Source organism: Myotis myotis, unplaced genomic scaffold (genome assembly GCF_014108235.1).
Source record: "Myotis myotis isolate mMyoMyo1 unplaced genomic scaffold, mMyoMyo1.p scaffold_m19_p_4, whole genome shotgun sequence".
In the NCBI taxonomy this organism is placed as follows: domain Eukaryota; kingdom Metazoa; phylum Chordata; class Mammalia; order Chiroptera; family Vespertilionidae; genus Myotis; species Myotis myotis.
Window position 1 is genome coordinate 54,159,427 of NW_023416346.1, and position 117,802 is coordinate 54,277,228.

The 117,802-nt window shown below is 40.0% G+C and overlaps 1 protein-coding gene and 2 pseudogenes across 1 annotated transcript; all 3 read left to right on the forward strand.

Moving 5' to 3' along the window:
- The first annotated feature begins 13,131 nt into the window (after nucleotides 1–13,131).
- On the forward strand, nucleotides 13,132–116,053 carry NUP62CL (nucleoporin 62 C-terminal like). The gene is made up of 12 exons (XM_036306011.1): nucleotides 13,132–13,564; nucleotides 14,153–14,214; nucleotides 50,465–50,566; nucleotides 50,842–50,909; nucleotides 58,210–58,381; nucleotides 60,221–60,325; nucleotides 74,025–74,175; nucleotides 74,430–74,479; nucleotides 74,619–74,753; nucleotides 77,838–77,949; nucleotides 83,719–83,785; nucleotides 115,907–116,053. The coding sequence occupies exons 7-12, from the start codon at nucleotides 74,044–74,046 to the stop codon at nucleotides 115,999–116,001; spliced, it is 591 nt and encodes a 196-aa protein (XP_036161904.1). The 5' UTR covers nucleotides 13,132–13,564; nucleotides 14,153–14,214; nucleotides 50,465–50,566; nucleotides 50,842–50,909; nucleotides 58,210–58,381; nucleotides 60,221–60,325; nucleotides 74,025–74,043; the 3' UTR covers nucleotides 116,002–116,053.
- LOC118653406 lies at nucleotides 32,554–33,074 on the forward strand (annotated as a pseudogene).
- On the forward strand, nucleotides 36,982–37,414 carry LOC118654624 (annotated as a pseudogene).
- Nucleotides 116,054–117,802: the final 1,749 nt, after the last annotated feature.

The following is a 117,802-nucleotide window of genomic DNA, read 5'->3' on the forward strand; positions in this document are numbered from 1 at the left end:
GGCTGTGTGCACAGTCTTGTTGTAGTTAAGCCTTGATTGCTGTTGGTATCCCTGGGAGGAATTGACCTCCAGGCCAATTGGCTGTGAGGACCTGCTGTGTCTATAGTAGAGGAACTGCTGTGCTGGAGACACCCTTATGGGGCAGGACTTGCTTCAGTGGGGTTTTGGTGCTCACTGAGTCTGCCTCTTGAGTGTGTCACTTATGGATGTGAGGAGTTGAAATCTTTTATCAGACCACTGGGTACACTGGCTCCTGGATCTCCAAGGAGGTGCAAAGTCAGCCACTGCCTGAGTCCACCCAGCAGGAGCTACAGCGAGATCTGCAGATTTCTCCTCTTTGTTTGGGATTTGGAAGTTTTGGAGTTCTCTGACCCAACTGCAGTTTGTTAGGTTAGGCTGCAAAAGGACAGGCAATTCATATGCAAAAGCCACTGCGCACAGCTTGGGTGGGGTTGTAAATTGGGTGGGGCAGGGTCTCAGGGAATCACCAGGGAGAAACAAACAGTGATGGCTGTCAGTCAGCCATCTCCCCGTCTCCCTGTCTCTGGGTCTCCGAGTCTCTGTGTCCCTGAGTCCCGTGCCCCCACAGTAACAATGATCCCTGCGAGCAGCTCTTCAAGAAAGCCACCCTTGCTTTCCAACCCAATGCCAGACAGTTCAGTTTCTCCCCAAAGGAGTCTGGGTCCCCAGAGTCTCGCCGGAAACTGGAGTTCAGGGTAGTCTGGAGATTGTATCTCCCTTCCAATTGAAAAAATAAACAGCACACCCAGTTTCCAGCCCATTTCACGTGCCTCCATACCTCTGCTCTTGGTGCCTCCGCACCTCCTACCCAGTCTCAATGCACTTTTTTCTTTTCTTCTAGTTGTAGAACGTCCACTCAGCCAGCTTTTCCATGGTTCTGGATGAAGCCGTTTTGTCTTTTAGTTGTAGTTTTGGTGAGGTTGTGGGGGGCAGCAAGTACAAGTGTATTTCTTATGCCGCCATCTTGGTTCTCCATATAAGATCTTTGATTAAACTCTTCCCATCCTCTCCGCTCCTCCCTTCCTTCTGAGGTTCATCAGTCTGTTCGATCTTTCCATGCCTGTGCGTTGAGCATCTGCCCTCTGGTGGTCAGTGCATGTCATAGCTACTGGTCGAACAGTCGAACAGTTGCTTAGGCTTTTATATATATAAACTAGAGGCCCACTGCATGAATTCGTCCACCCAGTGGGGTCCCTCACCCTGGCCTGTGAGATCGGGCTGAAACCGGCTCTCCAACATCCCCCAAGGGTCCCAGATTGCAAGAGGGCACAGGCCAGGCTGAGGGACCCCACCTGTGCACAGTCAGGGCCAGGGAGGGATGTGGGAGGTTGGCCAGCCGGGGAGTGACCACGGCAGGGCTCCAGGACATGTCTAGCCCATCTTGCTTAGTCCCGATTAGCTGGACCCCAGCAGCAAGCTAACCTATAAGTCAGAGCTTCTGCCCTCTGGTGGTCAGTGCACATCATAGCAACTGGTCGACTAGTCGACTGTCTGCCCCTGGTGGTCAGTGCACACCATAGGAATTGGTTGAGTGGCCTTAGCATATCCTATATATTGAAGAGATAATATGCAAATTGACCCTCACACCCTCACAAGATGGCTGCCTGCAACCAGGCTGGCAGGGGGGTTAGTTAGGGATGACCAAACAACTGAAAAAGCAGGCTGAGTGGGGTGACCAGGACGGCAGGGGGGTTAGTGAGGGATGACCAAATGACTGAACAAGCAGGCTGCATGGGGTGACCAGGCCGGCAGGGGCGTTAGTGAGGGACCACCAAATGACTGAACAGCAGGCTGCATGGGGCAGGGGGGCAGTTGGGGGCAGCCAGGCCAGCAGGGGTGGCAGTTGGTGGCGACCAGGCCGGCAGGGGGGCAGTTAAGGGCAACCAGGATGGCAGGGTGCGGCAGTTGGTGGCAACCAGGCTGCCAGGGGGCGGTAAGAGGCAACCAGGCCAGCAGGGGGCCAGTTAAGGGCAACCAGGCCGGTGGGGGGGTGCAGTTGGGGACAACCAAGCCAGCAGGGGGGCAGTTGGGGGAGATTAGGCTGGCAGGGGAGTCAATGAGGGATGGCTAGGCAAGCAGGGGGGGGGGGCAGTTGGGGTGACCAATCTGGCAGAGGGGGGCAGTTGGGCTGACCAGGCCGGCAGGGGGGCAGTAAGGGATGACCAGGCTGGCAGGGAGGGGGCAGTTGGGGGAAACCTGGCTGGCAGCGGGGGCAGTTTGGGGTCATCTGGCCAGCAGGGGGGGGAAGTTAGGGGCAATCAGGCTGGCACACAGAGGCAGTCAGGGGCAATCAGGCCAGTGGGGAGGTCATTTAGGGGCGACCAGGCAGGCAGGCAGGTTAGGAACAATTAGGAGCCAGCAGTCCAGGATTGTGAGAGGGATGTCCGACTGCCAGTTTAGGCCCAATCCCGGGCCTAAACTGGCAGTCGGACATCCCCCAAGGGGTCCCAGATTAGAGAGGGTGCAGGCTGGGCTGAGGGGATCCCCCTCTCCATGCACAAATTTCGTGCACCGGGCCCCTCATCATTAGCATATTATACTTTGATTTGTTGAACAGCCAACCTGACGACTGGACACCTAGCATATTAGGCTTTTATTATATAGGATAATTTATAATAACATCTCAAGAGAGTGGTACCTTTGGGAATATTAGACTAAATACAGAAATACCCAGAATGTCTCCCTTTTTGTGCCTTCCAGGATTGAGTTATTACACTTGAAATCACCATTTAGAGTTTACATGTTTAAAGTTTTAAAATGTGTATATGACTTAACAAGTATGTCAACTAACACGTTCAGATAAATATTGTCCTTGGGAAGGTGTTCACTTATACCCTCATACTAACTCTATTCAAGATAATGTGTTTCAATTTTTAAGAGGTATGGTTTTTCATATTTTAACATCTCTGAAATTAAAATGAGTCTTAATAACTGATGGATCTTGCAATCCCTTTTGACCAAGTGACAGTTGTGACATCATAATTGTTCCTGTAATATCACAATGTCTAGAATGAAAACTTGTGTAATGGGTGGCTTGGGTGAAAAATCCCTGAGCTAACAAGGTATCACCTTTAGGTCCTAGAAACCAATGATTGTGGGGCAAAAATGGAGGAGATGGTGAATTGGATTTAGTTATTGATTATGCTGAAGTGGGAGAAAAGAGGCTAGTCTACACATTTGCAAAGCTGGCTTGAAAGATAGTGAAAATGGCTTTTAGTTCCCTTACGATTTCTTTGAAGAAATACTGCATCAACAATGCTCCTGGTGGCACAGAAAATCTCAAGGAATTTGAGTTGAAAATTGGATTCAGAATATTTTTTCTTAATGTATGCATGTTTGGTTAAAATCTATGTCTACATTGAAAAGAGCTCTTTCAAAAGTATAAAAAATACTAAGTGATAGAAAGGAATTGTGACAGGTTGGTGTTTTTTCTTTTCTTACTGGTGCATTAAAGTAATGGGGTTCTTAAATGGAAGAAATGTGGGTTTTTTTAAAAACTGATTTCTTAGAATTTCCTTTCAGAGCTATTGTGTAAAACTTGATCTTTAGTCACATCCCATTGTATAAATCTTGATTGGGATACAATTATAAATATACAGTGATTTTTTTTAACGTTTTAAAGATATTATTCCATCATCTTTTAACATTTATTTTTGCTAATGAAGAGCCTGCTGTCATTCTGGTTGTTAGTCCTTATTAGGTAAACTGGAGGCTTGTGCATGAAAATTCATGCACTGGAGGGGGGTTCCCTCAGCCTGACCTGCCCCCTCTTACAGTCTGGGAGCCCGCAGGGGCAGGAGGCGACCCGGTGATCAGGGGAAGGCAATGCCCCCATAACACCTCTGCTGCTGCCAGTGCTGGCAGCGCAAGCCTCAGCCTGCCCTGGTTACCTGAGCCTCAGGCAGCCCTGGGTGGCTGGACAGGCACCATCTGAGGCTTGTCTGTGCCTTGGGTGTTGGCTGGGCAGCTGCCATCCGAGCCTTGCCTGCGCCTCGGGCATTGGCTGGGCAGTCAACATCCGAGGCTTGCCTGCACCTTGGGCCAGCCCTAGGTGGCTGGGCAGTCGACATCCAAGACTTGCCTGCGCTTTGGGCTGGCCCTAGGCGGCTGGGGGGCTGAGGGCAGGTCTGACCACACTGTGCACCTGCCACTCCCACGGCAGGGCTGAAAGGACTGGGGGAATCTGGTGGGGCTGTGGGTGCCACCATCTTTGTGACAATGTGATGGTCAATTTGCATATTCACTCTTTATTAGATAGGATGGTTTTTTTCCCTCTGGTAATATTCAGATTTTTTCTCTGTACTTAATATTCTAGGGTTTCAATATATTGTGTATAAAAGGTATGCATGTGTATATAGTGGTGGGGAGGGGTTGCCTTCTTGCACTGGTGGCTTTTTTAATGTGAGGACTCATTTTTCTTCAGTTCTAGTAAATTCCCTTATTAATTCATTGAATAATGTTTCTGCCATTCTATTTTTTCCTTCTGACATTCATTCTGGATATATATTGAAGTTTACCTTTTGTTTTAGCCTTATCTCTTAATTTCTCTCTTCTTTCTATCATTTTGTCCATCTTGTGTTCTGGCAGATTTCTTCTGTTCTCTCTTATAATTTATTCAATTTTTTCTCTTTAAAAGTGTATCTAGTCTACTATTTAAATCTATCACTTGAGCATTTTTATTTCTAATACTGATATCCATTTCTTGGACTTCTTCTTGGTTCTTTTTCACATTCACTTGTTTGCTTTAAGGATGGTTTTTCTTTCTTGAGCTCTTCGAACATATTAAACATATATTTTAATGTGCCATACATATTGCTTTATTATTTCTAACTCCTTGGATAAGAATTATTTTGGGGGGTCTATATACCACTTACTTAGTTGTTTTGTAATTCTTGTGTATGAGTTAATCTTCTGGGGGCTTTTTATGACCATGTGTGATCCAGGAAGTGGGATACTTGCCTGGGCCCTGAAGGTTTCATCAGCTTCTAACCAATTTTTGTGTTTGCATCTTAGCTTGAAGTTTCCACTCCTCAAAGGTAAATGGAATTTGAGCCACCCATGTACATTTCCTGTACCAGCTTGGGATTCCTGCATGTTTCCATTGCTTTTTCCATTGTCCTTTAGATGTTTCCCAGATTTAAGCTTCACTAGGTCTCTGCTAATTGAGGAACCTATGGCCTTACCCTATGGCTTCAAATGGTACACACAACTTAGCATATTTCTATTGATTAAGGCACACACCTCATTCAAGTCACCCCCTTGGACAGAGTAGCTTCAATTCTGTTGATTGACATAAATGCCCTTTCTTTCTGGCACCTAACAAATGATATTCTTTCTTCAAAAACTCTGCTTTGTATTTTTACAAAATATTTTTTTAAATATTTTTATTGATTTCAGAAAGGAAGGGAGAGAGACAGAGATAGAAACATCAATGATGAGAGAGAATCATCGACCGGCTGTCTCCCGCACGCCCCCACTGGGGATCAAGCCCACAATCCAGGCATGTGATCTGACCGGGAATCGAACAATGACCTTCTGGTTCAGAGGCCAATGCTCAACCACTGAGCCATGCCAGCTAGGCGTTGGCAAAATATTTTTATTAAGTGCCTTTAAACTGTTATTTCTAGGAGTTTGGAGTACAAGAAAGTGATTCCAATGTGTCTTGATCCACTATCTTGGAGGCCTAATTGAGATCTCTAAACTTTTTTTCTTCCATCCCTCTCTTACCCCCATTTAGGGTTTGGGGTCGTGAACAGGTTTAATTTTGGAGGAACTGATACCCTTACAGGTGGGTTCACTTGATTCCACAAAGGGAGCAACCACCACTTCAGCTACAGGTCTACCTCCTCCACACCTGGTATAGCGGGGTTTAATTTTGGGATTCCATCCCAAGCAGTTACAACTACATCTTCTAATGGCCTGTTGTCATTCAGTACACAGTGCCAGACTACAAGATTCAGCTTTGGAACACCAGTTACATCAACTTCTGCCCCAGTAGCAACTAGATTTTCCTAGGATAAGACCAGTACCCTTTGATTCTTTTTTAAAAATATATTTTATTGATTTTTTACAGAGAGGAAGGAAGAGGGATAGAGTTAGAAGCATCGATCAACTGCCTCCTGCACACCCCCCACTGGCGATGTGCCTGCAGCCAAGGTACATGCCCTTGACTGGAATCGAACCTGGGACCCTTGAGTCCGCAGGCCGATGCTCTATCCGGTGAGCCAAACCAGCTAGGGCTACACTTTGATTCTTTTGGTGGATACAGCTCTAGTCATCTTTCAAAGACAAACTTTCAGTTTAGAGTACAGAAAGGGTAAAGAGATGGCATGTTATTTCTAAGTCAACAATTTGGAATTACGCCACTCATTTCCAATACAGTCTTATAAATTGAAGCCATCTTAGATTTGAGGCACAAGGCACATTGAATTTTGATTTGTGGTCTTCCTTCATTTTATGTGAGCCATAGGAGGAGTACTCACTGAATTTTGGACATATATCATCTTGGAATTAGGCTGCTGGCTTATTAAGTGTCTCTCTAGAGAGATCTTTATCTATTTATCATTATAATGACCTTGACTATGCATTCTTCCCTCCTGCATCTCAGAATTTTAAAGGGAGCACTCTTTTAATAATTTTCTATGTGAATCTAGTTGGACCCAGCCATTTCTTTCATTAGTACCTGATTAGCCTGATGAAAGCTAGAGTATTCTTTCTGTAATTCTCACCTATGCTTTTAGCTATCTAATAACTTAAAGTTTTAATATCTGGTTATCTTTTGTTCTATATTGAGAGGAAATAATATAGAACAGCATTTTTGTAACCTGTTCATATTTATTTTTTCCTTTTTATTAAATTTATTGGGGTGACACTGGTTAACAAAATTATACAGGTTCAGGTGCAATTTCACAACACATCATCTGTACCCTGTATTGTGTGTTCACTACCCCAAGTCAAGTCTCCGTCCTGGACAACAGTGTGGTATTTGCTGGGAGCGTGGCACGGAGAGGGGGTGAGAGGAGGTGGAGGTTGGTGTAGGAGGTTAAATGGTGATGGATGTAAACTGTTAAAATTTAAAACATAATTTGACAGGAACTATGTAACTTTGCTGCCACTAAATGTGTCTACTTTAAAAAAAGTGTACCAAAATCAAACTTTGGCAATACTGCTTAAATACAACCTACAGTGATTACAGGGGCTTTTGGACTGGGTACCAGCACCCTTACTAATGCTGAAGCAAGCATTGCCCTATCACACCTGGTAACAGCATTCACTCCTTTTGCTTTTGGCTCTGATATCACCTCTGCTACTCAGGCTGAAACTACCACAGATTTCTCCCTAATGGGGGAAGTGCACCTCAGACTGGGAGCACCAGTTTCTCCACAGGGAAGAAAGCTCACAGCCTTTGCAGGATTATCCCTCATTCCTGCCACTGAGGCATCGTGGAACAATTGCTGTACAACCAATTGCTCCTTTCAATCTCGGCAGACAGTCTAGGTTCGAACTTTGCTCTCTAATGGAGAAGCACAGTATTCAAGATTGATTTTGAGATTCTCGTTTCATTGCTTCAAATCCGAGTATGACTCACTTTTCTTGTTGGAGGTTAGTGTCATTGATAAATGTGATAGAAATTAAGTCCAAACTGCTGATTCTGGTTTTGCACTTTTAGATTAGGGACCAAGGAATGCTTGTTTTGGGAAAAGTTACAATCTTCTGAGAACCAGTAGTCTAGACCAGTGGTCAGCAAACTCATTAGTCAACAGAGCCAAATATCAACAGTACAACGATTGAAATTTCTTTTGAGAGCCACATTTTTTAAACTTAAAACTATATAGGTAGGTACATTGTTATTAACTTAATTAGAGTACTCCTAAGGCTTAGGAAGAGCCACATTCAAGGGGCCAAAGAGCTGCATGTGGCTCGCGAGCTGCAGTTTGCTGACCACGGGTCTAGACAGATTGGCATTTAGTAATAATAGAGTTATATTGAAATGTTTTATTCAGTCATTTAATGGTTGTATTTAGCAAATACATTCTTATTCACTATCTGATGATGTGTTCTGTTTTCCTTTTTAAAAATAAAACTTCTGAAATGAAATTTATCAGAAGGTAAAATAACATAGGAAAGAATACCTTTGGAGTAGTATAAAATTTTAGAGAATATTAAAATAATAATGAGTCAGTTATATGGCATGGTTGGAGAGGGTAGTTTGGCTAGTAGATACATCTTACATATGCATGGGTTATCAGTGCCCAAATAATTAGGATTCGGTGTGTGTGTGTGTGGGGGGGGAGACAAAGAAAAACAAAGAATTAGTATTCAGTAAAATTAATTTATCCTATATTGAACATTAATCAGAAGATATCTAAGATCTTGCCAAAGCAAAATGCAGTAAATAAAGAGTTCTGGTTTATAAGACATACAAACTTGGTTTTATTATAGATGTCTTAGATATTTTAGAACCTGGGAAATAATATTGAGATAGTAATACATTTTACTTTATAGTGTATTTTATTAAATTAGATATTCATCATAATGATTTCAGAACTTTCAGAAATAAACACAAAGGAAATATATTTTTTAGATTATGGATAATATAGAAATAACATATTTATAATTTGTAGTAGTGCTAATAATACTAATTTTGATGGCTTAATATGGCATTGTAGATCATAGCAAGATAAGACAGAGCCTTTAAATAATTATGATGCTAGAATATTTGGTCTCTATCTTAGGGGTGCACCATTTTAATTGTGTGCAAATGAATTTTTGATGATAGAAATACTGTGGAACCCAGTTCTCAAACTTAGTTTGTTCCTGACGGCAGTTCGAGATGTGATTTGTTCAAAAACCCCGAATCATTTTTTCCCATTAGAAATAATGTAAATTGAATTAATCCATTCCAGACCCCCAAATGATTCCATTTTAACCTTTCTTATATACAGTATATGTCTAATGTACTGTTTAATATATAAAAAAACCCACTTCTTAAATTTATCAAACCACCCCCTGCTAGCCTTAAATCACTTTCAGCACTCGTTCCTTAGGTGTCTTTCAGGAGGTCAGCATGCAGCATCTTGATTTTTCACATATCATTGCCTCCGAAATGCTATCACTGGCTAACTGTTTTTGTTCATCCACATCAGCAACAGCTTTTCTACCTCAATTGCCTGTGATCATTGTTTTGTGAGCACTTCCACACTCTTAGCAATATCAGCACTTTTGATGGCCACTTTATGTTTTAAAATTGTGTTAATTTGTCCAATTGGTCAGCCACAAAAGCAACAACAAAAAATCCCACAAAAATATTCACAGCACAATTTACTGAGATGTTAACATGCTCTCGAATTCTCTCCATTGTTTGTGGCCTGAGAGCCACTCATCTGGTCAAGAACCCAAGTTTTGTTCCACAACCAAGACATTTTTTTCCATGAACAACTTGTTGGAGAACCGAATTGTTTGAGATGGGAGATGTTCAAGACACGAGGTTTGACTGTAATACAGATCTGTGATTAAAAAAAACAGCTAGGGCCCTGACCAGTTTGGCTCAGTGGATAGAGTGTCGGTCTGGGAACTGAAGGGTTCCAGGTTCGATTCCGGTCAAGGGCATGTATCTTGGTTGCGGGCACATCCCCAGAGGGGTGTGTGCAGGAGGCAGCTGATCGATGTTTCTCTCTCATCGATGTTTCTAACGCTCTATCCCTCTCCCTTCCTCTCTGTAAAAAATCAATAAAATATATTTTAAAAAAAAAACAACAACTAGGAAATAAATGTTTGACTCTTGGCTCTATTTACTAGTTCTATGACCTTGGGCAAATTGCTTTAACTTTTCAATATTTGGTTTATCCCTTTGTAAGTACTGAGCACAGGGTGGTTGAAAGGAGTTAATAAATTAATATAGGTAGAATGCTTAGAACCTTGCCTGACATGTGACAGGCACTTAATAAATGTTACCTATCTTGTTGTTTTTATAAAGGTGTACATTCCCCTGCAATGTTATATAGAGGCCCGGTGCATGAAATTCATGCATGGAGGGGGGGGTCCCCTTAGCCCAGCCTGCACCCTCTCCAATCCGGGACCCCTCGGAGATCAGGCCTAAACTGGCAGTCGGACATCCCTCTCACAATCCTGGACCGCTGGCTCCTAATTGCTCACCTGCCTGCCTGCCTGGTTGCCCCTAAATGCCCCCCCTGCCAGCCTGATCGCCCCTCACTGCCTCTGCGTGCCAGCCTAATCACCCCTAACTACCTCACCCTGTTGGCCTGATCACCCCACGCAGCTTGCTTGTTCAGTCATTTGGTTGTCCCTCACTAACCCCCCTGCTGGCCTGGTTGTAGGCAGCCATCTTGTGAGGGCATGAAGGTTAATTTCCATATTGCCTCTTTATTATATAGAATATTTTTATTGATTTCAGAGAGGAAGGGAAAGGGAGAGAGAGATAGAAACATCAGTGATGAGAGAGAATCATTGATCAGCTGCCTCTTGCACGCCCTCCAGTAGGGAAGGAGCCTGCAATGTAGGCATGTGCCCTTGACCAGAATCTAACCTGGCCAATGCTCTATCCACTGAGCCAAACTGGCTAGGGCACATTGAATATTTTTTTGTGTTTGTTGTTTAAGCTTTGGTAGTTCAGAAAATACTATCAGCATCATCTTCATTTACATATTTATAATTACTAGTGAAGCTGACATTTCAAATTATTTATTGATTAATTGTATTTGAGTGTTTTGTGTGTATGTGAGAAAGACAGAGAAAATTCTCTGTCTTTTGCTCAGTTTTCTAATACAGTGCTTATGCTTTTGTCATTGATATAAGAAGTATTTTTCCCAATTGGTTTGCTTTTTACTTTTGTAAGAGTTTTATAAATATTAAAATATTTTAATTTTATTTTTTATTGAATTTATTGGGATGACATGTTAATAAAATTATATAGATTTCAGGTGTACAATTCTGTAATATATCACCTGTATATTATATTATGTGTTCACCACCCCAAGTCAACTGTCCTTCCATCATGATTTATCCCCTCGAAACCCCCTTCCCTCTTCTACCATCTCTTTCCCTCTGGTAAACACCATACTGTTTTTGGTGTCTATGAGGTTTCTTTTTTTGTTTAATCCCTTCACCTTTTTCACCGAGCCTCTCTCTGACAGCTGTCAGTGTGTTCTGTAACTACGAGTCTGTTTCTATTTTGCTAGTTTATTTTGCCATTAGATTCCACATATGAGTGAAATCATATGGTACTTGTATTTCTATGATTGACTTATGGAACTGTCTTATGACCCAGCAATCCCACTTCTGGGAATATATCCAAAGAAATCAGAAACACTAATTCAAATAATATATGTACCCCTATGTTCATTGTTGCATTATTTACAATAGCCAAGATTTGGAAGTAGCCTAATTGTCCATCAATAGATGAGTGGATAAAAAAGTGGTGTTATGTTTGCACAATGGAATACTATGCAGCCTTAAAAAAGAAGGCTACCTTACCCTTTGTGACAGCATAGGTAGACCTGGAGAGCATTATGCTAAGTGAAATAAGCCAGTCAGATAAATATTTTATTTTAAATTAAGCCTTTTATTTTGACATAATTGTAGGTATTCATGCACTTGTAAGAAATAATAAAGAAAGCCTTTTCCCATTTTTTACTAGTGGTAACATCTTGCATAACTATAGTGCAATATCTTACCCAGATTATTGATATTGATAGCAAAGATATAGAATAGTTCTGTCACCACAAGGATTCCCCATTTTGCTCTTTCATAGCAACACCCACCTCTCTTTGTTCCCACCCCCATTTAACCCTGGCAAACATTAATTTGTTTTCCATTACTATAATTTTGTCATTTAAAAAATGCCGTATAAATGGAATCATACAGTATGTAATCTTTGGGGGATAGCTTTTTTTCACTCAGCATAATTTAGAGATTCATCTTGATTGTTGTGTTTATCAATTGTTTGTTTTATTGCTGCATAGTATTATTCCATAGTATGTACATAGTTTGTGTTAACAATTTTCCCATGGCTGGGTATTGTTTCCACTTTTCGGCTATTAAAAATAAAACTGCTGCCCTAGCTGGTTTGGCTCGCTGGATAGAGCGTCAGCCTGGGGACTCAAGGGTCCCAGGTTCGATTCTGGTCAAGGGCATGTACCTTGGTTGCAGGCACATCCCCAGTAGGGGGTGTGCAGGAGGCAGCTGATCGATGTTTCTCATGGATGTTTCTAACTCTCTATCCCTCTCCCTTCCTCTCTGTAAAAAATTAATAAAATATATATTTAAAAAAATAAAAAACTGCTGCAAACATTTGTGTACAGGTTTTTTTGTGTGTGTGAACATAAGTCTTTATTTCTCTGGGATAAATGCTCAGGAGTGCAATTGCTGGGCCATATGCTAATTGCATATTCAATCTTATAAAGAAACTGCCAAGATGTTTTCCAGAGTGGTTGTACCATTTTACATACCCGTCGGAAAGTATGTGTGATCCAATTTCTCTGTGTCTTCACTATCATTTGGTATTAGAACTAGTTTTTCATTTTAGCCATTCTTGCAAATAATGATTACATATTGTGATTTTTACTTGTATTTCCTTAAGTTCTAATGATATTGAACATTTTTTTCTGTGCTTATTTGCCATCTGTATATCCTGTCTGTTAATGTCATTTTTAGTCAGGAAAAAAAAAAAAACAATATCCAAACATAGCAATGTATTATATGGGCCTTTTTTACCCAAGGATTTGGAATATGGTTTTTTTTCCCCACAAACATTTTATTTTTAAAATTTATCATTATTGTTGAAAGTATTACACATGTTCCCTTTTTTCCCCATTGACCCCTTCCACCCTGCACCAATCCCTGCGCCCTCCAGGCCTTCACCACACTATTGTCTGTTTCCATGTTTTTACAAAAGACAGAAGTGTTGGTCTCCTAGGACCTGGCTGGAGGCAAGATAGCGGGCTTGAGGTGAGCAGCTGTCAAGGGATGAAAATAGGTATGCCCAGAAGCAAATTTTAAAAGGATTTTCTCTTCATATCTTTTTCTATACCACCTGATAAGCATCTTGCTTCACCATGGCCGTATCAGCAGTGAAATGGGTGATATCAAACAGAACTATCTTGAAACATTTATTTCCAATCCAAAATGGAGCTTTATATTGTGTTTGTCATAAATCCACACACTCTTCTCTTCCAGATGACTATAATTGCAAAGTAGAACTTGCTTTGACATCTGATGGCAGGACGATAGTTTGCTACCATCCTTCTTTGGATATTCCATATGAACACACCAGACCTATCCCTCGGCCAGATCCTGTGCATAATTATGAAGAAACACAGAATCAAATACTGAAAACCAGATTAGAAGAAAAAGATGAACACTTTGAGTAAGGATTCATGATAGAACAACTTAGCAAAATGTTCTTTACTACTCAGCACCGTTGGTATCCTCGTGGACAGAATCATACACATCAAAAGACAGATGATATTGAGGTTTCCAGTAAAATGCTATCCTGCTCATTTTTCATTTGAGAAAATGTAATCAGGTATATTCACTTCTGTTATATAGTAAAATAATAATAAAATGTCTTTTCATCTATTAAAAAAAAGACAGAAGTGTTGTTCAACTGGAATTCTTTTCCTGTTGTTAGATTTACACCTAAGTCTTTTTTCCTCTTTTTTAAAAAGTGATTGTAAATGTTACTGTATTTTTCATTTCAGTGTTCACTTGTTTATTGCTAGTATGTAAAAATATAATTTATTTTGTATGTTTATCTTGTATCCTGTGACTTTGATGAACTCACTTATTCTAGGAGTATTTTTGGAGATTTCTTATGACTTTCAATATAGTCACCTGAAAATAGGGACAGTTTTCTTTCTTTCTTTCCAATCTAGATGTCTTCCCCCTCCACCTCCCAGTACTATGTTGGATAAGAGTGATGAGAGCAAGCATCAATGCTTTTTCCCAATCTTAGGGAAAAACATCTAGTTTCTCACCATTAAGTATGGTGTTAGCTGTAATTTCTTATACATGCTCTTTATAAAGTTTATGTTCCCCTCTATTCATATTTTTCTAAGAATATTTTTTACCTTGACTGGGTGTTGAATTTTCTAAAATGCTTTTTCTTGCCCAGCTGGTGTGGCTCAGTGGTTGAGCATCGACCCATGTACCAGGAGGTCTCCAGTTTCATTCCAGGTAAGGCTGGTTGGATTCCAGGTCAGGGTACATGCCCGATGTTGGACTCAATCCCCAGCAGGGGGCGTACTGGAGGCAGACTATGGATTGATGTTTCTATCTCTCCCTTTCCCTTCCTCTCTCTCTCTAAAAGAAACAAATCAATAAAAACATATTTTTTAAAAATGCTTTTTCTTCATTGGTTGATATGATGATGTGAACTACATTGACTGATTTCCAAATATTATACTTACTTTGCATCCTGGTATAAATTTCACTTGATCATGGTATATAATCCTCTTAAAAAGTGCTGAATTATATTTGCTTATATTTTAAGGATTCTTGCACTCATATTTAAAGAGGAAAATGTTCTGAAAGTTTTATTTTTTATATTATCTTTGTCTGGTTTTGGTTAGGCTATATAATAATGGCTTCATAAAATAAGTTTGTGTTTGTCCTCTTGTATTTTCTGAAAGAAATTTTTAAGCAATTGGTAAAATTCTCCAGTGAAAGCATCTGGACCTGGAGATTTGTTTCTAGGAGTATTAATTTAACCGACCTGTGACTTTTGAAGTTTTACTGTTACACATCAATATACAACAAAACAAACTTTTGATTATTATAGGTATTATAGAAAACCCAGGATCCTTTCCTGGGTCTCGTGGGCAGAGAACAGATCCTTTCATAGTTATAGGCCTACTCAAATTATCTACGTCATATTAGTGAGTTGTGGTAGTTTGTGTTTTTTTGTCAATTTCTTCTAAATTATTAAATTGTAGGCATAGTATTCTTTTGATGTCTGCTTGGTGTGTTGTGATATCCTGTTTCATTCCTGTTACTGGTAATTTGTATCTTCTCTCTTTTTCTCTTACTAGGGGTTAGTTAGTTTTATTGATTTTCCCCCCAAGAATCAACTCTTTGTCTCACTAATTTTTTTCTATTGTTTATGTTTTCCATTTCATTTATTATTTTCATTCTTCTGCTCGCTTTGGATTTATTCTGCTCTTTTACTAGGTTCTTCAGGTGGGAGCTTAGATTATTGATTGGACACTTTTTTAAAATTTTCATTGAGATATAATTGACACATAACATTATATTAGTTTCAGGTATAAAACATAACGATTCGCCCTAGCTGGTTTGGCTCAGTGGATGGAGCGTCAGCCTGCGGACTGAAGGGTCCCAGGTTCGGTTCCGGTCAAGGGCATGTACCTTGGTTGCAGGTACATCCCCAGCAGGGGGTGTGCAGGAGGCAGCTGATCGATGTTTCTCTCTCATTGATGTTTCTAACTATCTCTCTCCCTGCCTCTCTGTAAAAAGTCAATAAAATATATTTTTTTAAAAAAACATAACGATTCATTATTTGTATATATTGTGAAATGATCACCACAATAAGTCTAACATCATCATCACACATAGTTATAAATTTTTTTCTTGTGATGAGAATTTAAGATCTACTCTCTTAACGATTTTCAAATATATAATACAGAATTGTTAAATATAGTCACCATGCTGTACATCCATCTGCTTTTCTAATGTGTAAGTTATGAAGTTTCCCTGCTAGCACTACTTTAACTATATCGCACCAATTTTGATATATTTTGATTTTCATTCAATTCATTGTATTTTTTTAATTTCCCTTGAGAATTCCTCTTTTATCCATGGGTTATTTAGATGTGCTTAATTTACAAATGTTTAGAGATTTTCCTGTTACTTTCTGTTACTGATTTCTAGTTTGATTCTATTGTAGTTGGAGACCACACTCTATATTATTTTTATTCTTTTAATTATTTGAGGCTTGTTTTGTGGCCCAGGATAAGGTCTATCTTGGTATATGTTCCACGGACACTTGAGAAGCATGTGTATTTTGCTTTATTAGTTGTATTCTATACATGTCAATTGGATTCTGATGATTAATGGTTTCACTGAGTTCTTCTATGCCTTTGCTGATTTACTGTCTAGATCAGTGGTTCCCAACCTTTTTGGCCATGCTATACCTAAGCATCTCTAAAATCCTGATGCCCCCGTGTGACATATAATTCTTACTATGCAAAAAGTGAACTCCTGTTCATGTGGAGGAAGCCTAAAAGGCCATTAACTTGGTCTAAACAAGCTTCCAAAGAACATGGAATCCATGAAAGAGAAAAATAACAGAACAAAAGGACAATTAAAGTACTGAGGAAGAAATCACTACCAAATTGTTTAAAAAATAATATGAAATGATATGAAAAAATAGCAAATAAAATTTCAAATCATGGACAACTGAAATGCATAAGTATGCCACAAAATATATTTATATACTGTATATGAGGCCCCTAGAACCATAGGAAATGCAAAAAATTCACTGTTAATAACTCATTCTCGAACTTTACCCTTAAAAATCAAATTGCTCTCCTGTGGGGCGTGTGCCCCACGTTGGGAATCACTGGTCTAGATGTTCTATCAGTTGGTAAGAGAGTGGTGTTGTAGTCTAAAAATAGTGGATTTTTCCATTTTCACTTTCCGTGTGATCATGTGTGTGTGTGTGTGTATATATATATATATAGTTAATCCTCACCCGAGGATATTTTCCCATTGATTTTTTGAGAGTGTAAGAGAGAGGGAAAGACAGAAATATCAATGTGAGAGAAACACATTGATTGGTTGCCTTCTAAATGTACCCCAACTAGGGCCTGGGCTGGGGAGGAACCTGCAACCAAGGTACGTGCCCTTGACTGGAATCGAACTTGGGACCCTTTGGTCCACAGGCCAACGCTCTATCCACTGAGCCAAAGCAGCTAGGGCTGATCACATAAGTTGAAGCTCTGTTGTTTGGTACTAAGATTTCTTGGGAGAATCCTTTATGTAATATCATTATGTAACAACCCTCTCTGTCTTTGGTAATTTTCTTCACCCTGAAGTTTACTTTATCCATTTCTACATTTTTTGGTTAACATTGCATGATAAATTTTTCCATCTTTTAACTCTAGACTGCCTCTCTCATTATTTTTGTATTATATATGTGTGTGTGTGTGTATTTTATTGTTGATAGTATTACAGATGTCTCCTATTTTCTCCTCCTTAACTCCCCCTCCTCTGAGCCCCTACCCCCTCTCCCAGGTTTTCAGCAAACTATTGCCTGTGTCCATGGGTTATGCATAAAAGTATATAAGTTCTTTAGTTTATCTCTTCTCATCTCCCCAATCTCCACCTTGAGATATGTTAGTCTGTTCCATGCCTTCATGCTTCAGGTCTTATTTTGTTGGTCAATTCATTTTGTTCATTAGATTCCAAGAATAAGTGAGATCATGTGATATTTGTCTATCTCAGATTGGCTTTTTTCATGTAACATAAGAGTCTCCAGGTCCTGTCTCAAAGGGTAAGAGATCCTTTTTTTTTTTTTTTTTTTTTTTTTTTTTTTTTTACAGCTGCATAGTATTCAATTGTGAAAATGTACCACAGTTTTTTATCCATTCAACTACTGATGGGCACTTGGGCTGTTTCCAAATCTTAGCTATTATAAATAATACTGCTATGAACATAGGGGTGGCATATTCTTTACGATTGGTGTTTCAGGGTTTTTAGGACATATTCCCAGGAGTGGAATTGCTGGGTTAAACAGAAGTCCCATTTTAAATTTTTTGAGTAAACTCCATACTGTTTTCCAAAGTGGCTGCACCAATCTGCATTACCACCAGCAGTTTACTAGGGTTCCCTTTTCTCCACATCCTTGCCAGCACTTGTTTGTTGATTTTTTTTATGATAGCCATTCTGACAGGTGTGAGTTGATATTTCATTGTGGTTTTAATATGTATTTCTCTGATGATTAGTGACTGAAAATTTTTTCATGTCTCTTGACCATTTATATGTCCTCTTTGGAGAAGTGTCTGTTGAGTTCCTCTGCCCATTTTTTAAATTGGGTTGTTTGTCTTCATTTTGTTGAGTTATATGAGTAGTTTATATATGTATTGGAGATTAACCCCTTATCAGATATATCATTGGCAAATATGTTCTACCATACAGTGGGTTCCCTTTTCATTTTGATGGTGGATTCTTTTGCTGTACAGAAGCTTTTTATTTTTATGTAGTCCCATTTCTTTATTGTTTCCTTTGTTTCTCTTGCCCTAGGAGATGTATTGGCAAAAATTCTGCTATGTGAGATGTCTGAGACTTTACTGCCTATATTTTCCTCTAAGATTTTTATGGTTTCATGCCTTACATTTAAGCCTTTTATAAATTTTGAGTTTATTCTTGTGTATGGTGTAAGTTGGTGGACTATTTTAATCTTTTTCCATGTGTCTGTCCAGTTTTCACAAAACAATTTGTTGAAGAGACTGTCTTTACTCCATTGTATGTTCTTGCCTCCTTTGTCAAATATTAATTAACCATGATGGTGTGGGTCAATTTCTGGGATCTCTGTTCTGATCCATTAGTCTATGCCTGTTCTTGTGCCAGTACAGGCTATTTTGGTTATAATGGCTTTGTAAGTTTGATATCTGGTATTATAATTCTTCCAACTATGTTATTCTTTCTCAAGATTGTTGTGGCTATTTGGGTTCTTTTATGGTTCCATATAAATTTTTGGAGTATTTGTTCTAGTTGTGTGAAGCATGCCATTGATATTTTAATAGGGATTGCATTGAATCTATAGATTGCTTTGGGTAGTATAGACATTTTAATGATGTTAATTCTTCCAATTCATGAACCTGGTATATGCTTCCATTTGTTTGCATCTTCCTGTATTTCTTATTTCAATGTTCTATAGTTTTCCAAGTACAGATCTTTTACCTCCTTGTTAGGTTTATTCCTAAGTATCTTATTTTGTTGTTGTTGTTGTTGTTACAATAGTAAATTTTTTTTTCTTTTTAGTTTCTCTTTCTAAGAGTTCATTATTGGTGTATAAAAATGCCATCCATTTCTGGATGTTGATTTTGTATACTGCTACTTTGCCAAATTAATTAATTAAGTCTAGCAATTTCCTGGTGGAGTCTTCAGGGTTTTCTAGCTATAAAATCATGTCATCTGTGAATAAGGACAGTTTTACTTCCTTCTTTCCAATTTGGATGCTTTTTACCTCTTCTTGTCTGATTCCTATGGTTAGGACTTCCAGTACTATGTTTAATAGGAGTGGTGAAAGTGCACATCCTTATATTGCTCCTGTTCTTAAGGGAAACGCTTTTAGTTTTTGCCCATTGAATATTATGTTGTCTTTAGGTTTATAATATATGGCCTTTATTTTCTTGAGGTATGTTCCCTCTATTCCCATTTTACTGAGAGTTTTTAATCAAAAAAAGGTACTGGATTTTGTCAATGCTTTTTCTGCATCTATTAATATGATCATGTTATTTTCTCTTCCATTTTGTTTATGTGATGTATCACATTTATTGATTTGTGAACATTGTACTAGCCTTGCATCCCTGGAATAAATCCCACTTGATCATGGTGTGTGATCTTTTTAATTTATTGCTGGATCTGATTTGCTAATATTTTGTTGAGGGTTTTGGCATCTGAGTTCATCAGGGATAGTGGCCTGTAATTTTCTTTCTCTGACCTATCTTATCTGGTATTGGAATTAAGATAATGCTGGCTTCATTAAAAGAACTTGGAAGTGTTCCTTCCTCTTGGATTCTTTGGAATAGTTTGAGGAGGTAGGTGTTAGTTGTTCTTTGAAAGTATAGTAAAACTCCCTTGTGAAGCCATCTGGACCAGAGCTTTTGTTTGCTGGGAGTTTTTTAATTACTGCTTCTATTTCCTCAGTTGTTATTAGCCTATTCAGGTTTTCTGATTCTTCCTGATTGAGTTTTGGAAGATTGTATGTTTCTAGAAATTTGTCCATTTCACCTAGGTTGTACAGTTTATTGGCATATACGCAGTTGTTCATAGTATTTGCTTACAATCATTTGTATTTCTGTTGTATCCATTGTTATATCACCTCTTTCATCTCTGATTTTATTTATTTGGGTTCTCCCTCTTTGTTTCTTGATAAGTCTGGCTAGGGGTTCATCAATCTTATATATCTTTTCAAAGAATCAGCTCTTGGATTCATTGATTCTTTTGTACTTTTTTTAGACTCTATGTCATTAATTTCTGCTCTGATCTTTATTATTTCCTTCCTTCTGCTTCCTCCGGGCTTGTCTTCCTGTTCTCTTTCTAATTCATTGAGTTGTAGGTTTAGATAGTTTATTAGTGCTTTTTCTGGTTTCTTGGGGTAGGCCTGTAATGCTATGAAATTCCCTCTCAGGACTGCTTTCACTATGTCCTATATGTTTTGGGTTGTTGTGTGTTCATTTTCACTTGTTTTCAGGAAGTTTTTAATTTCTTTCTTGATCTCATTGGTAACCCATTCATTGTTTAATAATATGCTATATAGCCTCTATGTATTTGAGGTTTTTGAGGTTTTTTTTATTGTAGTTGGTTTCTAGTTTCATGCCATTGTGATCTAAGAAGATGCTTGATATGATTTCAATTTTTTAAAACTTGTAGACACCTGTTTTGCATCCTAACATGTGATCTATCTTTGAGAATGATCCATGTGCACTTGAGAAGAATGTATATTCTGCAGCTTTGGGATCCAATGTTCTATAAACATCATTTAAATCCATCTGATCCAGTGTGTCATTTAGAGTCTCTGTTTCCTTGTTAATTTTTTGTCTAAAAGATCTATCCAGTGAAGTTAGCAGGGTGTTAAAATCCCCTGCTATAACTGTGTTGCTGTTGATATGTCCCTTAAAGTCCTCTAGGAATTTTTAAAAATATATTTAGGTGCTTCTATATTGGGTGTTTACCATGGTTATATCCTCTTGTTGGATCGATCCCTTTAGTAGTATGTAGTGCCTTCTTTGTCTCTTGTTATGGCCTTTGTTTTGAAGTCTGTTTTGTGTGATTTGAATATTGCTACTCCAGTTTTTTTTTTCCCTTTTCATTTTTATGGAATATTTTTTTTCCATCCCTTAACTCTCATTCTCTGTATCTTTGGTTTTGAGGTTGATCTCTTGTAGACAGCAGGTATATGGGTCATATTTTCTTATCCATTCAGTCACCCTGGGTCTTTTGACTGGACCATTTAATCAATTTAATGTAATGTTATTTTTGGCAAGTATTTATGTATTGCCATTTTTATTGTCTTTATGCCTATGATCTCCTCTCTGTCCTTCTTCTTGAAGCAGTCCCTTTAACATTTCTTGCATTGCTAGTTTGGTGGTAATGTACTCTCTTACACTTTTTTTTTGTCTGGAAAGCTTTTTATTTCACCTTCAATCTTAAATGATAACCTTGGTCTTTAATGTTTGCGACGTTTTATTATTTTTTTATTATTTTATTTTTTTTAATTAAATCTTTATTGTTCAGATTATTACATTTGTTCCTCTTTTTTCCCCCCATAACTCCCCTCCTCCCAGTTCCCGCCCCACCCTCCGCCCTCACTCCCCACCCACTCTCCTCATCCATAGGTGCACAATTTTTGTCCAGTCTCTTCCCGCATCTCCCACACCCCTTTCCCCCCCAAGAATAGTCAGTCCATTCCCTTTCTATGTCCCTGATTCTATTATGATCACCAGATTATTTATTCACTTGATTCTTAGATTCACTTGTTGATAGATGCATGTTTGTTGTTCATAATTTGTATCTTTACCTTTTTCTTCTTCTTCCTCTTCTTAAAGGATACCTTTCAGCATTTCATATAATACTGGTTTGGTGGTGATGAACTCCTTTAGCTTTTCCTTATCTGTGAAGCTCTTTATCTGACCTTCAGTTCTGAATGATAGCTTTGCTGGATAAAGTAATCTTGGTTGTAGGTTCTTGGTATTCATCACTTTGAATATTTCTTGCCATTCCCTTCTGGCCTGCAAAGTTTCTGTTAAGAAATCAGCTGACAGTCGTATGGGTATTCCCTTGTAGGTAACTGAGTTTCTTTCTCTTGCTGCTTTTAGGATTTTCTCTTTGTCTTTTGCTCTTGGCATTTTAATAATGATGTGTCTTGGTGTGGTCCTCTTTGGATTCCTTTTATTTGGGGTTCTCTGTGCTTCCTGGACCTGTAAGTCTATTTCTTTCACCAGGTGGGGGAAGTTTTCTGTCATTATTTCTTCAAATAGGTTTTCAATATCTTGCTCTCTCATCTTCTGGCACCCCTATAATTCTGATGTTGGTACGCTTGAAGCTGTCCCAGAGGCTCCTTAAACTATCTTCGTATTTTCAGATTCTTTTTTCATTTTGCTTTTCCAGTTGGGTGTTTTTTGCTTCTTCGCATTTCAAATCTTTGACTTGATTCTTGCGCTCCTCTGGTCTGCTGTCGGGAGTCTGTATAGTATTCTTTATTTCAGTCAGTGTATGCTTAATTTCTAGTTGGTTCTTTATCATAACATCGAGGGTCTCATTAGATTTCTTGTAGATCTCATTAAGTTTATCGGCAGCTTCTAGACAGTTCTTGAGAGACCTTAAAAGTGTGGTTCTGAACTCTATATCTTCCATTGACAATTTTGTCCTGTTTCTTTGTCTCCGCATTTTTTTTATGCTTTCTTGGTGCACCCCTTAGTGGTCTTTGTGCGAAGTCTTGTTGTAGTTAAGCCTTGATTTTTGTAGTTAATACTGGGGGGATTTGACCTCCAGGCCAACTGGCTGTGAGAGTCAGCTGTGTCTGCAGTGGGAAAACTTCTGTCCTCTGGGGAGGTGCTAATCTAACCTTTGCCTGAGGCTATCTGGCAAATGGCTCTGTGCAGGGCTTGGGCAGGGTGGGTCGCACGGGATCAAACAGGGCGGGCGGAGTGAGCAGTTATGGCTGCTCTCAGTTCCATCCCTAAGGGCTCTGCCTCACAGAGTCCCAGCAACCGCTGCAAACCTCGGAGAGAAAGCTGCCTTCGAGTTCCGACCGAAGCCAGACAGTCCCGCTTCTCCCGTTTGAGTCTGGGTCCCTAGAGACTCGCCCGGATCTGGAGCTCAGAGTCTGAAACTCCCTCCCGATTGAAAACAACAACCGCGCCCTCTGCCGCCAGCCCGCTCGCGCGCACTCCGCACCTGAGTATTTCACTTCAGCACTGCGCCTCCTCTGAATCTGGGTATGATATTCTCTTTCCTCCTAGTTGTAGAATGTCCACTCAGCCAGCCTTCCTGTGGTTCTGGATGATGTCCGTTCAGTCTTTTAGGTGTAATTTGAATTGGTTGTTCAAGGCAGCAATCTCCGGCGTTAACCTATGCCGCCATCTTGGTTCTCCCCGCGACGTTTTAATTATGATGTGTCTAGGTGTGGGTCTCTTTGGGTTCATCTTGACTGGGATGCTCTGTGCCTCCTGAACTTCTGTGGTATTTTCTTTCACCACGTTGGGGAAGTTTTCTGTCATTTCTTTAAACAGTTTCCCTGTTCCTTGCTCTCCTTCTTTCCCTTCTGGTGTTCCTATAATGTGAATGTTGTTATATTTTATGTTGTCCCAGAGCTGCCTTATTCTATCTTCCTGCTTTTTAATTTTTTTTTCTATTTGCTGCTCTAAGTGGGTATTTATTTCTATCTTGTCTTACAAATTACTGATTCAATCCTCTGCTTCACCAAATCTACTTTTAATTCCTTCTAGTGTGTTCTTTTTAAAAATATATATTTATATTGATTTCAGAGAGGAAGGGAGAGGGAGAGAGAAAGAAACATCAATGAGAGAGAATCATTGATTGGCTTCCTCCTGCATGCCCACCACCGGGAATTGAACCCGAAACCTGGGCCTGTGCCCTTAACGAGAGTCAAACCCAGGACCGATGCTCTATCCACTAAGCCCAACCATTTAGGGGCCTTCTAATGTGTTATTGATGTCAAATATATTATTATTCATTTCTGTCTGGTTCTGGTTTGTGGTTTCTTTTTCCTTTGTCATGCTTTTGTAGTTCTCATTGAGTTCCTTGTAATTTGCACTAAGCTCCTTAAGCACCTTTATAACTATTACTTTGAACTCTATGTGTGATAGGTTGTTTGCCTCCATTTCATTTAGTTCTTTTTCTGGGGATTCCTTCTTTATTTCATTTGGGGGTTGTTTCTTTGTCTCCCAATTTTAGCTGATTTTTTGTATTTGCTCATGAATTAGATAGTACTGTTATGCCTCCCAGTCTTTGTGGGATTTCCTTACGTAGAAATTGTCTTGAAGGGTCCAGTGGTGCAGTCTCTTTGATTTCCTGAGCTGGATGCTCTAGGAATGCCCCTCGTGTGTGTTATTTGGGCTCTCCTGTTGTAATTTGGACTTCATTGTTAATGTCCCATTCATGGGAGGGATCTCCCCTCCAACTTGCTGCCAGGGAGGCTCAACACCAACGTCATTGTCCTAGCTGTTATACAGGTGCTGATATAACAGAACAATACATAACAGGACCCAACAAAAAACACCATGAAAATCAAGCTACACAATACAACAGCAACAGGAAAACTAAGAAGGAAAAAGAAAGTAAAGCAAAGAAAAAGGTAAAAAGATTACTAAAAGACACACCACCAAAGAGTTAGAGGGGATATAAAGAAAAATGGAGAAAGAAGAAAGCAGCAGAAATGGCTATATTGAAGTAAGGAGGAAGTTAATAGAACTAATATAGGAAGAAAAAAGAAAACAAAATAAATGAAATAATAATAATGAATTTAAAATGTAGAAATAATGGATATAGATGGAAAAAGTAAAACGTAAAACAAAAAATGAGAAAAACAAAATAAGAAAAAATTAATAATAAAAAGAGACAAAAGTAGAATAGAATCAAAGGAAAGAGAGAAATTAGAGATATACAAGAAAAAAGAGAAAACAGGAAATAAGGGGGGAATACAAACAAATAATAACAAAAACAAAAAAAGCCACACATACACACACAAAAGAACAAAACTGCACACATTCACACATTCTAAAACCTTTGGGTCTGGTGTTTGTGGAGCTCACTGGATTTTGCTCTGATGTTGCTGAGTCTGGTCCCTTGGTGTGTCTATCCTGGGCCTCCTAGGAGTTTCTCTAGTGCAGGCCAGTGTGAGTCACTGTCCCTTTCTGGCCCTGGACAACCTGATTGAGGTCAGATAGGTTGAAGCCCCTAATAGTCCAGTGGGCGGCACCTCCTTAGCCTACAGGCTGGATCCGCCTTGAGTCTCATGCCTTGATTGTCCCTGTTCTGAGCTGTTCTCCCTTCCTCCATGGAGTTGGGCTCTGCAGGGGTATGTTGGTCTTACCCAGGATGGTTTGATCAGATTCGTGTCGGGGGTGGCACAGTAGCTATTAGGAGGGGTGGGCGGGGCACTTCCTCTTTTTCTAATGCCTCAACTATGCCTGGTTTGCTGGCACTTCCTCTTTGCCACCTACAGGGGCACAGATTTCCCACCCTAGGCTGTTCCCCCTTGTAATTGGTCACTGCAGGTCAGGTCAGAGCAGTTGTTTTGACGGTGATAAAGAGGGCACCTCCTGCATTCCATTTGGGCAGGGCTGACCCTCCTTCCTGGTTCTACTGTCCAGTCCCCTTTCTCACCAGTACATGTCCCTCCAAGGAATAGAGGATCTCCCAGATTCAATGTTGGGTGTGTCCTTCAGAACCCTCCAGTATAGGCTGGCTCTGAGCTCCACTGTGTGGCCCTTCCCACTGGTCAAGAGGAGCTCCCCAGGCTACACTATGGCCCTAGACAACCTGATTGAGGTTGTGCTAGTGCTACTCTATCCAGGACTTCAGCCCCAGGTTTCCACTTCTGCACCCACTCTGCTGTTTCCACAGCCAGTGCCCTAGGGGCCTCCTCTCTCAGTCCCAGGTCCTCCCATCTCACCTACAGATCTGCAGTCTCTTTAGTCTCCACAGGTCCTCAGTTCTAATAGGTCCAGGTCAGGGGAGGCTACATCCACCTCCCGGCCTTCAGCGCAGTTCTTGTTCCCTAGCCCTGGTGGTGGACTGAGCAGCTAGGCTTTAGGGCGGCAATGGCAGCACAGTAACGGTATCAGTGGGTGAGTATACAGCAGGGGTGAGAATCCTGCCACGTCAGTGGTGGTCACACTGTGGTGGCACAGAATCCAGGCTGGGTCCCCATTGGACACATAGGTCAGACTGGGTGCATGCCAGGCATATGGAGGTCCCGCCAGTGTCTACAGCATTCGTGCAGGGTCTGGTTTGTGACCTATGTGGTTGCATGGGGATGGTGGCAGGGTGCACATGGGTTTGGGCCAAGGCTGCAATGAGTCCAGGTTGTGGCGAGGCTTGGCGCCTAGCCGCTGCCACTCCCCATGGCCTCCTCCCAAGGAGGACCTTGTAACCCCTTCAAGATGGTGTGCTCTCCAAGCTGGAGGTGCACCCAGAGAGTGGCTATGGTGATAGCAGCAGCTACTTCTGGCAGTAGCTCAGGGCCCTGCAGGTGTCAGCTGTGGGTGCATGGGGTCACACAGATGTCAGCTGAGGAGAGTCCAGGCAGTGTCTGCGCAGGGCACGCGCAATATTTTGGGCGCAGTGTGCATGGGTCTAGGAGGGGTGGTGCCTGTGGCTTTGCACCTGGGCTTCGGGCTAGTCTGGGTGGTGTAAGGCTGAGCGCCTAGCCACTGCTGCTCCCCACAGCCTCCTCTGAAGGAGGACCTTGTAAACCTTTCAAGATGGGGAGGTCTTGGGGCCAGAGCAGGGCCCAGGGTATGACTGTGTAGGTAGCAGCATCTCTTTGTCCAAGAAAGCCAGAACCGCCTGCCCCAAGACTCCTGTACAATTGGACTGTCACACACACACACACACGCAGGTCCATACACTCGCCTTCTCACTTCCTCACTCACACTCCCTCACTCTGACCTGCCGGCTGCAATGTTGGAATCCTCCCTGTATATCTCTATCATAACTATCTTTTATTTAATTTGTGTATTTAGGCCATTTATATTTACTACTAGAGGCCCAGTGCACAAAACTGTGTGCACTCTGGGGGGTCCCTCAGCCCAGCCTGTACCCTCTCGCAGTCTGGGACCCTTCAGGGGATGTCCACCTACTGGCTTAGACCCGCACCCCCGGGAATTGGGCCTAAGCTGGCAGTCAGACATCCCTCTGGCAGCCCGGGACCCCTCAGGGGATATCCACTTGCCAGCGGGGAGCAGGCCTAAACTGCAGTCAGACATCCTTAGCGCTGCTGAGGAGGCGGGAAAGGCTCCCACCACCCCTGGTGGTCAGTGTGTGTCATAGTGACCAGTCATTCTGTTGTTAGGGTGAATTTGCATATTACCCTTTTATTATCCTATCTAATAATAGACAAACATGGTAATTAACCATACCTCCGACACGCTTCCCATTGGCTAATCAGGGCGATATGCAAACTAACTGCCAACCAAGATGGCGGCCAGCAGTCAGGCAGCTGAAGCGAACAGGAGGCTTGCTTGCTCCAGTGATGGACGAAGCCAAGGTTCCCCGCCTGCCGCTGCTGGCCTCTGAGCTGCAGTCTAAGCAACTATGTAGCAATTACAGAAGCTAAACAATCCCCAGAAACCTGCTTTCAACCAGCCGGCCTCGGAGCTGGCGCTGAAACAGTGTTTCAATTATAGAAGCCAAACAAACCCAGATCAGCAGCCGAGATCTCAGAGCTGGAGCTGAGCCTCAGAGCTAAAGCCGGCTCTCAGTTCCACTGACAGCCATAGAAGGTAAATAAATCCCAGAATTAAAAAAAAGAGAAAAAGAAAAAAAGGAGAGGTTGGGAGCTTCAGTGTGCCCGCCCGCCAGCCTGAAAACGGCCCTCATCCCCTCACCCAGACTGGCCAGGCACCGCAGTGGGGACCGCCACCCTGAAGGGGGTGTGACCAGCTGCAAACAGCCATCATCCCCTCATCCAGGCTGGCCAGGCACCCAAGCGGACCCCCACCCTGATCAGGGACACCCTTCAGGGCAAACCAGCTGGCCCCCACCGTGCACCAGGCCTCTATCCTATATAGTAAAAGGGTAATATGCCTCCCAGCACCAGAATCAGCGGAGCTGCGAGGCCTCCTGAACCCAGGATCAGCGGAGCCGCGAGGCCTCACACCCCGAGAACAGTGGAGCCGCAAGGCCTCCCGGCACCGGGATCAACGGAGCAGTGAGGCCTCACGGTACCGGGATCTGCTGAGCAGCGAGGCCTCACTGTCCCAGTGTCAAGCGGAGCCGAGAGGCCTCCAAGCACTGGGATCAGCGGAGCCATGAGGCCTCCTGGCCCCTGGAGCAGCATGACAGGGGTCAGCACACAGACCCCCTGATCGCCCTGCAGCTCTGTGTGTGACAGGGGGTGGGGCCACAACCTCCCTATCCACCCTGCTCTGTTCGTGACAGGGGAAGGCACCCCAACCCCCTGATTGGCCCTGCTCTGTGCCTGATGGGGGGAGCTCCCCAACCCCCTGATCGGCCCTGCTCTGTGTGTGACATGGTGCAGCACCCCAACCCCCCCCCCCCCGCATGGGCCCTGCTCTGTGTGTGACGGGGTAGAGCCGCAACCTCCCCATCGGCCCTGCCCTGAGTGTGACGGGGGCAGCGCCCCAACCCCCTGATCCTCCCTGCTCTGTTTGTGATAGGGGGTGGTGCCCCAACTCCCCTATCGGCCCTGCTCTGTGTGTGACAGGGGGGAGCTCCCCAACACCCTGATGGCCCCTGCTCTGTGCATGACCCGGGGGAGCTCCCCAACCCCCTTATGGGCCCTGCTCTGTGCATGACAGGGTATGGAGCCCCAACCCCTTGATCGGCCCAGCTCTGTGCATGACAGGGGATGGTGCTGCAACCTCCCCATCGACCCTGCCTTGAGTGTGACAGGGGGCGGTGCCCCAACCCCCCAATCGGCCCTACCCTGAGCATGACTGGGGGTGGCATCGCAACCTCCCGATCCGCCCTCCTCTGTGCATACAGGGGGTCGCGCCCCAACTCCCCAGTTGGCCCTGCTCTGAGCCCAACCTGCAGCTGCACTTAGGGATTGGGCCTACCCTCTGCCACCGAGGAGCAGGCCTAAGCCAGCAGGTCGTTATCTCCCAAGGGGGTCCCAGACTGTGAGAGGCCACAAGTGGGGCTGAGGGACATCACCCCCCCACCACCAGTGCACAAATTTTTGTGCACCAGGCCTCTGGTCATATATAATAAAAGAAAAACATGCAAATTAACCATCCCTCCCCTATGCTCAAGCCACGCCCACAAGCCATGCCCACAAACCAATCAGGAGTGAGTATGCGAATTAACCCAACTAAGATGGCAGAAGCCACAGAGCTGGAGCCGCAGGAGGCTTGGGTTGCCCCCAGCAATGGAGGAAGCCAAGCTTCCGGCCGGCCCTGGCCGGCCCTGGGCTACACTCAAGGCTACAAAGTTTCAATTATAGAAGATAGATAAATCCCAGAAAAAAAAGAAAGAAAAAAAGGAGAGGCTGGGAGCATGGGTAGCCGGAGAGCGTGGCCAGCCTGAAAACGGCCCTCAGCCCCTCACCCAGGCTGGCCACACCCCCATGGTGTGAGGGTCTCTGCTGGGGGGCTTAGCCAGCCTGCAAACAGCTATCAACCCCTTACCCGGGCTGGCCAGGAACCCCAGTAGGGACCCCCCCACCCTGAAGGGCCTGTGGCCAGCCTGCAAACAGTCATCAGCCCCTCACCCAGGCTGGCCAGGCACCCCAGCAGGAACCTCCACCCTGAAGGGATGTGTCCATCCTGAAAACAGCCCTCAGCCCCTCACCCGGGCTGGCCACACCCCCATGGGGTAAGGGTAACCTCTGGGGGACTTGGCCAGCCTTCAAACAGCCATCAGCCCCTCACCCAGGCTGGCCAGGCACTCCAGTGGGGACCCCCCACCCTGAAAGGGGTATGGCCAGTCTGAAAACAGCCCTCAGCCCCTCACCCAGGCTGATGAGGCACCCCCAGCGGGATCCCCACCCTGATCCGGGACACCCTTCAGGGCAAACCAACCGGCCCCCACCTGTGCACCAGGCCTCTATCCTATATAATAAAAGGGTAATACACAAATTGACCCCAACAGCAGAACGACTGGGAATGACTGGTCACTATGACACACACTGACCACCAGGGGCAGACGCTCAATGCAGGAGCTGCCCCCTGGTGGTCAGTGCACTCCCACAGGGGGAGCTCTGCTCAGCCACAAACCAGGCTGAAGGCTGCCAGCACAGCGGTGGTGGCAGGAGCCTCTCCTGCCTCCTAAGAAGCGCTAAGGATGTCTGACTGCAGCTTAGGCCTGCTCCCCGCTGGTAAGTGGACACCCCCCGAGGGGTCCCGGGCTGCCAGAGGGATGTCTGACTGCCACCTTAGGCCTGATCCCCTGGGGAGTGGGCCTAAGCCAGCAGGTGAACATCCCCCGAGGGGTCCCAGACTGCGAGAGGGCACAGGCCGGGCTGATGGACACCCCCGAGTGCACAAATTTTTGTGCCCCAGGCCTCCAGTGTAGACTAAAAGCCTGGTACATGGGTGTGGGCCGGCTGGTTTGCCCTGAAGGGTGTCCCAGATCAGGGTGGGGGTCCTGCTGGGGTGCCTGGCCAGCCTGGGTGAGGGCCTGAGGGCTGTTTGCAGGCTGGCCAAGCCCCACCTCGGGAACCCTCACCCCATGGGCATGTGGCCAGCTTGGGTGAGGGGCTGATGGCTGTTTGCAGGCTGGCCACACCCACTTCAGGGTTGGGGGGGGGTCTCGCTACAGTGCCTTGCCAGCCTGGGTGAGGGGATGAGGGCCGTTTTCAGGCTGGCCATGCCCCCCGGTGACCCAAGCTCCCAGCCTCTCCTTTTTTTTTTCAGCGCCTCCTTGAGCAGAGGCCATGGCCGGCTGGAAGCAGATATCTGGTATTTATTTATCTTCTATAATTGAAACGTTGTAGCCTTGAGCAGAGCCAAGGGCCGGCCAGGGCAGGAGGGAAGCTTGGCTTCCTCCATCGCCAGGGGCAACCCAACCCTCCTGTTCGCTTCTGCTTCGTGGCTGCTGCCATCTCTGTTGTGTTAATTTGCATACTCGCTCCTGATTGGCTGGTTGGCATGGCTTGTGGGTGTAGCAGAGTGGCAGAGTGATGGTTAATTTGCATCTTTCTCTTTTATTACTGTAGATAACTTCTAGAGGCCTGGTGCATGAAATTCTTGCACAGGTGCAGTTCCTAGACCTGACCACCTATCGAAGCTCAAATATCTGGCATGGAATTAAAGGTCCCACCTAACCTCTGGGTCCCGGACAGCACCTGGGTCCACAGGCTCCCGCACGATCCCCTCCACCTGAGTCATGGTGCCTGAGTCCCCATGCGGAGACATGGTGAGCACCATGGGCTGGGGCACAGCATGGGCCTCTGGGCCACCCAGTGGTGCTGCATGGAAGCCAGGAGGGCAGCATGCTCTCTCCCGGATGGCCTCACAGACTGGCTCCTTCACAAACCCACGGGGAGCCAAACTGGCCCCTGTGGTCCCGGCAGCTGCGGTCTGGCTCACCCAGAATAGACCATGTGGGTGTGGGGTTGGCTCCTTGCAGGAGCCTGGCACCTGAATATAGGGGCTTCCCTAGTGCATGAGCCTTGGCATCCCGGGGAAGGGTAGCAGGGGGTGTGAAAGCAAGCTCAGTGGACACCCCACATTCCCACCACGCCTCCATCCCCATCACCCCACCTCCAGGTAACCATTGTTGAGAGGTCACAGCCCCCCACGCAGGCACTGCGGGAGGTTGGTCACTGCCACCCACCCCCAGTTTCCTGTCCTAGCCCGGGGTCCAGCCCTGATCAGGTGATCAGGGCCTGCTGGCCACAGGTCACCATCTGTGGGGTGATCGGTTGGGGCCAGGCCCCCCACCTGGCTCCCTCAGCACCTGGGAGTTGGGCGGTTGCCCCACCCCCCGCTGCTGATTCTGGTCATCATCTGTGGGGCGATCGGTGCGGTGATCGGGCCCCCACTTGCATCCACCTTGGCCCGGCACCACCCACTCACCTGCTCCACCATCCCGCAGCGATCCTGCTCTCATCAGAGCCCATCGGGGCCAGCAGTGCCTCCACTGCTGCCCAGCACCATGTCACCAACACCCACCATGTTCCATGCCGCCCCCTGCTGGTCAGCGCACATCATAGAGAGCAGTTGAACTCCTGGTCTCTGGTCAAATGACCACCTGAGGGGAAAATTTGCATATTAAGCTTTTATTATATAGGACTAGAGGCCTGGTGCATGAAATTCATGCTTGGGGGAAGGTGTCCCTCAGCCTGGCCTGCACCCTCTACAATCTGGGACCCCACGGGGTATGTCCAACTGCCGAGGCTCCATTTACTTTTGTTGTTCTTGGAGCTATTTTAGGAATTAAGGACATAAACATGCTCCTATAACCCTTATCACTTAGGAAATTACAAAGGTTTTAGGATCTCTGTCTAGGAAAGAGACCAAACACCAAATACACATTTCTTATTATATCCCTACATGGGATAGTCCTCCACAACAAAGACTGATTTCCCTCAAAATGTCAGTAATGCCACTTTTTACAAAGATGCCACCAAAAGCTAAGAAGGAAGTCCCTGCCCCTCCCAAAGCCGAAGCCAAAGCAAAGGCTTTGAAGACATATAAAGCAGTGTTGAAAGGCGTCCACAGCCACACACACACACAAACACACACACACACACACACACACACACACACACACACACACACACACAGATACGCGTGTCAGCCACATTCCAATGGCCAAAGACACTAAGACTCTGAAGGCAGCCTAAATATCCTCAGAAGAGCACACCCAGGAGAAATAAGCTTGACCGCTATGCCATCATCAAATTCCTCCTGACTACCAAGTCAGCCATGAAGAAGAGAGAAGGCAACAATATACTTGTGTTTATTGTGGATGTCAAGACCAACAAGCACCAGATCAAACAGGCTGTGAAGGAGATCTATGACATTGATGTGGCCAAGATCAACCCCCTGATCAGGCCTGATGGAGAGAAGAAGGCATATGTTCGACTGTCTCCTGACTCTGGTGCTTTGGATATTGCCAACAAAATTGGGGTCATCTAAACTGAGTCCAGCTGCCTAATTCTAAATATAAAAATTTTACACTATAAAAAGAAAAAATGTCAGTAGTGCCATGTTGAAAAATCCTGCTCTAGTCCTATGATTAGAAAAATGAGACTGTTTCTTAAACACTTTCTTATTTAAGGGTAAGACTGTTAACTTAAAAGCAAATCATATTAAATGGCATTTGCTTCCTTGGTTACCTCTGTTATTTAAATTCAGGCTCCTGAAATTATGCCAGTACTTGAGACAAATTATAAATATTTTAAAAATATGGGCATAAATCAAGTACAAATTTAATTAGCACTAGTGAAGAGGTTTCAGTAATATGGTCAGTTACAAAATAAATAATACAAAAATCAATAGCTTCCCCATATTTATTCAATAGTAATTTGGAAATATAATGGAGAAAGGTCCCATTAACAATTTCAACTGAAAGTATGAAGTGCCTAGGAATAAACTTTAAAAATTTGCATGACCTACATGAACATAACCTCAAAATTTTATTGAAAAATACTATATAAAGAAGACATGAATAAATGAGGAGACCCACTGAATGTGCTGGGTCAATAGTATACAAATTTCATTTATTTACAAATTAATCTATACACATTTAATGTAATTCTTATAAAACCACACTAGGAATCTTTAGGGGAAGGAAAGGGGGGAGGTACTTAACAATATTCTAAAGTTTAAATGGGGGAATAAATGCATGAGAATCATATCTTGGTTTTTAAAGGAAGTAATGATGGCATGCTTATGGAAAGTATAAGTTTATTCTCTTCGAGTAAATTTAAAATATTATGTAATATAAAAATAAATGAATACTAGGGACATAATAATTGAAACTCTTCGTATGGAACAGGAGAGGAAAAAATCAGTGAAAAATTTTAAAGTACAGAAACAAACCTGGGTTTATGAAGATAACATTTCAAATCTGTTTGGAGAAAGGATGGAGTGATAAATAAATGAATTGCAATAGCCAGACATTTGGGTTATTTGGGGGCAACAGGATTAGTTTTTGCCTAAAATTCCCAATTCCTTTCCAGCATCTCCTTCCTATCCCCTTCACCCAATGGCCCCCTAGATGTTTTGGGTAGGAGAGTTTTATGTCATATATTGCCATGAGCAGTTCAACAGTTGGATGCTGGCAGCAGTAGATTCAAATGCAGTTATGTATTTAAGCAATTTTTCCTTATGAAGAGGAAATAGACCATCTGTAATTATATATTGGCATCTGGAAAAAATTGGTTTAATTCAGCAGAAGCATTTATTGAGCACTTACTGATACTGGAACCAGTGAGTAGGAATTCTTCCCCTGGGTCCTGTCTCATGAAATGCAAAAATGAAGCTCTGGACCAGAGAAGTTCAACAAGGCAGGAGTTTATTGCAAACAAACACAGGCTCCCCCCTCAGAGGGGGTGGGATTCAAATGGGTTGCTCCCCCCAACATTCTGCCCTTCCCCTTATATCTACTAAAGGCATGCTCTTTGTCTATCTGTACTGCTCTCTGATTGGTCCCTGGCCTTTTTGCAACATTTTATTTTGCACTTGCAAGAAAAACAACCTTGTTTTAAAAACCCTGTGTTTCTGCTATCCTGTTTTTCTGCAAATCATTTTGTGATTTCAGCTGGCTCCATGATTCCTCCTCCTTCCACCCCTTACTCTATCTGCTTAATTTTGCTTTAACTCCTTTCATTACTACCATATATCATGTATAATAATCTATAGTGAGAATGAAAAGATGAACTTTGTTTTCAATTAACCAATTAATCTTATTTGTGTCTTTATGTACTTAATTTCTCTAGCTTTATTTCTTTATTTTACTTTTAAATTTAATTTTCCATCAAGCTTCAGTTCTTTTATAGATTTTTTTATTTTAAATTTTAAAGCAAGTGGCAGATGTTTTCTGAGACTTTACTCCAGATTTTCTCACAATTTTATTATTACACTAGAAGCCTGGTGCACAAAAATTTGTGCACTCGGGGGGGTCCCTCAGCCCGGCCTATGCCCTCTTGCAGTGTGGGACCCCTCAGAGGATGTCCACCCCAGTGGGGACCCTCACCCCATGGAGGTTTGGCCAGCCTGGGTGAGGGGCTGACGGCTGTTTACAGGCTGACCACACACCCTTTAGGGTGGGGGGTCCCCACTGGGGTGCCTGGCCAGTCTGGGTGAGGGGCTGAGGGCCGTTTTCAGGCTGGCCAAGCACCCTGGTGACGTATGCTCCCAGCCACTCCTTTTTTGCTTTTTTTTTTTTTATTCTGGGATTTATTTACCTTCTATAATTGAAACTTTGTTGCCTTTAGCAGAGGCCTGCAGAAAGCTTGGCTTCCTCCATCACCAGGGGCAACCCACTCCTGCTCGCTCCAGCTCCGTGGCCACGGCTGGCTGAAAGCAGGTATCTGGGGTTTGTTTACCTTCTATAATTGAAACTTTGTTGCTTTCAGTGGAGCTCAGAGCTGGGCCGTGGCAGGAGGGGAACCTTGGCTTCCTCCATCACTGGAGCAAGCAAGCCTCTTGCTTGCTCCAGGTCCGTGGCTGCCAGCCGCCATCTTGGTTGAGTTAATTTGCATATAGTCGCTCTGATTGGCTGGTGGGCATGGCTTAAGGCATAGAGAAAGTATGGTCAATTTGCATGTTTGTCTTTTATTGGTATAGGATGATTCATATATCATATAATTTACCAATTTGAAGTGTACAATTGTTTTTTTTAGTATATTCGCAGAGTTGTGCAGCCATTACCCCAGACATTTTCATCACACAACCCCCCCACACACACACAAAAAGAAACTGTACCCATTAGCAGTTACTGCCTCCCCTGCCCACCCATCCCTGGCAACCACTACTCTGGTTTCTGGCTCTATATAGTTCCCTATTCTGGACATTTTATTTAAATGGAACCATACAATGTGTGGTTTTTTGTGATTAGCTTCTTTTACTTAGCATGATGTTTTCAAGGCTCAATCCAGATTTTAGCATGTATCAGTACTTTTCCTTTTTATGACCAAATAAAATTCCATTGTGTTGATGTACCACATTTTATTCATCCATTCATCAATTGATGTTTAGTTGAGTTGTTTATACCTTTTGTCTACTATGAATAATGCTTCTGTGATCATTCATGTACACGTTCTTGTGTGGATATGTTTTCATTTCTCTTGTGTAGTTACCTAGGATGGGATTACAGAGTCATATGGTAACCCAATGTTTAACACTTTGAGTAAGTGTCAGAAAGCTTTCCGAAGAAGCTATACCATTTTATGTTTCCATCAACATTGTATGAGGCTTCCAGTTTCCCCACATCCTTACCAATACTTGATATCTGTCTTTTTTTTATAGCCATCTTAGTTGCTATGAAGTGGTATAGCATTGTATTTTTTAATTAAATTTATTGGGGTAACATTGGTTAATAAAATTATATAGGTTTCAAGTGTACAACTCTTGATACATAATCTGTATATTGCATTGTGTGCCCACCACCCAAAGTCAAATCTTCCTTCACCATTACATTTTTACTACCTATCCCCCTTCCCCCTGGTAAACACCACACTGCTGTCTGTGTCTATTTGTTTTTCTTGTTTGTTCATTTGTTGCTTTCAGTTTTATATCCCACATATGAGTGAAATCATATGGTTCTTTGCAATTTCCTAATGTCTAATGACATTGAGTATGTTTTCACATGTTAAATGGCCATTTTTATCAGTAACTTTGTATCTTTCTGACCATTATTTTGTAGTCACTTCTCCCTCTGACCACAGCCTGGAAAGGATCTTTACTTTTAAGGATTCATGTCATTAGAGTTCCTTTACCTGGATAATTCAGGATAATATCCCTATCTCAAAGTACTTAACCTTGGCTCTTGCTCATGCTGGTGTTGGAGGAATCTCCCTGCTTCAGATTTACCAACAGCATGAATCAAGAAAAGTTAGCCAAACTTCAGGCTCGTGTCCAGATAAGAGGCAAGGGTACCACTCACAAAAATAAGAAAGTAGTATATAGAACAGCTATAGCTGATGACAAAAAACTTCAGAGTTATAAAAAAAAACCCTTTCTGTGCATAATAATGTACCTGGTATTGAAGAGTTAAACATAATTAAAGGTGATGGAGTCTAGACTTATCCTTTTGCTAGCATCTTTGCAATTACCGGTCAAGCAGAAGCCAAACAAATGACAGAAAAGCTTCCTGAAATATTGTCAGCTTGTAACTGTCAGCTTTACAAGTTTTAGGAAATTAACTGAATTTCAGCAGAGCACCAAAACCAGTAGACATTGATGAAGAGGATGTTCACATTCCAGATCTCATAGAAAATTTTGATGAGGCATCAAAGAATGAAGCTAACTAAAATCTTTTCTGGTTTTTGGAAGCTGGCATGGACTAGATTTAACAAATCCACTATGTGGTTCCAAAGTATTGCAGACATAGAGAATATCAACTGTTACTAATTTAGTATATAACTATTTTGTATATTAATAACAAACATTGCTCAGCATTTTTCGATCTTTTGATTTTTCATTTTGCACTTCTTCCCAGGATCTACTTTTTTTTTGGTCAAAAACTGAAATCATTTTCCCTAAGAACATTAACAAGACAGGACTGCCCATTTTCACCACTCCTGTTCCACATAGCGCTGGATATACTGGCCATAGCAATCAGACAAGAAGAAGAAATAAAAGGCATCCGAATTGGAAAAGAAGAAGTAAAACTGTTATTATTCGCTGATGACATGATATTGTACATAAGTGAATTTGGCAACATAGCAGGGTACAAAATTAACACCAGAAATCTAAGGCATTTTTATACACCAATAATGAACGCACAGGAAGAGAAACTAAAAAAAATGGGCAAAGGACCTAGATAGACACTTTTCGAAAGTGGACATACAGAAGGCCAAGAGACAGATGAAAACATGCTCAAAGTCACTAAGCATCTGTGAAATGAAAATCAAAATCACACCTGTCAAAATGACTATCAACAAATCAACAAATGACAAGTGCTGGCGAGGATGCAGAGAAAAAGGAACCCTCGTACACTGCTGATGGGAATGCAGACTGGTGCAGTCACTGTGGAGAACAGTATGGAGTTTCCTCAAAAAACTAAAAATGGAACTCCCATTTGACCCAGTGATTCCATTTCTAGGAATATATCCCAAGAAACTAGAAACACCAATCAGAAAGGATATATGCACCCCTATGTTCATAGCAGCACAATTCACCATAGCTAAGATTTGGAAACAGCCTAAGTGCAGATCAGCAGATGAGTGGATTAAAGAACGGTGGTACATCTACACAATGGACTACTATGCTGCTGTAAAAAGAAAGAACTCTTACCATTTGCAATGGCATGGATGGAACTGGAGAGCATTATGCTAAGTGAAATAAGCCAGTTGGAGAAAGACAAATATCACATAATCTCACTCATTTGTGGAATATAATCAACAACATAAACTGATGAACAAAAATATATCCAGAGACAGAATCATCAAACAGACCATCAAACCTCGGAGGGAAGGCAGGGGAAGGGTTTGGGTAAGGGAGTAAGAGATCAACTAAAGGACTTCTATCTATGTTTATGACCATGACCAATGGACACAGAAAATAGGGGGCTGGGGGCATGTGGTGGGGGGTGGGAATGGGCGGGAGAGGTCAAGGGGGGGAAGGAGACATACGTAATACTTTCAACAATAATTAAAATATTGGGGGAAAATGCATAGAACAACCTTCCTCTGTCACACACCCCTTACCTCTATTTCCTTCTTAACAGGAAGAAAAGCAAAATTTCAAAGGTAGACAGAAACATGGAAGATAGTTATAATAATATAATGATTCCTGAATTTCAGAAGACTGTTTCATGAATTCCCAGAAACAAGTAGCAATGAAAGGATTTTAGAGACAGGAAAGCCAGTTTTAGGGAAGCGTCCATGGGAGAGGAATGCTTACATGATGGGCAGAGACAGCTCCAAGCTGCCTGATTTTTTAGAAGAATGCTACAAGATAAGGGGAAGAAGAAGAGGGGGGATCCAGTGAGCATTGAAACTTTGAAACTGATACCATTCAGGGAGAAGGCAGAAAGTGGCCAATTAGAAAAGCACAGGGGACATAAAATAAGGAAGGGTCCAATTAGAGAATAGGATGAACAGACAAAGAAGTTACCAGCATTTATAAACCCGTAGACAGAGACTCACTGGACTAATTTTTTTCCCCATTTTAGAGAAAGAGGGCTCTCCTATTTTGGTACCCCCTCCGCAGGGGGTTCCCCTCTGAGGACTCTTCCCCAAGGGGTTTGTATACACTTGAAATAAATTTCCACAATTTTGCTTTTAAAAAAATAAGATATATTAGTGCATTTGAAGGTGTTTTGATTTTTGATTCTTGTTTTTTTGTTTGGGGTATTTTGGTGTGTGTATGTTTATGTATGAGTGTGGGTACATGTGTATACAGTGGAGAGCAAATTGGAATACAATTCTATTATTTTCCTCCTTTCCTCAGTAGAAATAAAACAAATCTTTACTCCCCAAAAACATACTTAATCACATCTGTAAAGTGCCTTTTGTCAAGTAAGGTAATCTATATATATAAAAAGCCAGCAACTATAACAACCATACAACTGGTTGCTATGACACCCACTGTGGCCAGTGAACCGGCCAGATCAGGGGGTGGGGCCAGCGACCAACCTCCTGTGGCCCCTCCCCCTGGTCATCCCGCCCTTGATCACACCCCTCAACCCAATAGGGGGAAGGGCTGGCCAGCCAACCTCCTGCAGCCCCTCCCCCTGGCCAACCCTAAACCCTATGGTCCCCACCATCCTGATTGGCCTACATCCCCTCCCCCCAGCCAGCCCCACCCCTGATCACCCCCCACCCCAGTAGGGGGTGGGGCTGGCTGGCCAACCTCCTTCAGCCCCTCCCTCCACCCGGCCCCAACCCAGATCGACCCCCCACCCCGATCAGGGGCAGGGCCGGCTGGCCAACCACCCATGACCCCTCCCTATGGCCAGCCCCACCCCCAATTGGCCCCCCAACCCCAATTCGGGGCAGAGCCAGCCAGCCAACCTCCCACCATCTCCTCCTCCTGATAGGCCCAGCCCCGATCTGCCCCGATTGGGGCTGGAACAGCCGGACCCCACCCATGCACGAATTCATGCATTGGGCCTCTAGTATGTATGTATAAGGCTCTGGGTATTTGGATGTGGCCATTTGGATGACCATTTCTTTGTCTACCACACCATCTTAAGCATATTAAATTTTCTGATCCAGAAACATGAGATATTTCATATATTTAGGATGACTTTAATTTTTTTTCAAAGATGTTTTGTATTTTCTGTGTACAAGTTTTTCACTTCTTTTGTTAGATTTGTTCCTAAGTATATTATTCTTTTTGAGCAATTATAAATGGAATGATATGTTTATATATTATTGATTTTGTGTCTGGCAATTGTACTGAACTTCTTTATTCTAATAGAGTTTTTATGAATTCCTTATAATTTTCTGTATTCATGATTGTGTCTGTTAATTGAGATAGTTTTATTCCTTCCTTTTCAATCTGATTGCCATTTATTTTGTTTTCTTGCCTAATTGTCCTGGCTAGAATTTCCAATATATTGTTGAAATGAAGTAGTAAGAGTATACATTCTTGTTTTGCTCTTGATGTAGTGGGAAAGTATTCTGTCTTTCACCATTAAGTATGATGTTGGTTGTGCGTTTTCTTGTAAATGTGCTTTATCATGTTGAGGATTTCCCCTTTTTTTCCTAGTTTGTTGAGTGTTTTCATCATGAATAGGTGTTGGATTTTCTCAAATGTTTTTCTGCTTCCTTTGAGATGTTCTCTGTGTTGTTGTTGTTTTTTAATAACAGGATAATTGAGGTATCATCTACATATCTTAAAAATCACCCCTTTAAAGTGTTCAATTCAGTGGTTTTTAATATATTCACGGAGAGTGAAATCATCACCAGTATATAATTCCAGAACATTTTTGTCACCCCAAAAAGAAACTATTCTCATTAGCAGTCAGTCACTCCTCATTATCCCCTCTTCCCAGCTCCTTCCAACCACTAATACATGTTCTGTGTATGGATTTGCCTCTTGTAGACATTTCATATAAATGGAATCATATAATATGTGGCCTTTTGTGTCTGGTTTCTTTCATTTAGCACAATACTTTCAAGATTCATCCAAAATATACAGTAGCATGCCTGAGTACTTAATTTGTCTAATCTCAGGAGGAGGGCTCTTTTCAACTTTCTCTTTCCCTGGTTATCTCTGGTAAACTATCTGGCCTACAGCCTAAATTGTTGCTTTCATGAAGCTACTTGGCCACTCTTTCTTGTTTACCACCAAAATCTCCGTGTTGTTGTTTTGTTTAGTTTTTCAAGAGAGTCTTCTGACATGACTTCCTCACACCCTGTTTTTAATAAAGTCTCTTCTTTTGGGGAGAACTCTATTCTTATGGACTGCTGTTATCCCTGAGCAAAATCTTTGAACCGGTGCTTTGGGCACTGGGCAGTGACAGTTGCCTCTGGTCTTCTTGCTTATCTCTCCATCCCTATAAGCAAGCTGGCGAAGGCAATCAGGGTAAGGATGATGGCACCCAAGTATTTTCAGGCTGCTGTGCGTGCTTCAGAGCTTCTGCCCTTTGAGTAGGTACTGACTTGAGAAAGGGAGTCCCTCAACTCTTGGTTGTATTCACAAGGAACTTCAGCCCTGTAACTGTGTTGGAGGTGATGAAAAATATTGACTGCTTGCCCCTCTCAATGAAATATTATATTCCTTGTTTGGAAGCTGGGGAATTAGGGAATCCAGTCTTCTTGGCTACTCCTGCCTGAAGTATAGCTTCAGGTGAGCAGGTGAACAATTGTAACTCATCAAGGTGAGCAGGGGATGGAGGCTGTGGTTCATTCATATGCTATAGCCAGCCATGGGCAAACTACGGCCCGGGTTTGAAATGAATAAAACTAAAAAAAAAAAAAGACCATACCCTTTTATGTAATGATGTTTACTTTGGATTTATATTAGTTCACACAAACACTCCATCCATGCTTTTGTTCCGGCCCTCCGGTCCAGTTTAAGAACCCATTGTGGCCCTTGAGTCAAAAAGTTTGCCCACCCCTGCATAGACTCTCACTGGTATTACTGAGTTTTAGCAGATTTTCTTGAATAAATGTTTCTTCATTTGCTGTATATATTTTTAAGACAATATCCCAGAAATTTCAAATGTTTTTTAAAATATATTTTTTAAAAGTTATGGTTGTTTCACTGGGCAGTGGGTCCCTAGGAATTCTTAAATCACAATTCTGGAAGTGGCTCACCTCTTATGTTTTCTTTTTAAAGTAGAATTCCTTTTTTACAATGGTGCTAGAAGGATGGCTACTCTAAATATTACTGACTAGAAGCCCAGTGCATGAAATTCATAAACTCAGGGGGTCCCTCAGCCCAGCCTGCGCCCTCTTGCCATCAGGGAGCTCTTGGGGGAGTGGACCTAAGCCAGCCGTTGGACATCCTTAGTCCTGCCCCGGAGGCAGGAGAGGCTCCCAACCACTGCTGCTGCGCTCACCAGCCAAGAGCATGGCTTCTGGCTGAGTGGCACTCCCCCTATGGGAGTGCACTGACCACCAGGGGGCAGCTCCTGCGTTGAGCGTCTGCCCCCTGGTGGTCAGTGCACGTCATAGTGACCGGTTCCGCTGTTCGGTCGAATTGCATATTAGCCTTTTATTATATAGGATGAACTATATATATTTTAAAATACTGCATTGTTGAAAGTATTCCATATGTCTCCTTTTCCTCTCCTTGGCCTCTCCCTGCCCACTCCTGCCCCCCATCACATGCCTTCACCCCTACTGTCAGTGTCCATTGGTTATGCTTATATGCATGCATACAAGTCCTTTGGTTGATCCCTTACCCCCTTTCCTACTCTCCCCTGCCTTCCCTCAGAGGTTTGACGTTCTGTTCAATGCTTCTATGTTTCTGTATCTATTTTTTTCCCATCAGTTTATTATATTCCACAAATGAATGAGATCATGTGATATTTATCTTTCTCTGACTGGCTTATTTCACTTAGCATAATGCTCTCTAAGTCTAACCATGCCGTTGCAAATGGTAAGAGTTTTTTCTTTTTATAGCAGCATAGTACTCCATGTGTAAATGTACCACAGTTTTTAGTCCATTCATCTGCTGATGAGTACTTGGGTTATTGCCAAATCTTAGCTATTGTAAATTGTGCTGCTATGGACATTGAGGTGCATATATTCTTTCATTAGTTTTTCTGATTTCTTGGGATATATTCCTAAAAGTGGCATTACTGCATCAAATGGGAGTTCCATTTTTAATTTTTTTAGGAAACGCCATACTGTTTTCCACAGTGGCTGCAACAGTCTGTATGCCCGCCAGCAGTGTATGAGGATTCCTTTTTCTCCACATCCTCGCTGGCACTTGTCTCTTGTTGATTTGTTGATGATAGCCATTCTTGACAGGTGTGAGGCGGTACCTCATTGTCATTTTGATTTTCATTTCACGGATGCTTAGTGACTTTGAGCATGTTTTCATCTGTCTCTTTGCCTTCTGTATGTCCACTTTCGAAAAGTGTATATTTAGGTCCTTTGCCCATTTTTTGATTGGATTGTTTATCTTCCTTTTGTTAAGTTGTATGAGTTCCCTGTAAATTTTGGAGATTAAATCATTATTGGATGTATCATTGGCAAATATGTTCTCCCATGCAGTAGGGTCTCTTGTTGTTTTGTTGATTGTTCCTTTGCTGTGCAGAAGCTTTTTATTTTGATGTAGTCCCATTTGTTTATTTTCTCCTTAGTTTCCATTTTCCTAGGAAAAGTATCAGTAAAGTTATTGCTATGAGATATGTCTGATATTTTGCTGCCTATGGATTCTTCTAAGATTTTTATGGTTTCCCATCTTATATTTAAGTCTTTTTTTTTCCATTTGGAGTTTATTTTAGTGGATGGTGTAAGTTGGTGATCTAGTTTCATTTTTTTGCATGTTTCTGTCCAATTTTTACTACACCATTTATGAAAGAGACTGTCTTGACTCCATTTTATGCTCTTGCCTCCTTTGTCAAATATTAATTGAGCATAATGGCTTGGGTTGATTTCTTGGTTCTCTGTTCTGTTCCATTGGTCTATATGTCTGTTCTTGTGCCAGTCCCAGGCAGTTTTGAGAACAGTGGCTTTGTAATATAGCTTCATATCTGGTATTGTGATCCCTCCAACTTTGATCTTCTTTCTCAGGACTGCTGTGGCTATTCAGGGTCTTTTTTTGTTCCATATACATTTTTGGAGAGTTTGCTCCAGGTCTGTGAAATATGCCATTGGTATTTTAAAGGGGAGTGCATTGAATCTATAGATTGCCTTGGGTAGTATGGACATTTTAATGATGTTGGTTCTACCAATCCATGAATATGATATATTCTTCCACTTGTTTATAACTTCCTCTATCTCTTTTTTCAACGTTAGGTAGTTTTCAGAGTACAGATCTTTTACAGGTTAAGCTTATTCCTAAGTATCTTAATTTTTTTGTGCAATGGTAAATGGGATTTTTTGTTGTTGTTGTTGTTTGTTTGTTTTAGTTTCTCTTCCTGTGAGTTCATTATTGGTGTATAAAAATGCCTTAGATTTCTGGGTGTTATTTTGTATCCTGCTATGTTGCCAAATTCACTTATTAAATCCAGTAGTTTTTTGATGGAGTCATTAGTGTTTTATGTACAATATCATGTAATCAGCGAATAATGACAGTTTTACTTCTTCATTTCCAATTTGGATGCCTTTTATTTCTTCTTCTTGTCTGATTGCTATGACTAGTACATCCAGCGCTATGTGGAACAGGAGGGGTGGAAGTGGGCATCCCTGTCTTGTTCCTGTTCTTAGGGGAAATGATTCTAGTTTTTGCACATTGAGTACGATATTGGCTGTTGGTTTATCATATAAGGCTTTTATTATGTTCAGGTATGATCCCTCTATTCCCACTTTGCTGAGGGTTTTATCAAGAAATGGTGTTGGATTTTGTCAAATGCTTTTTGTGCATCAATTGATATGATCATATGATTTTTGTCTTTCAATTTGTTTATATGATGTATCACATTTATTGATTTGCAGATTTTGTATCAGCCTTGCATACCCAGAATAAATTCCACTTGGTCATGGTATATGATCTTTTTAATGTATTGTTGGATGCAATTTGCTAATATTTTGTTGAGGATTTTAGTATCTATGATCATTAGGTATATTGGGTTGTAATTCTCTTTCTTGGTAGCATCTTTATCTGGTTTTGCGATCAGGATAATGCTGGCTTCATAGAAAGAAGGTTAGAAATGTCCCTTTCTCTTGAATTTTTTGTAATAGTCTGAGGAGTGTAGGTTTTAATTTTTCTTTGAATGTTTGGTTAAATTCCCCTGTGAAGCAGTCTGGACCAGTGGTTTTATTTGCTGGAATTTTTTTTTTTATTACTGCTTCAATTTCCTCAGTAGCTATTAGCCTATTCAGATATTCTGATTCTTCCTGAATGGGTTTTTGAAGATTGTATTTTCCTGAGAATATGTCCATTTCATCTAGGTTGTCCAGTTTGTTGGAATAGAGTTGTTTATAATATTTTTTAACATCCTTTGTATTTCTGTGGGGTCGGTTGTTACTTCACCTTTTTCATTTATTTATTTGAGTTCTCTCTCTTTGCTTCTTTATGAGCCTGGCTAGAGGTTCATCAATCTTATTTATCATTTCAAAGAACCAGTTCTTGGTTTTATTGATCTTTTGTATTGTTTTTTGGGTCTCTATGTCATTTACTTTTGCTCTGATCTTTATTATTTAAACCCTTCTACTGACTCTGGGCTTGTTGCTCTTTTTCTAACCCTTTAAGTTGTAGGGTTAGATAATTTTTTACCTGTTTTTCTTTTTTTTGTTGTTGTTGTTGTTTTTAGGTAGGCCTGTAGTGCTATTAATTTTCCTCTCAGGGCTGCTTTTATTGTGTCCCATAGATTTTGGATTGTTGTGTTTTCACTATCATTTGTTTCCAGGATGTTTTTTATTTCTTCTTTGATCTCTTTGGTAATCCAATCATTGTTTAATATCATATTTAACCTGCAAGTGTTTTATTTTTTATTGTAGTTGATTTCTTATTTTATGCCATTTTGATTTTAGAAGATGCTTGTTATGATTTCTATCTTCTTGAATATGAAGAGACTTAGCCTTCATCCTAATATGTGTCCTATCTTTGAAAATGTCCCGTGTGCACCTGTGAAGATTGTATATATTCCATAGCTTTGGGGTAAAATGTTCTGAAGATATCAATTTCTGTTTCTTTTCTATTTTTTTCTAGAAGATTTATTCAGTAATGTCAATGGGGTATTAAAGTCCCCTACTCTGATTCTATTGTTTTCAATCTCTCCTTTGATAACTTTTTGAAGTGTTTTTTTTTTTTTATGTATTTGGGTGCTCCTGCATTGGGTGCATATATGTTTACCGAAGTTATATCCTCTTGTATCAATCCCTTTACTATTATGAAGTGGCCCTCCTTATCTCTATGGCCTTCACTTTGAGGTCTATTTTGTCTAAGTATTGCTATCCCAGCTTTTTTTTTTTTTTTTTTTTCATTTCCATTTGCTTGAAACAAATTTTTCCATCCCTTCACTTTCCATCTTTGTGAGTCCTTTTTTTTTTTTTTGAGGTGGTTCTCTTGTAGACAGCATATATATGGATAATGTTTTGTTTTTTTTTATCCATTCATCCACCCTATATCTTTTGATTGGGGCATTTAATTCATTTACGTTTAAGGTTATTATTGGTAGATACTTGTTTATTGTCATTTTATTCTTTATACTTCTGTTTCTTGTTCCCTTTCTATTTATTCTTTTTACAACCATCATTTTAGCATTTCTTTCATTTCTGGCTTGGTGGTAATAAACTCCTTTAGCCTTTTTTCACCTGCGGAGCTCCTGATTTCCCCTTCAATTTTGAATGATAGATAGCCTTGCTGGATCAAGTATTCTTGGATTTAGTCCCTTACTTTGTATCACTTTGTATACTTCATTCCATTCTCTTTTGGCCTGATGTGTTTCTGTTGAGAAATCATTTGATAGTCTAGTGAGAGATCCCTTGTAGGTAACTTTCTGTCTCTTTCTTGCAGCTCTTAATATTTTTTCTTTGTCATTAATATTAGCTGCTGTAATTATGATGTGTCTTGGTGTGGGGTTTTTTGGGTTCATCTATTTTGGGACTCTCTTTGCTTGTGTGACCTTTACTTTTCCCAAGTCAGGGAAGTTTTATGTCATTATTTCTTCAAATAGGTTTTCTAATCCTTGCTCCTCTTCTTGTCCTTCTGGCACCCCTATTATGCAGATGTTGCTTAATTTCATGTATTCCCAAAGCTCCCTTAAACTATCCTCCTGCTTTTTAATTTTTTTTTCCAATTGCTGTTCAGATTGGGTGTTTTTCCTACCCTATCTTTTAACTCACTGATTTGATCCTCTGCTTCTCCTAGTCCTCTATTGAAACCTTTTCTTATGTTGTAATTTTAGCGATGTCATTCTTTATTTTCTCTTGATTCCTACACATATTGGTGATTATCTCATCCAGGTGGTTGAGCATCTTTATAACCATTACTCTGAATTCTTTCTCTGACTTATTGCTTGCCTCCATTTTATTTTAGTTCCTTTTCCAGTTATTTCCCCCTTTCCTTTGGGGGTTGTTTCTTTGTCTCCTCATTTTGCTTTCTCTTTCTGGTCTTGGGCACCCTGCTTGGAGCCTGAGAGGTTGAAGACCCTATTGGTCCAATGCTTCAGAAGTCATCATCCCAGAGGTTGGGTCTGCCTTGAGTCTCACACCTTTATTGTCTCTGCTCTGAGTTGTATCCCCTTCTCCCACAGATCTGGTCCCCCAGTTATCTGCTTTAGATGCTCGGGGTGGCGGTGGCATGTGTAAAGTTCCTCTATTGTGCAACTCCCTTTGAGGACCCAAAGCCCTCTGGCATGCAATTCACTGTGAGGCCCTGGCACCTGCTGCAGGCTAGCGCCCTAGGTACCACTGGCAGTGCACTTGCAACGTGGTCCTGTGGTCCATGGCTGGGCACACTGGGTTGCTCCAGGTTGCCTCGGCTGCACTGTCCTGTGACCCAGAGTGGGGCACGTGACAGGTTGCTCTGTGTCACCCCAGCAGCACTGTTCCAGGCCAGAGTGGGGTGTGCTGAGTTGCTCCAGGTTGCTTCAGCAGCAACTCCCAGGGTTTGAGGTGGAGTGGGCGCTGAGTTGCTGTGGGTCGCAAAGTCAGTGCTCCCTGTGGCCTGTGCTGGGTTGCTCAGGCCACCCTGGCAGCAAGTCCTGGGGCTCGTAATGGAGCAGGCTCCTTGTTGCTCTGGGTCGCACAGTTAGTGTTCTCCTGTGACCCACAAACTATATTTTTAACCATGCTTTCACTATGTCACATTCATTACATTTCAGAGTAGCCAGTTTTCCTTCTTTTTATTTTTATTTCTGCATATAAATGAATCTTGTTATAATTGTGTTTTAAAAATTATGTTTTATGTATAGTCTAAGATAATGGTCTGGTTTCATTCTTTTGCATCTGGCTGTCCAATTTTCCCAACACCATTTTATTGAAGAGACTTTTCTTTCTCCATTGCATATTCATGGCTCCTTTGTTGTAAATTAGTTGCTTATTTATGTGTAGGTTTATTTCTGGATTCAATTCTGTTCCATTGGTCTGTGTGTCTGTTTTTCTGTGAATACCACACTGGGGAGTATGATACTTCTGGTTTTGTTATTTGTTGTTTTTGTTGTGTTGTTTTTGTTTTTTTTTCAGGATTGCTTTGGCTATTTGGGGCCTTTTATGATTCCATACAAATTAGAGAATTTTTTTGTTCTATTTCTGTGAAACATGCCATTGGGATTTTGATAGGGATTGCATTGAATCAATAGGTTGCATTAGGATAGCCACTTGGCCTGGAGGTCAAACCCTCCCTGGTATTAGCTACAACAATCAAGGTTTAACTATAAGACTGCGCACAAAGACCACTAGGGGGTGCACCAAGGAAGCATAACAAAATGCGGAGACAAAGAAACAGGACAAAATTGTCAATGGAAGATATAGAGTTCAGAACCACACTTTTAAGGTCTCTCAAGAACTGTTTAGAAGCCGCCGATAAACTTAATGAGATCTACAAGAAAACTAATGAGACCCTCGATGTTATATTGGGGAACCAACGAGAAATTAAGCATACACGGACTGAAATAACGAATATTATACAGACTCCCGACAGCAGACCAGAGGAGCACAAGAATCAAGTCAATGATTTGAAATGCGAGGAAGCAAAAAACACCCAACCGGAAAAGCAAAATGAAAAAAGAATCCAAAAATGCGAGGATAGTGTAAGGAGCCTCTGGGACAGCTTCAAGCGCACCAACATCAGAATTATAGGGGTGCCAGAAGAAGAGAGAGAGCAAGATATTGAAAACCTATTTGAAGAAATAATGACAGAAAACTTCCCCCACCTGGTGAAAGAAATGGACTTACAGGTCCAAGAAGCGCGGAGAACCCCAAACAAAAGGAATCCAAAGAGGACCACACCAAGACACATCATTATTAAAATGCCAAGAGCAAAAGATAAAGAGAGAATCTTAAAAACAGCAAGAGAAAGAAACTCAGTTACCTACAAGGGAATACCCATACGACTGTCAGCTGATTTCTCAACAGAAACTTTGCAGGCCAGAAGGGAGTGGCAAGAAATATTCAAAGTGATGAATACCAACAACCTACAACCAAGATTACTTTATCCAGCAAAGCTATCATTCAGAATTGAAGGTCAGGTAAAGAGCTTCACAGATAAGGAAAAGCTAAAGGAGTTCATCACCACCAAACCAGGATTATATGAAATGCTGAAAGGTATCCTTTAAGAAGAGGAAGAGGAAGAAAAAGGTAAAGATACAAATTATGAACAACAAATATGCATCTATCAACAAGTGAATCTAAGAATCAAGTGAATAAATAATCTGATGAACAGAATGAACTGGTGATTATAATAGAATCAGGGACATAGAAAGGGAATGGACTGACCATTCTTGGGGGGGAAAGGGGTGTGGGAGATTCGGGAAGAGACTGGACAAAAATCGTGCACCTATGGATGAGGAGAGTGGGTGGGGAGTGAGGGCGGAGGGTGGGGCAGGAACTGGGAGGAGGGGAGTTATGGGGGGGAAAAAAGAGGAACAAATGTAATAATCTGAACAATAAAGATTTAATTTAAAAAAAATAGGTTGCATTAGGTAATATGGACATTGTGACAATGTTAATTCTTCCAATCCATAAACATGAAATATCTCTTCATTTCTTTGTGTGTTCTTCAATTTCCTTCAACAATGTCTTGTAGTTTTCAATGTGACATATTTGTCTGATTTTTACTTGTTTTTTAAGGTTTGACTCCAGCATCTACTGTTGACACTACTACTAGTTCGAGCACCATGCTGTATATATCAATATCAAATTTTTCCACTTCTGCTGCTACTTGGTTCTCATGTAAGTTACTGGTTACAAAGAAAATATTATTTTGCATCAGGCCACTTAACTCAATTTTCTAATATAAATATGGATCCCCTGCATCTTATAAATTATCATTATTCTTGGCCCCATCTGTAACTGCTAATATCAGTAGTAGCTTTCTTAAAGAACTGAATTGCTGTGAATTTAAAATTAGTTGTGAATTTTATATTAACATGATTATTACAGCTTAAAGTGATCATTTAAGCATATAATTCATTAACATAATAATGTCTAAAATCAACTTCTTGCAGCTAATGTGAATAGGAAGAGTTGGGCGTATTGCCAAGCATGTCTAAAGGGAAGAAGCCTTATTATCCATGTGAGTAAGATAACATAAGAAAATAAATGTTGGAGCCTTGCTATAGTGTATTCTATATAGACCAGGTTTATGGTCATTACTTTTTACCTATCAGAAGTGTTACATGACAAAAGGACCAGCTGTGGTTTGGGGTTTTAATTGACACTGTGTGATGTCTCATGGCCTCTCCTTTTGAAGGTAACATCTGGACTCTTTGAGCTGAAAAGTGAGACATTAATTATCTCGTAATCCCAACATCTTTGCTACACATCATCCATTAATAGAGTAATAGCAAATGTTGAGAATATTGAACTCCATATATATGTCAGGCAATTCTTTTTTATAGGTCAATAAACTGACTGTGCTTTTGAGGCATCTTCCCAGGGCCATGATGTTCATCATTAGTTTTTGTTATTGTAGTCCTAGCTGTAATATGTTTTCCCCAAAGTCCTATTATAACAAGATTGTCACCATTCCCAGGAATAAAACTTGCCAGAAATTGCTGATGCCTCGTCAAGCATGAAAAATAGTGGCGTACCATCCCTATAGTGGCCTCTTGTGCAACTGGCATAGATAAACATTAGTTAAAATTGTTGGTTACCATTTGAGTTGTGTTTTCTACAAAGTAGACTTCCAATTTTGAGACATGACTGAGATTCTGGAAAGCTTTTGATATATGTAAGCAATATCCCTCTCAACAACAATAGATTTCTTGAATATCACCATATCTGAAGTTGGGAGTTAAAATTATTGAATGAATTCCATTTTCAATCAAAGACTTTCCCTGTTACCTTTAACAGGCTTTTCTCCTTTCTGCCTTTGGTGCCTTTGCCTACAAAATGAAATCTCGACCACTGTACTTTTTAAAACTTAATTTTAATGAAGTATAACTACATATAAAATTAATTTAAGTGTATAATTCAGTGTTTTTAATATTTATTGATTGTGTAATTCTCACTATAATCCAGTTTTAGAACATTTGTATCACCCCAATAAGATTGCTCATCCCCAGACATTAGTTAATCTATTTTCTGTATCCATAGATTTGCCTTTTTTGGATATTTCATATAAATGGATTGACTATAGTTTTTTGAAGTTTAGCCAAAAGCTTCTAAAGGTCTCTTCAGATGAAAAAGACTATATAAATTTCTCACTTTTTTATTAAATGTATAATAGGTAATATTATGTTCTTCTCTGCAGTGCGTGACCCAACAATTTTGGCTGCAACATTTGGTGGTATAACTTTGGGATTTGGATTAATATTCCCTGGCATGGGTGGAGCAGCATCTAGTAAGACTTAGGAATTTTTACTATTGATCATGGTGTTTAAATTGGCCCAATATATTGTGATTGATAGGTTTTTTCTCTAATAGTTAATTTTTGATCTGCATAGAAGTTGGCCCTCTCCTAAAATGAGTTTCTTTAGACCTATCCTAAATTTGTTTCTACCACTTAGGAGCTAATTAGGTTGTAGGTTGAAGAAAACTTGGTTACCCATTGCCTTGTAGCTATGGTGAGCTAAGTGGTTAGGGGACAGTTACTACTTAAATCTACCATTTAAATCAGACTCCATTTTAAGGAAGTCTTGTTTGTTTTTACTTTAAAAAGTTTGCTTAGGAATGAAATGAATCTTTCTTCAAACCTGGCATAAACTAAAAGTCAATACCTTTTAACCTTAAAGTAATTATTCCTAAACAAATATGTACACGCTCTATTATAAATTCGCACAGCCAACACTTAACTGAGTTTGTACTGTGTACTATACTAACTGGCCAACCTATGAGAGTTATAAAGGATGTGTCTGAGAACTTTATAAGTTATTGTATTTGCAGAAAATATAACACGTGATTTTCTTATAAAATGCTGAACAAAGAACTATTTTTCAGTCATGTTGCGTCACTGAAATATGAATTGGCAGGCTTTTTGTGACTCTGCCAGGACCCTCCCCCTACCTATTTAAGTCTCAAATTTCTACCTGCAAACTGGTACCTTTGCTATTAGCTCATTCTTTATTGCCATTTCATTCAAATTAACCTTATGTATTTACCCATCTCCCCATCTGATGTCTCAACTCCACACCAACAACCCTGAGTTGTTTCTTTACCCTACTCACCTTTTCTTCTGCCCAAGTGTATTTACTTGCTCAGATACTTCACCTCACAAATCAGCCTTGTAGTGCAGCTTTCAGGTGTCTGTGTCTGAAAATGTATAACCATTTGGGATGATTCTCCACCCTAGGTATAAACAGCAAGTTTTAAGAGAAGTTTGTTATCACTCTCATTATTTGCTTGAGTCTGAGAAGGTAATGATGTTCATTCCCAGCATGGAGTGAGATACACAGTTGTTGATCTGGGACAACAAAGGAAAATTGGATAGTAGAATCTTTGAAAGGATGTTTTCACTATTTTATATAATGACTAGAAGCCCGGTGCACAAAAATTTGTGCACTTGGGGCGGGGGGGGGGGGGGGAGTCCCTCAGCCCAGCCTGTGCCCTCTCGTAGTCTGGGACCCCTTGGGGGATGACCACCTGCTGGTTTAGGCCCGCTCCATGGGGGATTGGGCCTAAGCTGGCAGTCAGACATCCCTCTGGCAGCCCAGTGGGAGAGGCTCCCATCACCACCGATGTACTGGCAGCCATCAGCCTGGCTTGTGGCTAAGCAGAGCTCCCCCTGTGGGAGCGCACTGACAACCAGGGGGCAGCTCCTGCATTGAGCATCTGCCCCCTGATGGTCAGTGTGTGTCATAGTGACCAGTCATTCCCAGTCATTCTGCTGTTAGGGTCAATTTTCATATTACCCTTTTATTATATAGGAGTGCCTGGCCAGCCTGGGTGAGGGACTGATGGCTGTTTGCAGGCTGGCCACAGCCCCTTCAGGGTGGCGGTCCCCCCTGGGGTGCCTGGCCAGCCTGGGTGAGGGGCTGAGGGCTGTTTTTAGGCTGGCCACAGCCCTTTTAATGTAGGGGGTCCTGCTGGGGTGCCTGGCCAGTCTGGGTGAGGGGCTGAGGGCCGTTTTCAGGCTGGCTAAGCCCCCCAGTGGGGACCCTCACCCCATGAGGGTGTTGCCAGCCTGGATGAGGGGCTGATGGCTGTTGGCAGGCTGGCCACAACCCCCAGCCACCCAAGCTCCCAGTGGAGGCTGGCTGGAAGCAGGTATCTGGGATTTATTTGTCTTCTATAATTGAAACTGTGTTGCAATGAGCGGAGGCCACATCCAGCTCAGGGCCAGCGGGAAGCTTGGCTTCCTCCATCGCTGGGGCAACCAAGCCTCCTGCTTGCTCCAGCTCCGTGGCTGCCGGCCGCCATCTTGGTTGGGTTAATTTGCATATGGTTGCTCTGATTGGCTGGTGGGCGTGGCTTAGGGCGTAGTGAAGGTATGGTCAATTAGCATCTTTGTCTTTTATTAGTGTAGATTTTAAGGCCATCAGAATGAGATTTATTTAGATGTAAATCTAAGTTTGGTATGCAATTATTTTCTGTTAGTTGTAGAATTGTGATTTCCTTTTACTACACAGATATATAGAGCTGACTATATTTAGTTAAGACCAAAGTTGTAGTTTGTAAAATCAGACTGTAATAGAACCTTCATTCTCAAGTCCATTGCTTCTTTAAATATTATGTCTTATGCCAGAGCTAATTTATACCTGCATAAGATAGCAGAAAAAAGAAACAAAGATAAATACTGTATAAATGTGTTTAAATAATCATAGCATTTTTTAATGACTCAAGATTCATTTATATTGAAGTTGACAGGTATTAATTTATTGAAGGTATTATTTAACATCTCCAGAAGGTGTTTTATTGGCCTGCGTATCTGTTTCTTTAAAGGTAGGGATGTTACATGTTACTTTTTTAATTATAAAAACCATATACACATGCATATAAGCATATATGTAGAGAGAACAGTTTGGTTTTTATCTTTCCAGCCTTTTTCCAAACACATACAAAGATACATTAAATGTATTTGTTTTACAAAGATGGAATACACACACAATCTTATAATTTGCCTTTCCTCTTTGGATATCTGTCCATGTCAAGAAACGCAGATTACTTTTTTTTCTATAGAAAATTTCTTAATTTTTATATTTTTTATTTTAAATGTTTTTATTTTTCTATTACAGTTGACATAAAATATTATATTGGCTTCAGTACAATAGTGATTAGACACATATAACTTACACAGTGATCACCTCAATAAATATAGATTACTTTTTTTGTTTGTGTGTAGACTGAATTTTTTTTTATCAATCTAGATTACTTTAAAAAATTTTCTTTGGGTAAAGATAAGCTCCTTTATAATGTTTCATTTTTTGTTTTGTTATTTAAAATTGTTAACTTCAATATAATTGGTATACCATATTATAATAGTTTCAGGTACAAGACTCATTTTTCCTTAATTGTTCTTGTGTTTGAATGTGGTAGTTACCCAGTGTTTGGATAAATTAATTATTAAAGGGAGGGTCTCTTTAATCGTGTCATTAATTTTTCAGCATTTCTGGGGAAGGATTTTTTTATATAAGATTATTATTCTCAGATGAAGAAGACGATGACATAGCAGGGGTCCTCAAACTTTTTAAACAGGGGGCCAGTTCACTGTCCCTCAGACCACTGGAGGGCTGGACTATAGTTTAAAAAAAAAACTATGAACAAATTCCTATGCACACTGCACATATCTTATTTTGAAGTAAAAGAACAGAACGGGAACAAATACAATATTTGTATTTGCATGTGGCCTGCGGGCCGTAGTTTGAGGACCCCTGCTATAAAGAATGCCACATAGGATCCAATCTGTAGTGTCTCCAGTGTTTTTGATGGATGGTAATCACAAGGAACATTTATGATTGGGCATGGCCTTCCCCTGTGGCACTCATTCCATCCTCCCAAAGACTAACATGAAGAATGGGGGAAATTATTGTAAGGATCCTTATGGCCAAAAGGGAAATGGAATCTTGTGGAAATCTAATACAGGTATGATCGTGGCACTTCAAGGTGTTCTAAAGGCAGCCTTAGGGACCTCCTGAATCTAATATTGCATGAACATAATTCAGTTACTGTCCTTTGTCTTCTTTTTTATAACTTCCCATTGGTTTTCCTACCACTTTTTCTGCCTTACTGTTTTATTCTTAATTTTTACTTGTTCATGGCCCCTTAATTCTACTTCATGTTCTTCCTCTAACAGTCCTTTCAACTCCCTCTACTTATAGGACTGATTCTTTCTACGCTTTTGCAAATATTTCCAAATTTCTGCTAAAGTCTAATGCTTTCCATGCTGTATTTCTGGAAATATTTCCATATTTCTACATATAGTCTGGTTGTTTCTATAGTTCTGAATTTTTGGAGATAAGATTCTGACCCATCTTATCCCTTTTTGCCTACATCTCTTTATGCCACACCTTCTCATAGGCTGCCGGTAGCGCATAGGATGACTTCCTGTACTTTACCATAGATGTTCATCCTTGTCCCAGTCAACTGTGAACCAGGATCAAAGGACAGAGTTGATGGAATAAAATATGGGCCTGAGCCCTCAGCAATACTAGAGTAGGCCAGTTTCCCTTAGAATAGTCAGGCCATGTTGGCATTATCTAGTGCATCTGTTAACCTGAAAATATTGCTAATGGGGAAATCAAGGCTAATGTTATAGTATATTTTAAAACATTTTTGTTATAGAAGCAGCATTTAACTATAACATTTGAAAAATACAGAGAACCAAAAAGAAGAAAACATTTCCAGTCTCCCCAGCCACAGTGTTCTGAATACTGTTATTTTTTAAATATGTTTTTAATTGATTTTTAGAGAGAGGAAGGGAGAGAGGTAGAGAGATAGAAACATCAATGAGAGAGAAAAATCATCAATTAGCTGCTTCCTATACATCAGGGGTCCTCAAACTACGGCCCACGGGCCACATGCAAATACAAATATTGCATTTGTTCCCGTTTTTTTTTTTTTTACTTCAAAATAAGATATGTGCAGTGTGCATAGGAATTTGTTCATAGTTTTGTGGGTTTTTTTTTAAACTATAGTCCAGCCCTCCAGTGGTCTGAGGGACAGTGAACTGGCCCCCTGTTTAAAAAGTTTGAGGACCCCTGCTATACATCCTGTACCGGGAATCAAGCCCATAGGAGCCACACCTGTGGGCGGAGCATTGTTCTTTAGGTGTTTAGTGTTTAGGAAAAAGCAAAAGTGTTATAGAAGTTCAGGAAACTAAGAGATAACGATGATTCGATGATAAGTGGTCAATAAACAGGGGGAAGGAAAATTTTGAGTTAGGTCATGATGTATACTGAGGATTTCATCTACATTGGACAGGGCAATGTAGAAAAGATGTAATAGAAGAAGATACATAGGTGAGAGGTCTGTGCTGTAGACAAAACTGTGAGAAGCTTTTATCTATCAGATTGGCAAAGATGTATGCCTTGTATGGGCTGTGATGTAAGGGTATCAATAAGTACCCCTTCCTATTGATAGGAATGTAAATTGGCAAATCTTTTTCATAGGACAATATGCCAAGATATATTAAAGTTTAGAGCATGCTGTCCATTTGCTTCAGCAATATCATTTCTAGAAATTAATTACACAGATGTATTCATGTAAGTATGCAAAGATAGATAGTGTACAGAGAGTTTGTGTACAATTGCAAGTCTTCTTTCTTTGAAAATTTAGTAGAACTTACTAGTGAGGTCATCTGGGTCTGAAGTTTTCTTTATGGGAAGAGTTTTGAGGATGAATTCAATTTCTTTAATGGTCATAGATATTGTTGACTGTAAATTTTCTTTTTCTATATATTTATCCAGGGGTTTTAGTTTTCAGTGGGAAGGTTAATCCAAATACCTGGCCTGCCATATATCACTTCATATTACAACATTGAATTTAAGTGCATACAACTTTGAGTTCAATTCACATTTTTCAAAAATGCTTCTATAGCCATGGCTGGTGTGGCTTAGCTGGTTGGGTATCGTCCCATGCACCAAAAGGGTTGCAGGTTTGATTCCTGGTCAGGGCAGATGCCTGGGTTGCGGGCTTGATCCCCAGTAGTGAGCAGGCTTGATCCACAGTAGAGGTCCTGTAGGAGGCAGCCAGTGGATATTTCTCTCTCATTTCTATTTCACATTGATATTTCTCCCTCTCCCTCTTTCTCTGAAATCAGTGAAAACATTTTTAAAAAGAGTCAAGACTTTGGGAGTTTTGGAAAAACACACACACACACACACACACACACACACAAAAAAAAAAAATATGCTTCTATTATAGTTTTTGTCCTGAATCATCAAGGACTAAATAAAAGTTTCTCATTTCCTACTGACATTATACATTTTATTTTCCAGCTACACCATCAACAACTACCATCACCACCACTACCACCACCACCACAACCACTAGTAAATTTACCTTCAGTCGAAAACCACCGATATCAACTGGGATTAAGTACACTATTCCAGTCGGTTTGGCTCCTATACCTTTAACTTCAACTGTTAAGTAAGCCTGTTATTTGAAAATGTGTGTGAGTTTAATTTTATTTATCATGTACAGGTGTAATTTGTTTGTGCAGCTTTGGAATAGTGTTTGAAAATTAAGTAAATGATTCAAGAGTTGAAGAAAATGTTAGAGAAAGGATTTTTGTAGTTTAGGAAGTTGAACAACTAACAGGATACTTTTGTCCTTGAATGCCATTATAATAAAATTATTGCTATTAGTAATAATAGCTAACATTTATTGTATAATTACTTTATGTTTAGTAATTTGACAATGCTTTATAAATATCATATTTAATCCTCACAGTAACCTTATGAGATAGGCACTATTTTTGTTTCCATTTTATAGATGAGAAAACTGGAGCACATAGAGATTTTACAATCTGTTCCTGATCACACATTTGGTAATGGTTGAGCCAAGATTAAAATTCAAGCAGTTGCCCTGGCTGGTTTGGCTCAGTGGATAGAGTATTGGCCTGCGGACTGAAGGGTCCCAGGTTCGATTCCGGTCAAGGGCATGTACCTTGGTTGTGGTCACATCCCCAGTAGGGGGTATGCAGGAGGTGGCTGATCGATGTTTCTCTCTCATCGATGTTTCTAACTCTCTATCCCTCTCCCTTCCTCTCTGTAAAAAACCAATAAAATGTATTTTAAAAATATAAAATAAAATAAAATTCAAGCAGTCAAACTCCAATGCCTGTATTCTTACAGTCTATGTCATATTCCTAATTGTCCTTGTTTTTTTATTAACTTTTTATTTTGAGATAATAGTAGATACACATGTACCTCTAAGAAATAATACAAAAAAATCTGTATCTTTCTACCCAGTTTCCTCCAATAATAACTCTAGTACAATATCACATGTAGGATATTGACATTGATACAGTCAAGATAACAGAACAGTTCCATCACCACAAGGATCCCTCCTGTTACCCCTTTATAGCCACACTCACAACCCTCCTTTCCCTGACCCTGGGCAACAATTAATCTGTTCTCCATTTCTGTAATCTTGACATTTTTAGAAATGCTACTCAAATGGAATCATACACAGTATTTGATGTTTAGATATTAGTTTCTTTCAGTAGGCATAATTCCTTGAGATAAAGTTGTCACATACATCAATAATTTGTTCTTTTTTTATTTCTCAGTAGTATTCCATGGTATTGTGGATGTACCATGGTTTGTATAACTGTTCACCTATTAATGGACATCTAGGTTGGTTCCAGCTTGAGACAATTATGAATAAAACTTTAATGAACATTGTGCACACTTTTTTTGTAAACCTAGTCTATTTCTCTGAGATAAATGCCCAGGAGTATAGCTGATAGGTAGGATGGGAAGTGCATGTTTATTTTTTTTAAGAAACTGCCAAGTTCATTTTCAGAATAGCTGTGCCGTATTACATGTCCAACAGCAATGTATGAGGGATTCAGTTTGCTCACATTCTTGCCAGGATTTGTTGTTGTCATTTTTTTATTTTAAACCTTCTAATAGATATAAAGATATCTTATGTGGTTTTAATTTATATTTTCCTGCTGAATAATGATGTTGAACATTTTTTTCACTGTGTGCAATTTTTTTCTTCTGATTTTTTAAACAGAGAGTGAATTAACTATTTAAAGCATTAAATTAAAGAAAATTACATCTTTATTATGGAATGTTATGCAGCCATTTAAAATAATGTAGAAAAAAGAAAGAAATAAGAACAACACAAAAACAATGTAGAAAATATAGGTTCTATAAAGTGGCAACAAATACATATCTATCAACAATTGAAGCTAAAAATAAAAATAAATGAACAAGAGGAGAGAGACAAAATGGTGGCGGTATAGACTGACGTGTCCTGTGCCTTGTCCCGGAGCAGATAGAGTGAGCAGCCGAAACGAGTAACATCCAGCCCGACTTGGCAGAGGAGATTCAGCTGGGAGACAGTTTGCAGCCGGGAAAGGCAGAGGACTCCCGGAGAAAGGTAAAGTCAAGGCTCTGGGAAGGATAATCGGCCAGAATTCTGAGCCCTGAGGATCAGAGGGAATCCACAGGGCACTGGCTGGGGCCGTGTCCCTTGGGACGGGCGGCGCAGTGGAAAAAAGGTGAGCAGAACTGCTGGTCCGCAGAGGATTCTAGATCTGGGTCCACAGTCAGGAAAGGCTGAAGAGTGCCGGCAGGAGAGGAGTGTGCAGAGGTGCAGCCTCTCCGGCCTCTGTGGCTTGTGCCCTGCTTCATAGAGCCTAACTAGTTCATAGGACCTTTCAGATACAGAAACTTACCCGTGGCTGGAGCGTGGAAGGAGGTGCGGAATTGTGGAATCTGGGGAAAGAGGGGTATTCAGGAGTAGTGGCCGCAAGTATGGTGCTGAGTCATGCCTGAGCCTGGGACCTGGGCAGCCATTTTGCCCTGAAGAGATAGCCCCTCCCCTCCAGTATCCAGGCAACTAATACAACCACACCCAGATTCCACTCTGAATGGTACAAAGGATTAAAAAACAAAAACCTAAATAGTCCCCCAAGAGCACAAAGGGGCTGGACTAGAGACTTTCAGTTTCAGCAATCGGATCCTGAGAAACACTACAGTACAGAAGACTGGGATCTTAAGCCAGCCAAAGGAACACTTCACTTTTTCATTTTTATTTTATTTTATTTCTTTTTTATTACTTTGTTATCTCTTTTTTATTTTTTTCCTGTTTTTGTTTGTTGCTTTATTTTCTATTTCTTTTCACATTATTTTTCCATCACTCTATTTTATTTTATTTTTATTTGCTATTTTTGTACTATTTTTGAAATCAAATTTTTTGTAAATTTATTATTTTTTCTCGTTCTCTTTCCTCTTATCCACCCATCCCCTCTCTACTTCCTCTATACTGAACTGAGATCCTCCCCATATTCACCCTCTTTGCTGGGGGTTTGGTGTTTGTATTTTTTTTCTTTTTTCTTTAATTTTATTATCATTATTATTATTATTATTGTTTGTTTGTTTGTCTTGTTTGTTTGTTTGTTTATGTATTGGTTCTGTGGTGTTTTCCCCATACATATATAATCTCCTTTTCTTCCTTCTTCTTTTCTCTCTTATCTTTTTCGCTCTCTTCGATATCATTTATGCTGTCTTTTCTCGCCTCTAATTCTCTTTTCTCAGGTGGTCACTTATAGTAGGGTTATTGTTGTCGTGAGTACATTCGTGCTTTGGTCCCTTTGTGTTGAGTCTTGTCGAGGTGAATTTTATCCTGTCTGGCCGGATGGTAGAGAGTGAGCCTCATAACCAGACACCTGGAGAGGAAACTCCATCCACAAACGGGTCAATAACACCCCAGACCCAACTACAGAGGCAGGAAGAAGGCGACAGTGAGGGAGAGAGCCTGAGTCAGTAAGGGACCAAAAGAGGAGTGTGTGGTCATGTGGGACGTGTGTGTGCATGTGAGTGAGGCACAGATAGATCCCGCAGGGCCATCGGGGTCAGGCTTAATGGGCTCTCCTAACTAGGCAGCCTCTGCTACCATGTAAGCAGTTCCAGGAGGCCGACTCATCCCCAGAAGCCTAGCGTTTATAAGGGGAGAGCTGCTGTAACTGGGAGCCAGGCCTCACCCCCACCCAGGGTGCCCTCAGATAACACCTGGGACTCTACAGACACCCCTGCCAGGGACCTGCTACTTCGGCTGTGGTCCCACGGTCAACCAGTCTCCAGCCACCCTGGGTGCAGGCTACTGTGAGTTCTGAAGCGTGTTCCCCTCTGACCAGCCCAACGCCTTAACCCGGGGCACTGCAACCACACAAGCAGAAGACACATGAGCAGCCCAATCCTGTCCAAGGAGCAGCAGCCCCACGAGCAGCCTGCCCCAGGCCTAAGAGCAGAAACCTCACATGGCCTGCCCCTGTCCAAGGAGCAGCAGCTGTTAGCTGTGTGAGCGGCCTGCTCCCTCATCCGAGGAGCAGCAACCACGTGAGCAGCCTGCCCCGTCTGAGGAGGAGCAGCCACACGAGCAGCCTGCCCATGATTGAGGAGCGGCAGATGCACCCAGCCCGCCCCCATCTGAGGAGCAGCAGCTGCGCAGCTGACATCCTCCTCCTGTCTGAGGAGCAGTAGGTGTGCGAGAAACCTGCCCCCATCCAAGGAGCAGCAGCTGCACGAGCAGCCTTCCCCCATACGAGGAGCAGCAGTGGGGTGAGCAACCCATACCCATACGAGGAACAGCATCGCTGCAAGCAGCCCACTCCCATTCAAGGAGCAGTAGCTTCCTGAGCAGCTTCCCCAGTCCAAGGAGCAGCAGCCACACGAGCAGACCACCCACGTCTGAGGAGTGGCAGCCCTGCACAGTCCACACTGGTCTGAGGAGCAGCAGACACACGCACCCTGCACCTGTCCGACGAGCAGCAGCTGCGTGAGCAGCCTGTCCCCATCCGAAGGGCAGCAGACACACGTGCAGCTCGCTCCCAACTGAAGAGAAGCAGCCACACAAGCAGCCCATCCCCCATCTGAGGAGCAGCAGCCACACGAGCAGACAGCCCCCATATGAGGAGCAGCAGCCGCACGTGCAGCTCACTCCGGCCCAAGCAGCTGCAGCCACCCGAGCAGCTCGCCCCTGTCTGAAGAATAGCAGCCACAAGAACAGATAGAACGACCACATCTGAGGAGTGGCAGCCCTGCGCAGCCCACACTGGTCCAAGGAGCAGCAGCCACACGCAGTCTGCACCTGTCCGACGAGCAGCAGCTGGGTGAGCATCCTGCCCCCATCTGAGGAGCAGCACCCGCACGCGCAGCTCACTCCTGCCTGAAGAGCAGTAGCCACAGAAGCAGCCCATCTCCCATCTGAGGAGCAGCAGCTGCGCGAGCAACCCGCACCCGTACGAGTAGCCCCGTAGGCAACCTGCTACTGTCAAAAGAGCGGTAGCCTCACAAGCAGCCCACTCCATTTGAGGAACAGCAGCAGCGTAAAGCCAGCCCCAATCCAAGGAGCAGCAGCCACGTGAGTAGTCCATGCCCATCCAAGGAGCAGAAGCCATGTGAACAGCCCACTCCTGTCCAAGGAGCAGCAGCCGCGCTCAGTTCACCCCCACCTGAAGATCAGCAGCCTCGTGACCTGCCCACCTCTGTCTCAAGGAACAGCAGCTGGGTGAGCAGCCTCACCTACCAGCCAGAGGAGACACCACTGCTGCCATCAGCACCCACCAGAGGAGCAACTGCCAACTGAGAAGCAGCCACTACAGTGACCACTTGAGGGGAAACTGCACCCCGAGGAACCATTGCCATCCAAGGAGCAGCCCCTGCACAACTCAGCATCTAGATCAGTTGGTGAGACCAAAAATGGGAAGACAACAGAAAACCCCAAAGGAAAGAAAAGGATGAATCGACAGGAAAGTGGATAAGTGAAACAAAGACATGCAACATGTCAGAAAAAAAAATTAAGAATAAGGGTCCTAAAGCGCATAAACCGGATGGAGGAAAAAATCAACAACTTATGCAAGAATCAAGAAATGTATGAAAAAATCAACAACTTATGTAAGAATCAAGAAGAAATGAAGAGTGATATAGCTGCAATAAAAAACACCATGGAAAGTTTCAACAGTAGACTAGGAGAAGCAGAGGACAGAATTAGCAAATTAGAAGACACGGAAGCAAAACAAACCCAAAAAGAACTGCAATTGGAGAAAAAATTAAAAAACAGGAGGACAGCCTAAGGGAGCTATGAGACAACATGAAACAAAACAACATACAAATAATAGGGGTGCCAGAACAACAGGAAGAGGAACAAGGCTTAGAAAACCTATTTGAAGAAATATTGTCCAAAAACTTCCCTGATGTGGAGAAGAAAAAAGTCACACAAGCACACAGAGTCCCAAACAAGATGAATCCGAAAAGACCCACACCAAGACATATCATAATAATGATAGCAAATGTTCAGGACAAAGAGAGAATCTTAAAGGCTGCAAGAGAGAGACGGAAAGTTACATACAAGGGATCTCCCATTAGATTATCAAATGATTTCTCAACAGAAGCACATCAGGCCAGAAAAGAATGGAAGGAAATTTACAAAGTGATGCAAAGCAAGGGACTGAATCCAAGAATACTCTATCCAGCAAGACTATCATTCAAAATTGAAAGGGAAATAAGGAGCTTCACAGACAAAAAAAGGCTAAGGGAGTTTATCACCACCAAACCAGCAATGCAAGAAATGCTAAAGGGACTGGTGTAAACAGAAGAAATGAAACAGTAAGAAAGAACACAGGCACAAAAAATAAAAATGGCTACAAACAAGTACTTTTCAATAATAACTTTAAACGTAAATGGACTAAATGCTCCAATCAAAAGACATCGAGTGACTGAATGGATAAAAAAACATGACCCATACATTTGCTATCAACAAGAGACCCACCTCAGAAGAAGGGACTCACTAAGACTGAAAGTGAAGGGATGGAAAAATATCTTTCAGGCAATACTTATATCGGACAAAATAGACATCAAAGTGAAGGCCATAACAAGAGATAAGGAAGGCCGCTTCATAGTACTAAAGGAATCGATACAACAAGAGGATATAACCCTGATAAACATATATGCACCCAATGCAGGAGCACCCAAATACATAAAAAAAACTCATGGAAGATATCAAGGGAGAGATCAACAACAATACAATCATAGTAGGAGACTTTAATACACCACTGACATCACTGGATAAATCCTCTAGACAAAAAAAATCAACCAAGAAACAGCAATCCTAAATGACTCATTAGATCAGAAGGACTTAATTGACATGTTCAGAACATTTTACCCCAAAGCCGCAGAATATACATTCTTCTCAAGTGCACATGGGACATCTTCAAAAATAGACCCCATATTGGGTCACAAGCAAAGTCTCCCCAAATTAAAGAAGATTGAAATCATACCAAGCATCTTCTCAGACAACAATGGCATAATATTAGAAATAAACTACAATAAAAACAATTCAAAACAATCAAACACTTGGAAGCTGAATAGCATGTTATTAAATATTGATTTGGTTACCAATGAGATCAAAGAAGAAATTAAAAACATCCTGGAAACTAATGACAATGAAAACACAACAATCCAAAACCTATGGGACACAATGAAAGCAGTCCTGAGATGAAAGTTTATAGCTCTACAGGCCTACCTCAAAAAGTAAGAAAAAATGATAGTAAATCATCTAACTCTACAACTCAAAGAATTAGAAAGAGAACTACAAGAAAAGCCCAGAGTGAGCAGAAGGAAGGAGATAATAAAGATCAGAGCAGAAATAAATGACATAGAGACCAAAAAAACAATACAGAAAATCAATGAAACAAAGAGCTGGTTCTTTGAAAGGATAAACAAGATTGACAAACGTCTAGCCAGGCTCACCAAGAAGCAAAGAGAAAGGACCCAAATAAACAAAATCAGAAATGATAGAGGCGAAATAACAACAGATCCCACAGAAATACAAATGATTGTTAAAAAATACTATGGACAACTCTACTCCAACAAACTAGACAACCTGGAGGAAATGGACATATTCCTAGAAAAATACAACATTCCAAAACTTAATCAGGAAGAATCTAAAAATCTCAATAGGCCAATAACTATGGAAGAAATTGAAACAGTCATCAAAAGCTTCCAGCAAACAAAAGCCCAGGACCAGATGGCTTCACAGGGGAGTTTTAACAAACATTCAAGGAAGAACTAAATCCTATCCTCCTCAGACTACTACAAAAAATCCAAGAGGAAGGAACACTTCCAAGCTCATTCTATGAAGCCAGGATCACCCTAATACCAAAACCAGGTAAAGACAACACAATGAAAGAGAATTACAGACCAATATCCCTCATGAACATAGATGCCAAAATCCTCAACAAAATCTTAGCAAATAGGATCCAGCAGTACATCAGAAAGATCATCCACCATGATGACCAAGTAGGATTTATCCTAGGGATGCAAGGATGGTACAATATCCGCAAATCAATAAATGTGATACATCACATAAACAAATTGAAAGAAAAAAACCACATAGTCATATCAATTGATGCAGAAAAAGCATTTGACAGAATCCAACACCCATTTTTGATAAAAACTCTCAGCAAGGTGGGAATATAAGGATCATATCTCAACATAATAAAAGCCATATATGACAAACCCACTGCCAACATCATACTCAATGGGCAAAAACTAAAACCATTTCCCTTAAGAACAGGAACAAGACAGGGATGCTCACTCTCACCACTCCTGTTCAACATAGTACTGGAAATATTAGCCATTGCAATTAGACAAGAAGAAGAAATAAAAGGTACCCAAATTGGAAAAGAAGAAGTAAAACTGTCCTTATTCACAGATGACATGATATTGTACATAAAAAACCCTAAAGACTCCATCAAAAAAGTATTAGACTTAATAAATGAATTCAGCAATGTAGCAGGATACAAAATCAATGCCAAGAAATCTATGGCATTTCTATACACCAATAGTGAACTTACAGAAAGAGAGACTAAAAAAGCAATCCCATTTACCATCACACCAAAAAAATTAAAATACCTAGGAATAAACTTAACTAAAGAGGTAAAAGACCTCTTATCAGAAAACTACAGGACGTTGAAAAAAGAGATAGAGGAAGACATAAACAGATGGAAGAACATACCATGTTCATGGATTGGTAGAATCAACATCATTAAAATGTCTATACTACCCAAAGCAATCTATAAATTCAACACACTTCCCATTAAAATACCAATTGCATATTTCACAGATCTAGAATGAACTCTCCAAAAATTCATCTGGAATAATAAAAGATCCTGAATAGCTGCAGCGATCCTGAGAAAGAAGAACAAAGTAGGTGGGATCTCAATACCTGGTATCAAGTTGTATTACAAAGCCACTGTTCTCAAAACTTCCTGGTACTGGCACAAGAACAGACATATAGATCAATGGCATAGAATAGAGAACCCAGAAATCGACCTGAATTAATATGCTCAAGTAATATTTGACAGAGGAGGCAAGAACATACAATGGAGTTAAGACAGTCTCTTCAATAAATGGTATTGGGAAAATTGGACAGATACATGCAGAAAAATGAAACTAGACCACCAACTTATACCATACACAAAAATAAACTCAAAATGGATTAAAGACTTAAATGTAAGACAGAAAACCATAAAAATACTAGAGGAATCCAAAGGCAACAGAATCTCAGACATATCCTGAAACAATTTCTTCACTGATACAGCTCCTAGGGCATTGGAAACTAAAGAGAAAATAAACAAATGGGACTACATCAAAATAAAAAGCTTCTGCACAGCAAAAGAAACCAACAAAACAACAAGAAAGCCCACTGCATGAGAGAACATATTTGCCAATGTTATCACCGATAAGGGTTTAATCTCCAGCATTTATAGGAAACTCATACAACTTAACAAAAGGAAGATAAACAATCCAATAAAAAAAATGGACAGAGGGCCTAAATAGACACTTTTCAAAAGAGGACATACAGAAGGCCAAGAGACATATGAAAACATGCTCAAAGTCACTAATCATCCGAGAGATGCAAATCAAAACAACAATGAGGTATCATCTCACACCGGTCAGAATGGCTATCCTCAACAAACCAACAAACGACAAGTGCTGGAGAGGATGGGGAGAAAAAGGAACACTCGTGCACTGCTGGGGAGAATGCAGACTGGTGCAGCCACTATGGAAGACAGTATGGAGTTTCCTCAAAAAGTTAAAAATGAAACTCCCATTTGACCCAGTGATCCCACTTCTAGGAATATATCCCAAGTAACCAGAAACACCAATCAGAAAGAATATATGCATCCTTATGTTCATAGCAGCACAATTTACCATAGCGAAGATCTGGAAACAGCCTAAGTGCCCATCAGCAGATGAATGGATTAGAAAACTGTGGTACATCTACACAATGGAATACTATGCTGCTGTAAAAAAGAAGGAATTCTTACCATTTGCAACAGCATGGATGGAACTGGAGAGTGTTATGCTAAGTGAAATAAGCCAGTCAATGAAAGAAAAATACCACATGATCTCACTCATTTATGGATAATAAACACCGTTATAAACTGATGAACAAAAATAGACACAGAGGCAGAGCAGCATTGAACACACTGTCAAACTACAGCGGGAAGGCTGGGGAGGGTTGGGGGGCGGGAGGGGGGGTAAGAGATCAACCGAAGGACTTGTATGCATTCATATAAGCATAACCAATGGACATAAGACACTGGAAGGGGGGGTAGGAGTGGCCGGGGGAATGTCAAGGGGCGGGGGGAGGGGGGAATGAGACATATATCATGCTCTTTGTAATACTTTAAGCAATAAAACAAAATTAAAAATATATATAAATAAATAAACAAGAAATCTAATGCACAAAATAAACTTGTGAATAAAATAGAATCATAGGCATGGAAGGATGGAGCAAACTGCCACACCTCAGAGGGAAGGGAGGAGGAGGTGGCGGGAAGTGATTACCCAAAGATCTCATTTATGGACACACAGTTGGGTTCTGAAGGCCTGAGATGCAGCAGGTACCAGGGGGAGGGGGACATGAGGGTAAAAAGGGGGAACACCTGTAATACTATCAACAATAAAGATTAAAAAAAGAAAGAAAATATAGTTTCTGACTTGGAAGGAAGTCCATGATATAGGAAATGTAAAAAGTAGATTGTAGAATTAAGTATATAGAGTATCTGATAACCAGGAAATGGTTTCAATTTATTTCATGTTCTTGAAGGCATTTTAATACCTTGAAAAATGTGATGTTACCTTTAAAAATAAAAGCCATGATGTTGAACATTTGCATGTGCTTATCTTCCATCAGCATATCTTCTTTGGTGAAGTGTCTGTTCATGTACTTTGTCCTTTTTCTACTTGAATTTGTGTTTTTTACTAAGTTTTAACAGTTTTATGTATTCTCAATACCAGTTCTTTATCAGATATGTGGTTTATAAATATTTTCTCTAACTCTGTAACTTGTCTTTTTATATTTTCAACATGGTGTTTTGTCAAAAAATTTAAATTGATGAGGTGAAATTTACCAAATTTTCCTTTAATGGATTATTCTATTAATATGAAATATAAGAACTCTTTATCTAACTCTAGTTATAGTTTTACATTTTACATTTAAGGTCATGATCTATTTTGAGTTAATTTTGGTATAAGGTGTGAGTTTTATTGAGATTCCTTCTTTTTTTAATCTAGGGATGTTCGATTTTTCCATCATCATTTGTTCAAAGGCTATCTTCCTCCATTGAATTGCTTTTGCACCTTTCTCAACTGACATATTTGTGTTAAATGCTTTTTTTGCTTTAATTGATATGATCATTTAAGATTTTTCTTCTTGCCCTATTAGTGTAGCTCGGTGGTTGAGCATTGGTCCACCAACCAGTAGGTCATGGTTTAAGTCCTGGCTAGGGCACAGGCCTGGGTTCCAGGCTCAATCCCCAGTAGGGGGCATGCAGGAGGCAACATCATTGATGTTTCTATCTCTCTCTCTCCCTCTCCTTTCCTCTCTCTGAAATCAAGAAAAGTATATTTTAAAAAAGATTTTTCTTCCTTAGCTTGATAGTATAGTGAATCACATTGATTGTTTTTCAAATATTGAACCAGCCTTACATATGTGAAATAAATACCACTCGGTATATATATTTTTATATATATTTTTGGATTCAGTTTCTAGTATTTTGCGTGAGGACTGTTGTATCTAAAATCATGAGAGAGATATTTCTGTAGTTTTGTTTTCTATCTTTTTTATTCTATCTCTGGTTTTGATATCCAGATAATACTGGTTTCATAAAATGATCTGGAACTATTCTTTTCTCTTCTGTTTTATAGAAGAAATTGTTTAAAATCGGTGTTAATTCATTAAAGTTTGGCAGATTTCTCCAATGAAACCTCTAAGCCTGGATATTAATTTTGGAAGCTTTTAAATTACAAATCAATTTATATATTGGTTCTAGGACAATTTAGGTTATCTGTTTCATCTTTGATGTATTTTAGTAGTGTGTGGTTTTTAAGGAATAGATCTGTTTCTTCTACGTTATCAAATTTATGAGTGTAAATTTGTTTGCATTATTCCCTTTTTGTCCTTTTAATATCTGTAGGGATATTTCCATTTTACCTCTGATATTGGTGGTTTGTACCTTTCTTATATCAATTTTATTGATCTTTTCCCAAAGAAATAAGTTTGTTTTATTAACTAGTCTCTATTGTTTTTATTTTCAATTTTATTCACATCTCATCATTATTTCTTTTCTTTTTGCTATGTTGGGTTCATTTTTCTCTTTTTTTCTAGTTGTTTGAGGTATGAACTTTGATTATTGATTTGTGATGTTTCTTTTTTCTAATGTAAACATTTAATACTATAAATATTCTTCTCAATACTGCATTAGCTGTGTACATATTTAGTTTTGTTGTATTTTCTTTTTTAAAAATATGTTTTTATTGATTTCAAAAAGAGGAAGGGAGAGGCAGAGAAAGAGAGAGAAACATCAATGATGAGAATCATCAAATTGGCTGCCTCCTGCACGTCCCCTACTGGAGATTGAGCCCACAACTCGGGCATGTGCCCTAACTGGGAATGGAACCATGTCCTCCTGGTTTATGGGTCGATGCTCAACCACTGAGCCACACTGGCTGGACTAGTTATGCTGTATTTTCATTTTCATTCAATTCTATGTATAGTTAACCCTTGAACAATCTAGGTTTGAACTTCATGGGTCCACTTATATACAGATTTTAAAAAATAAAAACTGTAAATGTATTTTCTCTTCTTTATGATTTTCTTAATAACATTTTCTTTTCTCTAGCTTACTTTATTGTAAGAATACAGTATATAATACATATACAAAATATGTGTTAATTGACTATGTTATTGGTTAGGCTTCGGGTCAGCAGTAGGCTATTAGTAGTTAAGTTTTGGGGAGTCAAAACTTACACATGGATGTTCCACTCGAAACTAATATAAAATAATATTAACTATCAACTATAATTGAAAAAGAACAAAGTTATTTACAGATTTTTAACTGCATGAGGTGTTGGTGTCCCTAACCCCCAAAGTTGTTCAAGGGTTAACTGTACTTTCAAAATTTCTTTTATGAATTCCTCTTTGACCCATAGATTATTTAGCATTGTGTTGTTTAATTTCCAAGTGTTTGGAGATTTTTCTTGGTTGATTTCTAGTTTGATTCCATTATGGTTGGAGAACATACTCTGTGTGATTTCTTTTCTTTTGTATTTGTTCAGGTTTGTTTTATGAATGAGGATATGGTCTTTCTTAGCGAATATTCCATGTGCATCTGAAAGTTGTGTTTTATGCTGTTGGGAAAAGTGAACTATAAATGATAATTAGATGCTGTTGCTTCATTGTATTTTTAGATCTGCTTTTAAAATTTTTTTTCTTTATCTTTTGTCTTCGGAAATTAAATATTGTGTGTACTATTCTATTTGGGATTTTCTCAGTTCCTTGAATAGTTTATATCTTTTGCCAAATTTGTGAAGTTTTAAACCTTTATTTTTCAGATAACATTTTCAATTCCATTCTCTGTTTTCCTCTCTAATGTATCATCCTCTAATGTTATGAATGTCACCTCTTTTATTACTGTCCTCCAGAGTCCTTGAGATTTATTTTCACTTTTTGTACCTATTTCCTCTCTACTGCTCTGTAAATTCTGTTGATCTAGCTTCAAGCTCACTGATTCTATTCTCTGTCATCTCCCTAGTGTAAAACACTTCATGTGAGCTTTTTCAGTTATTTTATTTTTTAGTTCTATAATTTCCATTTGGTTACTTTTCATAACTTTTATTTCTTTGATGAAATTTTTCATTTGTTTCCAGACGATTTATAATTGCTGTTAGAGCATTTTTTGATGGTTGCTCTAAAATTCTTTTTAGATAATTCCAATATCTGATACCTCTCAATGTTGGCATTGGTAGATTGTCTTTTCTCTTGTGAGTTGAGATTTTCCTGGTTCTTGATATGATAGGTAACTTTCAATTCTATTCTGGACATTCTGTCTGTTATGTTGGGAGAATCTGGGTCCTATTTAAATCTTTTTCTCATTAGGCAGTCCTTTTGTTGAGGTGTAGTGCAAGGGTTGGGTGCGTTTGCATGTTCAGCTTCCCATCATACCCTCCTCATACCATCCCAGCAAAAGTGGATCACTGACTCAGAGTGCCTCCATGCAGATGAATGGTAGATGTTTAGCTCCACCTCTGCCCTGCTGACTACTTCCCCATGTAAGAGGGGCTTTGTGTGCCATACCACTTTATTGCCTCTAAGTGGGAATATAAGCTTAGCTCCCAGCTCAGCCCCCAGGTGGTCAGAATAAGGGAAAGTGGATAACTAACTCATACTGCTTAGTTGTTGCAGGGTAGAGGCAGAATTTCAGCTTCCTACTGAGTCTTACCTACACAAGAGGAGGAAGGAAGCAGAATGTCAACTACTCTGCCTCATATTGCTTTATTCAGTCTCATTGATGCTGGGTTGATATGGAAGCTTAGCTCTCTACTGGGCCTCACTAACACAGGCTCTGGGAGAAGGGGGATAGAGTGCTAACTAGCCCTGCCTCATTGAGTCTTGGTTTTTCTAGTGGGTGTGGAGGTTAAGCTTTCCAGTGAGCCTTACTGACATCAAGGGTGGTAGGAATTCGAGTCCTTACTAGCCCATAATTTCCTTATCTCTTCCTGTCTCAATGATGCCTGGTGGATACAGAGGTTAGATCCCCACTGGGTCCCACTGACACTGAAGACAAAGGTTGAAGACTAACAGTACTTAATGCTGTCTCACTCTACCTTATTGAGCCTTGGTTGCTGCTGGGTGGGAATTTTGGTTCAGTCTGTCACTGTACTGAGATGACAGTAGCCTGGTAGGAAAATTGAACATTGCCTGCCTCTGCTGGGCATGGAATTGGTAATTATCTCTCCAACCTACCCTGCTGACACTTGCCCAAGCAGAGAAATCAGAACATAGTCTGGTTCCACTCATCAGAGGATCAAAGATCAGCTACCTACTCAGCCTTTTTTATATCATCTGCTATGGGAATGGAAATGTTGCTTGGTTCTCTGCCTAGTGAAGGATGGAAGACCAGGTGCCTACTCAGTTTTGAAGATACTGTTTAGATCTGGAATGGATCACCTTGAGTGAGTCCTATCTCTTTGGCTACACTGATGCAGAATGTATATATCATGCTGAGCTGAGGTGGAAGAACTTTAGCCATTTTTAATGAGATTTAGTAGATTTTTGGAATAAATATGCATTTACTGTATTTCCTTAGGATAATTTCCATACACTTTGTTTGTTTTTTTAATATATTTTATTGATTTTTTTTACAGAGAGGAAGGGAGAGGGATAGAGAGTTAGAAACATCGATGAGGGAGAAACATAGATCAGCTGCCTCCTGCATGCCTCCTACTGAGGATGTGCCCGCAACCAAGGTACATGCCCTTGACTGGAATCGAACCTGGGACCCGTCAGTCCACAGGCTGACGCTCTATCCACTGAGCCAAACCGATTAGGGCAATTTCCATACACTTTGAATAGTTGTTTTTAAAATAATCTTTACCAGTTATGGTTTTTTGCTGGGAGCAGGCCTGAGAAATTTCTCATGTACTATTTTCCTCACTAAGTCCTCTATGTTATCCATTTAAGATCATTCTTTTTAAAAGTATGGTCATACTGCATTCTTTTTTTTTAGTCTGATCATAACTCCTGTGATGACATATCATCAGCTGGACAATCTGATAAATAAGTGGAACCTTGAATTAGAGGATCAAGAGAAGCACTCTCTTTATCAGACCACCCAGGTCAATTCTTGGGACCATACATTGATTGAGAATGGTGAAAAGGTTAGAAAATATTCTCATTAATCTACCTGCATTAGACAAGTATTTTCAGATGAACACAAGCAAATAGACCTGTGTTTAGTGGTTCATTTTCTGTTCCAATATGTTATCAACTTAAAAATATTTTTCTTAGATAATAAGTGCCCTGAATTAGGAACACTTTCATATTTGAAACGTATAAAGAAAATTAATACTGCTTTAAAATTACAATATAAATTCAAATACTTACATTATTGTATTCTTATTTTCCTTTATAGATTACTGTTTCACATGGAGAAGTGGAAAAAGTGAAATTGGATAGAAAAAGGTAGAATCTTACATTCCCTAGGTTGACAGGTTAAAGATCTATCTTTTCAGTGTTTTATCCTAATTGTAATTGATTACAACATACTTTGTCACTCCCAAATTCCTTTCACCAGCCCTTCTGTTGACTAATTTTTTTCCAGGCTAGAAAATGAATCGGATTTTCTCCTGTCGCAGCAGAAGGAAATAGAAGATCCCTGGATCCCTTTAGAGGAGTCTTTGAAGGACCAGAGTAGTTCTGTTTATCAGAAGTATGAAGACGAGGAGCATGAGAGGATGTAAGTCACTGAGTAAAGATAAGGAATGGGGCAGGACTCAGCTACTTAAAAAGAGAAAAATAATTAAAAGGTCAGGAATAAAAATTGGTAGGACAACTTGTGGTTGCCATTTAACAGTTTATTTTACTATTTTTTTGTTGTTGTTATTGACTGTTTAGGATTCTTGAATAAATTAATCATTCTGACAATTTTGTTTTACAGCATTTTATAGACTTACTCATTTCAAGCTTGGTGCGTGCTCTCCCTCCTGGTAGCATGCCTATGTCTTTTCCTTCCCTCTCCTCTTCCTGCACAGGCATGCATCTCCTAAACGCTAAAGGACCCCCCAGGAGACTTGCAATCAGGGGAGCAATGGGCAGCAGCAGCTTGTTCTGGGCTAACCCCCTGAACCTATCTCCAAGGCCCCCTTTTCTCTGACTTTCCAGTGAGCCAAAGCCCTGCCTAGTCTCTCTCCTGTTGCTTCTTCTATCCTAAGCCCTTCCTTGTTTCACTGTCCCCAACTTTAATAAACATATTCTCAAAATTTAAAAATTTCAAGCTTATATATGATCACTGTAAAGTTTTTATATTTGTCAACTTTGTTCTTAAATTTTATGGCTGTGTTGTCATAGTATTGTAGGATATTTATGGTCTGCTATTTATATTGACTTCCTTTTTTACTTTTTAATTGAATTTATTGGGGTGATGTTGGTTAATAAAATTATATAAGTTTCAGGTGTATAATTCCATAATAAATCATCTGTATATTGTATTGTCTGTGCACCCCCTCCTTTCATCACCATTTATCCCCCACCCCTTTTCTGCCCCCACCCCACTTCCTCTGGTTATCTATATTGACTCTTAAAACTAATGTTCATGCAATTACTTCAGTGATAAAGTATTTGCTATTTTAAAGGCAATTTGTTAATCTGGAGGCAAACTGCATTACTTTAAAAATTGAATGGTTTTGTCAATGTCTTGGGCTGCATATATTTTATTTGTCTTGTGCTGGATATATTTCATTTGTGTGCAGTGCAGGCTATGCCTTCGATTGGTATATTTCCAATGTTCCCACAGTAACTTATCCCTCTAGAACTGAGAGAAAATTAAGCCAAATTATATAGTGTTCTTAGGAGAATTTGTATGAATGTTCTATGTAAACTAGATTGAGATTAAATTGGACTTATTTTGTCAATGGCTTATTAGTGAGGTAAGACTAAGCTTATTTTTAAGAGTTTTGAAATTAATATTTTTGTAGGTTCGTTAAATGTACAGCTAATCTGTATGGACCCTTATTCTGTTTCTGCTTTTGTATTTCAGTTTTTGTGAATCTTTTGTTGGCATGTGATTCTACCCATTCTGTCATTTTTTCTTTGAAACATACAGAGTTATATTTTTGGCCAAGAGATCCTAACTGTAGTTTGAAGAAATAATTGAAACATTAGTGTTTTTTTTCCAATTGCTTTTATGTAGTTAGATTTATAATTTGATAGAGTCTGTACTAGAATCTTCAACAATCTAGGCAACCAATTACTTATAAGTACTTTGGGACAGAAAGACAGTACATAGTTATCAATAAATCTAATTGAATTTTTTTAATCTTTATAAACATTAAGGTTGAAAAACCCTCTGGTCACTTTCATTCTCATAAACATGTTGACTAAGTTGTGTGTATGTGTGTGTGTGTGTGTGTGTGTGTGTGTGTGTGTAAATAGTTTGGATGGAAATCTTAAAAATAGTCAACTAATTAATTTTTTGTGAACTTAGCAAATTTATCTTCCTTTGATTATTGTATTACTTCTCAAAACATCTTTTGTTGGATGATGGAGCATCCTATATAATAAAAGGGTAATATGCAAATGGACCCTAAAGGCAGAACTACCAGGAACTGACTGGTCGCTAGGAGATGCACTGACCACCAGGGGGCAGATGCTCAATGCAGGAGCTGCCCCCTGGTGGTCAGTGCTCTTCCACATGGGGAGCTCCACTCAGCCACAAACCAGGCTGATGGCTGTGAGTACAACTTCGGTGGCGGGAGCCTCTCCCATCTTGGTGGCAGTGCTAAGATGTCTGATTGCAGCTTAGGCCCACTCCTCATGCTGTCATTCAGACATCCCTCAAGGGCTCCTGGGCTGCCAGAGGGATGTCTGACTGCCAGCTTAGGCCCGATCCCCCGGGGAGTGGGCCTACGCTGGCAGGTTGACATCCACTGAGCGGTCCCCAACTGCGAGAGGGCACAGGCTAGGCTGAGGGACCACCCCACCCCCCACCGCCCAGTGCATGAATTTTCATGCACCAGGCCTCTATTATTTATATAAGGTTTTACTTTGAAAATTTATGTATTCAAGGTCATTGAAGTCATGTCTGCACTTACTGAATACTACTAAACACTGAATAACTCTTAATATGTCCTATGGGTTTATTTTGTCACCCAAAAGAATTCCTTTGTTTCAGGGCTCTTTTGCTTCAGAACATTAGCAAGAGGGTGAATATGTGACTGTAAAAATGGCAAGGTGAGTAAAAGCCTTCACCTATGGAGTATTTTTAGAATACTAGAGACTGGTGCACGAGATTTGTGCACTCAGGAGGTGGGGGTGTCCCTCAGCCCCGTCTGTGTCCTCTTGCAGTCCAGGAGCCCTCAGGGGATGTCCGACCAACTGAGGGAGCGGGCTTAGGCTGGCAGTTGTACATCCTTAGGGCTGCCATGGAGATGAGAGAGGCTCTCGCCACTGCTGCTGTGCTCGCCACCCTTGAGCCCAGCTTCTGACTGAACAGCGCTCTCCCTGTGGGAGTACACTGACCACCAGAGAGCAGCTCCTGCATTGAACGTCTGCCCCCTGGTGGTCAGTGCACATCATAGCGACTGGTAGTTCTGCCGTTCAGTTGATTTGCATATTAGCCTTTTATTATATAGGATGGCCATAATAAGGTCATGAATACTGCATTCATAAAAATGCGCCATTAGTCATAACTGAGACCCACTGAGAAGGTAGGGAAATTGGGGCAAATCCAGTTGGCAGTATCATTGTTGTATGTTAGTAATGATACATAAGTGGAGAAAACATTTGTTGCTTGTTAATCCCTTTACTTTACTTACTTTTTTAGTTACAAATTAACAGAAAATATAGATGTTCAGTTGAAACAAATGGCACAGGATCTCAAGAACATTATTGAACACCTGAATATATTTGAAAAACCTGCTGACACTATTGACCTGGTGTGTTAACTGCTTTATCTATTTAGACAACCAAGATTTAGTATGACATTAGCATTCTATGGTTCCTTTAGCTAGTCACCTTCTCCTGTCCTCTCTAGTTCTCCATATCTGCCTCTAGAGATATGAAGCTCTTGGTTATAGTTAATGGGACAGGAAATATTTAAGGGCAGATAAGGTTGAGAGTTCTTTGTGATTATCCCAGGAGAGTAAAAAAAATGACTTACCTCCCTAAATTGTCAGGGTTTTCTTCCTGTTCTTCACATAACTAAATCTGTCCCTGTACTTATTTTTTTTTATTTTTATTGCTTAAAGTATTACAAAAAGTATTACATATGTCTCCTTTTTTTCCCCCCGCCCTTGACAATCCCCTGGCCTCCCCTACCACCCAGTGTCTTATGTCCATTGGTTATGCTTATATGAATGCATAAAAGTCCTTTGGTTGATCTCTTACCCACCCGCCTCGTGCCCTCCCACTCTCCCCGGCCTTCCTGCTGTAGTTTGACAGTCTGTTCGAGGCAGCTCTGCCTCTGTATCTATTTTTGTTCATCAGTTTATAATGGCCTTTATTATCCAGAAATGAGTGAGATCATGTGGTATTTTTCCTTCATTGACTGGCTTATTTCACTTAGCATAATGCTCTCCAGTTCCATACATGCTGTTGCAAATGGTAAGAGTTCCTTCTTTTTTATAGCAGCATAGTATTCCATCGTGTAGATGTACCACGGTTTTCTAATCCATTCATCTACAGATGGGCACTTAGGCTGTTTCCAGATCTTAGCTATGGTGAATTGTGCTGCTATGAACATAGGGGTGCATATATCCTTTCTGATTGGTGTTTCTGGTTTCTTGAGATATATTCCTAGAAGTGGGATCACAGGGTCAAATGGAAGTTCCATTTGTAGTTTTTTGAGGAAACTCCATACTGTCTTCCATAGTGGCTGCACCAGTCTGCATTCCCACCAGCAATGCACAAGTGTTCCTTTTTCTCCACATCCTCTCCAGCACTTGTCGTTTGTTGATTTGTTGATGATAGCCAGTCTGACAGGTGTGAGATGGTACCCCATTGTTGTTTTGATTTGCATCTCTCGGATGATTAGTGACTTTGAGCATGTTTTCATATGTCTCTTGGCTTTCTGAATGTCCTGTTTTGAAAGGTGTCTATTTAGATCCTTTGCCTATTTTTTGATTGGATTGTTTATCTTCCTTTTGTTAAGTTGTATGAGTTCCCTATAAATTTTGGAGATTAGGCCCTTATCAGATATGGCATTGGCAAATATGTTTTCCCACACAGTGGGTTTTCTTGTTGTTTTGTTGATGGTTTCTTTTGCTGTGCAGAAGCTTTTTATTTTGATGTAGTCCCATTTGTTTATTTTCTCTTTAGTTTCCAATGCCCTAGGAGCTGTATCGGTGAAGAAATTGCTTCGGCATATGTCTGAGATTTTGTTGCCTTTGGATTCTTCTAGTATTTGTATAGTTTCCCGTTGTATATTTAAGTCCTATTTCCATTTTGAGTTTATTTTTGTGTATGGTGTAAGTTGGTGGTCCAGTTTCATTTTCTTGCATGTATCTGTCCAATTTTCCCAACACCATTTATTGAAGAGACTATCTTGACTCCATTGTATGTTCTTGCCTCCTTTGTCAAATATTAATTGAGCATATTGATTGGGGCTGATTTCTGGGCTCTCTATTCTATTCCATTTATCTATATGTCCCTGTATTTATTTTCCTGTTCACTTACTCATTAGCTAATTCATTCTTTCTTTTATATATTTATCTACATATTCATATAAATGTGAGAATAGATGTTTGAATCTGTTAAATCTATCCAAGTAATCTTATAATTAGGTTATATCTTAAAAGTTTGATAAGTAAACTATGTGAAACTTAAAATATGTTTTTTCCATAGAAACTTTGTTAAATATGGTCATTAGGTTTCCACCAGTCTCTACTTAACTCATAATATAAATGCATTATAGCCTGGAAAAATACAGTCAAAGCTCCATTTAAATAGTTGAGAAGTTTTGAATTAATTTGGCAGTAAAAAATGATTATTTCCCCTTTATCTATACTCTACATAAAGAGTTTATTTCCTCTACCTTTCTCTGTTGTCTTAGCAGCTAAATGGAGTCCTTCTTTTAACTCTGGCAGTAATGGTAATAGGAATCACCCATTGTGAGAGCTCCCATTGTACTTTCTATCAGTTGATTATAATTAGAGTGAAGCCAGGATTTGGGTAAATGAGAATGAATGACATAATACATGTGTAGTAATTATTTCTTTAGTAAGCTCTTTGTCCAATTATATACAGACACTTCTTTATCTACAAACATATTACTAACTTTTTTAATTATGAAGAGATAGCATGGTGTATTGAAAAAGCACAAGAATTTCATTTAAGTCACTTAATCTCTCTGGGTCTTAGGTCTTTCTTTTGCAAAATGTCAAGGGTGGACAAAATAATCTTATAATAAAAATTATGCCATTCTTTACTTTAGTTGAATCTAAAGTTGAACAATGGCAAATAAAAATTAGTCTGGTATTATCCATACTACCATCTCCCTGAGTCCACGCAGATGATCAAGAGTTGACATAACATAGGTTTTCTTTTTAATGAAATATTAGATCACTATTGTGATTCCAAAATTCAGAATTGTTCTGCTGTAATAGAATTAATACACAGATAAGTATATGCAGATTTAGGCATGAAATAGAGCTGATACATAGTCTCTGTGTTAAATTAATGTGTTCTAACAGATTAAGTAAAAGGAAACTGCAATCCTACCCTTATCCTTTTTCTCTACTTAGCCTTGGATTAGTTTAGTTTAGTTTAGTTTAGTATAGTTTAGTTTAGTAGTGGGGAGTAAATGGTTTGAGTCTTTTGTTTTTCCTAGCCATGGAGATTGAGATATTTACAATGAGAGAATTAAAGGATAATTGCTGCTTGATAACAGGACAAAAGAAGTGAAAAATTAGCAATAATTCATCTCTTTTCTCAGATAGCATAGATTTTTAGACAGTAAGCAGAGAACACATTTGTTGAACAATAATATTTTGTAAATAATTTATTCTGACCAGCTCAACCTATGGGCCATACACTAGGGTAGAAAAATAGCAACTTAAATCACAGTGATGAGATTTACCTCTTGATTTTGACTTTTCTTAGGGGGAGATGGGAGAGACCTCCTAATAGCTAAAATTTTTATTAAGCAAGTCCATATTATGGTGTATGATACTCGGTCACATTCACTTACAAAAACTCATTGTTCCTACTACAAATTATATTTGTTTGTTATACTAGAATACTCTAATTTGCTGTTGTCATTACATATACTGGTCTTTTAAGTGTGGAAACATTTTCATTTCCTCCTATTTTTAATATTATCCTGGACTTTGCTAGAAAATTCATCAAAAGTATTCTAAATTTTTTTTAATATATTTTTATTGATTTCAGAGAGGAAGGGAGAGGGAGAGAGATAGAAATGTCAATGATTAGAGAGAATCACTGACTGGCTGCCTCCTGCACGCCCCACACTGGGGACCAAGCCCGCAACCCGGGCATGTGCCCTTTGCTGGAATCGAACCCAGGAGACCCTTTAGTCTGCAGGCCGACGCTCTATCCATTGAGCAAAACCAGCTGGGGCTAAAATTTTTTAAATGTTTAGTATTTTTATTACAAAGTTAATATACATACTTGTTTAATGTATTAAGCTTAGAAAATATGGAAATCTGTAAAGAAAATTAAATCACCTGTATTACCAGTACTCTGCTAATATATTGGTTTATTTCTTTCAAGTCTTTTTACTATGCTAATTAAAAAAATACTTTTGTTTTGAACAGCTTTGGAAACATACCTATATAAAATTTTGTATTCTGCCTTCATTTAATATTCTTTCATGGTGTTTTCCCAAAATTATAACCATTCTTTGAAAATAATTTTTTTTATTTTATAGTTGTTTCAGGTGTATAGTATAGTGGCCATCCAATTATATAATTTACGCAGTGATCCCCCTGATAATGCTAGTACCCATGTGGCACCATACATAGTTATTACAATATTATTGACTGTATTCCCTATGCTGTACTTTATACTCTGGTGACTATTTTGTAACTTCTTATTCCCTTCACCTTTTATCCATACCCCAACCCTCCTTCCATCTGACAACACTCAGTTTGTTCACTGTAGCTATGAGTCTATTTCTGTTTTGGAAAACATGTTTTTAAAAAAAGTTTTAATATATTTTTTATTGATTTCAGAGAGAGGAAAGGAGTGGGAGAGAGAGATAGAAACATCAATGATGAGACTCATCAATCAGCTCCCTCCTACATGTCCCCTCCCGGGGACCAAGCCCACAGCCTGGGCATGCGCCCTGAAGGGGAATTGAACTGTAACCTCCTGGTTCATGGGTCGACACTCAGTCACTGACCTTCACAGGCCAGGAGGAACAATTGGTTTTAATGACTCTATAATTTTAATCAGAGGTAATTTTATCATAATATAATCATTTTTTTTATTGATAGAGATACTGTTTCCAAGTTTTTGTCATTACAAAATTGCCCTGGATAGATTCCTAGAAGTAGAACATACTGAGTTAAAAAGTATGAATATTTTAGCCTATCCAGTGTGACTCAGTGGTCGAGCATCAGCCCATGAACCAGAAAGTCATGATTTGATTCCAGGTCAGTGCACATGACCCAGTTGCAGGTTCAATCCCTGGTAGGGGGCGTGCAGGAGATAACCAACTGATGTTTCACATCAATGTTGATGTTTCTATCTCTCTATCCCTCTCCCTCCCTCTCTCTAAAATCAATTAAGAAAATATATTTTTGTAAAAGTATGAATATTTTAAGATGATATATATTGTAAAATTTTACATTTTGAAGGGTTGGATCAAATTATATTTCTATTGGTTGTATATGAATGTACCTGTTTTCCCCACACACACTTGACAGTTGAATATTACATTTATTTAAAATTGCTGATTTAGAAATCATGCCATTTGTGATAACATATGCTAAATGAAATAAGTCAGACAGAGAAAGACAGACACTGTATGATCTTGCTTATATGTAGAATTTAAAAACAAAACAATCCAAGCTAATACAGAGAACAGATTGGTTGTCAGAGGGGGGGAAGGGCAAAATGGGTGAAGGGGTATACAAAAGGTACAAACTTCTAGTTATAAAATAATTAAGTCATGGGTATGTAATATACAGCACAATGACTATATTAATACTATTATATTTCATATTTGAAAATTGCTAAGATTGCAGAACTTATACAAAAAAACTTCTGTGTAACTATGTATGGTGACAGATGTTAACTAGACTTATTGTAGTGATTATTTCACAATATATACAGATATAGAATATGTTGCATACCTGAATCTCATACAATGTTATATCTGAGTTATACCTCAATAAAAATGCTGATATGAATGAATAAAGGCAATATTTTAAATTTTTAATGAATTTCTTATCTTCTGAAGTGTCTCTTAATGTTCTTTACTTATGTTTGTACTGTAGTAGTAAGTTTCTTATTGAATTCTAAGAATCAATCAGATTTGTGATATTTGCAAAGTAATTAGATTAATATATAGATGTAATGAACATTATAAATATGAAATAGCAAAAGAAGCTGTTAATGTTTAATCAGTCTCAGTCCATTTCTTATCAGAAGAAATTAAAGTCACTTTCTAGTTTCAAAATTTTGTTTACTTTTTGTTTACCATATCATAAATTATAATCTAAATATCTTGTGTTTGTTTTTAGCTCAAACAGATCAGCAGAATTCTGAATGCTCATATGGACTCTCTAGAGCGGATTAGTCAGAATCCAGGTGGGAGTTTATTTGATTTCCAAGCTATGTGTATTGCAAATAGAAAATGTGATACAAGTTAGGTTTTGTGTACCATAAGCATACTCAAATAACAATTCACTTATAAGGGTATTGCTTAACTCATGGTATGTCTACATTAGTTCTAAAGAACTATAATTGCTTATTTTTATAAAATGAAACAGAATGATAAGGTAGGAACTAATGAAAATAGGGGATGTATAGAAATGTGGTGGGAGAGAGAGGGATAGAAGTAGGACTTCTCTGCGTATACTTTTTAATACAGTTTTGACATTTGGGCTATATAAAAGTTTAAATGCTCAAACATTATAATTAAGCAAAAAATAATGGGAAGAAAAACAAATGTTAAACATGGATACCAAATGAAACCAAACAAAAATGTATAACTAATTTATAACATGCAGTTCAGATAAATTTTGAACATAGTGTCCCTGATGGTGCATCCTTACTAGGATGTAATCTTAAGGATAAAAAGAACTGCAAAGAAATCTTAAATGTTCTTAATAGGTTTATTGTAGGTTTCAGAATTATAACATATACATACATTATAATATTAGTATTATTTTATATATTTTAGGATAAAGCAAATGCATAAGTATATCAGTGATAATAGAAACCAAGATTTTCATTTAAAAATAAAAGCTATATAAAATATTTTCCTTTTATATTTGTATTTTAAATTTTTATTGCAGTATGAATTCCTATTCCCTTGTTCTGTACATGGAAAAGACCAAGAAGCAATAACAGATACCCTGGTAGCCATGAGTATATGCAGCACCTGGGTCTTGGTTTCTAAATGCCATTCCCATTAAAAGGAATTAAGGCTACTTGGGGAAATACTTGATTTCAGGTCTCAGAAATATTTGATCCCAGAAAACAAAGATTATTCAAAGACTAAAGAGGTTTTATCAAGACCCAAGATTGTGTTGAGGGGCAATGCTAAAATGTAATTTGTGGTGTAAAGAAACGTTATAGTGATTTTTTTTCCCTTGGCTGGGATCCTCTTTGTCTTAATGAAATCTCAAGGCTCTCAAGCAGTGTTTTCTTAATAATAAAATTAAGATTGTTAGCTCTGCAAAGAGCTTATTTTCTATAAATTAAAAAACCGTATCCCAGAGAGGTTAAATGACTTTTCTAAGAACACACAACTAATTAGTGGCAGAGCTAGGACGAGAATCAAAATTTCCTAATTACTAGAACAGCATTCTTTCTACTGGTATGTTCTTAAAATAAATCTATTGTGGGCATCACTGGGTATAAAAATGAATTTTAGTCATGTACCTAACAGTAGAGGATGAGGGTATGATAATGGTAGTGCATTGGGTGGGATATAAGTTCTAGGTTCTCAGTCAACACAGGGTAAAAAGAATAAGACAGAGTAATTACTGAGAGTTACTTTTATGCTAAAAATTCAATTGAGTTGGAGAGGCAGAGAGATCTCTTATAGAGTCTCAACTGAGACATGTAGGCCATGCTTAAGAATGGGAAAAGGCCTGGTTATTCTTGATACTGGGCTCATTTTTGCTGTTCTCACACAGGGAAACTTTCCCTTTCATATCGGGAAATGACATGAGCAAGTAATGGAGAATGGCAGGGTTTAATTATGCTGTTTAAGAATGGTATGTGTGGGAGAAAATGGCAGAGGTATAAACGGACATGTCCTGTGCCTTGTCCTGGAGCAGATAAGGGTGAGCAGCTGAAACATACAGCCCGAATAGGCAGAGGATTTTCAGCTGAGAGACTGTCTGAAGCTGGGAAGGACCGAGAACTCCCAGAAAAAAAAGGACAGTTGGAGACTGTGGCTGAAACCTCTCTCGGTGCGCCAGCTCAGCAGCGGAGACTGCGCCATGTTGGGTAGCTGTTGCCGGTGTCCAGAGATCAGCTTCTAACTTGGAAACCCGGGATCTCAAGCAGCGTGACTGCGTGAACTCAGACGAGCACTGCTTCTTCTCACGGAAAGGTTAGACTTCCCCTAAAGGTGCAGTTTGCAGTTCGGGTTGGAGAGAGGACGGAGCTCGCGCGCGTGTGCGCGCGTGGGGTGAAGTCTGCGCCCCACAGAGTCCGCGGCCGTTGGGACCAGCGTGACCCGCGAGTGGGGAATGGGCCCCACAGGGCTGCTGGCAGAAGGCAACGCTAAAAATAAGCCCATAGCTGGACTAGATGTAAAAAAGCAGCCTTGGACTTTGCCAGTGTCCCGGCTGCTTGGTGCCAGGGGCAAGTGGGAGCGTGGAGACTGGGCGCAGAACTGGAAGGTGGAGGCTTTCGAATTCACACAGAGTATCAGGCTCTTGTTGCAGTTCCCCTTAGATCCGTGCATTTGATTATTAAACCCAGTGCATGGGATTCCCCAGTTGGGGTCATTCGCAGAGCCTGTAGGGGAAAGTTCTTTTTGGGGAGCCTGGGAAACAGAGCGGGCGGTAACCATTGAAGAAACAGCTCTGGGCAGTGGACTTTCCCAAATCAGTTTCAAATACCATAGAGAAAAAAAAAACCTACTGATAGAGAGGACTTATAACCTCGGAGGTCAATCCAGACACACTGCCACCCAGAGGCAGAGCCACGAACTGTCTCTTCTGTGATCACAAATAAAGGTAGTCTGGTAAACAAATACAACCTGCCTTAAAATCAGGACTGTGGTTTACGGCATGGAGGGACAGTGTATCGCAGGGAAATTCAACACTCTCCTGTATGCCTGGCAGGACTAAGGCGTGCCAAAAAGAAGAGTAGAAGATCTGAAGCACCTTCACTACTGCATATTTTTATATTTTTTTAATTCTTTTTTCACCATTTCATTAAGAACCTATTTTATTATTTTTTTATTTTTTTATTTTTTCATCACTTGATTTTACCTTTTTAATTACCACATTTTTTTAACCAATATTATTGCTATCATTTTACCATTTTTTCAAGTGTCATTTTATTTTTTATTTTTTTTATTTTTCTTTATTTTATTTTGGGATTAGTGTTCTACACTCTATTTTCAACATTCCCATAGCATCATTTCTCTCTATCTCACATTTACCCTTAAGCTAAAACTCTCTTCCTCATTTTTCCCCTTTTGCTGTCCTGTTTCTCTTACCCTATTCCTGCTTTAGATTTTCCATATTCCTTCTTTTTACCCACTGTCTAAATTTCACCCTACTGATATATCTAATTTCCAATCCCTTGCTCTAAATCCATATACACCTCTCTCTTATCTTTCTTCACTATCCATTTTTTTTTTCTCTCTCTCTCTGTCGTTTTGCTAGTGTTTGCTTGATTTTGAGTATATTAGGTTTTTTTATGCTTGTTTAGGAGATTGTTTTGTTTTTCATTTTCATTTTTCTGTCTTGCTTATTTTTTCTTTCTCTGGTTATTTTTGTGTTTCTGTTTTCCCTTGCCTTGCTTGATATTAGTGGTTGTTGGTAGTTTGCATTAATCTCCAGGGATCTGCTGCTGGAATTCATTGAGATTAGTTGCGGTTCTCTTAAAGTTTTCTCCCCATACAAATATCCTCTTCCCCACCTCTATTTCATTCTCCCTCTTACTTTTTGTTTTGTTTTGTTTTGTTTTTCTTTTGTTTTTCTTTTCTGTTTGTTTTTTTCTTCTCTCCCCTTTCCCAAGCTCATTTTGGCACTCCTTTTTGTTTTCTCCTTTTCTCTTTAATCTTTTTCTCTTTTTTCTTCTTTATCCCCTAATTCTCTTCGCTCAGGTGGTCACCTTTATTTGGGGTTATTAATATCGTGAATACATTTTGTTCAGTGCCTTGTACGTTGTGCCTTGTTGTGTTGTATTTTGTGCCTTTAAATCAACGCAGCAGAGAGAGAACTACATAACCAGACACCTGGAGAAGAGAGATCATGGTGAAACAAAGAACCAACCCACATATGAAAGAAAAACAGGCATCATCAGAAAAGGAAGTAAACGAAATGGAGGCAATGGAGGCAAGCAACCTGTCAGAGAAAGAATTCAGAGAAATGGCCATAAGGTGGATGAAAAAAATGGAAGACAATTTCAACAATATATGTAGGAACCAAGAGGAAATGAAGAAGAACCAAGAGGAAATGAAGAGAAACCAAGAAGAAATGAAAAATGACATCACTGCTATAAAGAACTCAATAGAAAGCATCAACAGTAGACTAGAAGAAGCAGAGGACCACATCAGCGAGTTAGAAGACAAGGTAGGAAAAAATACCCAAACAGAACAGCTTCTAGAAAAAAAAATTAAAAAGCAGGAGGAGAGCCTAAGAGAACTCTGGGACAACGCTAAACGAAACAACATCCGAATAATAGGGGTGCCAGAAGGAGAGGAAACTGAGCAAGGAATAGAAAACCTGTTTGAAAAAATAGTAACAGAAAATTTCCCTGATATAGGGAAGAAAAAACTCACACAAATCCAAGAAGCTCACAGAGTCCCAAACAAAATGAATCCGAAAAGACCGACGCCAAGGCACATAATAATTAAATTGGCAAACACCAACAACAAAGCAAGAATCTTAAAAGCAGCAAGAGAGAGACAGAAAGTTACCTACAAAGGATCCCCCATCAGACTAGCGACCGATTTCTCAACAGAAACACATCAGGCAAGAAGGGAATGGAATGAAATATACAAAGTCATGCAAAGGAAGGGTCTGAATCCAAGAATACTGTACCCAGTGAGGCTATCAATCAAAATTGAGGGTCAAATCAGGAGCTTCACAGACAAAAACGGTCTACGGGAGTTTATTACAACCAAGCCAGCAATGCAAGAAATGCTAAAGGGTCTGCTGTAAATAGAAAAAATAGGAAACAAAGAAGGAACGCAGCGGTAAAGAACAAAAATGGTGACTAACAAGTTTCTATCAATAATAACTTTAAATGTAAATGGATTAAATTCCCCAGTCAAAAGGCATAGGGTAAATGAGTGGATAAGAAAACATGACCCATATATCTGCTGTCTACAGGAAACCCACCTCAGAAAAAAAGACGCACACAGACTGATGGTGAAGGGATGGAAAAAGGTTTTTCAGGCCAATGGAAGTGAAAAAAAAGCCGGGGTAGCAATACTTATGTCTGACAAATTAGATATCAAAGTGAAGGACATAAAAAGAGATAAAGAAGGCACTTCATAATACTAAAGGGTGCAGTCCAACAAGAAGAAATAACTCGGTAAATAGATATGCACCCAATATAGGAGCACGCAAATACGTAAGAAATCTTCTGGAGAAGATCAAGGGAGAGATTGACAGCAATACAATCATAGTAGGGGACCTTAACACCCCATTATCACCACTGGACAAATCCTCTAAACAGAAACTCAGCAAAGAAACATCAATCCTAAATGACTCACTAGATCAGATGGAATTAATTGACATCTTCAGAACATTTCACCCCAAAGCCACAGAATATACATTCTCCTCAAGTGCACATTTGTCATCTTCAAAGATAGACCATATATTGGGTCACAGACAAATTCTCTTCAAATTCAAGAAAATTGAAATCATATCAAGCATCTTCTCAGACCACAAAGGCATAAAACTGGAAATCAACTACAACAAAAACAATCCAGAAAAATCAAACACATGGAGACTAAATAGCATGCTATTAAACAACGACTGGGTTACCAGTGAGATCAAAGAAGAAATAAAAAGCATCATGGCAACAAATGACAATGAAAACACAACAATCCAAAACCTATGGGACACAGCAAAAGCAGTCTTGAGAGGGAAGTTCATAGCTCTACAAGCCTACTGCAAGAAACAAGAAACAATGAGAATAAATGACCTAACTCTACAACTCGAAGAGTTAGAAAGAGAGCAACAAAAAAAGCCCACTGTAAGCAGAAGGAAGGAAATAACAAAGATCAGAGCGGAAATAAATGACATAGAGACCAAAAAAAATACAAAAGATCACCAAAACCAAGAGCTGGTTCTTTGAAAGGACCAGGCTCACCAAGAAACAAAGAAAGAGGACCCAAATAAACAAAATCAGAAATGAAAGAGGAGAAATAACAACAGACCCCATAGAAATACAAAGGATTGTTAGAAAATACTATGAACAACTCTACTCCAACACACTAGACAACCTGGAGGAAATGGACATATTCCTAGAAAAATACAAACTTCCAAAACTTAACCAGGAAGAATCTAAAAATCTCAATAGGCCAATAACTATGGAGGAAATCGAAGCAGTCATCAAAAAGCTTCCAGCAAACAAAAGCCCGGGGCCAGATGGCTTCACAGGGGAGTTTTACCAAACATTCAAGGAAGAACTAAAACCTATCCTCTTCAGACTTTGTCAAAAGATCCAAGAGGAAGGAACACTTCCCAGCTCATTCTATGAAGCCAACATCACCCTAATCCCAAAACCAGATAAAGACAATACAATGAAAGAGAATTATAGGCCAATATCCCTCATGAACATAGATGCCAAAATCCTCAACAAAATCCTAGCAAATCAGATCCAGCAGTACATCAAAAAGATCATACATCATGACCAAGTAGGATTTATCCCAGGGATGCAAGGATGGTACAATATCCGCAAATCAATAAACGTGATACATCACATAAACAAATTGAAAGAAAAAAACCACATAGTCATATCAATTGATGCGGAGAAAGCATTTGACAAAATCCAACACCCTTTCTTGATAAAAACTCTCAGCAAGACAGAAATTGAGGGATCATACCTCAACATAATAAAAGCCATATATGACAAACCCACAGCAACATCATACTCAATGGGCAAAAACTAAAACCATTCCCCCTAAAAACAGGAAGAAGACAGGGATGCCCCTTCTCACCACTCCTGTTCAACATAGTACTGGAAGTACTAGCCATTGCGATCAGACAAGAAGAAGAAATAAAAGGCATCCAGATTGGAAAAGAAGTAAAACTGTCCTTATTTGCAGATGACATGATACTGTACATACAGAACCCTAAAGACTCCATCAAAAAATTATTAGACTTAATAAATGAATTCGGCAATGTAGCAGGAAACAAAATTAATGCTAAGAAATCCATGGCATTTCTTTACACCAATAGTGAACTTACAGAAAGTGAAACTACAGAAGCAATCCCATTTACCATTGCACCAAAAGAATTAAAATACCTAGGAATAAACCTAACTAAGGAGGTAAAAGACTTATATGCCAAAAACTACAGGACACTGAAAAAAGAGATAGAGGAAGACATAAACAGATGGAAGAATATACCGTGTTCATGGATTGGTAGAATCAACATCATCAAAATGTCCATACTACCCAAAGCAATTTATAGATTCAATGCAATCCCCATTAAATTACCAATGGCATATTTCACAAATCTAGAACGAACGTTCCAAAAATTCATCTGGAATAAAAAAAGACCCTGAATAGCTGCAGCAATCCTGAGAAAGAACAAAGTAGGTGGGATCTCAATACCAGATATCAAACTGTATTACAAAGCCACTGTTCTTAAAACAGCTTGGTACTGGCACAAGAACAGACATATAGATCAATGGAATAGAATAGAGACCCCAGAAATCGACCCAAACCACTATGCCCAATTAATATTCGACAAAGGAGGCAAGAGCATACAATGGAGTCAAGACAGTCTCTTCAATAAATGGTGTTGGGAAAATTGGACAGATACATGCAAAAAGATGAAACTAGACCACCAACTCACACCATACACAAAAATAAACTCAAAATGGATAAAAGACTTAAACGTAAGACGGGAAACCATAAAAATACTAGAGCAATCCACAGGCAGCAAAATCGCAAACATATGCCGAAGGAATTTCTTCTCTGATAATGCTCCTAGGGCAATGGAAACTAAAGAGAAAATAAACAAATGGGACTACATCAAAATAAAAAGCTTTTGCACAGCAAAGGAAACCATCAACAAAACAACAAGAAGACCCACTACATGGGAGAACATATTTGCCAATGATACCACCGATAAGGGTTTAATTTGCAACATTTACAGGGATCTCATGAAACTTAACAAAAGGAAGATAAACAATCCAATAAAAAAAATGGGCAACGGACCTAGATAGACACTTTTCGAAAGAGGACATACAGAAGTTCGAAAGACATATGAAAACCTGCTCAAAGTCACTAATTATACGAGAGATGCAAATCAAAACAACAATGTGGTACCATCTCACACCTGTCAGAATGGCTATCATCAACAAATCAACAAACAACAAGTGTTGGAGAGGATGTGGAGAAAAAGGAACTCTTCTGCACTGCTGGTGAGAATGCAGACTGGTGCAGCCACTGTGGAGAACAGTATGGAGCTACCTCAAAAAACTAAAAATGGGACTCCCATTTGACCCAGTGATCCCACTACTAGGAATATATCCCAAGAAACCAGAAACGCCAATCAGAAAGGATATATGCACCCCTATGTTCATAGCAGCACAATTCACCATAGCTAAGATTTGGAAACAGCCTAAGTGCCCATCAGCAGAAGAATGGATTAGAAAACTGTGGTACATATACACAATGGAATACTATGCTGCAGTAAAAAAAAAAAAGGAACTCTTGCCTTTTGCAACAGCATGGATGGAAGTGGAGAGCATTATGCTAAGTGAAATAAGCCAGTCAGAGAACGATAAATACCACATGATCTCACTCATTTGTGGATTATAGAGAACAACATAGACTGATGAAAAGGGACAGACCCAAAGACTGAGAAACAGCGATCAGGCTATCAATCCCCAGAAGGAAAGTAGGGGAGGGTGGGGGTAAGGGGAAGAGATCAACCGAAGGACTTGTATACATGTATATAAGCCAAACCAATGGACATGGACAACAGGGGGATGAGAGCATGAGTGTGCGGGGCGGGGGGGGGGGTGGGGAGGGGGAGGTTAGGGGTTAATGGGGGGGATGAGGACACATTTGTAATACCTTAACTAATAATAATAATAATAAAAAAATGTTATGTGTTTTTTGGGGGGTTGGCGGTTGTTTATTTTGCTTTTTAACAGTTAATGGGATCAAGTCTGCTGAAATGCTATAGGCTGAGAAGTGTTAAGGTTAAATTTCTCAATCAGTCAATTTATTTACATCCAAATAATAGTTATAGAGAGGTTGATACATGTATTACTTTAACAATAGAAATATTTTTTTAATTAAATCTTTATTGTTCAGATTATTACATTTGTTCCTCTCCCCCCCCCAACTCCCCTCCTCCCAGTTCCCGCCCCACCCTCCGCCCTCACTCCCCACCCACTGTCCTCATCCATAGGTGCACGATTTTTGTCCAGTCTCTTCCCGAATCTCCCACACCCCTTTCCCCCCCAAGAATAGTCAGTCCATTCCCTTTCTATGTCCCTGACTCTATTATAATCACCAGTTCATTCTGTTCATCAGATTATTTATTCACTTGATTCTTAGATTCACTTGTTGATAGATGCATATTTGTTGTTCATAATTTGTATCTTTACCTTTTTCTTCCTCTTCCTCTTCTTAAAGGATACCTTTCAGCATTTCATATAATCCTGGTTTGGTGGTGATGAACTCCTTTAGCTTTTCCTTATCTGTGAAGCTCTTTACCTGACCTTCAATTCTGAATGATAGCTTTGCTGGATAAAGTAATCTTGGTTGTAGGTTCTTGGTATTCATCACTTTGAATATTTCTTGCCACTCCCTTCTGGCCTGCAAAGTTTCTGTTGAGAAATCAGCTGACAGTCGTATGGGTATTCCCTTGTAGGTAACTGAGTTTCTTTCTCTTGCTGTTTTTAAGATTCTCTCTTTATCTTTTGCTCTTGGCATTTTAATTATGATGTGTCTTGGTGTGGTCCTCTTTGGATTCCTTTTGTTTGGGGTTCTCCGCACTTCTTGGACCTGTAAGTCCATTTCTTTCACCAGGTGGGGGAAGTTTTCTGTCATTATTTCTTCAAATAGGTTTTCAATATCGTGCTCTCTCTCATCTTCTGGCACCCCTATAATTCTGATGTTGGTATGCTTGAAGCTGTCCCAGAGGCTCCTTACACTATCCTCGCATTTTTGGATTCTTTTTTCATTTTGCTTTTCCGGTTGGGTGTTTTTTGCTTCCTCGCATTTCAAATCATTGACTTGATTCTTGCGCTCCTCTGGTCTGCTGTCGGGAGTCTGTATGATATTCGTTATTTCAGTACGTGTATGCTTAATTTCTAGTTGGTTCCCCAATATAAGATCGAGGGTCTCATTAGTTTTCTTGTAGATCTCATTAAGTTTATCGGCAGCTTCTAAACAGTTCTTGAGAGACCTTAAAAGTGTGGTTCTGAACTCTATATCTTCCATTGACAATTTTATCCTGTTTCTTTGTCTCCGCATTTTGTTATGCTTCCTTGGTGCACCCCCTAGTGGTCTTTGTGCGCAGTCTTATAGTTAAACCTTGATTGTTGTAGCTAATACCAGGGAGGGTTTGACCTCCAGGTCAAGTGGCTATGAGAATCAGTTGTGTCTGCAGTGAGAGAACTTCTGTCCTCTAGGGAGGTGCTAATCTGGCGTTTGCCTGAGGCTATCCGGCAAATGCCTCTGTGCAGGGCTTGGGCGGGGCGGGTTGCACAGGATCAACAGGGTGGGCCGGAGAGAGCAGTTATGGCGGCTCTCAGTCCTGTCCCCGGGGCTCTGCCTCTCTGAGTCCCAACACCCACTGCAAACCTCGGAGAGAAAGCTGCACTCGCTCTGACCGAAGCCAGACAGTCCCGCTTCTCCCGTTTGAGTCTGGGTCCCTAAAGACTCGCCCGGATCTGGAGCTCAGAGTCTGCGACTCCCTCCCAATTGAAAACGCCAACCGCGCCCTCCGCCGCCAGCCCGCTCAGCGCACTCCGCACCTCAGAATTTGACTTCAGCACTGCGCCTCCTCTGAGTGTCCGTATGCGTTTCTCTTTCCTCCTAGTTGTAGGACTTCCACTCAGCCAGCGTTCCTGTGGTTCTGGGTGATGTCCCTTCCGTTTTTTAGTTTCACTTTTGAAGTAGTTGTTCAATGCAGCAAACTCCGGCGTTAACCTATGCCGCCATCTTGGTTCTCCCAACAATAGAAATATTTTTTACTAAAGAGAAATCTCTAACTTGTATATGTTTTTAAAAGATTTTAAAGTTGAAATCTGTTTTTTTTAATCCTCACCCAAGAATATTTGTCCATTGATTTTAGAGAGAGTGGAAGAGAGAGGGAAAGACAGAGAAAAACATCTATGTGAGAGAAACACATGGATTGGTTGCCTCCTTCACACGCCCTGACCAGGTCCTGGGCCGGGGATTGAGCCTGCAATCAAGGTACTTGCCCTTGACCGAAATCGAACCTGGGACCCTTCAGTTGGCAGGCTGATGCTCTATCCACTGAGCCAAACCAGCTAGGGCTTGAAATCTGTATTTTAAAAGGTTTCTGAGTAATGTTTTTATGATTTAATATATTTGACATTCATACAGTTTATAAAACATAACAACTGTTATGCCAATAGGATCATGCATTTAACTAAAAAAATCAATTTACCTTTAAAAGTGACTTGGAAATCATACATTATACTTTAAATGTTAAAATATTACTGTCCAATCAACTTCTCAATATCCATGAGTAAGTTATAGAGCAGCAGTTCCCTTTCTTCCTCTAACCCAGCGGTTCTCAACCTGTGGGTCGTGGTCAAACAACCCTTTCACAGGGGTCTCCTAAGACCATCCTGCATATCAGATATTTACATTACAATTCATAACAGTAGCAACATTACAGTTATGAAGTAGCAACGAAAATAATTTTATGGTTGGGTCACAACATGAGGAACTGTATTTAAAGGGCCAAAAGGTTGAGAACCACTGCATAGAACTGACTGTGATGGGACTGATCTAGAAAGGGATTAGATGAGTATTAAATTAGGAAGTATCTGAACATGTGCCAGTATTGACCAGTTTTCAAATTTGATATTTATCCATCGTTTAACATTGTGTATGCTCCTTTTTCTCCTGATTAGTATGGGCAATTGAGAATTAGTAGTAATTCTAGTCAAATACCAGAGTTCCCTCTCTTGTCTTTCTCTTTGTAAAAATTTGCAGCATTATTTCCAGATTGGTTTGATGGCAGTGCTGCAGTCACATATCTGTCTTCTGAGTTGGCAGTCACTGAACTGCAGCAACTCTAGCTCTTCTGGGACTACTTATGATAGAGTTGGCAATCGGTTTAAGCCAATTTTGTTACTCATTTTAAATATATGGAGCTACTTCTTTTAGAGGGGGAGGAGAGGGTGAAAGATAAGCATTTTTTGTTTTTTTCATATACCAAACCATTGTTGTATCCATTAATATTTACCAAACATCACAATAAAGTGATGGGCAGTAGAAATTCTTATACTTGCCATTATCTGAAAGATCCTTTAGTATTTTTATGGCATTTTGCTTCTTTCATGAAGTGTCCCAAAGCTTCACAACTAAAGTATATTTCATCCATGATCATTGCAGTCTTTAATGGGTTAGAACCCCATAATTATTTAATAGCTGCTCACTACATTTCAACTGCTATTCAGGGCAGAAAAGAATCCTTAGAGTAACTAAAATGCCATAAGGAATTTTGTGATATTTACAAAATATAGTTTCATTAGTACTGGTCTATGAACACATTATTATTAATACTATTTGATGTAGGACATTCTTAGTCATCCAGTATGAACTAACTAACTCTTGGATAAAATGTCTTCAGGACTGGTTTAGAGAAGCAACTTTTTGTGTATGTCATAATCACACTTCATTTTTACCCAATGTCGTCAGTATTTGTTGTTTAAGGTAATGATTTTAAATTCGATTTTTCAGGATTGGGTATTTTTAATTTTCTTTTTAATTAAGTCACATTTCACATATAACATTATATTAGTTTCAGGTATACAACACAATCATTGAATATTTGTATATATTGCCAAATGGTCACCACAATAAGTCTGGTTGACATCTGTCACCTTATACAGCTACAAATTTTTTCTTGTGATGAGAACTTTTAAGTTCTACTCTCTTAGCTATTTTTAACACACATTACAGTATTATCCTATACAGACAATCCTCGGGTTATGTTGGACTCGACATACATCATTTCATGATTGCATTGCCATCTCCCATTTATTTATATAAAAAAAAAAAAGTTCCATCATTTCAACATATGTACATATGTGCTTTATGTTTTTTATTATTTATTTACCACAAGTAAAGGTCAGGAATTGTTATCTTGCTTTTAAATTTTTTTTTACTATTTCACTTCATTACTGCTGTGTATGTGCTCCATGTGAGTGACATAGGTGCTTATGTAGGTGGGTTCCAACTTATGGCGAAAATCGTGTTACGTTGTGCCGTAGGAACGGATCTCCAACATAACCCAACGACCTACTGTATAATAAAAGGCTAATATGCAAATCGACTGAACGGCGGAATGACCAGTGGCTATGTGCACACTGACCACCAGGTGGCAGACTATCAACACAGGAGCTGCCCCCTGGTAATCAGTGCGCTCCCTGATTACCAGGGGGAGTGCCGCTCAGCCAGAAGCCAGACTCATAGCTGGCAAGCACAGCGGCAGTGGCGGGACTCTCTCTCACCTCCGTGGCAGTGCTAAGGATGTCCGACTGATGGCTTAGGGAGCAGGCCTAAGCCATCAGTCTGACATCCCCCAAGGGCTCCCAGACTGATATAGGGCACAGGCCTGGCTGAGGAACCCCCTCCCAAGTGCATGAATTTCATGCATTGGGCCTCTAGTTAACTACAGTCTCCATGCTGTATTTTATTTAAGTAACTGTGGCCCAGATAAGAAACGCTTTAAAATATTTTATTAATTACACTAGTGACCCAGTGCATGGATTCATGCACATTAAAAGGAAATTAACTAGAAGGTGGCCAGCAGGGAGGGACTGGGAGAGACAGACTGGACACGCCCTGGAGCCAACCTCCGCAGTCCCTCCCTGGCCAGCTATACCTGGGGTGGTGCCGTGGCTCGAAGGGCATCCGCAGAGTGAGCAGGGTCCCTCTGGCAGATGGGGCCCCTCGGCCTGGACTGTGGGGATTGGGCTGAAACCAGCTCTCTGACATCCCCTGAGGGGTCCTGGAGTGCAAGAGGCCACTCTGCAAAGTTGCTTTCATACAGGGTGTGGAACGCAAACTCAGGTATGGAGTAAACCAGATTTGGGTCTGACAGTGCCCCAGAAACAACATAACCCATGGCCAAAGATGGAATTGCGCGGCCCTGTGAGGAATTGGGCTCCCTCCTCTCTGGTTTTGGGGTGTGTCACCCAAGAACTGCTGCTGCCAAGGCACTCCTACATTGAGCGTCTGCCCCCTGGTGGTCACTGCGCATCCTAGCTACGAGTTGGATGGACACTTGGCATATTAACCTTTTATTTATATAGAGACTTTCAGCCTTCTCATATCTGAAGAATATCTAATACTAAGATATCAAAAGATGGCTTTGAATTCCAATTAAAGTCCTTTCTTCCTCTTTCATCTTCTAGAATAGAATCTGATTTACTGACTGAGGTGGTTTCTTTTACCTCCCCTTTTTGGTTTCTTATTTTATTTATTTATTTATTACTAGAGGCCCAGTACATGAATTCGTGCATGGGTGGGATCTGGCCAGCCCGCTCCAATCAGGCTAGGCTGGTTGTGTGTGGGGGGGGAAGGGGGGATGTGAGAGGTTGCTGACCTGCCCCGCCCCCAATTGGGGTGGAAGGGCCAATTGGGGATGGGGCCAGCTGGAGAAAGGGGCTGCGGGTGGTTGGTGGGCTAGCCCTGCCCTCTGGTCAAACTCCTGGTCGAACTCACAGTTGAGGGGACAATTTGCATATTAGCCTTTTATTATATAGGATTTAAATTTATCTTTATTGTTGTATTACAGATGTCTCCCTTTTTCCCCATTGACCCCTTCTAGCCCACCCCATCCACCACCCAAGGCCTTTACCACACTATTGACTGTGTCCATGGGTTATGCATATCTATCTATATAATAGAGGAATATGCAAATTAGCCCAGATACCATAACATCACGACTGGATAGCAGGGACCTGAGGCTGCATGGCACCTGGCTGGGGTGAGGGACCTCAGGCCATGCCCCCCACCCTAGCACTGGGCCAGGGTACTTAAGGCAATGCCCCCCACCCAGCGGGGCTTGATGGGGGGACCTCAGGCTGTGCCCCCCGCCCTGGTGCCAGGCTGGGGGACCTCATGCAACACCCCCTACCCCAGTGCCAGGCTGGGGGACCTCAGGCCACGTCCCCTGCCAGGTGGGGCTTGATGGGGACCTCAGGCCACACTCCCCTCCCTGGTGCTGGGCTGGGGGATCTGAGGCTGTGCCCCCTGCCCAGAAGGGCTTGATGGGGGTGGGGCCAGCCGGGTCTGGGTCTCCTGTGTTTTTGAAGCGCGTGCGGGTGGTGGATGGGGACTTGACTCTAGGTCCCGTTGCACGCCCCAGACTCTGACAGGAGGAGATTTTCATATACATTTTACTAATTTTCATCTTTGACACTTCTATTATAGAGAACGGGCAAATAGCAATATTAAAATATTTCCTCTAATTAATTCCCTTTTAATGTGCACAAATTTTGTGCACCAGGCCACTAGTATGCATGTAAGTTCTTTGGTTTATTTCTTACCACTCACCCACCCACCCCCACCTTCCCTCTGAGATTCCACAGTCTGTTCCATGCTTCTATGTCTCTGGATCTATTTTGTTCATCAATTTATTTTGTTCATTAGATTCCACTTATGAGTGAGATCATGTGATACTTGTCTTTCTCTAACTGGCTTGTTTCGCTTAGCATAATATTCTCCATGTCCTTCCATGTTATCTCAAAGGATAAGACATTTTGTTGATGTTTTGATGTTTTCTTTTGCTGTGAAGCAGCCTTTTCTTTTGATGTAAACCCATTTGTTTATTTTCTCCTTAGTTTCTCTTTCCCTAGGAGATGTATCAGCAAACATATTGTTTCAAGAGATATCTAAGATTTTGCTGCCCATAGTTTCTTCTAGGATTTTTATGGTTTCACGACTTACAGTTAATTATTTTAGCTATTTTGAGTTTATCCTTGTGTATGGTATAAGTCGGTGGTCTAGTTTCATTTTTTTGTACGCAGCTGTCCAATTTTCCCAACAACATTTATTAATGAGATTGTCTTTACTCCATTGTATGCTCTTGCCTCCTTTGTCAAATATTGATTGAGCGTAATGCATTGGGTCGATTTCTGGGTTCTCCTGTTCCATTAATCTATATGCCTATTTTTGTGCCAGTACCAGGCTGTTCTGATTACAGTGGCTTTGTAGTATAACTTGGTATCTGATTTTGTGTTTCCCCCCAACTTTGTTTTTCTTTCTCAAGATTGCTGTGGCTATTTTGGGTCATTTTTGGTTCCATATGAATTTTTGGAGTACTTGTTCTAGATCTGTGAAATATGCTGTTGGTATTTTAATAGGGATTGCATTGAATCTGTAGATTGCTTTGGGTAGTATAGACATTTCAATGATGTTAATTCCAGTAATCCATGAACACGATGTAATCTTCCACTTGTTTATATCTTCCTCTATCTTATTTTTCTCAACTTCCTGTAGTTTTCCAAGTACAGGTTTTTTACCTCCTTGGGTAAGGGTATTCCTAAATATCTTAATTTTTTATTGCAATGTTAAATGGGATTGATTTTTCTGTTTCTCTTTCTGAGAGTCCATTATTGGTGTAATGTCAATGATTTCTGCATGTTAATTTTGTATCCTGCTACATTGCCAAAATCATTTATTAAATCTGGTAGTTTTTGGTGGAGTGTTTTGGGTTTTCTATGTACAATATCATGTCATCTGCGAATAATGAGAGTTTTACTTTTTCTTTCCAATTTGGATGTCTTTTATTTCTTCTTCTTGTCTGATTGCTGTGACTAGGACTTCCAGTATTACGTTGAATAAGAGCGGTGAAAGAGGATATCCCTGTCTTGATCCTGTTCTTAGGAGAAATGGTTTTAGTGTTTGCCCATTGATGTTGCTTGTAGTTTTGTCATATATGTCATATTATTTTGAGGTATGATTTCCTCTATTCCCACTTTGCTGAGTGTTTTTATCAAAAACGAGTGTTGGATTTTTAGAATGCTTTTTCTGCGTCTATAAATATGATCATGTGATTTTTGTCTTTCAATTTGTTTCTGTGATGTATCACATTTCTTGATTTGTGAATATTATACCAGTCTTGCATCCCTGGAATAAATCCCACTTGGTCATAGTGTATGATCTTTTTAATGTATTGCTGGATCTGATTTGCTGATAATTTGTTGAGAATTTTAGCATCTATGTTCATCAAGGATATTGGCCTATAATTCTCTTTCTTTGTAGTGTATCTGGTTTTGGAATTATTATAATGCTGGCCTCTTGGAAAGAGCTTGGAAGTATTCCTTCCTCTTGGACTTTTTGGAATAGTTTGAGGAGGATAGGTGTTAGTTCTTCTTTGAGTATTTGGTAAAACTCCCCTGAAGCAGTCCGGATCAGAGCTTTTGTTTGCTGGGAATTTTTTTTTTATTACTGCTTCAATTTTATCAGTTATTATTGGCCTATTTAGGTTTTCTGATTTTTCCTGATTCCGTTTTGGAAGATTGTATTTTTCTAGGAATTTGTCCATGTCATCCACATTTCCAGCTTGTTGGCATGTCGTTATTCATAATATTTTCTTACATCCTTTGTATTTCTGTGGTGTCAGTTGTTATTTCACCTCTTTTGTTTCTGATTTTATTTGGGTCCTCTCTCTTTATTACTTTTTTAATGTTTTTATTGATTTCAGAGAGATGGAGGGAGAGAGAGATAGAAACATCAATGAGAGAGAATTATCAATTGTCCTGCACACCTCCTACTGGGGATCGAGCCCACAGCCTGGGCATGTGCCCTGACTGGGAATCCATAGGTCGAAGCTCAACCACTGAGCCATGACAGCCAGGCTCTGCGCTTTTTCTGAAATTCTTTGGGAAACCTTGGTGACATTGGTTGATCAACGAGGTCATCTCTTGTGCTCTGGAGTATAACGTACCACTTCAGACACTTGAGAGGTGAATTTTCTTTATCTGGCAGAGACGTGACAATACACAAAGAGTCCCTTTAAAAGTCTCTTAGGCTCAACAGAGACAAGTACTCATTTGCTTCTCACAATTGCAGTTAATTGAAAGGTATCTTATGTCTTTCCATTGTTTAATGAGCTACCTGCTCATCTCTGATCCCCTTTACAAAATAGATTCATTGTCACACCATTGTTCCTTGATTCTAAAAAATTTCTTATAGGTTAGATTAGGATATCAAAATAAAAAATGATAAAGTCTTCAGCTCATTTTAGGAAAGAGTGAATGATATTTAACATTCTCAGAGCTCCACTTCCCAAACCTCCTTTTCTATATGTAAATCCAGATTTGAAACACATTGAATACATCTGAAAAATTAGATGTTTTACTAATCCTACTTATGTGCATTTTGTGCCCAAATGCATTTATTCAAGCTGGAGGGCCTCTCAGATGAATTATGTGTAACATGACTTAAATCACTCCCAAATATAAGAATTTATATTGTTTTTGAGATATACAGATATTTCTCCAAAGCATTTTTTCCTGTTAGTAACTAAAAACTAAAATGCTGTTTTTGGACCCACTGCTCAATGGCCCCCTCATAGGTAACATGGCCGGCTAGTGTTTCACCAATGAAATCTTCCCAGATAGGATTCAGATAGGCCTACATTATTTTGAGCATTTCAATATTGGAAGGGACAACAAATAGCATGCTCTGGTGCCCATTATTAGCTCAGCATGATACTTTTTATTTTAAATTTTCACAGCATCAATAAATAGGTGCACTGTAAAAGAAAACATACTTTTAGATGGGACTCTGAAGATACTAGTCTTAGTTTTGGCTTTTAGTGCTAATAGAGGAGAGAGTCAAGAAGTCATAGGTGACTCCTAGGTTTATGAGATGGATATTTTGGGTGTTTCCTTTAACCTCTGAAATGTTTTAAAAACTTGAATAATTTACAACTTACAACATACCCATTATCCAATAAATACTTTAGCTCTGTGCTACTACAGTTCCAAGAGCCACGCAATCCACCACAATCACTTAAGAGTCTGCCACGCATGCCCTAGCTGGTTTGGATCAGTGGATAAAGTGTTGGCCTGCAGATTGAAAGGTCCCAGGTTTGATTCCAGTCAAGGGCACATGCCAGGGTTGCAGATCCCCAGTAGGGGGCGTGCAGGAGGCAGCTGATCAATGATTCTCTTCTCATCATTGATGTTTCTCTCTCTCCCTCTCCCTTCCTCTCTGAAATCAATGAAAAATATATATACTAAAAAAAGAGTCTGCCACATAGAATTCTGAGACTTGAAGTCCACAGCCTGTTTGCCCACATTTGAGATAGAGGCCTGTCTGCATTTATCATACAACTAGAGGCCTGTGCATGAAATTCGTGCAAGAGTAGGCCTTTCTTCCCCCAGGCTGCACTGGCTTCCCTCTGGCACCTGGCACCCAGGCTCCCCTCACAGCCCCGGCTTCATCCGGAAGGTCATCCAGAAGGATGTCCAGAAGGATGTCTGGTCTAATTAGCATATTACACTTTTATTATTATAGATATTGCAGTTATATACTTACTTGTTTGTCTCTCTTACTGGAATTTGAGCTTCTTGGTGATAGAGATTATATCTTAGTTATTTCTGTACCTTCAGAACTTAACAATATCTGACATGAACTTCAGGACCAATATACTTTTAAAAATGTGTCCCCTGCTATGTACACAGCACACTGTACACAGTTTTTGATGGAAAAAGAGAGACTTAGCTAATAGACAGATATACATGAATAGCATTCCATACTATTTAATATTCTACATTTTCTTGGCTGCTAATTTCTTTATTATATGGATAAACCATAGTTTATTTAACTATTATCTCATTATTAGGTATTGGTTAATTTTTAAGTATTGGCTTTCAACTTTTTGCTATTTTAAATTGTGCTGCTGTGAGTATAGCTATGTTTTAGGGCAGGGGTGGGCAAACTTTTTGACTCGAGGGCCACAATGGGTTCTTAAACTGGACCGGAGGGCCGGAACAAAACCATGGATGGAGTGTTTGTGTGAACTAATATAAATTCAAAGTAAACATCATTACATAAAAGGGTATGGTCTTTTTTTTCAATAGTTTTATTCATTTCAAACGGGCCGGATCCGGCCCGCGGGCCGTAGTTTGCCCACGGCTGTTTTAGGGTATGAGATGTAGCTATGTTTTAGAGTAAATATATGGTCATTGGGACATACAAAAAATTTGTAGAAGTTCAAATGCTGAATTAGGAGTAATGTCATTCTTAAAGGCTTTTGATTTATAATTCTGTCAAGTATGTTGTACCAATTTATATTTTCACCACAAATTCATTAGGATATCTTTTTTCTTCTGTACTCTTTCCACTACTACTACTTCTATAATCATTACTACCACCATTATCATCTTTATCATTCCATGCTAAATTTTATAGGTGAAAATAATTATTCCCTGTTTAATTGCATTCCTCTGGTTACTAATGAAGTTGGGTTATTATTATTTTAAAAGTATTTTCCTTAATGGATTCCATTAAGTTAATTTATTCCTTGATTTTATTTTTTTATTTTTTTAAATATATTTTATTGATTTTTTACAGAGAGGAAGGGAGAGAGATAGACAGTTAGAAACATCGATGAGAGAGAAACATCGATCAGCCGCCTCCTGCACATCTCCTACTGGGGATGTGCCCACAACCCAGCTACATGCCCTTGACCAGAATTGAACCTGGGACCTTTCAGTCCGCAGGCCAACGCTCTATCCACTGAGCCAAACCAGTTTCGGCGAAGTTGGGTTTTTAAAAAATGTTTGTAAACAATTCATATTTCATTTTCTAAGTTGCCTATTTGTGTCTTTTGTCCATTTTTCATCAAGATATTTTTTCTCATGCCAGGACCCTACAGCCACTGGGGACAGAGACCTATGACCACAGCTACAGACCTGCGGACACCAAAAGAAATCCCCGCGGCAGATCCGTGAGTAACATAGCCCATCCCCCCTTCCTGCAGGCTTGCTGGCAGCGCCAGAGTAACTAACTGATAGACCCACCCCTTGCCGGGGCCTCAGCGCTCGAGGAACTTTAGCCTGGAAGTATGCAAGCACCTTGGAACTGATCCCGCGTAGGGCCGGGTTCAGGAGTCCTGGGCTGGGAGCAATCCCGCGAACACCGGGAACTGGTCCTACACACACTGCCGGCTTCAGAGCCCTGGGCTGGGGGCAATCCCGCGAACACCAGGATCTGGTCCTGCTCTCACTGCCTGCTCCAGGAGCCCTGGGCCGGGAGAAAACTCACGAACCCCAGGAACTGATCCTACGCGCACTGCCCGCTTCAGAGCCCTGGGCTGGGAGCAATCGCGCGAACACCCACCGGGAATTTGTCCCGCATATCACAGGCCCAGGGACCACGATTCTCTGGGCAGGAGGCAGCACCAAGCACCAGTGACTTGACTGTGTTTCTTATCACCTGCGCCTGAGATCCTGATTCCCTGTGCATTCATACTAAGAGCCAGTGACTCCAATTCCTGGTGCAAGGGCACACAGGGACCCTGATTCTCAAGGCAAGGTCACACGAAGCAACAGAGACTCTGATACTGGATTCTTGGGGAACTCTGACTCCTGGCGCACGCTAGGGGGCTCTGGTTTTCAATACGCTCCAAGGGGGTCTCTGTTTCAGCACGATGCAGCCAGGGTCCCTGATTCTAAGGGCGCGTACCAGGCCACATTGAGCGCTGACAACACTGACTCTGAGCGAGCCTGGTTCCCACCAACCCACAACAACCACACATCTTAGTGTCAGAGCTCTTCAGTGACACTAGAGGCTCACACTGCACACGACCCAGGCCCAGGCAACTTGACATTTGAACCATCGGGAGATAATCAGAATGAAGAGTCGACACAACACCCAGAGGAAAGACAATGAGGAGTCGCTAAGAAAGGAAATTAATGAAGTTGAAGCATGCAACGTGACAGAAAAAGAATTCAGAATAATGGTTGTACAATTCATTCACTGGATGGATGAGAAAATCAACAACCTATGCAAGAATCAGGAAGAAATGAAAAGTGATATAGCTACAATCAAAAACACCATGGAAAGTTTCAACAGCAGACTAGAAGTAGCAGAGGAACAAATTAGTGAATTAGAAGATAAGGCAGAGAAACAAGCTCAATCTGAACAGCAACTGGAGAAAAAAATTAAAAAGCAGGAGGAGAGCCTAAGGGAGCTTCAGGACAACATGAAATGAAGTAACATACGCATAATAGGGCTGCAAGAAGGACAAGAAGAGCAGCAAGGATTAGAAAATCTATTTGAAGAAATAATGTCAGAAAACTTCCCAGATATGGGGAAGAAAAAAGTTACACAAGTACAGAGAGCCCCAGGCAAGATGAACCCCAAAAGACCCACACCAAGACACGTCATAATAACAATGGCAAATGTACAAGACAAAGACAGAATCTTCAAGGCTGCAAGAGAGAAACAGAGAGTTAACTACAAAGGATCCCCCATCAGATTATCAAATGATTTCTCAACAGAAACACATCAGGCCAGAAAAGAATGGACGGAAATTTACAAAGTGATGCAAAGCAAAGGACTGAATCCAAGAATACTCAATCCAGCAAGGCTATCATTCAAACTCGAAGGGGAAATAAGAAGCTTCACAGACAAAAAAAGGCTAAGGGAGTTTATCAACACCAAGCCAGCAATGCAAGAAGTGCTAAAGGGACTGGTGTAAAAAGAACTAAAAAGTCTAGAAAGAAAACACCCACAAATAAATAGAAATGGCTACAAACAAGTACCTTTCAATAGTAACTTTAAACGTAAATGGACTAAATGGTCCAATCAAAAGACATCGAGTGGCTGAATGGATAAAAAAACATGACCCATATATTTGCTGTCTACAAGAGACCCACCTCATTAGAAGGGACTCACACAGACTGAAAGTGAAGGGATGGAAAAATATCTTTCAGGCAAATGGAAGTGAAAAAAAAAGCTGGGGTAGCAATACTTATATCGGACAAAATAGACCTCAAAGTGAAGGCCATAACAAGAGATAAGGAAGGCCACTTCATAATACTAAAGGGATCAATACAACAAGAGGATATAACCCTGATAAACATATATGCACCCAATGCAGGAGCACCCACATACATAAGGAAACTGGAAGGTATCAGGGGAGAGATTGACAACAATACAATCATAGTAGGGGACTTTAATACACCACTGACATCACTGGATAAATCCGCTAGACAAAAACTCAGCAAAGAAAAAGCAATCCTAAATGACTCACTAGATCAGATGGACTTAATTGACATCTTCAGAACACTTCACCCCAAAGCCACAAAATATACGTTCTTCTCAAGTGCTCATGAGACATCTTAAAAAATAGACCACATATTGGGTCACAAACAAAGTCTCCCCAAATTCAAAAAGATTGAAATCATACCAAGCATCTACTCAGACCACAAAGCCATAATATTAGAAATAAACTACAATAAAAACAACCCAAAATACTCAAACACTTGGAAGCTGAATAGCATGTTATTAAATATTGATTGGGTTACCAATGAGATCAAAGAAGGAATTAAAAACATCCTGGAAACTAATGACAATGAAAACACAACAATCCAAAACCTTTGGGACGCAATGAAAGCAGTCCTGAGAGGGAAGTTTATAGCTCTACAGGCCTATCTCAACAAACAAGAAAAAATGGTAGTAAATCATCTAAATCTACAGCTCAAAGAATTAGAAAGAGAGCAACAAGAAAAGCCCAGAGTGAGCAGAAGGAAGGAGATAATAAAGATTTGAGCAGAAATAAATGACATAGAGACCAAAAAAACAATACAGAAAATCAATGAAACAAAGAGCTGGTTCCTTGAAAGGATAAACAAGATTGACAAACGTCTAGCCAGGCTCACCAAGAAGCAAAGAGAAAGTACCCAAATAAACAAAATCAGAAATGATAGAGGCGAAATAACAACAGATCCCACAGAAATACAAATGATTGTTAAAAAATACTATGGACAACTCTACTCCAACAAACTAGACAACCTGGAGGAAATGGACATATTCCTAGCAAAATACAACATTCCAAAACTCAATCAGGAATAATCTAAAAATCTCAATAGGCCAATAACTATGGAAGAAATTGAAACAGTCATCAAAAGCTTCCAGGAAACAAAAGCCCAGGACCAGATGGCTTCACAGGGGAGTTTTAACAAACATTCAAGGAAGAACTAAATCCTATCCTCCTCAGACTACTACAAAAAATCCAAGAGGAAGGAACACTTCCAAGCTCATTCTATGAAGCCAGGATCACCCTAATACCAAAACCAGGTAAAGACAACACAATGAAAGAGAATTACAGACCAATATCCCTCATGAACATAGATGCCAAAATCCTCAACAAAATCTTAGCAAATAGGATCCAGCAGTACATCAGAAATATCATACACCACGACCAAGTAGGATTTATCCCAGGGATGCAAGGATGATACAATATCCGCAAATCAATAAATGTGATACATCACATAAACAAATTGAAAGAAAAAAACCACATAGTCATATCAATTGATGCAGAAAAAGCGTTTGACAAAATTCAACACCCATTTTTGATAAAAACTCACAGCAAGGTGGGAATTGAAGGATCATACCTCAACATAATAAAAGCCATATATGACAAACCCACAGCCAACATCATACTCAATGGGCAAAAACTAACACCATTTGCCCTAAGAACAGGAACGAGACAGGGATGCCCACTCTCACCACTCCTGTTCGACATAGTACTGGAATTATTAGCCATTGCAATTAGACAAGAAGAAGAAATAAAAGGCATCCAAATTGGAAAAGAGGAAGTAAAACTGTCCTTATTTGCAGATGACATGATATTATACTTAAAAAACCCTAAAGACTCCATCAAAAAACTATTAGACTTAATAAAAGAATTCGGCAATGTAGCAGGATACAAAATTAACGCCAAGAAATCTATGGCATTTCTATACACCAATAGTGAATTTGCAGAAAGAGAGACTAAAATAGCCATCCCATTTACCATTGCACCAAAAAAATTAAGCTACCTAGGAATAAACTTAACTAAAGAGGTAAAAGACCTCTTAGCAGAAAACTACAGGACATTGAAAAAAGAGACAGAGGAAGACATAAAGAGATGGAAGAACATACCATGTTCTTGGATTGGTAGAATCAACATCATTAAAATGTCCATATTGCCCAAAGCAATCTATAAATTCAACGCACTTCCCATTAAAATACCAATGGCATATTTCACAGACCTAGAATGACCTCTCCAAAAATTCATCTGGAATAAAAAACGACCCCGAATAGCTGCAGCAATCCTGAGAAAGAACAAAGTAGGTGGGATCTCAATACCAGATATCAAGCTGTATTACAAAGCCACTGTTCTCAAAACTGCCTGGTACTGGCACAAGGACAGACATATAGATCAATGGAATAGAATAGAGAGCCCAGAAATCAGCCCCAACCAATACGCTCAATTAATATTTGACAAAGGAGACAAGAACATACAATGGAGTCAAGATAGTCTCTTCAATAAATGGTGTTGGGAAAATTGGACAGATACATGCAAGAAAATGAAACTAGACCACCAACTTACACCATACACAAAAATAAACTCAAAATGGATAAAGGACTTAAATATACGACGGGAAACCATAAAAATACTAGAAGAATCCAAAGGCAACAAAATCTCAGACATATGCCGAAGCAATTTCTTCACCGATACAGCTCCTAGGGCATTGGAAACTAAAGAGAAAATAAACAAATGGGACTACATCAAAATAAAAATTTTTTGCACAGCAAAAGAAACCATCAACAAAACAACAAGAAAGCCCACTACATGGGAGAACATATTTGCCAATGCTATCACTGATAAGGGTTTAACCTCCAACATTTATAGGGAACTCATACAACTCAACAAAAGGAAGATAAACAATCCAATCAAAAAATGGGCAAAGGACCTAAATAGACACCTTTTTAAAGAGGACATTCAGAAAGCCAAGAGATATATGAAAACATGCTCAAAGTCACTAATTATACGAGAGATGCAAATCAAAACAACAATGGGGTACCATCTCACACCTGTCAGACTGGCTATCATCAACAAATCAACAAATGACAAGTGCTGGAGAGGATGTGGAGAAAAAGGAACTCTTCTGCACTGCTGGTGGGAATGCAGATTGGTGCAGCCACTGTGGAGAACAGTATGGAGCTACCTCAAAAAACTACAAATGGAACTTCCATTTGACCCTGTGATCCCACTTCTAGGAATATATCCCAGGAAACCAGAAACACCAATCAGAAAGGATATATGCACCCCTATGTTCTTAGCAGCACAATTCACCATAGCTAAGATCTGGAAACAGCCTAAGTGCCCATCAGTAGGTGAATGGATTAGAAAATTGTGGTACATCTACACGATGGAATACTATGCTGCTGTAAAAAAGAAGGAACTCTTACCATTTGCAACAGCATGGATGGAACTGGAGAGCATTATGCTAAGTGAAATAAGCCAGTCAATGAAGGAAAAATACCACATGATCTCACTCATTTCTGGATAATAAAGGCCATTATAAACTTATGAACAAAAATAGATACAGAGGCAGAGCTGCCTCGAACAGACTGTCAAACTACAGCAGGAAGGCCGGGGAGGGTGGGAGGGCACGAGGCGGGTGGGTAAGAGATCAACCGAAGGAATTGTATGCATGCATATAAGCATAACCAATGGACATAAGACACTGGGTGGTAGCGGAGGCCAGGGGATTGTCAAGGGCTGGGGGGAAAAAAGGAGACATATGTAATACTCTTTGTAATACTTTAAGCAATAAAAAAAAAAAGATATTTTTTCTCTTGCTGATCCAATCATTTTTTATCCTAGAAGGAGAATAACAGGTGTGTATACTACATTGTTTCTTTGATAGTAAATTTAATATCATCTAATAATCTATACTAATAAAAGTGTAATATGCTAATTAGACTGGGAGACCTTCCAGATGTCCTTCCAGACAAAGCCATGGTGGCGGGGCCGAGGCAGAGTTCATTAGGGGTGATCAGGCCAGGAGGGGAGGGCAGTTGGGGGTGATTAGGCTAGCGGGGTGGGCAGTTGGGGGTGAGCAGGTTGGCACTGCGGGTAGTTGGGAGTGAGCAGACCGGCAGGCAGAGTGGTTAGGGGCAATCAGGCAGGCAGGCAGATGAGAGGTTAGGAGGCAGTGGTCCCGTATTGTGAGATGAATGTCCAACTGCCAGCAGTCAGACATCCCCCAAGGGGTCCCAGATTGGAGAGGGTGCAGGCCTGGCTGAGGGACAATGCCCCCCCCCCACATGAATTTCACACACCAGGCCACTAGGATATGTATAACTAAAAATAATTACACAAGAAAGCTATGTTTTCTGTTTTTCTTTTTTTAAATCTTTTTTGTATTGCTTTCAGAGAGGAAGGGAAAGGGAGTAGGAGACAGAAAAATCAATGATGATCGAGAATCATTGATCAGCTGCCTCCTGCACACCCCACAGTGGGGATCGAACCCACAACCCAGGTATGTGCCATGACCAGGAATCAAACTGTGCCCTCCTGGTTCATAGGTCAACATTCAAACACTGAGCCATGCCATCTGGGTGCTTTGTTTTTCTTTAATGACCAAAGTTATTTTTATAATTTTGTGAAAGTCTTTTGATCTTTACCTGAAGTATTTGCAAGTAGGCTAAGGAGAAGAAAACATTTGGGGCTGGCTAGAAGCAGTGTTACCTGAGTGTTGTTTTTTTCAGGGAGGGAAGTAATTCTTAAGAACTATAAGGTGAGGGAAAAGTAGGTTTACAGTTGTTTGTATAGAAAATCATACAGTAATTAATAGATAATTATCGACATATAAAAACCATGGGTGGTGTTTGTCACATACAGACAAACAGCCGTGACCAAGCGGAAGGAAGTCCACAGCCTGTTTATCCACATTTGAGATAGAGGCTTGTCCGCATTTATCATACAACTAGAGGCACATGCCAGGGTTGTCTTGGCAACTGCTGCCCCCTACCCCAAGCTGTTTCCTGGAGCTGTTTCCTGTAAGGGCGGAGTTTGAGGCAGGAGCCCGCCCTGGGTGCATGGAGGCAGATCTTTCTAAAGTGTGCTGCGCCAGCACAGCCATGGAAAACCTGAGTGGGGGCGGCTGAAAGGCTTAGAAAAGACAGACAAGAGAATGAAAGCCGGGTCTCAGTGGGATGCTGCTTCTCTGAGAGACAGCGACCACAACTACAGCCATGCCTTTATTTTATTGCAGATGCTAGGAGGCAAAGTAAGGGCGTGACCAAGATGTTTACAAACATTCTCCTGGGTTTCAATCCTACTCAACTACATGCACCTGAACTCTACCAAGCCCACATCACTCAGGCACGTGGGGCCACGTGTTCGGACCATAGGTTCAAGCTTACAACTACAGCTGGTGGCTATAATTGTGCTGGGAGGGCCCTGCCCTCCAAGCTGGGACTTGCACGTGGCAATGAGAGGACTGTGCCCTCTCATCAGTCTAAGGCTTGAACCTGACCAAAACACTGTAGTGGCTCCCCACAATAAAGTTTTAATTCTGTTTCTTTGTTACTAATGTTGTGGCCCCACCCCATAACAAAGAAACAAAGGAAAATTTCCCCATCGAATTTCTGAATAGTATTACTCCTTTGGGAATGCCGTGTCATAAATTAAAATTGAAAGTGGGTGCAATCATCATGCTATTGAGAAATCTCAATAGTAAATGGGGTCTTTGTAATGGTACCAGATTTATTATCAAAAAATTACGACCTAACATTATCGAAGCTGAAGTATTAACAGGATCTGCAGAGGGAGAGGCTGTTCTGATTCCAAGAATTAATTTGTCCCCAGGACACTGGCCTCCCATTTAAATTGATTCAACAACGGTTTCCCGTGATGCCAGCATTTGTGATGACTATTAATAAATCACAAGGACAAACTCTAGATAGAGTAGGCATATTCCTACCTGAACCCATTTTTGCACATGGTCAGTTATATGTTGCTTTCTCTTGAGTTTGAAGAGCATGTGATGTTACAGTTAAAGTTCTAAATACTTCATCACAAAGGAAATTAGTCAAGCACTCTGAAAGTGTTTTCACTCTTAATGTGATGTACAGGGAGATATTAGAATAAGTTTAATCACTTTATCAGTCATTGTTTGCATCACTGTTGTTTTTATATCATGTTTTTGTCATTTTTATATCATGCCTCTGTTGTTGTTATATCCTTTTGTTACTGTTTATTTATTAATAAATTTATATATTATTTTCATATATATTTTACTAATTTCCTTTCATCTCTCACACTTCTATTATAGAGAAAGGGCAAATAGCAATATTAAAATATCTCTAATTCCCTTTTTAAAAAAATATATTTTATTGAGTTTTTACAGAGGGGAAGGGAGAGGGATAGAGAGTTAGAAACATGGATGAGAGAGAAACATCGATCAGCTGCCTCCTGCACACTCCACACTGGGGATGTGCCCGCAACCATGCCCTTGACCGGAATCGAACCTGGGACCCTTGAGTCTGCAGGCTGATGCTCTATCCACTGAGCCAAACCGGTTATGGCAATTACTTCCCTTTTAATGTGCACGAATTTTGTGCACTGGGCTACTAGTATACAAATAAGCTATGTTTTGCATACTCACAACTGTAAACCTACATTTACCCCACCCTGTATTTTAAAAACACAAATATGCCATATGAACCAATAGCAGTTTAGCTCAAGCTATAGAGCTATGCAAACATCACACAATCCAGTTTAGAACATTTCCATTACCTCAGAAAGTTCCCTCTTGCCTGCTAGTGGTTAATTGTTATTCATACTCCTAACCCCAGACAACCACTAATCTACTTTCTGTTCTTATAGATTTGCCTTTTCTGGAGAGATTATATGAATGGAATCATATGATATATGGCCTTTTGTGTCTGGCTTAATGTTTTCAAGGTCCATCTATGTTGTAACATGTTTCAGTACTTTATACCTTCTTACTGCTGTGTAGCATTCCAGTGTATGGACTGGACTACATTTTGTTTATCCATTCATCAGTTGGTTGACATGTGTTTTATTTTTCACATGTAGTTTTAGCTCTTACTTTTAGATCAATAATCCACCCTGTTGATTTTTGTGCATAGTTAGAGGTAGGGGTTCAACTTCATTTGTATGTAGATATCCAGTTTTCTCCACATCATTTGTTGGAAAAGTCTGCTTTCTTCCATTAAATTGCCTTGGCATCTTTGTCAAAAATAAATTGACAATAAATACAAGGTTTTTATTTCTGATTTTTCTTTCTGTCCCATTGATCTCTCTGTCTATCCTATATTAATACCACACTGTCTCAATTACTGTAGCTTTATCAGTAAATTTGAAAATTGGATAGGGCAATTTCTGCAATTTATTCTTCTTTTTTCAAGATTGTTTGGCTATTCTGGGTCCTTTGCCTTTCCATGTAAATTTTAAAGCTTGTCTCTTTCTACAAAAAATAGCCATTGGAATTTTCATAGGGATTACATTGAATTTGCAGATCAGTTTATGGAGAACTGCCATCTCAACACTATTGAGTCTTTCCATCCATGAACATAGAATATCTATTTATTTAGTTTGTCTTTAGGTTTGTTTTTTTTTTAGCAATATCTTGTAGTTTTAAATATGGAGGTCATACTTCATTTGGTACCTTTATTACTAAGTGTTTTAATTTTTTGATACTATTGTGGATGGAATTATTTTCTTAATTTCATTTTTATATTGTTCAGTACAATTATGTTTTACTAATGTCAAAATGTGTATGGTATATTCCCCCCCCAAAATTTTAACTATTTACAAGCATTCAACTTATAGTATGATATATAATTTAGTAGGCCTGCAGGAACCAATCACTGAAACCTGTCATTGGACTAGCACTCGAGGTAGTTAATTGCCTACGTACAGTTTTTGCCCTTAAAGAATGAAATTCCTAGAAAATTTGAAGTATGTTAATACAGAAATAGTCCTGGGAACTCAATTTGAAGACATGACAAAATGTTTACAGTAAAGCTAACTTAATACGGATTTGTGTTTCTTTATATTTTATTGATTCTTAAATTTTTATAAAATGTATTGCTTTGCATTTTAATATGTTGATTCTTCTGGCCTCAAGTTAATGGTTTGTTATAGTGTTCATTTACATTATTATCACATTGAAAAATGTTATATAGGGAGAAAAATTTTACCCTGCAGTTAGTTATTACTATAAATATAAGATATATTTTGCCGGGCTCAATGTACATTGTTTTTCTAGCCAGCCATTATTTAAATAACTTGTTCATAAAGTGTGATTTTACAGTGCCTATAAGATAGAATAAATTATTATACTTTAGAAACTGAATAACATTTGGGCTTTTCCTATTGGCTGAATAAAATTAAAGTATATTGATTCAAATCTTTAGTTTTTCCCTTATAAAGTTTTTCTTAAATCTTTGGCACCAGTTATTGCTTATCAACTAATGAGCATTAATGAATACTAAAACAAATGGCCAAGTTTATTTGTGTACGTTAAAAGAAAAATTCAGATTATCATGCTTACTTCAAAAGCTTATTTTACTACAGGAAGTTGCTGTTTTACATGGTAAAATTAATGGTATTTGTGTTGCTCTGCCCTTAAGAAAATTTAAGGACCACCAAGTTAAGAAATCATTAGGAGGGGAGTAGAAATGTGAATATACTCAATGTATTAATTTGCTTATAGGCCACCAAAAACCTACGAAAATCTATACCCTCAACTTAATGATCACCTGTATGGCAGTTTTAGGCTATAATGTGTAAAAAAGCAGTTAACACTTTTCTTCAACAAAACATAAATGTCAAGTAGATTGCTATATGCTGGAAAGCTAGGGAGAGCAAATCAAGAACAGTCTTGTCTACTGTTTTTATAGTTTCCAAACAGATAGACAAATCTTCTGTAATTATAATACTTAGAGCTGTAAACACCAATATGTAAAGTTTTATAAATCGTATATTGGAAGGAGAATGTAAGTTATGTTCCTGGTATTTTTTTGGTCTCAGATTAATGATGCATGACATTTCCCCCCTTTAGGCATGCTGCAAAGGAAGGTAGAAGAGGTAGCACAGGTTTTCCAGAATCGTCTTCACAAGGAGCAAGAACACAATGTCAGGATGGCTTTTAATTGAATGACCATATCTTCAGCGTGTTATTTTTGGTTTATACATTATTTAAAAATTTTGATGACATTAAATGTAGTAGTAGTTACAATTGGTATATAATTTTTGGTTGCAATAAAGTATGTATGTGTTTAGGGTGTTTTTTCTATTTAAATATTGTGCCTTTGAGAATTGTACTGTAGTTTGGCTTTTAGTATTAGCAAATCAAAGCTATATTAACCCTTTTGTCTAGGAAGCAGCCTATTAGATTATGACTCTGTTTTGTAATTAGGTAATATATACAGTATCATAGTATAGTGCAGTTTATATAAAACTTTAGTTTGCATAAATTAGATATGTGTGTGCGGCTTCTTGATTTAGGCAAGCCTTTATAAAGTTACAGTACCTAATCTGTTATTCCCACTTCTCCATTATTTTTGTGTATCTTAAAAAATATATATCAAGATTTTCAAATTATCATTTAGAAGTAGGTTTCCCTTGTAGAAAAACAAATTTTCCTTCCATTTACCAAAAATAAACTCTTGTAGGAAAGAAAAAACTGTATCATAGAGAAATACATGCCAAAAAATAAATGCCAACTAGTCTTTGGGTGCCTGTTGTAAAGTAGTAGTATACAGTATATTGTAAAGTCTCTCCCCTCAAGGGAACTTACTGCCTTAGCTTGAGATATAATTAATAGCTATCTGTATAAAAGTAATATAGACAATACAAGGGAGTGTGTTATGAGTCACAGAAAGTGTGTTATAGAAAATCAGAGATGGGAGGAAGAGTTAGGGTGGATTTGGGACTTGAATTAGGTTATTTTTGAAAGGCAATCTGTTTATTTTTGATGTACAGTTATGCTGGTGTTTTACCATATGATTCATAATTATTTGTTTGTGTATTTGTTCATTTATTTTTCAAGAAAAAGCCTTGTTCTTAGCTTTAGAATAATCCGATCTCTTGTGTTTCATGTTTGACCTAAGTCACAAATAATGGCGATATTCTAAAATATAAAAGTATAACACCAAAATAAACTACTTGAAAGTTTTTTAGTGGCTAGTGCTTAGTTTTCTAGAATTACTGAGCTGAATTTCTGTTGTGCTGAATGTACATGACCATCCTGATGGGTACATATTAAGGGAATAAAATATTTTTCAAATGAGTAGTAGTGATTTTCATCACCTTATGAGTAAACTAAATATCAGAACGTACATAGCCTCTTTTTTTCCTATCCAAACTTCTCAAATTAGTAGTTCTTATTAGTTAAATCTTCATTCCCACTAAAAAATATAGAGTATGAAAATAATCTAGAGACCATTTAATTTTGTGGATGATTTCTGTGGGTAAAGTGCTTTTGAGTATAATCTTGAGTTCTCTTAATTTTTGAGTCCAGTATTATTACATGCTATTATACCCTAGAGAAAAGCATTTTAGTATTGTTTTTGGAGGTCCAACTCCAGTAAAATAGTCTGTTCATAAATTAAGTTCCACATTCAGTATTGGAGGAAATACTGGATTTTGTCTTGTTGATTCTTAATTAACTAGACAATTTCATTTGGACATAATATTTTCTCTATAACATGAAAAAGTTGGACCATGTTAAGTTTTTCTCAACTGAAAGAAATGACTTTTCATTTCTTCAAAGTTTTGTGATTCTTTTATGTCTTTTCACTACCAGTAAGTGCTTACTATAAAGTTCCTTAGTAAAATAAAGAAAGAGAAGGCTACAGTACTCCTATTGACTTTGTACTGGGAGTTCTGTGTGTGTGTGTTTGTTTTTGTTTTACAGGACATAGAGGAGGACAGTGGATGGCAAGTGGCATCTAGT

Bases quoted from the DNA above. Each gene is read 5' to 3' on its own strand.
- NUP62CL (XM_036306011.1), top strand. From the start codon at position 74,044: ATGACATATCATCAGCTGGACAATCTGATAAATAAGTGGAACCTTGAA. The intron at 74,176-74,429 runs GTTAGAAAATAT...TTTCCTTTATAG, and splicing joins TGATTGAGAATGGTGAAAAG to ATTACTGTTTCACATGGAGA. The intron at 77,950-83,718 runs GTGTGTTAACTG...GTTTGTTTTTAG, and splicing joins CTGCTGACACTATTGACCTG to CTCAAACAGATCAGCAGAAT.